This window comes from Cetorhinus maximus, chromosome 20 (genome assembly GCF_964194155.1).
Source record: "Cetorhinus maximus chromosome 20, sCetMax3.hap1.1, whole genome shotgun sequence".
NCBI classification, from domain to species: Eukaryota; Metazoa; Chordata; class Chondrichthyes; order Lamniformes; family Cetorhinidae; genus Cetorhinus; species Cetorhinus maximus.
The window spans coordinates 25667343-25811521 of NC_135898.1; positions in this window are offsets into that span (position 1 = coordinate 25667343).

Sequence of the window (144179 nt, forward strand, 5' to 3'; positions counted from 1 at the left end):
TCCTGAAAGAAAAATGCTTTTGGCAAAATTCCCTAATGCAATTGTTAACAGCTTCCAGGATGAAATTTTCAGGACTCCAGCCCAAAATTGAATCTGATTGAGATAGAAAGCAACACAGAAATGAAACTGCATCTTTCTCTGTTCTATGCACCCACTTTAACATTGGACAATTTAATTCATTTTACCCCTCCTCAGTCTAATCATTCAAAATGGATCACGACACATATCACAACATTGAAGTTATCTTGCTATGAGTCTGTCCATTTCACCAGACTGACTATATCCTCCTGAAGTCTGAAGTCTCTTTCCTGTTCACTACATTCTCACTTTGAGAGACATGTGCAAACTATGAAGTGATGCCCTGTGAACCCAGGTCTAGTTTATTCTTATATGACAGAAAAAGTAGTGCCCCTGATATGAACCACTGGGGAATAGGACCCTGTACCTTAAGCATCTCCCACTGCTGCTGGCGACCTCCAGGCCGGTCATTCTTGGTGGTGAGTTCTACTGCATCATCGATGCAGCTGGACGATTCGGCACAGCCGACTGCAGATTGGACGCTACGTCCAGATCCCTGATGGAAACAGTAAAGGATGTCAAGATGCACGACGTCGTCAGCAACCCTGCAGACTGAACGCAGCGTAGATACACCTGGTCGCGGCCAGACGGGTCCATCCATCCCAGGATAGACTTCCTTTTTGTGTCCCGTGCACTCACAGTCAGATCCACCGATGTCAAACCGGTATTCTTCTCTGACAACTGCCTGCTGCTGGCTGACTGTCACTTAGAGGAAGACCAGAGGTTAGGCAGGGGGGCATGGAAGCTGAACGTGCAACTGCTGACCCCAGAGAACACCGAGGAGCTCAAGAGGGATTACAGAGTTTGGAGAACCGTGAAACCCCTCTGAGTCCCTTACACACTGGTGGGAAGCAATCAAGGAAAACATCAAGAGGTTTTTCATCCCCAAAGGCATCCAGAAAGCTAGAAAGGAACAGAGGGAAATGTCCCGACTCCAGAAAAACATACAGCACCTGCTCCAATTGCAGTCGTTGGGGGTTGATGTCAAGGAGGAACTCCAAGAGGTGAAGAGCCAGCAAACCTTGCTCTTGGCTTCGGAGGCCTCCAAGATCATCTTCCGTTCTGGAGTCTGCTCCTTGGAGCAGGATGAGATGTGCTCACGTTTCTTCTTCCAAAAGGTACACAGAGAGAGCTCTGTGATCAGCAGCCTGAAGGAAGGAGATGGCTCAGTAAAGTCATCGCAGTCTGACATTTTGAGGATCAGCAAATCCTTTTATGCTGGATTGTATGACGTGAAACCCAAAGACTATCTCCGATCACGGAGGTCTTAGGCAACAGTACAGGGGAGACCCTGGACAAACCGCTAACTCCTGATGGACTGACTAAGGCCCTTGGGGCACTTACTGTAAGTAGAGTAAGACTCCTGGAAGAGATGGCATGCCGGTTGAGTTGTATTCTGCTCTGTGGGACTGGATCAGCCCAGGCCTGCTAGAAGTGTACGAGATTATGCTTCTGCCCAGCAGCATGTCAGAATCCACGAGGAATGGCATCATCACCCTCATCTACAAGCACAAGGGGGAAATGGAGGGAATTAGAAATTGGCGACCCATTTCACTGTTGAATGTGGATTATAAGGTTCTGTCCAAAGTTATCGCCAATCGGGTCAAGTCTGCTCTGGAATTGATGATCCACCCTGACCAGACCTGCGCTGTGCTGGGCAGGAAGATCTCTGACAGCCTCGCGCTACCCAGGGATACGATTGGCTATGTGCAGGACAGGGGTGTGGACACCTGCTTCAGCAGACTGGTTCAGGAGAAGGCCTTTGACAGGATATCTCACACCTGCATGATGGATGTGCTCTCCAAAATGGGGTTTTGGGAGGGAATTCGCAACTGGATCCAACTGCTCTACACTGACACCAGTAGCGCAGTCTCAATCAATGGGTGGAAATAAGAAAGCTTTCCTATTAAATCTGGCGTCAGGCAGGGCTGCCCTCTCTCCCCTGTCCTGTTTATGTGTTGGATAGAACCTTTTGCTGTGTCAATCAGGAAGGATCCAGGAATAAGAGGAGTGTCGACCCCACGCAGTGGAGGCACTCAGGTCAAAGCCTCCCTGTACATGGACGATGTCGTCGTCTTCTGCTCAGATCCACTATCGGTGCGCAGACTGATCCGCGTATGTGACAAGTTCAAACTGACCTCGGGAGCGAAGGTAAATCATGGGAAGAGCGAGGCCATGTTCTTTGGGAACTGGGCTGACCGATCCTTTGTCCCCTTCACCGTCAGGGCTGATGGCCTGAAGGTGCTGGGGATATGGTTTTGGAGGGAGCGGGGCATGCGTTAGAAATTGGAAGGAACGAGTGTCTATGGTGCAAAGAAAACTGGACATGTGGGAGTGACACTCCATCTCCATTGCGGTTAAGAACCTGGTCATCAGGTGTGAGGCACACTCGCTGTTACTGTACGTGGCGCAGGTCTGGCACATTCCTCATTCCTGCATGATGGCAATCACCCGAGCAATCTTTTGCTTTATCTGGAGGTCAAAAATGGATCTTGTCCGCAGGGATGGGATGTACAAGCCTTTAGATAAGGGGGGAAAAACCGTGGCCAACATCGCCCTCGTACTGATGGCCATCTTTGTGTATGGCTGTATCAAGCTGTGCATAGACCCTCAGTAGGCAAACATCAAGTATCACTACGTGCTGAGGTTCTACCTGTCCCCGATGTTGCGAAGGATGGGTCTGGCCACACTGCCGTGTAACAGTCCAAGTAGTTGGACCTGTCCCTTGAGGAAAAATGTATGCAGACAAATACCTTTGACCACAAGTCCTTCAGTCAGTGGTCGGCACGTAACGTCTTAGAGGCCCTGCGGGAATAGGAGAGGGTGGATCCTGCGGGATGATCCCCTAAGCAGACTGTCAATGTCATTTGGCAGAATGCCTCATTGCCAGGACTTTCCAACAAACACCAAGATGTGGCTTGGCTCGTGGTGAGAAAGGCCCTCCCCATCAGGTCCTTCCAACATGCCAGGAGTCTCACCCTCTCTACACGTTTCCCTCGAGTTGCTGTGGTGGGGATGAGGCCGTTGTTCACCTCCTTGTGGATTGTGCCTTTGCAAAGAAGGCCTGGAGAGAGGTGCAGTGGTTTCTGTCGAGATTCATCCTGAGCAGTTCTGTGACGCATGACTCTGTGCTCTACAGGTTGTTCCCAGGGACACACACCGAGACAAAAATCAACTGCAGCTGGAGGATCATCAACTCGGTGAAAGATGCTCTTTCGTCTGCCCGAAACGTGTTGGTCCTCCAATGCAAAGAGTTGTCCCCGACCAAGTGCTGCAGACTGGCACATTCCAAGGTCCAGGACTATGTGCTGAGGGACACAGTAAAGCTTGGGGCGGCTGCCGCCGCAAAGGCGCAATGGGGAAAGGTCGCAGTCTGAGACCTTTCTGCCATAGTGCACCGAGGGGCTGGGATTTGTATAGGCCCCTCGGGCTGTATGGCTCACAATGAATATATGCATTGAATACTAATTGTATTATAATTGTATTGAAGCACCTCAGAGTGCAACATGATGCATGTTGAAACTCCAATACCATTGTCTGGTTGTCTGTAATGACCATATTGAAATGATTGTAATATTCATTGATTGCATTGAAGCACCACGTGATCCATGTGTAAAAGTTGAACTTGATTGCACTTTTTGTGATGGCGATTTAGAAATGTTTTGTAATGTTCTTCCAGACATTTTATGAATAAGGTATTTTATTTTTTAAAAAAAGCAATGAATGTCGTTATTTCGGAACGTCTGCAATCCATATCCTGTGGATACGGTAGTGCATTATTTACCTTTAAACAACGATGGTGAATATTGGAGACTGCCAGGCCTAAGTTGATGCTGTAATGTCTGCCTTCTTTGGTGATCCTGGTTTGCCTCTGTCGGAGAACACGGCACAATGCATTGCTACATTTACAAAGTAATGTCTTCCTCTTTTGAATGCCAGAAAGTACATGGTTATACTTATACCATAATCCTTATCTCCAGTATTCGGACTTCCTCCATAAACCAAAACGATAGTTTCAACAGATGCAATATGTGTTTTCTCCACTAGGGTCCGTAATTTATCCAATATTTCTAAATTGCTGCAGTATCCAGACTCGGAATGCACGCAACGCGCGGAGAGTGAAGCATAAACCATCAAAACGCCCAACAATCACAAAATGACACTCAACCCCAAAGCTGACACATCACTCGCTAAATCCCTCCAAATTGATGTGATTTTGATTCACTCTCTTCACTTCGATTTGCCCAGGATGTGCATCTCTTTCAATTTCTCAAATTTGGATGTCTCAACATGTCCACATTTAAGGAGCTGCCGAACCTGTCAGTTACTTCATATCCCTTTATGTTTTTATGTTTCCGCAAGTGAGGTCATTCAGTAGAAAACGAGGCAAACAGCAAAACCAATCTATTATTTGTTTTCAGCTGCGGTCGAATAAACAGTGTTACAAATTAAAAATAAAGCCATTCTGATCATTTATCACGTAATTAAAATTAATGCTCATTAAATCGATTAGAACCAGGCGATAACGGGATAAATAAGTAACAGGGGATTGAGAAGTTAAATTTGTCGTAATTTTTCAACAAACTAACATCAAGGCCTCTGAGATATTGCGAGGTCCGGAATAACATACCGAGTAACCTGTTCATCGAATGAAGTGACCTTCCCACAGACGTTGTAGATTAGTGAGTAGGTGGTGAATCTTTTCCTTTAAGTAATAATTTTAATAGTTTCATTAACAGAGATATGGCAGTGCAGCTTGGAGTGAAGGAATGTGCACACAGTTCCATGTGGGAACTCGAAGCCTTGCTGTTTCCAGGTTCAGGAATGTCACACAGTAGCCGCTGAGAACGCTGAGCACCAAGGGTGAACTCTGAGGCCCAGCGGTCGTGGGCCACTCGGTATCAGTGCCATTGGTTGACGATTGAATGAGATCCTGAAACAAATTTTAGTGTGCTAGGGAGGAAGCTAGAAAGCAAGACATCAAAGGTACTAATCGCTATATTACTCCGATATTACGTGCAAGTGAGTGTAGAAAAAGCAAGATAGAGCGGATAAATGCCTGGTAGGTGAGGTGTTGCAGAGTCATGGGACCATGACATAGGGCCCTGTACTGATGGAAGTTCGATCTGTAAAATCTCGTTGGGTTGCACCTGAACAGGCCTGGGGCAGATATCCTTTTTGGGTGATTTGCTGGTTCAACTGGTGTGGATTTCTTCTAACTTAGTAGGGCTTGAGAAGCATGAGGTTATATTAGAGCGGAAAGCCAAGAGGCACAGAAAATTGGGAAAGAGACATGGCACTGGATTGGGGACCAGCAGAGTACTAGATGGGCGCACATTAAGAGGCAGTGCAATCATCTCTAAATGAGGGTTACTGTGCATATATGTGAATGTGCGGCTGTGTTAAATAAAGTTGTTGAGTTGCAGGTGCAGATGGTGCCGCGAAAATATGATGTCATGGAAACAATGGAGACCTGGCTCAAAAAAGACAGGGCTGGACCCCGAATTGCCCTTGAGAAGATGGTGGTGATCTGCCTTCTTCAGCTGCTGCAGCCCTTCTGGTGCAGGCACACCCAGTGCACGTTGGAAAAGCAGTTCCATATTTTGTTCCAGCGACAGCGAAGAAACTGCATTATGCTTCCGAGTCAGGATGCTCTGTGTCCTGGAGGAGAACTTGCAGATGGTTTGCCGGCTGCGGTTGTCCTTCTGGTAATAGAGGTCGCGTTTAGAAGGTGCTGTCAAATGAGTCTTGCTGTTTAGCTGCAGTGCATCTTGCATATAGTACACACTGTTACCACTGTGTATCAGTGCTGGAAGGAGTGAACGTTTCGGTTATTGGATTGGGTGCCAATCAAATGGACTGCTTTGACATAGATGGTTTCGATTTTCTTGAGTGTTGTTGCAGCCTGGTTCACCTTGGCAAGTGGGGCGTGTTTCATCTCATTCCTGACTTGTGCCTTGTAGATGGTGGACAGGCTTGGGGACTAAGGAGGTGAGTTGTTTTCTGCAGAATTCCGAGCTTTGTAGCAACAGTATTTCTGTCTGTTCCAGTTCAATTTCTGGGAAATGCGAACCACCACGTTGATAGTGCGGAATTCACGATGGTAATGCAATGATTGTCAAGGGTGATACTTAGATTCTCTCTTGTTGGAAATATTCATTCTCTGACACTTGAGTGGCATCAATGTTACTCGCCACTTATCAGCCCAACATGAATATAACCGAGGTCTTGCTGCATATGGACACAGACTGCTTCAGGGTGTGAGGAGTTGTGAAACGTTTTTGTTGTTGTGCAGTCATCAGTAATCACCCCAAATTATGATTTTCTAATGGCGGGAGGTCATTCCTGAATCAGCTGAAGATGCTTGGGTCATCAGCAATGCCCCCGGACTGAGATGATTAATCTTCAACAATCACAACCATCTTTGTGCTGGCTATAACTCCAACAAGTGGAGTGTTTCCCTATTATTCCATTGATTTCAATTTTTTCTGGGCTCCTTGATGCCAAACTCGATCAAATGCTGCTTTGATGTGTTGTGCAGCCACTCTCACCTCCTCCCTTGACTTCAGCTCTTTTGACCATATTTGGACTAACGCTGTAATGCTGAATGGCCCTGGAGGAAAACAAACTGAGCCTCAATGAGCAGGTAATCGCTGAGTAAGTTCCGATTGATAAAATGTTGATGACACTTTCCGTCACTTTGCTGGTCATCCGGAGGAAGCTGACAGGATGTTAAGTGGTCGGGTTAGATTGTACTGCTTTTTATGGTCAGGGCATACATGTGCAATTTCCCATGTGATCAGGTACATGCCAGAGTTTGAACTGTTCTGCTTGCCTAGTGTTCCTCCATCATTGATAACAGGGGTGCTTGTAATGCTTCCTTCCGCTGTTCCTTGTTTAATTGACCACCAACATTCCCAAGTGGACGCGACAGGACTGCAGATCTTTGATCTGATCGGTTGTTTGTGGGATCACTTTGCTCTGTCTATTGCAGGCTGCTTCCACAGTTCCAGATGCTAGAAATCCTGTGCTGCATCTTTACCATGCTGATGTCTCATTTTGAAGTTTTCCTGGTGACGCTCCTGACACGTCCTCCTGCACTTTTCATTGAACCAGGGTTGATTCCCCAGCTTGGTGGCAATGGTGAGGAATTTGCCTGGCCGTGAGGATACACGGTGTTGTGGTGGGACACAACTCTGCTGCTAATGATATCTCACAGCTCTTCATGGATCCCCAGTTTATAGCTGCTGGGTCAGTTCTGAATCTATTGCAGTTAGCACAGCGGTAGTGCCACATATTAAATTAGAGAGTTTGCACAGTGAGAAGACGAGAATTCAACTTCACAGTGAAGGTGGTCACTTCTACCTGCATTATCATGGCCCGAGGCATCTACAACAGGTAGATTGGTGAGCAGTAGTTCGAATAGGTTTTCCCACATGTTGGTTCTCCCACCATCTGTGGCTGGCCGAGCCTGTTATGACAAAGTCTGGAGGGATGAATAAATCCCTCTTTCCCACTCCTGAGGCTGCTTTAACAGAGCTTGACTTTTTAAATGTCTTTTAAAAAAAATTCCAGCCTGTATTTGGCTATGAGTAAATCTATCTGAAGTAATAAGCCAGCAGATCTCTTTGAGTTAAGAGGTAAGGAGATAACTTTACTGTAACAAACTCACTCAGTTTAAAATATAAGGATTATTAAATAGGTAGATACACGGCCCGAATCCTGCGACTAACACACAAGCACACACACAAGCACACACACGCACACACACACACACATATGAAAAACAGAGGAGAGGATGTGGACTTGGTAAGAGTTAAATTCCCTCTGAAAAGAAAAAAAAGCTTCCAACGTCCCTTGAGTGGTCACGGAATTGCGGCTGAAGCAAGTTCGTTACTTTGCCTGGAGACAGTTTCTTTTAAACTGTTATCTGTCTTTTTCCAAAGCGCATAAGAAGGCACTTGACTGACATTTTCTACCTCTGTGTGATGAATTCCGAATGTAACAAAGATAGGGCTCCGAACTTGAAAGCAGTCGGAAATAGCAGGGAGCGGAATGATGTTTCCGCTCCATTCTGCAGGCTTCTTCTGTGCTGCAGCTTTCTGCAGACTTCGGCTTTTCTACATCTCTGGTAGCAGGCAACGTGGCTGTTATGTGACTGGATTTCAAACTACACAGTTATTGGCCTCTCTGGCAGTGGGAGTCTCTCATCTGCTGCTAGAAACTCTATAGATCAATAGTGGCCTCCAACATACCAGACGATTAATTACTTGTACACCGTAGCCACTGTGATAGTCAGAGGTGTTTGAATATTAATGTTTCAGCTATTGGCTACTTGAATGGTCTATTTCCTCATGACAATGTGGAAATAGGGATTTTACTCCTCCACGGCTATGTCATTCTCTCGTTCTGAGGCTCCCGCAGACTTGATCACTCCATGACGGTAACGTTGCGTTCAGAAAATCAAATTAGTAGCCCTTTTAACATCAATGTCTTTGCTTGGAAAAAGTCCTTTGAAAGAATTCAATATATATCTGACCAGCCTATGAATGTGGGATGGGTATTCGACACCATACACAACACATCTTTGTGAGATATCCTTCTGGGACTCGCTCAACTCGGCCAGTAGCGGTGCTACTGAGCCACTCTTGCTGATGAACATTGAAAGTCCCCGCCTAGATTATATCCGGTGTCATTGGCTCCCTGGTGTTCAACATGGAGCATTACAGATTCATCAGTTGAGGGCTGGGTGGTAAGTGGTAATCAGTAGGAGGTCTCCTTCTCCATGGTGCCATGAGAATTCATGGGTTTCAGTGTCAATATCGAAGAAACCCAGGGCCACTGGATCCCGATTGTATATCACTGTGCCGTCTGCTCTGCTGGGTTCGTGCTTTCCCACCGAAAGGTGAGGTGCTGATGATGCCTGGGACAGTGGATGTACATTAGGATTCAGTGAGTATGACTATGTCAGGCTGTTGCTCGAATGGTTTGTGGGACAGCTCTCCTAATTTGAACACAATCCCCCAGATGTTCGTAAGGAGGCTTTGATAGATTTACAGGACTGGGTATGCTTGCGTCATTTCTGGTGCTTAAATCAACGCAAGGTGGTCTGTCCAGTTTTATTTTTGACATTTCTGCATCGTTTTGGTATAATTGGGGGGCTTGGTGCACAGCAACTTCAGAGGACATTGAAGAGCTACCAACATTCGTGTGACCTTCTACCAGATTTCAATCCCCAGGCTAAATCAGTGGGAATTTGACAACAGTCGATGGTCACTCCATGGTACCATTGCTGAAACTGGGCTTTCTTTCGTGATTTTTATTAACTGAACTAGAGTTACAGCAGCTGCCGTAGTGAGATTTGATACCTTGCCCCTTGGTCCTCGGTGTATCCATTTTTACTCCAATGACATTCCCACTACGTCACCGTGTGCATCAACAGCGTTCTTAAAAATGCTCCCTATGTTCCCACTACTCTGATCAGCTGCTCGGTTCCTGCCATACCTCCTTCGCCAATCCACCCTCAATCTCTCCATACTGACTGTAGTCTCCTAAAAGAATCACTTCATAACAGTTGCATTAGATTGTAAAATTGCAATGAGGAAGCGTGAAGCTGAATTATCACAAGGCATTTGCCTGTTGTGAAGGTGGAAAAATGTATAGTCGTTAGTCACCCTGACCGTTTTTGTTCGTGTCTAAGAGAGACGACATCAAAATTGTCTTTCATAATTTCTTATGCTGTGACAGTGTGGACTGCCATCTTTCCCTGCCCCCTTTGAATAATGGTGGAGAACCATTTTCCAAGAATGTAGCTTTCAGATAGCCGGAAGATCACGAGATGGGAATCCAGAGTCCTGAAAGTTCAGTTGCAAGTGCTGTCTGTGCTTTTGTGCCGGAATCTTTTTCTACATTGTGCGGATCCGAGAGATTTCCTGAGACCAGCAAAGTGCCCAACATCTTGATCGTCTTTAGGGCCAGTGCCACCGAGTTGCAACAGGAAGGAACTGTCTCCCTCTCTAAGTGTTTTGTAAAGGGCTCATGAGCTTCTTTGTGTTTAGTTTCCTGTTGATTTCGAAGGGTTCGCTCTATGAATGTAGAAGCCCTGTGAGCTACCTGGTGCTTTTAGTAGTTGGTGAAATCAAGGAATCGTTTTGCTGGTGCTGAAGTTCCAGCATCAAGCATAATGGCTGCCCTCTGCTGGAGAACACTGGTATTTCAGTGATAAAAACAAAAAACTGCGGATTCTGGAAATCCAAAACAGAAACAGAATTACCTGGAAAAACTCAGCAGGCCTGGCAGAATCGGCGGAGAAAAAAAGAGCTGACGTTTCGAGTCCTCATGACCCTTCAGAAGAACTGAGTAATATCAGGAGAGGGGTGAAATATAAGCTGGTTTAATGTGGGGGGTGTGGGGGGACTGAGGTTGGGTGGTGCGGTGGTTGTAAGGACAAGCAAGCAGTGATATGAGCAGATAATCAAAAGATGTCACAGACAATGGAACAAAGAGGTGTTGAAGGTGATGATATTATCTAAACGAATGCGCTAATTAAGAATGGATGGCAGGACACTCAAGGTACAGCTCTAGTGGGAGTGGGGTGGAAAGACTAACAGGGCATAAAAGGTACAGATTTAAAAATAATGAAAATAGGTGGGAAAAGAAAAATCTATATAAATTATCGGAAAAAACAAAATGGAGGAGGAAGAAATGGAGAGGGGGTGGGGATGGAGGAGGGAGTTCAAGATCTAAAGTTGTTGAATTCAATATTCAGCCCGGAAGGCTGTAAAGTGCCTAGTCGGAAGATGAGGTGCTGTTCCTCCAGTTTGCATTGGGCTTCACTGGAACAATGCAGCAAGCCAAGGACAGACATGTGGGCAAGAGAGCAGGGTGGAGTGTTAAAATAGCAAGCGACAGGGAGGTTTGGGTCTTTCTTGCGGACAGACCGCAGGTGTTCTGCAAAGCGGTCGCCCAGTTTACGTTTGGTCTCTCCAATGTAGAGGAGACCGCATTGGGAGCAACGAATGCAGTAGACTAAGTTAGGGGAAATGCAAGTGAAATGCTGCTTCACTTGAAAAGAGTGTTTGGGCCCTTGGAGGGTGAGGAGAGAGGAAGTGAAGGGGCAGGTGTTGCATCTTTTGCGTGGGCATGGGTAGGTGCCATAGGTGGGGGTTGAGGAGTAGGGAGTGATGGAGGAGTAGACCAGGGTGTCCCGGAGGGAACGATCGCTATGGATTGCCACCAGGGCGGGTGAAGGGAAGATGTGTTTGGTGGTGGCATCATGCTGGAGTTGGCAGAAATGGCGGAGGATGATCCTTTGAATGCGGAGGCTGGTGGGGTGATAAGTGAGGACAAGGGGAACCCTATCATGTTTCTGGGAGGGAGGAGAAGGCATGAGGGTGGATGCGCGGGAGATGGGCCTGACACGGTTCAGGGCCCTGTCAACGACTGTGGGTGGAAAACCTCGGTTAAGGAAGAAGGAGGACATGTCAGAGGAACTGTTTTTGAAGGCAGCATCATCAGAACAGATGCGACGGAGGCGAAGGAACTGAGAGAATGGGATGGAGTCCTTACAGGAAGCGGGGTGTGAGGAGCTGTAGTCGAGGTAGCTGTGGGAGTCGGTAGGCTTGTAATGGATATTGGTGGACAGTCTATCATCAGAAATTGAGACAGAGAGGTCATGGAAGGGAACTGAAGTGTCATAGATGGACCATGTGAAAATAATGGAGGGGTGGAGATTGGAAGGAAAATTAATAAATTTTTCCAGGTTCCGACGAGAGCATGAAGTAGCACCGAAGTAACCATCGATGTATCGGAGAAAGTGTTGTGGGAGGAGGCCGGAGTAGGACTGGAACAAGGAATGTTCCACATACACCATAAAGAGACAGGCATAGCTGAGGCCCATGCGGGTACCCATAGCCACACCTTTTATTTGGAGGAAGTGAGAGGAGTTAAAGGAAAAATTGATCAGTATGAGAACAGGTTCAGCCAGACGGAGGAGAGTAGTGGTGGATGGGAATTGTTCGGGCCTCTGTTCAACGAAGAAGCTATGGGCCCTCAGACCATCCTGGTGGGGGATGGAGGTGTAGAGGGATTGGACGTCCATGGTGAAGAGGAAGCAGTTAGGGACAGGGAACTGGAAATTCCTGATGTGACGTAAGGTGTCAGAGGAATCACGGATGAACTATTCTTCCGCCGTCTTCATCTCCGTGCTCAGTTCTTTGGGCAGGAGTTCTCTCCCCGTTCAACGAATCCTTTTACCCACCTCCAATATTCTCCCTCCACCTGCACCCCTCCTTCTGGATTCTTACCTTCTCTTGATCTTTTCATTGAGAACTGTCGGCGTGACATTAGTCATCTCAATTTCTCTGCTCCTCTCACCCATTCTAATCTGTCTTTCTCTGAACTTACTGCACTCCATTCTCTCAGGTCCAACACAAACATTGTCATCAAACCCGCTGACAAGTGTGGTGCTGTTGTTGTCTGGCGCACTGAACTCTACCTCGTGGAGGCTGAGCGTCAACTCGCAAACACTTCCTCCTACCTCTCCCTGGACCAAGACCCCACCTCTGAACATCAAGCCACTGTTTCCAGGACTGTCACTGACCTCATCTCCTCTGGAGATCTTCCTCCCACAGCTTCCAACCTGATAGCCGCCCAACCTCAGATGGCCCGCTTCTCCCTCCTACCCAAAATCCACAAAAAGAACTGTCCTGGCAGACGGATCGTGTCAGCCTGTTCCTGCCAGACGGAACTAATTTCTCGTTATCTTGACTCCCTTCACTCTCCCCTTGTCCAGTCCCTTCCCACCTACATCCATGATTCCTCTGACACCTTACGTCACATCAACCATTTCCAGTTCCCTGGCCCCAACTGCTTCCTCTTCACCATGGACATCCAATCCCTCTACACCTCGATCCCCCACCAGGATGGTCTGAGGGCCCTTAGCCTCTTCCTTGAATAGAGGCCCGAACAATCCCCATCCACCACTACTCTCCTCCATCTGGCTGAACTTGTTCTCACACTGAATAATTTCTCCTTTACCTCCTCTCATTTCCTCCAAATAAAAGGTGTGGCTATGGGTACCCGCATGGGCCCCAGCTATGCCTGTCTCTTTATGGGGCATGTAGAACATTCCTTGTTCCAGTCCTACTCCGGCCCCTTCCCACAACTCTTTCTCCGGTACATCGATGATTACTTTGGTACTGCTTCATGCTCTCGTCGGGACCTGGAAAAATGTATTAATTTTGCTTCCAATCCCCACCCCTCCATCATTTTCACATGGTCCGTCTCTGGTACTTCCCTTCCTTGACCTCTCTGTCTCAATTTCTGGTGATAGACTGTACACCACTATCCATTACAAGCCTACCGACTCCCACAGCTACCTCGACTACAGCTCCTCACACCCCGCTTCCTGTAAGGACTCCATCCCATTCTCTCAGTTCCTTCGCCTCTGTTGCATCTGTTCTGATGATGCTACCTTCAAAAACAGTTCCTCTGACATGTCCTCCTTCTTCCTTAACCGAGGTTATCCACCCACGGTCGTTGACAGGGCCCTCAACCATGTCCGGCCCATCTCCCGCGCATCCTTCTCGTTCCTCCCAGAAACATGATAGGGTCCCCCTTGTCCTCATTTATCACCCCCACCAGGCTCCGCATTCAAAGGATCATCATCCGCCATTTCTGCCAACTCCAGCATGATGCCACCACCAAACAGATCTTCCCTTCACTCCCCTGGCAGCATTCCGTAGGGATCGTTCCCTCCAGGACACCCTGGTCCACTCCTCCATCACCCCCTACTCTTCACCCCCACCTATGGCACTTCCCCATGCGCACGCAAAAGATGCAACACCTGCCCCTTCACTTCCTCTCTCCTCACTGTCCAAGGGCCCAAACACTCCTTTCAAGTGAAGCAGCATTTCACTTGCATTTCCCCTAACTTAGTCTACTGCATTCGTTGCTCCCAATGCGGTCTCCTCTACATTGGAGAGACCAAACGTAAACTGGGCGAATGCTTTGCAGAACACCTGAGGTCTGTCTGCAAGAAAGACCCAAACCTCCCTGTCGCTTGCCATTTTAACTCTCCACCCTGCTCTCTTGCCCACATGTCTTTCCTTGGCTTGCTGCATTGTTCCAGTGAAGCCCAATGCAAACTAGAGGAACAGCACCTCATCTTCCGACTAGGTACTTTACAGCCTTCCGGGCTGAATATTGAATTCAAAAACTTTCGACCTTTAACTCCATCATCCATCCCCACCCCCTTTCCGTTTCTTCCCCCTCCCTTTTGTTTTTTCAGGTAATTTATATAGATTTTTATCTTCCCACCTATTTCCATTATTTCTAAATCTATACCACTGATGCCCTGTTAGTCTTTCCACCCCACTCCCACTAGAGCTGTACCTTGAGTGTCCTGCCATCCATTCTTATTTAGCACATTCGTTTAGAAAATAACACCTCTTTGTTCCTTTGTCTGTGACATATTTTGATTATCTGCTCCTATCACTGCTTGCTTGTCCCTATAACCCTCCCCACCTCCCCCCCCCGCCCCGCCACCAACTTCTCTCCCCCCACACCCCCCCACCTTAAACCAGCTTATATTTCACCCCTCTCCTAATATTACTCAGTTCTGTTGAAGGGACATGAGGACACGAAACATCAACTCTTTTTTCCTCCGCCGATGCTGCCAGACCTGCTGAGTTTTTCCAGGTAATTCTGTTTTTGTACTGGTATTTCAGTGCTTGGGCTGAGAGAATCGGAAGAATGATACTGCACGGGGCAGTCGTTCTCTTGATTCAGGGATAACTGCTTGCGATGGTGGGAAACTGAAATAAGCAGGCTCAAGCATTCAAGTGCAAAAGGAATTAAATTGTCATCAGATGCTCCTGGCCTCTGGCCACAGTCCAGAATCCCCAGTATAGGTGTATTGCAGTCAGTATTGTGGTGGAACTCAGAGATGAGTATAACTGTATGTGATGAAGGCATCAACATGGGCAAAAATACAAATTTCAACTAACATATTTAATCAATGTATTTTTATTTATAAGCACCAGCTACATTGAATATCATAACTTACATTATAAGTCTGCAGCAGTCTCTATGCACTGAGCATATGGCGATGGAGGGAGCAATTACAATAAATAGCGATGGAACAGGCAAATGAACAATTTGACTCCTCACAGTTTCTAATCCTTCTTTGATGAGATATGCCAAAGTGAAGCGGTTACAGAACGAACTTCCTATAAACAGTTCATTGATAAAACTGATCTAAACATCTAAATCCGGAGCTTAAGTCATCCATGTAGGACATTGTATTGCAGTATTTATATTAAGAAAAAGATCTGAAATACATTCTATGTTTAAATTTAATTGAATAGAACACAGACAATTTCAATTAAAATATGGAGAAAAAACAAATTTAGTTATTCCAACGTAAAGTAATATGGTAATTTATTCTAATAAAATGAAGTTTATATGGAGAAAAGCATATTTAGCATGTTCACACAGTTGGAAATAGAGATAGACATTTTCCCAGAATATTTCTTGCAAGCCTGTAACACACCTCTGGGTATCAAATAGTGGATTAGGATCTGACTATTAACTGAAATAAAGAAAATGACCTTGAGGGCAAGGGTAGTGCCAGCTATGGCTGATGTTTTGCAATCTCACCTCTGATCTCCAAGTTTAACTCCACCTCCAGGGATTGAGTAAAATAATCAAACCTGACGCTCCAATGAAGTACTGAGGAAGCGCTACATTGGCGAAGGCGCAGTCTTTCAGATGACATATTGTATTGAACCCCTATGGCCTTCTGGGATGGATGCAAAAGATCCATTGGAACAAATTGGAAGGAGAGTAGAGGTTATTATGGAGTTTTTCTGGGCTGTGGCCAATATTTATCCTCTAGTCAAAATTCCCACAAAACAGACTTCTGGTCATCGCCAACTTTGCCGTGCACATATTGCCTGTCCCATGTTTTAAATTGCAACAGTGACCACATTACAAACAGTCAGCTATTGGCTGTAAAGCGTCCTGAGATGTCAGATGGTGGGAGTAAAACGCTATGTAAAGGCAGAGCTTTCTTTTCTTTATTTCTGTTAATGAATGTCCAACCGTTACACAGGCACATCAAATGGAGTATTTTTTCATTACTCAGAATGTTCCTACCTCAAACAGACTTTTATTTCATCAGGCAATAAATGGCATGTTTTCTCTGATATTTCTGAGTATAATTAAAGTTTTCATATACTTCACAAACTGTAGAAACCACCCAGACGGCAGTCTTTTACCACTTCATCACAAACATCAGAACAGTGAATGAAACATTGCTGTTACTTGTTTGATGTAGCTGTTGAAACACTCTGAGTCTCATGGTCACTGTGCATCGGTAGCAGAAACTCAGAGGCTGTGGAAGTATCAGGATTAAGGTGCTCATTGTTTCCAGGCACGGAAGAGAATGGGGAACCGGGATCAGTGCGGGACTGAGAGCTGTATTCTGTGGGGAAAAGCAGATTATGCATTAATCATGGGATTGAAACAATAACAACAGCTTATATTTCTATAGCGCCTGCAAGGTAATAAAATGCTCTACCTTGCGGAGGCTGAGCGTCAACTCGCAGACACTTCCTCCTACCTCTCCCTGGACCATGACCCCACCACAGAACATCAAGCCATTGTTTCCTGGACTGTCACTGACCTCATCTCCTCTGGAGATCTTCCTCCCACAGCTTCCAACTTGATAGTCACCCAACCTCGGACGGCCCGCTTCTACCTCCTACCCAAAATCCACAAGCAGAACTGTCCTGGCAGATCGATCGTGTCAGCCAGTTCCTGCCCCACGGAACTCATTTCTCGTTATCTTGACTCCCTTCTCTCTCTCCTTGTCCAGTCCCTTCCCACCTACATCCGTGATTCCTCTGACACCTTACGTCACATCAACAATTTCCAGTTCCCTGGCCCCAACCGCTTCCTCTTCACCATGGATGTCCAATCCCTCTACACCTCCATCCCCCACCAGGATGGTCTGAGGGCCCATAGCTTCTTCCTTGAACAGAGGCCCGAACAATCCCCATCAACCACTACTCTCCTCCGTCTGGCTGAACTTGTTTTCACACTGAACAATTTCTCCTTTAACTCCTCTCACTTCCTCCAAATAAAAGGTGTGGCTATGGATACCCGCATGGGCCCCAGCTATGCCTGTCTCTTTATGGGGTATGTGGAACATTCCTTGTTCCAGTCCTACTACGGCCCCCTCCCACAACTCTTTCTCCGGTACATCGATGATTACTTCGGTGCTGCTTCATGCTCTCATCGGAACCTGGAAAAATTTATTAATTTTGCTTCCAATCTCCACCCCTCCATCATTTTCACATGGTCCATCTCTGCCACTTCTCCTCCCTTCTTTCACCTCTCTGTCTCAATTTCTGATGATAGACTGTCCACCAATATCCATTACAAGCCTACCGACTCCCACAGCTACCTCGACTACAGCTCCTCACACCCCGCTTCCTGTAAGGACTCCATCCCATTCTCTCAGTTCCTTCGCCTCCGTCGCATCTGTTCTGATGATGCTGCCTTCAAAAACAGCTCCTCTGACATGTCCTCCTTCTTCCTTAACCGTTGTTTTCCACCCACGGTCGTTGACAGGGCGCTCAACCGTGTCCGGCCCATATCCCGCGCATCCTCCCTCACGCCTTTTCCTCCTTCCCAGAAACATGATAGGGTCCCCCTTGTCCTCACTTATCGCCCCACCAGCCTCCGCATTCAAAGGATCATCCTCCGCCATTTCTGCCAACTCCAGCATGATGCCACCACCAAACACATCTCCCCTTCACCCCCCCTGACGGCATTCAGTAGGGATCGTTCCCTCCCGGATACCCTGGTCCACTCCTCCATCAACCCCTACACCTCAACCCCTACCTATGGCACCTCCCTATGCCCACGCAGAAGATGCAACACCTGCCCCTTCACTTCCTCTCTCCTCACCGTCCAAGGGCCCAAACACTCCTTACAAGTGACGCAGCATTTCACTTGCATTTCCCCTAACTTAGTCTACTGCATTCGTTGCTCCCAATGCGGTCTCCTCTACATTGGAGAGACCAAACGCAAACTGGGCGACTGCTTTGCAGAACACCTGCGGTCAGTCCGCAAGAATGACCCAAACCTCCCTGTCGCTTGCCATTTTAACACTCCACCCTGTTCTCTTGCCCACATGTCTGTCCTTGGCTTGCTGCATTGTTCCAGTGAAGCCCAACGCAAACTGGAGGGACAGCACCTCATCTTCCGACTAGGCACTTTACAGCCTTCCGGGCTGAATATTGAATTCAACAACTTTAGATCTTAAACTCCCTCCCCCATCCCCACCCCTTTTCCGTTTCTTCCCCCTCCCTTTTGTTTTTTCCAATAATTTATATAGATTTTTCTTTTCCCACCTATTTCCATTATTTTTAAATCTATACCTGTAATGCTCTGTCAGTCTTTCCACCCCATCCCCACTAGAGCTGTACCTTGAGTGTCCTGTCTTCCATTCTTAATTTGCACCTTTCTTAGACAATATCACCACCCTCAACACCTCTTTGATCCTTTTGTCTGTAACATCTTTTGATTATCTGCTCCTATCACTGCTTGCTTATCTCCACAATCACCACACCCTCAACTTCTCTCTCTCCTCCCGCCCACCCACCTTAAACCAGCTTATATTTCATCTTTCTCCTAACTATGCTTCAGTTCTGCCGAAGGTTCATGATGACTCGAAACGTTGACTGATTTCTTCTCCACCGATGCTGCCAGACCTGTTGAGGTTTTCCAGGCAATTCTGTTTTTGAATAAAATGTTCCAAGCTTAAACTGTGTCAGTTTGAAGCCAAATTGGGAAACGGACTCACATAAGGTGGTATTAGGGCCGATAACCAAATTCTTGGTGAAAGAGGTAAGTTTGAATCCGTGTCCAAAAGGAGGAAAGAGAGGTGGTGAATCAGCAAAATTCAGCGAAGGGTTTCCAGAGTTGGGGTTTGGCAACTGAATTCACAGACGCCCTTAATGCAACGATTTGAATAGGTAATGTTCAATAGGCCAGAATTAGTGGGACACTGTAGAGGTCGTGAAGATCACAGAGAGTGGTGCGAGTTGATGGGCGGATTTGAAAGCAAACATGAAGATTTTGAAATCTGGCCAGTGCTTAGCTGGGATCCAATATATGTCAGAAAACAGGAATGCTGAGTTTCTGGAAGTAAGTGAGAGTAAGAATATTGGCAGAAGGTCATTGATGACCTCAAGTTTACGGAGGGTTATATGTGGCCAGCCAGGAGCGCTTGGGAATAATCAACTGTACAGGATTCAGAGGCAGGGATGAAGGTTTCAATATGATATGAGCTGAGGCAAGGGTGGAACCGGGCAATGTTACAGGGGAGGGAATAGGTGGTCTTAAAAATGTTGATGATGATGATGATGTTGCAGCATGGTCAGAAGCTTATCTCTGAATACAATGTTGGAGAAAATGTTGTGATCAGATATCTCAGCCTCACAAAATTCCGAGGAAGAGAGATAGAGTCACTAGCTAGAAATTAAAGTTTGTGTTGAGTGTTGGAGACACCTTCAGTCTTCACAAAATTGGATTGGAAGAGTTTTCCGCTCATCCAGTGCTGTCTGTGGAACAAGGAGTCTGATAATTTTGTGACAGTGAAGGAGTCAGGAGAGGTAATGGTGAGAGCAATCTTCGTGTTGACATGTAAAAACTGCCATTGTGTTTTTTGGTTGATGTCCCTGAGAGACAGCATGTCGACGAGAAATCGGAGGAGACCCCTCCATGAATCTACACAATACTGCAGACCGAAGTGGGGATGTGGTCAACCATGGTAAAGGCTGTAGACTAGTCTCATGGTGTTTAGTTAAGATATTACAGATTCTCTAAAGTAACTGTCCTCTCTTTGAAAATGGACACTGTGGGCTTTAAACTGACTGCCAAGAGTCACCTCACTTCACAACTGTAATGTTGTCAAGCTGCCAGAAGTCTGAGTGATTACAAGCAGGCATAGCGAGACATGAAAAAAGTTTTGAAATTAAATGAATGCTCAAATGAGTTTAGCTGAAGGCGTGAACAGTCACTTCCAACCATCAAATGTAGAAGAATTGAGCCATTCGAGTTAATGGCTGAGATATTACAAATTTTATTACTGCAACTGGTTAAAATATGCCCCAGTTTGGATGAAGAAGTATGCTAATTAATTTCTTATTCGAACTTGATTTGGCATTTTGATGGAATGGCCGACTTGGCATGCCTGCTGAAAATATAGTCAAGGCAGAGCAAGCTGCCAACTTGTAGATCCATTTTGAACGACCTTGAAGAATCTCCAACCCAGGTAGAGACAGGAAAAGGCATCCAGAAACAGGTACTGGTGTGCTGTAATGTAACTGAGATGCATAAAGTGCCACACCAACTGAACAGAAGTAAGGAACTTTCCCTACTCCCTGTGAACACTGATTCCAGCTACTATGCTCCTCTTTTAAAGCAACTGCTGACATATCGACATGGGAAGCCATTAGAGTTTCAGAGACAATCCTGCAGCCTTAAAAACTTAACTTCATACAATGCAACATTTCAACTTCGAAAACTACAAGGGCTGCACCGAACAACACAGACTGAATTTAATTCATGTGTACAATCATTATTTTATCTTCACCAGTAGCTAATCTTTGTTTACGTACATGTTAATAACTTTATCGTCCAAGTAACTTCCAGAGCAAGAGTGTGACATAAACAAACAATTTTCCTTTGAAAGTAGAAAGACTTTCTTGTTGAGTTACTTTAAATGGGTACATAATGCACACTCACAAACAAATACATTGTTCATGGGCGAAATTGGGGAATGTGTGAGACACAGGTCAATAATGATGAGAGAGGATCATTTTACTTTGTCACCGTCTCATCAGATTTCATTTGCAACTTTGATAGAAATGTTTTGGAAATAGGGCATGGATGGCATCCTGATTGGAGTGATTCCAATATAGAGTTCCAGGAAACATGTGGCATGGATTTGCGATATGACAGGACATTCCAGGACTGTGGAGAGGAAAAGGAGGTTGGAGATGGGGCAGTATAGTTTTAGAGCACGGAGCTCCCAACGGCAGACTAAAGGAGAGTCAGAAGCTGAAAAGAGAGAGACAGAGAGAGAGAGCGAGAGAACCGTTCACAATATCAGCTGACATTGGGAATAGGAAGGTAAGTTGAGTGGTCAGTGGTTCAATAGCAATCGGGTGTAGGGAGCAGGAGTTGGTTCTCATGGGCAAGATTAGCTCAGATTGGCTTTGAGGGGAGATAGCATTTTGCAAGTTGAGGGCAAGGGAAAAGGGGAAACAAGGAGGGCGTTTGGCACAGTGGGATAGAGGAAGAGTGGAAAGTAGCCGAGACAGCTGATCAGACGGTGTCGACCTCAGTGACAAAGACATCCATGAGCTCATGGCATGATGTGCAAGTCAGAGAGACTCATCATCCTTCCAGACTCGGTGTGAGTTCATTGATGCTGAGCAGCTACCTGAAAGCGAAACTCTTCAGATTGTGGGTGTTTTGATGTACATGTCCCCAGGGTCCCTTTGAACTGTTCATGTCTTGCAAACGATAAAAAAGAACTACAATGTTAGTTGGACACCATGTCCTTTATTTATTCTCCTGGAACGTGTGAGCCAGAGTAACAGCAGATGTCAGATCAGCTGTAAATTATTACTTTATTCGCATCATAAAATGTTGATCATCCTTCCAATACCTCATGGCTGCGTCTGCTACTTAAATACGTCACAGCTCATGGGGCGCAATGGACATGAGTTTGTTTCAAATCCAAAATCTTTCTACAATCCCTTGGAATGAAAATCGCTCCCCAGTACTACGGGCCCATGGCAGTGCCAATTTGCAGCAAGTTAATTGGTATCTTTGTTGGGTTTACATTTTCTGTATTCACAACATTCTCCGCAGATTGGAACAGAATTCAACCAGAGGGCTGGATAATGTGCGGAGTGTCAGTACTTCAACTCACCAAGAGTGGAGAGATTACCGCTGGCACCTGCCAGTGTGAAGAGATCATCAGGACAGCCGTCCAGCAGCGTGGGATCGCCCATAGTGTCAATGGATTCAGGCTCAACATCATCATTATCACCCGGAAAAGGACCTGCGAGCAAATAGAGATTTTCACTGAAACACAACTCTATCACCGACGGCTCTGCAATGATATCCGTATCAGGAAATCTCCCCGGCCTCAGTAGGGCGGAGAAATGTATCAGTTCCTTTTTTCTGGTGTGGGGAGGTCAGAGGAGGGGGAATTATTGGACCATGTCGTGTTGGGGTAGGTTCGTCTCAGTTTTAAAGTCACAAATGTTTCACTGAATCTTTCATCCAGACTCCACCCACCGTTCCCATGTCACCGCCTGTAAAGAAAGCTCCGGGTAAAATACACAATGAGCCGAACGTTTCACTTCTTTGGACTAGTGAGTCCAATCTGTATGAATCGGTTTCAAATCAAAGGTATTTCTTGCCTTTTTCGAAAATGTAACCAATCTGCAATACTGCGGATCCTTGCTAGAGTGATTGTACGGAGCCGTGCTGTGAATTTGTTGGTTTTAGACAGCAGAGAGCGTGAAGTTCAAAAAGCGAGATGCCAATAAGTGAAAATGTACCTACCCTGAACATTGGAGCAGTTCCATTCAGGATTTTCTGATCCAGGATCCGTGTCTCCCAAACTGTGACTGGTGAAATGTTCCATCTGATTGAGGGAGTCAACGGAAGCATAAACTGTTAAACACAAAAATGCAGAGTTATTGGAGAGATTGTTTGGAATGTCGGAGCAGAGAACATAAAACCTTTTTCGTGGCTGTGACAATTCCTGGAATTTGTTCCTGCCACTGTTGTGGGAGAACATTCACTGCACGAACCGCAGTGGTTCAGGGAGAGTCAGCTCCACCTTATCAGGGCAAAAAGGGGTCGGTAATAAATGTTGGTCCTGCCCTTAACAGAGACAATAATCCACAGGACAACTGATTTCTATTGGTGATGTCTCACACATTAGAGATCCATTGATGTTTATGCTAAATTCTTTACCATTTAATAAGATCCCTGTAGAAATAAGCCCTCGTGTTCTCTTAGTTTCTGATTACTTTATTAACTTGCTTCGACTGGTTGGATTGGATTGTGTATTAATATTCTCACGTCCACTTACTCAACTATCCCATTTAGTTTATTATTATCTTTAATGTATGACATCATCAGTTTTCTTTACAGAATGTCACTTCACAGCTGCTTATGTTGAAATGCATATCAGTCTGCAAGTTTATTCATGTCTTTTTGTTATTTGTTTGAGGCCCCCTCAGAATTGACTGAAACGACTCGCCCCATCGTAGCCCCATCGCACTTCACAATTCAGTTCCTCGTAGGATATGTATTTCAGAAACCCAAATCTAATCCAAGGATATTGTGCAAATTTTGATCAATTGCATCTGCACCATTACCCTCATCTACGCTGTTACCTCTACAAAGATATTTTTTAATGAGGTTCGTTAAGCAAGCCATTCCATTTTGAAGTGCATGGTAACTATTCATTTTTATATTTTTGGTTTCTACATGTTCATCTATTTTTCTTCTTGAGCAAGAATTCCATTAGTTTCCCTCGACTGAATGTTAAGCTGTATGCTCTGCATTCCTTTTTACACGTAGCTTTAATTGAGCTATCTTTCAGGATTCTGACACTATCCTTTCCTAACGAATTATTAAATATCTGTAATGGAGCCTCCGAACATAGGAACACAAGTGATAGAGCAGAAGTAGACCATTCGGCTCCTCAAACCTGCCCCACCACTCAATAAGATCATGGCTGAGCTGTCCCAGGCCTCAACTCCTTCTTTTATCTCTTTGGATTCTTTCAAAGTGCATGAACGTGATCCTTCAGACGAGGCTTTCTATCCTCTCAGTTTGATTAGTTTATTATTTCTACTCTTTTTCATACTTAAGCGATGATATCATTTCAAATCTAAACTTCCATTGTCATATGCAACTATTTTTTTCCTGGACTAAAAACTGAAGCAAAGTAATTATTTAATATTTCTGCAATTTCACTCATGTTTCTTGTTATTTATCCGGGAGCACAGTTTAAAAATAAGGACTTCCCCGTTTAAGGCGGAGATGAGCAGGAGTTTCTTCTCTGAAAAGATCACTAGCCCTTGAATTCTCTTCCACACAGAGTAGTTGAGGCTGCATCATTGAATATTTTCGAGGATGTTTGAGAAAGGTTTTTGATCTGGAAGCAATAAGAGATTATGTGGCAGGCAGGAAAGTGGAGTTAAAGCCGTTATCAGATCAAGCATTATCTTAAGGAATATTGGAGCCGGGCCGATGGTTCAAATTGCCAACTCCTGCTCCAATTTCTTCTGATCTTATGATTTTACCGTCTTCATCAATAATTGGCCCTATTCCCATTCTGTTTCTGATTTTTATGCATGTACCTAAAGAGCATTAAACTACTTTGTGTTAGCTCCTTTAAAATTCAATCTCATTGATTTATCAATTGTTTTGACATCTCTCCTAATTTGCCCATATTCTTCCTGATCCTGCAGGCCCAACATCCCCCACCTCTGTTCTTCCATATACTTGGGTCATGCTGCATTTCTTACATTTATTCCTCCCTTTTGTCTTTATTTTTATTCGTGTTCAGCTTGCTCTTTCTTATTATGTGGAATATATTTTTCCTGGATTTTGTCGAACATCATCTGAAAAGTTTCCCATTGTTGATCTACAACATTGTTTGCCAATGTTGTCTGCAGCACATTTTCCCAAGTTTGATTCTTTGTTCCTCAAATTCAGCACGTCTCCAATATGTTGTCGTGGTCTTTCTACTTCTCAGTTCTTATCCTTAAGAATTAAGATTGCCTATGTATTCCCCCCCCCCCCCCCCCCCCGCCTTTTCTCTCTATCTCATCTGGCTCATTCTCCATAAATAGACCCAGCAGCGAATCATTGCCAATTGCGCTTCTTGCATACTGTGTGAAGAAGGGGTGCTGTACACATGGTAACTATCCGCAGATGTGTGTATAATTCATTTGCTCAGATATTTTAATGGTGGGAAATAGGAACAGTGATACTGCTCGTTACTTACAATTAAATGACAAACCCATCCTGTGAGCAGTAAGGAGCTTTGGGAGTCTTCCCAGGCCAACTGATCATCTCACATCAGAGGGATTCTCACGGTGACACGCCTCTTTCACATTGGACAGTAAGTGGGCTGCCCACCTTGTCCATTCATTACATTTATCATTAGAAATGGCTCCTCAAGGTGATGCCGCACTGTTTCAGTGACGAATCATTCACAAAAATTGTAAATACAAACCTGAGCCACCTGTAAAAGTGAAATTCTTGCCAGATTCAATATTGTCAATTTCTTCATAAATTCCTTGGTACAAACCAGCAGGTGAACCCCAGTGGCGAGTGATGGCGCCTGTTGGAGGAAGGACGAGGTGATTAAAATGTTGCTGCATTCCGTGGATTGTTAGCAGTTAATGTCTGCGACCAGGGGCAAGGCACAGGTCTTGTGAGAGTCAAAATATAAAGACAGTTTACTTTAATACGGAAAAGCTTTGCTGTCTGTAGGCATCTGACCATCCGCCTGTGTGTCTTTGTGTGTATGTGTATACAAAAACACTTATTCACATTCAGCAGAACTGGACCCATTTGCAGAGACGACAGAGAAGACGGAAAATAAGGCTGGGTGGTGGGTGGTGTTGAGGGGCAGGGGATGAGTGTGGTTAGGGTGGTGTAATATGTTAGGGGGAATGAATTCCAGCTGATTATTGGGTTACGGGCCACGTGGGGAATCTGTTAAATTGAATCTTGGTGAAAGGTTGACTGGCCTCGCCGGACACAACAGTTTGGAGTCGCGACTGAGGAGGTCATGGTTCTTTGCCATGTTCCATCAGTGTAAGAAGTGACCTATTGGGTACATAGGTCCGGGGTGTGCTGCTTGTTGGGTTACAAGTAGAACAGTTGTGTTGGTAGATAGAATTACTGGAGAATGCAAAATGTCACATCTGAAAATATTGCACAGAGTCTGCTCAAATATTTCCAGGTTGGACAAGCGGACAGAGCTAATGAAAGATTGAAACGGATAAGCCAGGAGATAAAGGAAGATTAACAAACAAATAATTAACAAACAGTTAATTTTACTTTTCTGTTGCATTATTACATCAAGTGAATTCTCCTGGAGTCTTATATCCCCGCGAGATGAACTGGCTACATTTCACAAATTCAGCCTTGAAGGGAACAAATGAAGAAAAGGGGTTCAGATCGGTTTTCCGAACATGGCTAAGTTATATTCTCTGGAAAAGTGCAGCAAACTGCAGCTTTGCCTACGTGTGAAACACTATCCGAAACCCAGCATTAGTTCAGCGGTAAAATTGCCGACTCACCTTTCCGTCTCAACTTTCCCTGTCTTACAGCCATGAGTGTGATCAACTCACAGATTAACAGGACTCCGAGAGTTATGCAAACGGCAACAGGCATGGAAGCGGTTTGACCTTTCTCTCCTTAAGAATAGGATTAAAAAAAAGTTTAACACAGACAGCGTCCACATTTATTTTTCAAATGTTTCCATCAATCTAAAACTGTTCATTATTCAGAAATTTACAAAGGGAACAAAATGTCAAGAATCCTAGTATTATCAGTAAGAACGCTAACGTTGACATGAACAATCATGAAGGTATTCATAATAAGTACCTGTAGGTGTGGACGGAGAAGAATTCGGTGACAAATCGAGCCCTGTGGAATATATTGTACAAACAGACATGAAATGCAAATGTTGGTATGTTGCTTTATAAAAACAACTGCTGGTCCTAATTGACGAAATTAAGGAGTCACGTTCACAGAACAAGAATCAGCAATCTGTGCACCCTTACCGGAACAAATCACACTGACATCTTCCTTGTGATCACAGTCAGATTGATCTGGCGATGAGGAAGGACAGCCGGATAGAAAAGATTCGCTACCGGTGCACTTCACCTCATCCAGCCAGATAACACCGTTACCGGGGGAAAAAGCGGCCCCTACTTTGGCCAACAAAGCGGAGCCACAAGCCAGCTGTCTGCAGACAACATTGGAATCGGCCATATCCCAGGAATCATCACACACCGTGCCCCAGGTGTTATTGTACATATCTCCACTCTCCCGGAAAAGCCGGTGTTACCCCCAACCAGGCGCAAACCACGTCCCGAATCTGTCAAATAGAATCCATTCTGATTATTTACATAGCACAAGCCAGGAATACATCAGAGAGCCAGTATAACTGAGAGCAACAAGTACCTGGTTCTCGACAGCAGTGCTGTGAAGTGTGGGGCTGCTCCTTTATTCCGTTGGCTCCTGTTAAGAAGAGAAACATGCTGACTACATTCGACATCAATGTTTGAAATGACACCGGCACATTGAGAGGTTTGATGTGTTACCTGAACAAACAACAGCTGCATCATTCCAGTGGCCGCAGTCTTTGACACCCTGTAAGTCTGACTGACATTGCCAAAGGCTCGTTTCAAGGGAACTACACCCAATCTCACTGAGCCGGATAGGTCCGGATCCCTGTCCGAACTGCCCACTGTCATACTGAATAGATTCGAGGCCTCCGCACTGTAAGTGTTTACAGCTCACTTTCCCATCACTTGGATACAGTATTTCCGAGCAAATAGATTCCCAAGATCCATTAAGGAACATTTCCACTCTCCCCTCACAGCGATGATTTCCATTCACCAGCTTCAGTTCCTTATGCTCTGCCAATGAAACAGGAAATATCCACATTGAGAAGCAACCGCGGTATTTTGCGTTTATATTGAGAATCTGTATGTTCATCCCGCAGAGCTCACCACCTGGTGTACTGACGGTGTTCACTGCTTCCGATAATTATTTCTGAACTGTAAAAGAATACAGCTAAAACCCAAATATTTCACAAGGAGTATTTTATCGCGATTTCTAAGGGGAAGATCATACATATGAAACCTTATTGAAATCTTTGAAGGAGTTACAGAAATATAGGTAAGGCAGTATATGGAATACACGTGAATTTTCAAAAGGACTTCGAAAAGGTAACGCATAATGGAACCGTGACTGAGCTCAGAATATGTAGAGCGAGGGAAAGAGAATGGAGAGATAACTGACTGCAAAAGATAGCCACACAGAATGGCGCAACGAGTTCCATGTGCCACAAACGCCACTGCTGTTTAACATTTACACCAACTATTTGGACTAGGGGCTGGAAAGCAAAATCTCAATAAATTATTCATGTCAGAATATTGTTGGCTGAGGATGACTGCTACAATATCCAAGAAAATATTGATAAACTGGAAGAATAGGCTTTCAATAGGCAAATTAATTTTCAGTCAGCTAAGACTCAGGTGGTGAATTTTGGTAATAGAAAAAAGAGGTTACAAAATGCTCGGATAATATGAGCCTTAAGGATGTATTGAACAGCCAGTTTTCATGATACGGAGGCGCTAATCATTGCAAAAGTGGCGGTGTCCATAGCTGGGTTCAGAAATATGTGATGAATAAATCTAACAGGAAATTGAGTACAATCTGTTTTGTTTGCAAACCAGAGACTGGTCTCGCCTGGAACTTAGGCCAACTACAACAGTTGAAGTGAGTGGCATCGCTACATTCAAGGTGAAACTAGATAAGTAGACGAGGGAAATGAAACAGGAGGATATGCAGATAGAGTTAGATGGAGTATTACTGGCTGATTCTCATCAATACCACACAGGACAGTTGAGTTGAAAGGCCTGATTCTGTGCTTTGGTTTCTGTGTAATTCAGTGTGATATCTCCAGTGTGAAGCCTCAGACAATGAACACAATGAGAGCGCCCCTACCTGAACACATGATCCCCACATCTTCTTTATGAGTGCAGTCGTTGTTGCCCCATAATGCTGAGGGATATTTCCAGAGAAGTGATTCGTTACCGGAGCACATTAGCTCATCCAACCAGATTGGGCCTGAGCCTGGTTCACACAACGCAGCAAGTGGTACGTCCAATGCATTTCCACAACCCAGCTGCTTGCAAACCACGTCAGCGTCGGTCAGATCCCAGGAATCATCGCAAACGGAGCCCCAGGTCCCTTTGAAATAAATCTCCACATCGGCTTTCACCGTCCGACAGTCTGATCTGCATATTTTCTGTCGGACAATAATACAGGGGATTATACATCTAGTACACATTCAGCTCAGCTCTGAATCCTTCCCACAGTGTATTCTCCAGGAAAACTAAACTCTGCCTTTTCACCGTTCCTGGGACAGGGAAATGAATCTGTGCTGCAGAACATCTCTGTACAATTAACTATTACAAAGCATTTAGTGCGCATAAATATTTCACATATTGCTGCATCTGACAGCAAGGCGTCCAGTTCCCCTGTTTTTCTGCTGAATGCTGTGCACAGTGCGGGCTACCATTTGAATTTATTCGGCTGAAGTCTTCTACTGATTCTATTTTTAGACAGTCGCTTTAATCTCATGTTTCAACACTGTATCTGTTCATTGCCGGTTTGTGTCACGCATATGCGTAACTTCAGTTTGACATTTACACTCACCTCCTATTTTCTTTATCTTCAGGTTTACGTTCATATCAGGAGATGCCTTCAAATCTTACTGACAATCTTATGTAGAGGCCTATTGATAACTTCCTCTGCATCCTGCAGAATGCAACGTACACACACACAGCCCCAGAATATCAGCCTTCCAATATGCAGTCCGCAGGTGAAGAGAGATGTTCTACGGCTGTACTGATGCAATTTCCAATGCATGTCTTTGTGTAGCTGCTCCCAGATCGGTAAAACGATAGAGCATCTGTCCGTGCATACATCCTTTAGATTGTACCTTGCACCTGTACATGAGCAGAACATCTGCAGATAGATACCTGCTGCGCATTTTCAGTCTCAGAAAGTCTGTTTAAATTTACCTGCTGCACAGTGAAACTTGCAAACAGTTCAGGTCAAAGTTTCTGTTGAGATTTACACATAGCATCATGAAATTTACACCAATCGGATTCCAGCACATCTGTTTACTCCAATGTACTGCACCATGGAACTGATGTGTGAGTCATTGTGAGATTTGACCCTCACGCTGAGCTTCTAATCCCAGAAAGTATTTGTCAGTGGTACTGCCTTCATCTAGCTGTGTATCATTGTTCATCTTCACCGTTATATCCGGCCATGTGCTGATAAACGTCTCACGTGTGCCTTTCTTACTCCCAGAATGGAAGATTTCAATATCGGCCTGGCCGGCCTGCCATCCTGGACCATCCATGGCCTTCAGTTCACCCCAAATACCATTGCCTGAACCGCAGCAAGTCCCACTCAGCAAGCTCTGTGCGCGCTGATCCACATCGTTTCCCCATCTGCAAACGCCTCCAGTTTTAAAATATCTTCGTTCTCAAATACGTTCATCCTCCACCGCCCATCCCCGCACCGCCATCCTATCACCAGAGCCAGCATCAGCCCTAATCATTCGCTGACCTCTGCTTCTCTCGATTTCTGAACGCGCGGACATCACCCACGTCGTGTTTGTTGTCTTGGGCGAAGAACGTAAATTTCTGTTTAAGCCTCAGCCTCTGATCACATTTTGGTGCCACATTTCCTCTTTCCTTGTCGCAGTTTTCTCCCTGATTGCGCTCCCGCGAAGTTCCTTGCGACTTTGTCATTGTCAAAAGCGCTACAATAATTCAAAACCTCATTATTATTCATGTGTGCCTGTATCCTTTCACGCTGCGTTCACCTCCTGGGTTAAAAAGCTGCTGTCTGAGGAGCAAAGGAACGTAAATAGGCCATTCAGCCCTTCGAACCTGCTCTGCTAATCAACAAATTCGTGGCTAATTTGGTTGTTGTCTCCTGTCTGGCCACGCCACCCCTCCACCCCCCAACCCTAACCCAACCCCACCCTCCCCACCTTACCCAATACACACCACCCCACCACAACAGTTGAAGATCTTGACAATAAAAAATCTAAATCTGCATTAAAATAAAATCAGTGACCCAGCCTCTGCTGCATTCCAAGTAACAGAGTTCCGTATATTAACGAGCCTCAGAGGGGAATCTAACTCTTCACCTCCGCCTTTAAGGGGAGGCCTCTTACACCGCTGACTATTCAGGAATATTGAGGGCCAATTAACCTAAATTAACACTTTTCTCAGTAAATTAGAAATTCGCGTCATTGGCTCCGTAAAAGTGTACAACTTGTACACTTCTTTGGCAAGTCACATTCACACCACACAGGTACCAGTCAATGATCATCTCAAACATCTGCCCGCCACATTCAATGGCATTACGTGTTTCTCAAGAGTCGGTGCAAGTTCGATGTGCCGAAGGGCCTCTTCTGCACTGTGTGATACTGTGATTCTGTGACTCCTATCGCTGAATCCCTCACTATCAACATCCTGAGGGTTACGATTGTCCAGAAACTGAACTGGTCTAGACGCATGAATATTGTGGCTAGAAGAGCAGGTCAGAGGCTGCGAATCCTGTGGCGAGTCACCTCCTGACGCACCAAAGATTGTCCATGGTCTACAAAGCACAAGTGTGATGGGATACAGAAGAAGCTCGACGCCATTCATGAAAAAGCAGCCCATTTGATTGTCACGCTATCGACCACCATCAACGTTCACTCCCTCCAACACCTGAGCACAGTGGCAGCGAGTCTACCATCTACAAGATTCCCTGCAGCAACTCAACAAGGCTCCTTAGACAGCACCTTCAAAATCCACTACCTCAACTGCCAAGAAGTCAAGGTCAGCAGATACTAGGGAACATCAACACCTGCAATTTACCCTCCAATTCACTCGCCATCCGGACTTGGAAACATATCGCCGCTCCATCCCTGTCGTTGGGTCAAAATCCTGGAACTACGTCCCTGACACCAGTGGGTGTACCTACGCCACATGGGCTGCGGCGCTGAAGGAAGACATCTAACCCTCCCCTTCTCAAGTGCAATTTGGGATGGGCAATGGAAATGCTGGCCTCGCGAGCAACGTGCATGCCCTGTGATAGAATATATAAAGTTATTCACCTGAGCACAGAACCCCTACGCCAGTACTGTCAGTGAGAGACTTCTTCAACAGGATTGAGCTGCAGTTGCGGAGATGCCATTGGTTTCCAATACACTGGATATCCGTTAGCCATACAGATCTTGCACTGTCTCCGTACTTTGAAGAGCTAGAAACGGCTAGCCCGCCGCCGCAGCCCAGCTGTCTACAGACCACGTTAGCATCATTCTGGTCCCAGAGGTTGTCCTGCACTCTGCCCCAGCTGCCATTGTAGTAAATCTCCACTCGCCCATCACACCGGCTTCCGCCGTTAGTCAGTCTGAGCGACCAATTTTCATCTACAAAATGAAACACATTGGGAAAAATGGTTAAACTGTAGATCCAAAATCCTATTTACTGACTCTCCCTCCCTCAGGTAATATTCACATTAATGATTAAAATTTCGTCACGAAAATTTCCCACACCTTATGCCGGCAGATTCTCTCCACCATTACGTTTCCTCCGTGAGCAGAATTTAAATTGATTCCGAGCGGTTTCCGCTGTCTAATCTGGGGAAACAATTTAAAATAATCTGGGCTCGGAGGGCTGTTTATGTACCCTGATGGAGGAGAAGAGACGAGGGTCTATCGTCGCTTCTGACTGTTCACAGTTTACCTTATCTAACATGGGGAGAAGCAGACAGCGTTCATTTGATTGAGCGCTACTCACGTCCCGACACACTTTAGAGCCAATGAAGTGATTTTGCTATGGATTCACTGCTTTCACGACGCTCCACTTTGAGTAGATGATCGGTGTATTTCTGTCCCTAATACTCCGATTTGTCATTGTGTGAAATTCGGGAAATAATTTGAAAGAAATACACGACGAAGACGAGAGGTCGGATTTTTCTTTGCCATTCTTTCATTGGATTAATCCCTCGCTGTCAAGCTCAGCCCACCCTGAATACCCTTTGAGAAGATGGTAGTCAGCCACCGTCTTGAACAGGTGAAGTCCCTATATTGTCCCATCAGTCTACTGATAATCATCAGCTAAGTGAGGGAGGGTGACCTCGATAAAGTTGTTAAGTGACGCTCAATCACAAATAATCTCCTCAATCTTGTTTAGTTTAGGTTCTGCCAGGGACAGTCCACTTCGGGCCGCACTGTAACGTTGGCACAAACATGGGCACATCGGCTGAATTCCAAGCATGAGATGTGAGTGACTGTCCTTGACACCAAATGCGGCGCCATACATGCTCATACAGTGACGCGCAGCATCAAGGATGATGGTTGTGATTGGTCCAGGCCAATCACCTTAGATCAAGAATATTGCTCCAGGAATTCCTCAGAGCATTGTCCTCAAATCAACCATCTTCAGCTGTCTCATCAGTGGCCTACTCTCCGTTATGGGGAAGCTCGTTGATAATTTCACAGTATTCAGTTGCATTCTTTAGTCTTCAGATAATGAAGTAGTCGATGCCTCCATGTAGCAAGACCTGGATCAAAGCCAGGCTTAGGCTGATGAATGGCAAGTAACATTCTTGTCACTCATTAGGCATTGACCATCATCAGGAAGAGGGGGCCTAATCTCAAACACTGTCACTGTCACTGTTCAGAAACTTAACTAGACCAGATACAGAAAGACCTGACGACAGGAGCAATTCTCAGATTGAATTTTTTGCAGTGCGTCACTCACTCCTTGATTCCTCAAAGCCTTTCCACCACCGACAAGGTACGCCAAAATAACTGAAGTTTTAAGAGCAGCCGAAGGCCATTCAGCCCAGCCTGGTCTGTCATTCAATAAGATCATAGCTGATCTGAATGTGACCTTTCATCCACTCTCCTGCCACCCGCCCCCATAACACTTGACTGCCATGTCGATCAAAAATTTGTCTGATTCAGCTTTAAAAACTCTCTTTGGAGGATGATTCCAAAGATGAAGGGCCTTCTGAGGGAAGAACTTCCTCCTCAACTCCATCTTAAATTGGAGACATCTTATTAGAAATTGGGGTCGCTCTGATGAAAGTCAGAGGTGTGATGGACGAATCTATGAAATTCGATACCATTCCGGATCGAGCAGTCCATTGGAAGCTCTGCTTAAACATTCAATCACTCTCTCTATCACTGACACACTGGTGCTGTAGTGCACGCAATCATCAATTTGTGCTGAAGCACCTCGCTAGAAGTATTCGACAACAACTTACAGTAGGACGAAGGCAGCAGGGGAATTCAAACACCATCACCACTTTCAATTTCCAGAAATTTCAAATCATCCCGACTCGGAACCCTGTCATTGTTCTTTCATTGTCGGTGGGCCAAAATAGGAGAAGTAGCTTCCGAACAGCACTGTGGATGGATTAGCAGCACACGGGCTGCAGTCGTTCAAGATGACGCTGCCCATCACCTTTCCAAGGGAAGTCAGGGATGGGGATAGAAGCTGTTCCTGCCAGCGCCATTCTCATCCCGTGATTAAAGAGATAGCACGAAATCCAGGTGCAACATTTCCATTGTATACCATAATCCCCGTGTTGCAGTTTCATCGTTTCTCTCAACATCTCTTGGTGCTGAATTCTGAATAATCCTCTCGGCTCAGTGAGACAGAGATAATCAGCATAAAATGAGATATTCATTTGCGAAATATTCAAACCCTTTGTTTTATTATTATTAAATTGCACGGGCAAACACAGCCAAGACTAGATTCATTTCAACCGAAACATCAAGGTCCGGTGTATTTCAGGTCAAGAGACTTAGAGGACTCACCCGAGCAGTTAACACTGGCGTCATTTTCATGTGAACAGCTAAACTGGTGCCCGGATGAAACTGAACAATCCCAGAAGCTGGACTCGTTTCCCTGACATCTGTAGTTTTCTGTCCACACTCGGCCGGTTCCCTTTCCAAAGTGAGCTCCTGTTGGCATTTCTGTTACTGCCCCACAGTTAAGGTGCTCACAGACCACACTGGCGTCTTCTGAACCAAAGTGAATGTCACACAGCGTCCCCCACTGCGTTCCGCTTTGTACTTCCACCCGGCCGGAGCATCGGTTATCCCCAGATACCAGTCGGAGATCTTTGTGAGCTAAGTAGTAAAAAATTAATAATGATAACATTAGTAAATACCAATAACATCACAATTTTCATAGTTACATGCAAATTATAGTAGAAGGATTCGCATTTCATTTCCTTATATATCAAAAGCAGCATGAGCAATTCCTAATACAAGCATGAGTATTACTCCTTCGAACACGACTATGTTTTAGCACATTTGCCAATTTTAATGCTAGTTCTTTTATTACAATACTGCTGCACCTACTGCATTTAAATCAGTGACATTACATCGGTGAATGCCTTTGGAACAGAATTTTCCTGATGTTCACCTCACCACCTTTATGGAACGGTGCTTTCTGATTTCACCTCTTAATGGCCTCTCTCCAATTGGAGATTGGAACCCTTCTTCCGATTCCTCACGCCACAGCTCATCTTTTTCTGTGCCTTTTCATGGAACCATTTCATCTTATAAACATCTCAATTGCATAACCGCATAATTGAGTAACATATTGCATATATTTCTAAGCTCAGGGTTTACAAACCAAATTTATGAAACGTAATAATTGAACTCTTGTAGGCATTGTCCTAAAAACCCACTTTTGCCTCCACAATTCTGGTTTCCCATCATAAAGGAAATATTTTGATTGATCCTTTTTGTATCTATGATGGATTACTTCACACTTGCCTCAATTGAACTGACCCCACCACAGGCTTCCCGCAAAATTGCTTTCTCAGGGCCCTGTGATAACTTTCACAAATGACTACACCTCCTATATTAGTGTCATCTGCAAACGTGGCTTCACATCCCACTCTCTATTCTTCTTCCAAATCGTTACTTCATATGTAGAAAAGCTGAATTCGCATCGGTGAAGAACATGACTTGCCTCACCGTGTCAGTTAGAGTTATTCAACTTATCCATTCTCCATATGTCCCGTCACCCAACAAATTAGCAATTTATGTTATCAGGTTACCCTCAATCCCCTGCGGTTTATTTTATCCTAATGATCTCTTATTTGGTATTTTATCTATTGCTTTTTGGAAGTCCATATAGAGGCTATCCGAAGACACACTCCTGTCCTCGCTGGTAGGCAGTTCTGCAGAAATTCAACTACACATGATAACGTTTAAGAGAAGCAGAGAATGATAAAGTACAGGGGGACGATATTCAACCCATCATGCATGTGCGGGCTTCTTGAAAGAGCTTTCCAATTAGTGTCCCCCACGTTCTCTATCGTACCAGTCATGAAAATTTCCCCCTGCAAGTATTTATAGAAATTCCTTTTGAATTTATCAGCCATTATTTAACCTGCTTCAAGCACTTGCTCCAACCGTGCATTCCAGATTATAACAACTCGCTGGACATTTATTTTAACGATGCTTCGGTTCTTCGTCAATTACCATAAACCGGTACAAAAACAGAATTACCTGGAAAAACTCAGCAGGTCTGGCAGCATCGGTGGAGAATTAAAGAGTCGACGTTTCGGGTCCACACAACCCTTCAACAGAGTTCTTATCAGGACTCTCCGGTACTTCAGCAGAGACTCCGTTAGTTTGATCAAACAATTTACCTTTAACTGCTCCATGCAGGCTTTAAATTTTTAGAGCACTTTTTCTCAAATTACAGTTTCTTTTGAGCCGGATTTCCGTGTCTAAAACTTATAACTTCAGCGATTGTAGAGTGGTTGACTGGTGAAGTCCGAATTTACCCTTCAGAGTTCTGTTGAAGGGTCGTGTGGACCCGAAACGTCGAATCTTTTCTTCTCCACCGATGCTGCCAGACCTGCTGAGTTTTTCCAAGTAATTCTGTTTTTGTTTTGGATTTCCAGCATCCGCAGCAGTTTTTTGTTTTTAACCATAAACCGGTGTCCTCTCATTACCGATCCTTTGGTCACTGGAACAGCACAATTGTATTAACCTGTCAAAACCCTTCCAAACATTGACTCACTGTATGAAATCTTCCTTTAACATTTTCTACCCCAAGCAGAATAATCTCAATTTGTCCTGTCTCTCTGAAGTTACACACCACTGGCATCCCCACCAAGATATTCAGGAAATCTACTCCGCAATCATCTTGGACTTGACATATTTCCTAAAGTGTCCTCCTTAAGATTGGCCTCAAGCCCCCAGCTGGGACTTAAGCAGTGTTTTAGCAGAACTTCCTTCACTGGTTCCATGGCTCTATTTAATCAGTCAGGGTGACCCTATGCCTTTCAAACAATATTCTAAACGTGTACTGCCAGACTCAGAGACAAATACATCCACACTCTTAGGTCTCGAATTTTCTCAAACCCATATAAGTATATATATCATTTCATTTATATTGTTTCTCCTTATTCTTCGAACCAAAATGAATTACGTCACACTCCTCTGCTTCAAATGTGCTAATTTCACCTCTCTGTCTATGTTGTCCTGAAGCTTGTTCCTCGTCAATATTTACTAAAGTTCCGACTTTGGTGTCATCTGTAAAATTTGAAATGATGTGTCCAGATTATTATCAAAAATTAAGTGGTCCTAATTTCGACCACAGGGTAACATGCCGCCATATTTGCCTTGACTTTGCAAAGCACATGATTCTTTTTCTTCCCTGAACCAACTTGGAACCGAACACTGGCATGTTAACCCCGTGGGCCTTCATATTACCAATAAGATGAAGAACTAAATGGTACTTTATAAAATGCTTTTCGAAAGTCCAGAGATACAGAATGAGCCACAAAACTCTTATCAGGACTCTCCGGTACTTCAGCAGAGACTCCGTTAGTTTGATCAAACAATTTACCTTTAACTGCTCCATGCAGTCTTTAAATTTTTAGATCATTTTTTCTCAAATTACAGCTTCTTTTGAGCCGGATTTCCGTGTCTAAAACGTATAACTTCAGCGATTGTAGAGTGGTTGACTGGTGCAGTCCGAATTTACCCTTCAGCCCTTCCTTGCTTTGGATGCCCTTTTAATATTTACCATTTTATAAAGGAGAATTGGCTTCCCTTTTATGTTGTATCTTGACTCTATCATCTCGCTCGGGTGCTGGACACATCTTTAACCGGACTGAGTTTCCCATTGGCATTGTGGGTCCACAAACAGAACAAAACGGCAAAAAGAAGCTAGACAAGCAAATAAACCTTCTTTTGAACCCTGAATTAAAGTGAGGGCCCTCAGTAGTCTATCCATTTTTGTTTTCATCACCTGCTGAGAAATGCTGAGACGTTCTCTCCGCTGCAGAAGCTTTTGAGAGCCTTTCTCGGAACTCTGGCACAAAATGTAAAAAGGTATTTTACATTTCCTGTGCCAAAAATGTCACTTTCATTTTATGTGTCCCTACGTTAAGTTGGCCCTTCGTACTAACTGTAGGAATACTCAAGACAATAGCCTTTAAACATATTCTTTAGAAGTTAGTGATATCTCTCCCAGGTCTTTTGAGGCTGTGGACAATCGGCAGGCGACTTGAACTATTCTAGGAACTATGGCACAAAAGCTATGAAGGTAGTTTCTACCTCTTGCTGTGATTGTTAAGAATGGGACTATCTCTGCAAATGATGGACAAATTCATGATGGTCGAAGCAGCTATTCCCCAGTGTAGAATTATGCAGTGACCCAACACAATCCGCAAAAGCCCGTGAAAAACTTTCATAAAATGCAAATATTCTTATTAGTGGGGCCGGCTTTATCAAAGTCTATGCCTTCCCAACCATTCCACACCTGTGACATGCCATTTAAAAGTTAAGTGCATCCAGATTCAGCCTCGGTCAATGGTAATGCGGCATTTTTCTCGCCCAATTCTTCCGAGTACTCAAATGACCTGCAACCGAATCTCATGCTCCAATCTTAAACATTCACTGCGGTAACAAGGAGGTACATCAATTTGATGGACTACAGCTCAGTCCTCATCAGCTGACCTCCAGTGATCTCTTCACTTCCTCATCCAAATATCATTCTTCAGATGTTAACATTCAGGACCTTTTCAGGTTCTGTCTCAGAAGATTTCATCTGAGGCAAGCTTTTGCATCAAGGTCTATCTCCAGTAACTCCATCAATCTGCTACATATTCCCATGCACCGATATTCCCATTCAAATCCCTGAAACACGTACAGCCAGCACACATCCGAAATGACCTCCACAACAACTGAATGCCTCTCATCTTGTCTAACCTGTGAGTCAAGGATCTGGCGAGAACTCAATACACGAGTAGACTGGGAAATTCTTCCTGCAAAATCTCAGGTTAGGGAGCCTTATCCGGCTTTCTCGGAATCACTGCAGATGCCAAAATCTATCTCTAGCAAATCCATTCTCCAGGAAAATGTCCGCACATCCATTAGGCAAGAGAGGAAAGATATGAACGCGAAGAGAACAGATGACTAAATCAACCCAATACAAGAAAACGGACAAATAATTTCCATCAATATCCTGGATTCATTCCATCGCATTCAACATGGAGGGAAATGCATGCCACCTGTCAAAATCAGTGACTGTGTTACCCCAGTATCTCAAGGAATAATGATGCCTTGCCTGCCTCACCTGACAGAAGTAGGAATATTTTCTCCTTAAACTTAAAATTCCTAAAGTTTTCTGCAATTTGGCTCACATTATCAGTACACGTGAAAGATACTACTTCTCGTGAACTTTGGCCACGAGGGCAGATATTTTCCTGGAGGGACAACACGTGACTGCACAAATGCTTCCATCTTGTTGTTCCATTTACAACACTCAGCCTTCACTTTTCCCTCTTTGTGACACAAATAACAGGTCGGTCCCCTTGAAACACATTTCTCATTCAGACTTCCTCCTTTTCTCACATGAAGACATTCTGGGTCTTTTCCTTTGCCATCTTTGTCAATGAAGCCAGATTTTTATTCATCATCTACCTTCTCAGCTCTCCACTTTCTCTGGGTGTTTGCAATATGCGGTTTGTTACCAAGTTGACTGTGAATTCATTTCTAACCCTCTGCCACACTACTGCAGCATCCTGTATTTTAAGAAATGTTTGTCCTTCCTGGTGGACCATTGTTCCCAAAGGGATAGTAATTTTGAGTTCACCCAGGAGAATCACTTCGCTAAGGTTCTCAAAGCCTTGTTAAACATTCATTGATCTATCACACAGATCAAACATGATTTCCATCTCGTTAGCAAATTCCACAAAGATTTGATCTTGTTTTCATTTCAAGTTTCTAATTTTTGCCTGTCGCCGTCTGCAGCCAACTCATAGGCATTGACAACAACTCTGTCACAGTCACTGAAGTGATCTTATAAAAAAGATGAATACACCTGCAAAACTTTCCCAATGAAAACACTCCGTAGGAACACAGTTCAATCTTGTTTAGGCCACCTGAGTTTTGTAGCAACTTTCTCAAAAGACACAAAGTACATTCCTACTGCCTCCTCAATACATGTATGTACGAAGCAAATACTCCTTCCCGAATCAAAAGTAGAACGACTTCTTACTGGGTCATCCTCGCATTTCACCTCCAATGCGCGGACATCTCATTTGAGTCTTTCTCTTTCCAATTCACTCTTCCTTTCCTAAGACCTTTCCTCGAATTTAACTTTTTTTTTTCATTTTGCTTTCGGTTTTGAATCCAATTCCTTCTATTTTACAGTGTCTTATTTCCCTTGGTCTTTTCTCACTCAACTTGGGCTAGGTGCGCTTCATCACGAACAGGGAATTCCTTTTAGGTTCAGATAAGCATTTAACCCCTCAATGACCCCTGCCTTCTTTGCTCCTGATTTGATGCTGACGCCAATCTCTTCCAAATAAAGTATATTGAACTGTTTCAAGGCACTAAGAGACAAATGCTTTCTCTCTCTAACTGTCGGAGAATTAAAGGCACTCATGTTGATTTCACAGCAAATACAGCCAAAGCCAATGTGAAATCGTATTTGTTTAAAGTCTGGGAACTTCCATTGAACCCGTTGCAGATGCTCACTGCTGCAGAGCTCGGGCGAGCCCCCATTTTTATTTTACAATCGCTACAAACACCAAAAATTCAAAGAAACAAACTTCCCAAATGACCGGAATCGAAGAAACTGATGGAGAATATGAAGCCTTTTAAAACTTTATCTCTAGCAATCAAACCAAAATCAACATAAATCAGACATGAACTAACGGTCACGTTTTATTCAGTGGAAACTATATATTGCACTTGAAATGGCTGACAGAATCTCACAAGTTTCTCAGGCAGCACTCGTTGAACATATTTAGAACTGGATCGTCGTCCAGTAGATTTCAGCCAGTCTTCCATACACAGGAGCTGACCCTCAAGTAGCCTACATCAACCGAGATCTACAGGTACAATAATGACAAACAATGTAGACTCTTGCAGATCCTTTTTCACTGAGGTGATGATAGTTGTGACCCTGTAGCTTTCCGAGAGGCACCATCGTCTGAACACTCAATTAAACTCTGGTACATGGAAGGTTCAACTAACTTGGCAAAGACAGCTCTTGGGCGTGCCTGGAATCCCACAGAGATTGTTTGGGTTTTCTGTCTTTTCAGCTGGCTCCCACACACCGTTTCACAAAGTGCCTCTGTGTCGTTGTGACCACAGGCTGACAATTAATCTCAAAATTATCTCCCGTTCCCGGAGCAAACCAACAGGCGTTCATTTCTCAGAAGTCGGATCCCACAGTCAGATAATGAAATTAAAAAAACCCTCGCGGAATCCTAGCCTTTGGCTTTTCTTTTTTCACTTAGATACAGTCTCAAACATGAGATAAAGGCTTTGAAACCATTTCACCACAGACAGTGAATATTCGCTGTCACCCAGTGTACACGAATGCACAACAATTTTATTATTACTCCCGCTGCCTCCCCACTCTATCCTAGCAACCAGAATCGGATACATGTGCAGAGTTTCCATTGCAAGATAATTAACAACTGTCGACTCTGTATCTTTCCACCTCTGATGGGTGCTCGTATGATCAATCCAGAGAGTGTGTTGAATCAGTTGTTTGAAAGCAGTGTGATAGTAACGGCAATACAACTGGCTGCTATCCTTTGGATAGATGAGGCAGGGAGAGGTGTCCGTGTCTACAAACTATCAATGACGTTTGTCCACAAGTTAATGTATTTGGACATCGGGCCGTTCAGTGCATTTGTCAATTCCCCCTGAATAACGCTTCCCCTTTATCAAGATCTTTCTAATCTCCCGCCATCTGCCTGGATGCGGTGGCACAAAATTTGTCGATTCAACTCGTTTGTTCCTATAACTATTTGAGTTTGTACCTGAGCAGATTACTCCAACGTTCCGCTGGTGTCCACAATCAGGTGGTCCGAAAACAGGTCCTGATCCTTCTCCAAAGTGAGAGTTAAGCGGTGCCGCTACTGCAGAGCCACAGTCCAGCTCCTCACAAACAGCTTCCGCATTCGGTAACGACCAGGAGGACTCATCACCGCAAACTGTGCCCCAGGTTCCACTCGGGTAAATCTCCAGTCTTCCCGCACAGGAACTGCTTCCATTCATCAGTCTGGGCTTGGCACTTACTGAGAATTATATTTCACTATACAATGAGCATTTTAAGTGGCTTTACCTTAAAGTGTTGTGAGAGTTTCCATAATCTCATCATCAATCTCATGCCTCAGTCAGGTGACACCTCTGAAACACTGGAAGTACATTGTGTCTACATGTGCGGGCTAATGTTATCAATTTCTATCTGGCACGTTATCTAATGAACGTTTTGGTTAAGTTAGCTGCATATATTTCCTGGTTTTCATTTGAAAATTTAATCCCGGTGCCACAACAAAATTGGTACTAAGAAGAATAAATGTCCATGAGCTTCAATCAAAAAGCCACAAACGATGTGACTTGTCCATTTATAGTGAGGAGCTTAGGTGTTTGGCTTAAACACAGAGTCAGAGCTCGAAAGAGCAACAAGAGGGAGCACTTATACTTTACCGTGTGTCACGAGGACATCAGTTGCTGCAAATCCAGTGGGAATATGGTTCAAGAGTCGTGGAAATTTGGTTGGAGGCTATGAAATCCAAGAAGAATAGACTCTAAGCATCAATCCAGCCCTTAAAAACTGTTCTCTTACTTGGAGGAAGGTTTCTTCTAAAACAGTGCGTCAGGGGAAATTAGCGTCCGTTCAGAAGATTCAATACTCATATTTTTCACAGATATCTATCTTACTTACAGCAATATCTGACAAAGAAAAAATTGTATCATCTTAATTAATTCGTTAATGAATTGAAATTCATTCATCTGCTGTGATGTTGACCAGAAGTGAACTATGGGTCCCGACTCTTGGAGCTCCATCAGATTGTGTGTATTTTATAAAGCTCTTTACTGTTATAGTCTCATATTCTGTCATTGCTGTTTTAATACATATCAAAATATCAAAATGAATGGAATATTCAGGATCTTAATGTGCAGCTTCCGCCCTTACTCAGCAGAGTAACTCTGCAACCATGACTCAATCTCTCCTGGGCCTGAGAAAACTCCCTCCCGAGTCTCAGCTTCACAACCCGTGGATAAGATCACATCTCAACGCAAATGGAGAGCGCAGAGCCGGCAGGGTGGCGCATGCCCTGTAGCGGCTGCTGACTTTGTGAAAGGAGTATTGGATTGAGATTGTGGCATTTCCAACGGTCCCGCTCATTCACTGAGGCTTTAGGGTAAATCGCAATGGACACTTGTTCTGTCTGTATTGTACAGGTAAACAATATTATGAACTTTCTGCTCCCGGCGGAGCTGCTTATTAAATATAGTGTCAGTGATATGCAATAAGAAACAGTTATCCCAATATTAATATAATATTAATAATCACTGGAGAATTCTACAATTATTTTCACCTCACTTTGCGGATTCAGACAGTCCCGGGTTACTTTACATCCGCTTTTTCTCGGAAACCACTAGATCCAGCGGGAGATACGAGAGATCAGGATGAGTTTTACCTGAGCAGATGACTCCGGCATCCCAGGAATGTGAATATTCGGAATCGTGTTCCCATCGACTTGAAGGACATAACGACAGGACGGTCTCGGTCCCGGCGCACTGAACACCCCCTGTCACAACGGGTCCGGATCCTTCCCCAAACTGAGCGCTGCCCCATGCAGAGAGCGCGGTCCCGCAGTCCAGCTCCCGGCACACAACAGCGGCGTCCGGCATGTCCCAGAGCTCATCATCCACAGTCCCCAACTGTCCACTCTGCCAGCTCATGGGCTGTTCCCATTCACCAGTCTCAGCAACATCGTCTCTGTAAAATATCAATAATAACAAGAGTTACAGTGGATGAAACCCTCCCTCTCCCAGAGCACGGCCCCTTCCCATTCACCAGTCAAGGGAGCAATCAGTTGGAACATTGGACTGTGTCCAGACTGCCAGTAAAACCCGGAGTCAATGTTAAACATGTTAAAAGGCAGAGGGACATATTAATAAATGGTGTTGCGAGCAGGGAAACGGCAGTCAGAGGGACGTTTCCACCAGCACCGCCGCTCCAATGGGATCGAGGTGGTAACAGTTTCAGAATATATTTTAAATTCCAGAGGGCGGGAGATGGACGGGGGAGAAATGATCAGTTGTCTATCGTGCTCAGTACTGATTGGACCAACATAGAGACACTCCGCCCCAGGTAAGATCAAGAGAAATTGCACCGCAATCCGTCACAGCCAAAAGAAACGCGATTGGTTCGTCATTTGACCTCGATGTCAGTGCTGATTGGTGAGTGGTTAATGAGAGCTCCTTTGGGACCGGCAGCAATGTGAGTGCAGCGGATCCTTCACATTCTGCTCTTCAGTCGCCCTAATTTATAATTTTATTGCGGTGACCTGATTGAATGATGAAGCAGGCTTGAGGGGCCGAGTGGCCTACTTCTGCTTCGAAATCGTATGTTCCTATTTATTCTCTCTCTATATGAAGACAGCAGCAGTCTGTTTGCTGTAATTAAAGATCTTCAGGAACCGTCCGAGGGACACACTCTGCCTGATAACCTGACAGTAGATTAACCCATGATCAAAAAGGCATTGAGTTTGTGATCCAGCCTTCAGATTTAACGGGATGGACTAGAGCAAATAGATAGTAGATAATATGAAAATAAAGGACGGTTATCTGATGGGATAGTCTGATTTTCCCCAGGTTTGTCTGAAAAGAGAAATACAGAATTACAGTTCACTGAGCCAGGGAATGAATGAAACTGTCAGAAAGCAAAGGCCCAAATACAACAAGCCAAGGGGTAGGAATTCCGCTCATTGGGTGGAACATATGATATCGGGATCTGTGATTTCATCAGTTCCACATTCCTTATCAAACTGGACAGAAAATCCCTAAACTACCCAAATATTGGTAACGTGCAAAAATATAACCGAATAATTATGACATAAAGTCTCCTGTCCCTTGGTTACCCTCTCCTTGCAGTGACAGTCATCGGAACCCATGCATCACCAGTGTGAGGGTGCACTGAGCAGGCGATTCCTGCATTCCACTTCCTTGTAGAATTTCCCAATGAAACAATAACGAAGGATGCCATTCAGCCCACGGTGCCTTTGCTGCCTCTTTGGAAAGAACTGCCAAATTGATGCCATTCCCTTTCCCCATAGCACTAAATTTTATACTGATGGTACTCTCAGTATTTATTCCCTATGTGTATCTGCATTGAGAAGAGGATGGTGATGACCCCACTTTTAACCCGCTACTGTTTTTGTGGTGATGCCTCTCGCATTGATGTTGATTGGTGAACTCCTGCATTTCGCTCCTAATTGCACAGAGGAACGGAAACCTGGTTTTGAATTAGGTTATCGATTCTCCATATTGTGTGAGATATAACTACCCCTCTTAGTTTACCACAATGACCTCCACCTGGGACCTCCAAATGTCAATATTGCTGTAATTGGGATGTACTTAAAGTCATGTTTTCGTACTTCCTCAAACTAAACAAGACGAGTCGCCTGTCAGATCAGCTTATTTCAGTGCTGGCAGGAGTTCATGCAGCTCAAGTTCCTGTTGTCAGGATTCTCTGTAACTTCTTCTTGGCAAATTCTCCCATCAATTTCTCCGGTGATAATGTTCAATCAATGACCCTCTCATTTAATGGTTAAACTTTGCTGCTATTTCTAATCCATGTCGACCTGTTCCCATGCCCCTGATGACACCGTGTAACACAGGTCTCCAGGTCCCCTTCTATTCTTAACATTGATATGGACAGTGTGGTGACCTGCTCCCACTCTCCCTCGTGATCATGTGTCTGACAGATATTTTCTCAGTCTTTACTCCAGGGATATACTGTGGACAATGGGACACCGATTCCTGTGCTCAGCTGTGCTTGTCGGGAATTCTGAATGATACCCGCTTCCCCAATCTCTGGTCTCTTTCTGCCTTGGGTTCTGGAATGTAAAGAACCTGTGATGGCTTGCTCGCAGTCTGGAGCCTCAGCTGCCCTTAATGACTCTCTCTAATAATGGTCGGCAGCCTCACTTTCCCCAATTTTTTGCATCCGAGTGAAAGACCAGAGCAAATAATCTTCCAATATTTTCTCAAAATCGTTCACAACTTCAATGTTTTCATTCGATTCGGTGAAGCTTCTCCAATCCTTTCAGTCTCTTCCCATCCTCTTACAGCTTATGTCCTCACAGCCCGTCACCTGGGCTGCGAGGAGCTGAACCGCTGTTAATTTTTCATATCTGGTCGGTCTTTTTTGAAATAACTCAATGCTTCAAGAAGAACCTTCTTATCTAGATAACTGGTATTGGTTGTTTCAAAATCAATAGTTCTACTGTGACGACCATTTCGGTAGTCTGAATCAATATGTTATTTAGCATAGTGAAATGAAATGGTGAGAAGGCACTTTGCACTAATGCAGCCGACATTTTAAAAGAACGAAAGTGGCGACTGCAATATGGAAACCAGGCAGATTAGCTAATTAGAGAGCCTTTCTTGTGAGTCAATTAAAGACTAAGTAATTTAGAAATAGGTGTATTAGTGAGGCTTGCACTATAACCTGTAACACAAAGTCTTCAATGTTTTATAACTGCACATAATAAACACTTGAATTCAAATATACTAATAGACAGTATTGTAAAAGTTTGCCTTACAGCTGGCCTAGAGGGATCAGATGTGCAAAACTCGACGCGCTCATGAACTTGGCGAGTTACATTAAAGCGGCGAATGACAGGGACATTATCCAACATTTCTCATTCTTGAGTAGGCCATTGTATTAAGACATCAAGAGATGTTAACAGTTGTGAGTAGCCAATTATAAATCGGCAGACTGTCCAGTCAATCAATTATTGTTCGACTCTTAGATTAATTCGAGATCAGAAAATGTCAGCTGACGCGATAAAAATGAATGTTTCGGACAGCCATTTAAAAAAAAAACATGTTAACCGCCTTTTGACTTATCACTTCATGTCTTCGGCCTGATCAACCGAGGAAAGTTGTAATTAGTCTGTTTAGATGTTACAAGTTAAGCTTTCTCCTCTTACTGTTAATTGAAACCTTGCATTTTATCTTCTTAACTTATTACGTTTCTAACGTTTAATAGTTGATAATCTTTAAAATTGACCATTTAGAGTGTTCATTCTTGCCTGAGGTCTAAGTCTTGCAGAAACCGAGGATTCCGCTCAAAACTGGGGATTTATTGCAAACGACCTTTACGCCGTAAATCAGTTTAACACTACGTTTTGAAAATTCCTTCCGATCTCGCCAACGGCACTCACCATGCCAAAATAAATAAAACAACGTACATCAGCGAAACCCATGCTCGCCCACTACTGATTTCTGTTTATTACCTCAGGTAACTTCTCGGCTGTAACTGTTTCCCCATTTATCTACATTATTCCTCATATCTCCATTTTCTCCAATATTCTTCCTCATAGTTTCTAACCCGGTCCCCTTGCTATCAGATCAAATTTTGAATGTGTTCCTTTCTGTGCCCTTGTCCAAATCACCGATATATATCTAGAGGTTACATTCACTATTCCAGCTCCATCCTGGCCTGCTGCTTACTTCGATAAAGTACAGCTGGTTCTAAATGCTGCTGCTGTATCTTTTTTCCCATTCACCCATTTCCTCTCCTATCACTGACCTATAGTGGCTCCCGTTGCCCAGCTCCAGGATTTCAGTGGCTGCACCATTGTCCTTCTGTTTAAGGTGTTGTGTTTGCTGCCAAACTGTTAGGCTATTTGAAAACTTTATACTTCAGTTAACTTGCACTTATAATTTTTTTTACGCTAAAGTAGAAATATCTGTAAGTAAAAAAAGCTGCCAGTCGGCGAACTGAACTGGGAGAATCTCGTGATATTCTTAGCTCGGAGTTTAACTTCCTGAATGAGATTAAAATAATACGGAAGATTCAGCTCATTGAGGATTACCACAGGGTGAATTAGGAATAATAATTTGTATCCAATATAAAGAACTAATAATGACGGGCACCTCGTGCAGATTGTTGGTTGGGTCAGAATAAAAATCATTGTTTTATATTAAATTGTGTTCATGTCCGATTTGAACAGCTTTCACAGCTGAATACACTCCATGTCGGAGGCAAACTATATTTAACAACGGACAGAAAGAACTGGTACGAAAAAATCCAGGCTCTGTGCATCAATAGCGTGATGAATAGCTTCCAACAATATACCACCAGACCCCTGATCTCGTGTCTCAGTCAAAGTCATCCCGCTTAGAAAATAAATGAAGACGTATCGATTATTTCCAAGACCCGGTCAAATTGCTATCACTATCTATCGAAGTGAGATATGCAGAAGAGTGCGGTATTTGTTACAGAAAGTGAATAGAATATGGAACATGTGAATGGGGATTGCTGAACATATCAAACTGGAGTTCTAATAGGCCACAGGGCCCATCGGGACTGCCCCGCTCTTCAATATGTTCATGACGGATCAACTTCCCCAAATCGACCTTCCCCGCCTTTCCAAGCAGCTTAAGGAAAAAAATATTCCACTGCATAATACAGCAGAAAAAGCCTTGGGGAAAGATATTCAGAAACATTTCGGGACATTAAATACTGAATCAAATGCAGGGAGACTAAAAATATATATCTCAATCTGCACATGCCTGTGTGAAATATAAAGTGGAATTTCATGTAAGTGTCAGAGTTGTGGAGATCATCACCACCTAAACAAATATACTCAGACACCAGGTCCACGAGAAATCAGTAGCATTATTTTGGAGGGTGTAATTGATCAGAACACTTTTAATAATTAGTACAAATGAAGTAATGTCAGCTCCTCCTTTAGTTTACGTTAGGAGCATTCTAAGCGCCACATAATCTATTTAAGCTAATTTACTTCAATTCCCTGCATCATACTGAGAAATTGCGGGGACAGAATTCTCGATGTGGATGAGTGGGCGTGATGTGCACCTATTCTGCTCTACCGTTCTGATTCCGATATATTCTACTGTAACATTGATCACTCTCCTTCCAAAATCGGTGCAAATCAGCAGCTGAGAATTTCATCTCGAGTATGCATGGTCTACAGGAGAGCCACAGGAAACAAATTGCTATCGTATTTGTTTAAATTGCGTAATGGATCGAAATTTGATGCAAATTTCCTCTGAAATTCAACGGAATGTTAATCGAGATGTAAAATGTAATATACATTTTTACTGCACACGGCAGAATTGGAGAGCAGTTTCCTCCTGATTTTGAAGAACTTAAAATCAAATAACACTAAGTATATATTAAATCATACATTTACAAATTAAAGAATCTTTTTCAACATTCACTTTATCAGGTTCCATATTTGAACAAAGTATCCATTTCTCTGTAAGTAGTTTCTGATCAGCAAGAGATTGATGAAGCCCATTCAGTGAATGACAAGCATTTCAGTGAGAGAGAGCCGTCAGATGGTGTTACTCCGGAAATCCATATCACCCATTACTTGCCATCAAAATGCATAATTTTTGAAAAAATCGGGAATAATTATTCAAATTTATTATGCACTCCCACTTGAGCAGAGTTTTGGAATTTATTGCATTCTCATCTAATACACATTTTCAGCTGTTTGAGTTTAAATTCCATCAACAGGAAACAGTTATCCATTTCATTAGCCGGCAGTAAGCATTTCTTAGAGAATACCTCATATCTGGTTAATACCCATTCTAATTTCCTGGGCAGGACTCATGCGAAATTTAAGGTTAAACAAACATTGAACACAAATACCGCGGCAGTTTGTTTTACTTGGTGCCGCTCTTGCACAGACACAGCAGGCGGGGACTGAAATTCTAATCTCATTCCCGATCAGCTTTTGTTTCTATATTGGATTGGTAACGATTAGTACAGATAATCAAAAATTGGGTGGAAATGTTAAGAAAATGAATGGAGTCATTGAGCCGAATAATTCAACAAACAATTTGAGGCGATGGAAGAATGAGGAGGAACAGGGTTTCATATTTCATCAAACAGTGTATGACGCTAGGGTAAATGTATGGAAAATATAAAATGAGATTAAGAAAACGTAATTAGCACAAAACACGCTATATGTAAATACATTAACTGGAATGATGAACTTAATATTAACGGTTCAAATCTTGACGTTCACCGCTAACTAATCAAAATCCAGAGCAATACCCCCAGAAGATTCAGGAAATGTCAGCAATATCAGTTTTTCAAAGGGTCATTTGATAGTAATTACAACAATAATTAACACTCATCGAAAAATATAGGTTCCACCCCTAATTAATATGTTGTTACTGAAAGTTTTAATGTTGAAAAAATGCCATTGAAATTAGCTTAGTTCTGTGAATGGCATGACATCGCTGTAAGACAGCACTTCTGCTGTGGAATATCTGTGACTGAAATGTGTGTGTGAGTTCAGCCGGCAGCAGATACAGTTTGTCCTAGTGTTCTAGACACAGCGAGTTACATTTTGGCCCCATTCCGATACATTCCAATCCAACAAAGGCCGCGTTGAACGTCTTGAAGCCTGGGGTTAAGCAAAAAGATTCAGAGCTTAATTTTCGGCTGCCGTGCCTGGACAAGAGCCCCAGGGTACAAAATAAACTTCTGCCCTGCCATTCGTGTTCGCTGTCGGCTTTGAACATAAGTTTGACACAGCACTCACAGGGAAGACAGAATATATTTTCATTGGAAATAAAATGTTTTGAACACTAATACTGACACAGAAATTATGTCACGGTCAGTTCTGGATCAGTTAGCAGCAAATGAGCCTCTGAGCTCTGATGGGCCTGAGAAACTACCCTCCTGAGTCTCTGCTTTACAATCTGTAAAATATCACATCAAAAAACAAGTGATGTGCGCAGGCTCAGAGCCGCCAGGATGGCACATGCCCGGTGGCGGCTGTTGAATTTGTGAGTGGAGATTTGGATTGAGATTTTGACATTTCCAACGGTTCCCGCTCATTCGCTGCGGCTTTAGGGGAAATCTCAATGGAAAATTGTTCTTTCTATGCTCTGAAGGTAAAAAAAAATATCAGGAACTTCCTGCTCCCGGTGGAGATGTTACTAGCTATAATACCGATGATAAGAAATAAAACAAATCATGATCCGGATATTAATATAACATTAATAATCACTGCATAATTATTATCTTCTCAATTTGCGGATTTAGGCTGTCCCGGATTATTTTACTTCCGGTTTTTCTGGGAAACCATCAGACTCGGTGAAACATGAGACAGAGCAGGATGATTTTTACCTGAGCAGATGACTCCGGCATCTCTGCTGTGTGCGAACTGGGAATAGTGATCCCATCGAGCTGAAGGACAAAGCGACAGGGCGGCCTCGATCCCGGTGCACTGAACGCTCCCTGTCACAAGGGGTCCGGATCCTTCCCCATACTGAGCCTTGCCTCTTGCAGAGAGCGCGGTCCCGCAGTCCAGCTCACGGCACACAACAACGGTGTCCCGAAGGTCCCAGAGGGAATCTTGCACAGTCCCCCACTGTCCTCTACAGAGAATCTCCACTCTCCCAGCGCATGGACTGCTCCCACTCACCAATCTGAGCATCGCCGTCTCTGTAAAATATCAGAAATAATAAGAGTTATGGTGGATTAAAGCCGCCCTCTCCCAGAGCACGGCCGGCCCCCATTCACGATGCAAGGTGGGGTTCAATGCATTGGACTGTGTCAAGAGAGCCAATAAACGCGAATTAAATATTAAACTTGGTATAAGGGATTGAGACATGTGAAGAATCGGAGTAAGATAGCAAGGAAACGGGAGTAAGAGGGAAACTTCCTCCAACACAACAGAGGAATAATCCGGGATCAAAAATGCATTGAGGTTGTAGCCGAGCCCTTTATACTTAATGTGGTGGAAAATAGCAGAGAGATAGTGGGTATATGAACATAAAGGGCACTTACCTGATGTGGGAGCCTGACTGTCCCCAGGTCTGCCTGAAATGAGAAGCTGAGAATTAGAGTTCGCCAGCGCAGTAAAACAATGAAAGCGTCAGTAAGAAAAGTCCCAAATACAACAAACTGTGGTGCAGAAATTGGCGTCACTTTGGGCAAGAAATGATATCGGGATCTGTGATTTTATCAGTTTCACATTCCTTATCACATCGAAACCAATTTCTGCAGATAAGCAATATTGGTGTTGTGCCAATACGTAACCAAAATGATTTTACTTCTATACACTGACACCCGGGCACACTCTCTCCTTGTTGTAATGGCCTTCGGGTCCCAAGTATTGCCAGTTTGAAGGTGTTCTGAGAAGGTGTTCTGATTGTTCTGTTTCTTTCTGAAACATTCTGGTGAAAAAGAGCAGTGATAACATGCCGGGGAGAACAATGCCTTTTAAAACGAAATATGAAATTCCCGGTGACTCACAAAGGAAAGGCACGAGGAAATTACAAGTTCCAAGACGTTCATTGATCTTGGACGTGGCAGATGATGTGTGCCAGGCGGATCAAATCCACGAGGGAAACTTGATTACGCGGTCATAACTGTTTTGCAATTTGCATTTTATTTCGAGTTGCGTGCCTTGAATTCAGAAATACGACTTCAGAGGTTTTTGGGAAACTGAATTAAACATGTATTAAGACGAGGAATGATTTTAAGCACATACATAGTTCTACAAATTACCATTATAACAACCCCTAAAATGCTTAATTAATCTGACTCCCAGCTGCACCTCACTTACGGCAACAGTAAAAACAAATAGGTTTAAACAGGTCCCAGCAAGCAACACAGAACCCCGGACAGTAGAGTTCAAAGTGAGTTTTCTCAGCTCCGTTTAATGTGGAAAGCAATTGATGCACAAACGCTGGAGGCTTTTCACACTTGAGTGACATCTTAGAATGCATTGTCCTCTTTCACATAGCCTCATCTCATCTACATATGTTGCTCCTTTTTAGTGGAAATTCCATTTTTCCAATACATCTTTGGAACTTTACAATTCCCGGAACATAAATCATTCATTGTGCTTATATTTTGGGTAACCTTTGGGAAAAATAAACACACTGTTTGGCTGGACTTCTTCTGGCTAGGTGTAACATCTTACAGTATCTTTGAAATTCAAAATAACCTAATTTATCTAAAAATGCAAATGTTCCTCAAACCTCACACACTAAAACTCCAGCCCTGTTTACGTACTCGACATTTCAAATCTAGCTTACTATTGAACACTCAAAGCCTCCAAACCAGCTGTCTCCAATTCAAGCTATTACACCCCGCCCCCCTCCACTACCAACACACACTCACACACTCATATACACAAAGAGGATCTATCGAAACCCCACTATCAGCCTACTTTTCAATAATGTACGAAAATATTATGAGAATTATGATATTTTCATTACACTGTAACGTAGAAACTAAAATGAACATGGACTAACAGTACCTAATCGGCGACAAATGCACTAAACTGCAGAAAAGTTACTTCTTATTAATTATTACATCTAACACCTTACACAATGGCCCAAATATTTGTGGAGGGACATCAGAGTCACTTTACCATTCCACTTCCAGCTCTGGAAGTGAAGCTGCTCTTTCCTGACCCGACCTTGGGACTCAGGCCGGGCGAGAACTGTGCAGTGCAGCGGTCCCCGAGGCCTCCGTGAGTAAACGTTCCCCTCATCCACATTTAAGTGCGAGACCCATTAATTTTAAACAGTGCCCCCCAGTTTTTGTCTCTCCCACAAGGCGGAAACATCATGTCATCATCCAGCCTGTAAAGGCTAGCAGGACCTTACAGGTTTGTATAAGGTCACTATTCGTTCTTTTATACTTGAATGAACATAGGATCAGTCTGCCTAACCTTTCCATATCTCAGGCATCAATCAAGTGAACTTTCTCTGAACTGCCTCTAATGCACTTATATCCTTTCTTAAATAAGGAGACAAGAACGCTACACAGTACCACAGCTGTGGTCTCACCAATACCATGTAAAACTTCAGAAAAACATCTTCAGCGATATAACTTGTTGAGGTTCAGGTCCCAGCACTGACCCTTGTGGCACTCTATTCGTCACATGTTTCCAATCCTAAAATGACACATTAATGCCTATTCTATGTTTCCTGTTAGCTGGCCAATCTCCCATCCATGCTAATATGTTACACCCAAATGCAAAGGCTCTTATTTTGCGTAGTAACCTTTGATATGGCATCTTGTCAATAGCTTTATCGAAATCAAAGTGAAGCACATCCACAGTTATCCACGATGTTTGTTAATTTTTCAAACAACTCCAATAAATTAGTCAAACATGTTTTCCATTTCATATACCGCGTTGGCACTCCCCGTGGATGCCACTATCTCCTACTTAATAATAGATTCTACACTTTTCCCGATGATGGTTGATTAGCTGACTGGCCTGTATGTTCCTTCTTTCTGTCTCCCTCCATTCTTCAATAGAGAAATCACTTTTGATATTTTCAAACCTGATGGGACGTTTCCAGAATCTAGGAAATTATGGAAAATTAAGATCAATGCATCCACTATTTCGGCAGCCACTCATTTTAAGACCCCGGATGAAGTGCATCAGGTTTTAGTTTTGTTTTTTTTCGACCCTTTCCCTGGTGATTGCAATGTTTTAAGTTACTTTTTCCCTTTCATTTCTTGATTAAAAAATATTTCTGATTAACAGTTAATTGCAGAATCCCTACCTCCATTTGATAATTGAATTTCCTCCCTATCGAGATGACATTGGCAAATTTCCCAACCTTATAATCGGTCCATTCGTCCAAATGATTGACATTGATAGTAAATATCTGAGGGCCCAGCACTGACCGAATGATACTCTGCTGATTCCAGCTAGCCAATGCAAACAATACACATTTTTGCCAATATCTGCTTTTTGTTAGCTAATCCTTTATCCATGCTTACATGTTACGTGCGACAACATGTAATCTTATCTGGGTAAGAACATTTGTTGTCACAATTTATCATATGGCTTCTGGGAATCCAGAACCAGAACATCTGCAGGTTCCCCTTTAGCAAACTTGCCTGTTACTTCTTCAAAATCTCTAATAAATTAGCGACGTAATTTTATGGTCGCTCCTGCTGGCGGTATTATCTGGTCCTGCAAAAATCAATGGACTTTCGAATGGTTCACCACATTTTCTGGCCCCGCCCCCGCCACGACGGGGCCGTGAAATGCTCACCTGTTCAACTCCTCTGCCATTTCCTTGTTCCTATTATCAGTTCCCCAGAGTCCAGGGGATGAACACGAGCTTTATTATTTTACTATTTAAACACTTGTCAACAACTTGCTATTTGCTTTATATTCCCGGCTAGCTTTCTCCCATATGCTTTTTTCTCCCCGTTTACAATCGCCTTTCTTTTAGTCGTTCTTTGCTGATTTTTAAAATTTGGCACATCCTCTGACCTAGCACTAATATTTGCAGATTTGTACAGTGGTTCTTTCAATTTGAATCTATTCTAACCTTCCTTATTCAGCGATGGATGATGCATCCTTCTCAAACAGCCTTTCTTTCACTTGGATAAACTTTTGATGAGAGTTATTAAATAACTCCTTAAAAGGCCACGACCACTGCATCTCTATTGTATCAGCTTTTAATATAGTTCCCCAATTCATCATTCTTGATATGGCTTCATATCCCTATAATTACCTTAATTCTGGTTCGAAACATTAGCCTTAGGATCGCACTTCTCCGATTCAAAATGAACATGGAATTCTATTATGTTATGGTCGCTGTCAGCAGTAAGATCCTTTACAATGAGGTTATTGATTAATCCTGTCTCATTGGTGATTATCAGGTCTGGAGAAGCCTGCTACCTGGTTGGCTACAGAACATGCTGCTCCAGCAATTAGTCCCGAATACCATCTATGAACTCATGTTCCAGACGACCCCTGCCAATCTAATTCAACCAATCCATGCGCAGTTAAACGTCACACATGAATATTGCAGTCCCTATTTAACACGCTCCATCTAATTCTTCCTGTATACCATGTCTAACAGTGCAGATCCTGTTAGAAGCCGTATAAACTGCTCTCACAAATGACCATTTACATTTCCTATTTCTGATCTTTACAAAACTGATTCCACATCTTGCCCTTTAGAGCTAAGGCATCGCTCAGGTGTGCCCTAATGACATCACTTATTAAGAGAGTGATCCTACCACCTTTCCTTAGCTTTCTGTCATTCTGAGATGTCATGCTCACTTCAGTATTCAGCTCCCAGCCCCGATCAATGTTTATGAAATTGCTGGCAGGTCAGACATATTTATGTCTATCTGCGTTTTTTTACGAATGATGTGCACATTCACAAACTGAGCCTTCAATTCTGTGTTATTTTTACCATTTTGCAATTGCTGGCCTTATCTGCTGCTACACCCTTAACTTTGCATTCTCTGCCCCTTAGGGCCAGACTATGGTTACTATTAACAAGACTGCTACTCTGTCTATTACCTCACTGTTTCCCTTTGATATACCACATCACCTCCCGCATTATTTCGTCCTCCCAAAGACGGCCACACTATTTAGTTCAACGATTTCTCCACTGCCTTAGGTACAGGACTCGCTAAAACACAGGCCCAGGCACACTTCAGATGAGGGACATCCCAAAGGTGAAACTCCCATTTTGCTCTGTGGCGGTGCCAGTGTCCCATAATTCCACAGCCATTTCACCCACACAAACTTGAAGTAAAACACATTCATCTCTCTTAACCTATTTATGCTTCGCCATTTTGCTCCAGGATCAGTGAGTAATCCAGAGATTATTGCGTTTGTGGTTCTGATTTTTAAATTAGCCGCTTGCTGCTCATAAACTCTAGGCAAAATTTCTTTCCTGGTCCTATTGATGTCATTGGTACCTACTGGGAACATGACACTGGACCCTTCCCCTTTCTCTGCAAGTTCCTCTCCAACGCTGAGCAGATTTTACGAACTCGGAAACTGGTCAGGCAACACAGCCGCCTGGAATCACAGTCTCGGCTGCAGAGAACTGTGTACATCCCCCTGGCTATACTCTCCCCTACTCCCACCACGTTGCTTTGAAATGTTAAATGCCTTCCTGCTCCAGGGTGCGATGGTCAGTTGCTCAAGCATCCTGCAGCACCTGCTTTCATCTGTACAGGCTGCAAGAATCTCGAAATTGTGGAACAAATACGTGGTCCACGTGTACATTCTGGATCACCTTCCCCACCTCACTCGCAATCACACCCTCATGTCCTTGAGCACTGACCTAATCAACAGACCATGTACTAAGAGGTGTGACTGCCTCCTGGAATAAATTGTCCAGGTATCTTTCCCTCTTGCCGATGCATCACAGCATCGGCAGCTCAGCCTCCAGATCTGCTCCCAATGTTGACCTGCTCCCAATCCCCACGATGATACAGTTTTTTGAGATCTTCAGGTCTATTTCTATTCCCAGCATTATCTGGTATGGACAGCGTGGTGACCTCTTCCCACTCTCCCTGGGGATAATGTGTCTCATCGATATTTTCTCAGCCTATACAACAGTGAAAGAAGGTGGACAATGGGACATTGTCTCCTGCCCGTAGCTGTGCTTGTCGGGAATGCTGAATGATTCCTACTTCCCCAAAGCTCTGGTCTCTTTATGCCCTGGGTTCTGTAATGTAAATAAACTGTGACTTGCTCGCAGTCTGGAGCCTCAACAGCCTTTTTCAGATCTCTCTGATAATGGTCAGCAGCCCATATGTTACCCCTTTCCTTGCAACTGAATGAAAGACCTGAATGAATAATCTTGCCATATTTTCTCCAATAGGTTCACAACTGCTATGTTTCAGGGAGAATCTGTGAAGTTTCATCAATCCTTTAGGTCTTTGCCATTCGCTTCTAGTTTTTATCCTGCCAGACCGTCACCGTGCAGCTGAAGTTCTGTTACATTTTCCATTTGAGTTCGGTCTTTCTATCAAATAATTCAATGCTTCGAGAAGAACGTTGACCCCCAGCTTATCTAGATGAGTAGTGTTGGCCAATTCATTCTGGTCTGGGAAACGCTGCTGCCGTCACGAAATTAGTCTGCAGAAATCTGCAACCGCGACTCCCATGAACGCCTATTCCTCTGGATTTCTCCTCCTTAACTCAGATAAATGAACACTCATTTGTCTTTCTCAGAATTTGCTGTTTCTCCATTGAACTACACTGATCAATTTCCCCCATATCATTCCTCACGGTTTCTAACCCGCTCTGGTTACTCTTTTCATCAAATTGTGAATGTATTTATTTGTGTACATTTGTCCATATCAACAAACTCTGTGCCGAGATTAAATTCACTGTTCCTACCCTCTCCTGGTCAGCTGATGAACTGGTTAAACTACAGCTGACTGTAAAGCCTTCTGCTGGTTTCCTTTCCCGCAGGCTCCATTCACCCATTCCCTCTGCTCTCACTCACCTACAGTGGCTGCCCTCTCAACGCCTCAGATTTCACTGGTCGTTCTAATATTTGGAATTCTGGGCTTGACGCCAAACTGTGAAGTTATTTTAACACGTTGTTTTACAGTGTACCTTCCATTGAACCCTCTTAAAACACACAGTAAAATGGAAATATTTATATCCATAACAATAAACTCAAATGAAATGAAAGAAAACCGAAGCAATTTCTTAGTCCGCAATTTCACGGCTGGATGAGATTTTAAAACACGGACAAGTTAGCTCATGGGAGTTAACTACATTGGAGGTTTAGTGATTAAAACGTACAATCAATACACAATGTTCCATAATGACATGCTTATCATGCAGATTATTAGCTGCGACAAGAACCAGAATCTTAATATTACATTAAACTGTTTCATGTTCGATTTGAACAAATTTTGGAGCAGAGTGAGATGTTACTCTCACTCTGATTTTACGAACACGGAAACTGGTCAGGCAACACAGCCGCCTGGAATCACAGTCTTGGCTGCAGAGAACTGTGTACATCCCCCTGGCTATACTCTCCCCTACTCCCACCACGTTGCAAATTACTTTTTCACAACACGATAATGGTATTTCAGGACAACATTACAACACCGGAGGGGAAGAACTCACTGGAAAATGTCCGTCAGTATTGTTATCAGTAACTTAGAACAATCTATCCCCATACGCTGAACTAGTACCTGAATAAAGGTTATGGCGGTTAGAAAACAACCAAACACTGATCGTATATCTTCAAGATCCGTACAAATTTTCTGGACCACTGTCTGTCTAATTTAAATAGGCAGTCATATTCAGGAACTGTTATATAATGTGGCCAGATACGGAATATGTGAAAGGAGATTTAAGAACATAAACTAGAGCAGGAATAGGGCAAGCGGCCCATCGGGCTGGCCCCATAAGTATCGGAAAAGTGGAAGGAGAGTTTTCGAAACATGTCCGGATATTAAATACTCCATCAACTTTCTGGGCCCCGTGGAAAGAGACCAAATACATGATTTATCTCACACACCGTGCATATAAATGGATAGCATAAAAAGTTTAATTTCATGTAAAAGGTCAGATACATGTGGTCAATGTCAGGTTCGTGTGACATGTGCAAATTCATGTGACATAAATGACATCATTTTAAAATCGTGTAATTGATAACAACTGTATTAATAATTAAAAACAATGAAGCAATATTGTTTGCCCCTCCAGTTAACATTATACGATATTCAGAGCCATCTTCCAAATCGGCCAACGTTTGTAATTTGTTTCTTTGCATTACAAAGCTCTTCTGCTGAGAAATTCCGAAAAGAGAATTCCCCGTGTGAGATAAGTCGGCAGTCCTTGCAGCTATTTTGTTCGACAACCCTGACTCCAATGCGCTCTTTTCTAACACTAACTGCAATCTACTTCTAGCAGGCGCGGCGTAAATCGCCAATTGAAATTTGAGGATTGAAATCCTCAAAACGCATATGATACCCAGAATATATTTCCACCTGATCCTCGCAGAGGTCTCACAGAATACACTAGTCAAACTGGACCAATATATTAAAAACGGAGCCAAAGAAATTCTACACCTTCCGCCACATACGACGGATGGTCTACTATACAGCAATAACAGGAATGGAGGACTGGGCATGCCTAGGCTTGAAGTCCAGATTCCGTCCGCCATCATCCGAAAACTAGAGGCGTTGGAGAGCTCACCGGATGCCGTGATAGAGGCCTCGTTTGAGTTCAGCGGAATTGATAATAAACAAACAATCGAATCCCTGAGGAACCTCAAAGTACTCAGAGAGATCAAAGAAGCCCTCAAGGATAGTGGAGGTCCAAAAGGGGCGAATGAGGGTGATGGCCTGGATGAATTCGCTATCGATATGGGATGGACAGATACTACCCAAAGGTCCAACCGGGGATCAGGCGTTGGACTTCCCACCCTGGAGACATACAATACCCATCTCGTAGAGCCTCTCCGTCCTTCATCTTGGGTCTTGTGACATCTCATCGGGTGGTCTCTTTCAGACGCTCCTCTGACTACTGGTCTCCAAAGATTTGTAAAAGTTCCAATGTCAGGGAGATCGTCAGTCTTGAAGTAAGCTGGGCGAAGGATTTGTACTTATCGATCTTCAGGAAACGCATGAGGCTGTCATTCTTGGTGAACCACTTCCCTCTCGCACCCATGACGAACCCGAAGTATTTTACTGACTCGCCGCCGGTCAGTTCCAGTATCTCCTTCTCAAGATGTTGGTATTTGTGCTCTCGTCCTTTTTGAGCCAAAGGTTTGCAAGGAATTGATGCTAAAATATTTCACGAAAACTAAAGTTTGAAATGTTATCTGAGGGTAAAATGACGCCTTTCTGAAGAAATGATCCCGGGATTTGTGAATCATGTGTTCTCCATTCCTAATAAAAGAAACAGTACAGCCTGAGCAGCAAGTTCATTTTGTTAACCTGTCAACATTTATCCAGGAGCTCCCGAGTATATATCATCCCAGAGATCAACTTCGCACTATCTAAAGTCCCTCTATAAATAATATCGTTGACCTCATCGCCCGTCCGCGCTCGATGACATTGTGACCTGCATGTTCCTTGCTTACTCCCTATCTTTTCGATTCGCACCATTGACTGTGCGTTAATCTTTTCAAAAAGGCGTTAGTGTTTTTTCACATGAAGGATCATCTGGTCTCTCAATATTCGCTGTTTAATGTTTTGTAGAACATGTAGCACTGATTCCCTTCTTCAGTTGGATTTCTGCAACTCCTTGCATGATTCCCATTTCTCTCTCCACCCCCCACCCTCCCACCCCCCCCACCCCCGCGCCCCCACTCCCCCAACGCCGCACAAATGATCTCACTAGCCTCTATCTGTACCACAATATGAAAGATAATCGTCACGGTTCTGTCAATGCCTAACAGAAAAACGGGGATTTGCGGGACAATCTCGATTATCGCTGGAGAGTCGCTAAGGGCGATTGAGGCTTTCCTGGAGCTGAAGTAAATCACACACTTTTCTACATTACAGAATGCAGTGTAGCTTGAGGCTTTTGTGTTTGGTGTTGCTCAATTGTCCTGCTTAAAACGCTGGACCGCCATAATCCAGCCCCGAAGAAGGGCCATACAGACGCCTCTTCACCGATGCTCTCGGGTGTGCTGAGTTTTTCCAAAATTTTCTGCTTTTATTTCTACTTAATTCAACGCCATCTTTATATTTTCAGATTTACTTTTAAACCACAAACACGTAACAATCAAATTCATCCCATAAATTTTCTTTAATTCCCCGTTGACTTAATCTTGCAGCACAGCACAACACATGATGACGTTAATGTGTATGGTTAGTCCAATGCTTCAGTGGGAAGTTGACACAAGAACCTTGTTTCACCTTTCCACGGAAATTGGACTAGGCAAAAATATGCCTGTACAAATTCTGCGCCTATCTAGAATGCATAACTCAGAAATGTGATGGATAGTCAGTAATTGCCTGGCTAATGGAAGGCGCAACAATACTCAAGGAGCTCAACACCACTTAGTCACAGCAACCCCCTTTATTGGCTGTCCAAGCACCTCCTTTTTCATTCACTATATAACGTACAAGATGCAGTGCAACAAAATGCCAAGTATCTTTCGACAACTCCTTCCAATCTGGCGTGCGCTATTTCCTAACTGTACATGGGCCGCGGTCGAATGGGAACACCACAAAAGTGATGTTGCCCCCAACACCGCACCTGCTGAATCCCCAAGCCAGCCACAATGTTGAATTGGAATATATCGCTTTTCCTTCACTGTCGCTGTAGTTCCCTCCCTAACATTGTTATGTGATTAAGTGCACCACATTCATTGCAGCGGTTCAGAAAGAAAGATTAGTACCATCTTATCAGCAGCTGGGGTCAGGGAACAAATACTGGGAGTTCCGACGACTGCAAATCCCAGGAACCAGAAAAAAAATGCAAGAAATTCACGTGAGGTGACCTAAATTGTTAATACTCAAAACAACACGGCATACGAGGCTTGATTTCATAAGCTGTCGCAAACAGCACGTTCGAGTTGAAAGAAATATGAATTAAGGAAAAAAAATCACTAACCGTGTTAAATTCTCCATTATGCAAAGGAATGATCAGGCACGCACTCGACGATCCAAACATTTCGTTCAATAGCGCAATAGTAACTTCAACGTTTTTTTTTAAAGCAGTTTCCATGCCGAATGAACCAGTGCCTGGTTAATAGTTAATACATGGAGAATATAACCTACCATTTATGCAATATTTACAACACGGAGTAAAATTCATTTGTGATATAACGCCATGCGTTAAAGATACTAATGAGTCCAAACGCCTCAAACAAAGCAACATATAGCGAAACGAGATTGAGACGTGAGATCTGTTATCTCACTAAATACAACAAGATCCTATGTCAAAAACATGGAGTATGTGGACAAGGCTGACAAATACCCATGTTCACATAGAAAATGTACATATAAATGTGTGCCTTAGGAAACTTATTATTTTGTTTATTCTTATTTATTTATTCTGCCTTCGTCAGACAAAGCTGCAAAAATAAATTCCTGGCCCCGATGCAAAGAGATTGAAATACAATCATTCCCGAGATCCCTTTCACTCTACACGAGTCTATTTAAAAGTTATCGGGAATGTGGAAGGAGGAGAAGATAACATGATAATTTCATGACTCTATACATATGAAATGAATGAACTAGAAACACTAATTTCTTACTTTAAATAGTCATATTTTTAAACAAAATATGAGCTAAACAAACTCAGAGCAAATACGTTAAAATAAGAACATTTTACGTCCGTAACTGTTTGGAGAATGAAGTTAATAATTATATTCATGCTAAAAGCTAATTCAAGCCACATTGATGCTGACAATGCTTAATATTTTGAAATAATGTATTGAAAAATCGCGTCCATCCCTCTAATGCTGAATAAAATATTTACATGTTTCTTTTTTCACTGTATCACAAATGGGCTTGATTGCATTTCCACTGAGAAAAGTCAGTGATTGAAACATCTGCATTTACTCAGTCACCAGGGAGCGCTGCCCGGGCTCGTGTTCTGTACTGAGTGAGTTCATTTTCATTCCAGACTTGGTTGCGTTCTGTTCTAACAGCGACGGTCGCGGCTCCTTATTCGCTGAATAAAAATAACCAGATTAGAATTTCATATCCAGTCTCCTCTTCCTGTACAAGATGCGCAGAGGTGAAGGTAAAAGCACACTTTTGGGAGTGTGAGCACTTTCGACCTTATGTCACCCAAGTCTCAGTTTCAATGGGAATAAATGAATCCACATTAAAACATGTTAGCACAGTTTACGGCCACGAAAAGCAATGAACAAAATTTAGCCGTTGGAACATGGTGGATTTAAATTAAACAGGTGTGTAAAGCACCTACTAACTCAGAATTCAACACCACTAAATTAATTATTTCAAAACTAAATTCACACAATCCCAAAAAATAACGAATTTAAGGAAAAATATTTCAGTTCTCCACAAAGCATTTTCATCAGTCCAGGATTTGCGAGAATAATTTCTGGAGCAATATGCAATTCGTGCCTCCAGCAGTTCTTTCATTTAGAAAACATGTTCCATAAAACAACTACAATATCTGGCGTGCAGTGTCGACATTTTTTCGCAAAATAAAGGAAGATCTTTCAGGGAAACATATGCCCTTTACAGTGCAAATGGTAAAAGTGCAGCGAGGTTTCCCTCTCAGTAAACCAGCATTTCCTATGGAAGCAGCAAATAAGATGAACCAAGGTGTCGACATAAAACTCAGCAAAAATATCAGGCAGTTGGAAGGAAATGAAGGCACAAGTGCCGAGATCTCATTAACGCCGCATAGGATCGGGAAAAAAAAATCAGAATATGGAACAAATTTGTGCCAACGTACTTATGACATGAGTCTTCAAAGCAAACACTTAAATGTGAATGTTTAACTTGATACAATGTGGTCATATCTTTTAAATTTAGATAACCAAATTAAGCTAGAAAATTGATTTAAAAAAACAATTTATCATCTATTAACGAAATTGCAGTAAAAATATATTTGGAGAGTGCACTTCATCACCATTAATACTAATTGTTCTTTTCATTCTTATTTTAATATATATTTATCGAGCTTGCAAAACAGTCTAAGACTGAAGCACTATCATAGGTATTTTAGTGCCTGCCTCTAGCTCGCACATGATTCAGAATGTACGTCCACTGAGAAATATCCCTGAGAGTAATATGTTTGGAGGCTCCCACGATAGGAGGTGCAGTTTCGAACTCAGTTAATTGACTTAAACGCAAACTCCTCTCCATGAAATTCTAACAGTTACGGCTCTCTACGTCTTACCAGCTGAAATTACGTGATCGGAGTTTACATATTAATGAGCTGTGCGTGAGGAAGGGGAGCAGGGGACTCAATGAATTCATCTTCCGTGTACTTATGTTCAATTTCGGATTTTAATCTGTACGGTGTAATTTTCAAACGGACATTTAAAAGAACCGCCTGTGAGATGTAAAATGTTTTAAATATGATTCAAAATGATTGCTTTTGAAAAACAATTGAACTGCCTAAAATTGTCATTGATTGAAATTTCGGCAAATAAATTTGGTACTTCAATCTTCAATTCATATGGTATGAATAAAGAACAGAAATAAATGTATACGTTTCTTTTTCCATGAATTAAGCCCAAACTTGAACACGACCGGGCGGGAAGGGCCTTTGCTTCAAATTTGTTCACTTTTCCCAGTTGGGATGATGTTTGACTACGGTCCAGTCAGCCGTTTACAGGAACCTCAGGTGAACGCCGATAGAGGATAGGGGCTTGTGTACACGCGTGAAGCTATAGCAATTTACCGGACACCATGAGGACCTTTGACAAACGTGCCTGCGCGGGTCGAAAAATAGGATCCTGCCACGTCCTACTTTGAAGTTTTGGCTCCTTGTTTTGTGCGTTAATGCACTTTAAATGCGCATGAGAACATGTCTTAAATGCACGGAGGGTTACTACATTTGCTGGCCTTTCAGGCAGTTAGCTCCCATCCTCTCACTGCATATTATTAGGTATCAAAATTCCATTAAACAACAGCAGAACTGCTAACATTGAAAACAAACCCAAAATTGCCTTCCATAACATCTCAATATTTTCAGCAGTAAATATCAATATCTGTATTGGTAAGATTCATTGTTCAGAACTAGTGGAAACCTGAATATAGAGCAGGGTATTGTCGATTGGAAATAACTCAGTTCAGAAGCTGCAGTGCAGTTAGAGTCAGAAAGGACCGCAGCATCGTCTCGGCAGTGGGTTCCTGTGATGGGACTTGAGCATTAATCGATTTCTGTGTACAGATGCCAGGCACTCCTTCGAACACCTTCCGAAAACCCGGCTGAGGCAGCAATTACTTCTTTCAAAACAATTTGTATATAGGTGACTACATCCATCAAAATAACCGATATATGTTCTCATGTGAGAGCTCTAAACTGCCGCCTTTTAACACACACCAATGAGAATGAGCCTGTCCATTAATGGATAATTTGAACCGAGGTCCCATCTACTTATTTTTCCTGTGATGAAGGAGAGGAAATGAGTCACAGAACCGTATTGGATTATTGAACCATTGAAACATGCGGCAGGGTCTTACAAAAGCATTGGGCCCTTAGACCTGCGGCGTCACAAATGCTGTTTTTTCCTACATACATTTGCAATTTACTCCTGATAAAGCACATGTCCAATTGCCTTCTCAAGAATCCTGTGGGTTACGATTACACCATCATATCTAATAGTGCATTCCAGATCTTAGCAAGTTGCTGTGTGAAGAAATTTCTGTTCAGTAACAACGTTGCCAATTTGTTTAAGTTCCTAACATCTAATTAATGGCACACAAGCCAGTTGGATTTTTTTTCCTATTCGCCCTGTGATATATCTCTTTCTGTGTGTGTGAGTATGTGTGTGTGTGAGTGTGTGTGTGTGTGTTTTCTCTCTATCTGCCTTGATCCTGGCTTACACTCTCTTGCTCAGACTCTGTCTTTCTTGCTGTCTGTCTCTCCAACTGTCTCTCCATCTATTTACTCCTATTACAGGACGTTCTCGTCCTGTACAAAAAAAAATATAAAATAATGACGCTGGAGATATGCAATACAAACAAAACAAAAAGCTGGGATATAGAGCGGGTGCTGCATCATCTTTGGAAAGAAGCGGTTAACGTTTCATCACGAGATGACCTTAATTTCAAGCAGTGCTAACAACAGGGAAGGTCATCTCGACCTGAATCATTAACTCTGTTCATTACTGTGAGCTTTGGGATGAGATAGAAAATTCACTTGAAATTCCATAGGCATTGTAAGAGAAAGATGATTTGTCTTTCCAGTTAGAAGTAGTGTGGAAAGGAAAAAAATACATTCTTTCAGGCTACAATGCAGAATAAAAGGAACAGCAAATTTTAATAGACTCATTGATCCTCAGCATTCTAAGTATCATAATCAACGTTGAAAATACAGCAATCTCATGAGAGCTGCTCGGTCATGTTTGAACGCTGTCAGGTTTTACATTTTTAACTAAGTGTGAAGGGGATCAAATGTTATGGGGAGAAGGCGGAAGAATGGGGATGAGAAACTTATTAGGCATGATTGAATCCGGAGCAGATTCGATGGGCGGATTGACCTAATTTATGCTCCTATGTCTTATGGTCTTATGGTCTTATAGCATTCTCTGCATTATGATTATATTCTGCGTTTGAGTTGGAGAGTGTGTGGCATACATCTTTCAATGTCAAACAGGCGTCAGCGCCTTGTACCGTATGTTCATTAATTTATTAAACATTATAAACATTAAAAACATACTTGAAAAACATATATTTTTTCTCTAGAGACCTCATCGCCAAAGGAAAGTGATATACACAATCAACACAAATAACTATTTGCAACTTCTCTCTCTAAGGTCCAAGGCCGAAGGCCCAGTTTAAAATGTTCGCAGGTAACTAACTCAGCGTACAGTGATGGCGCTGTGGTTGCACTGAGTTTTTTGTGGCTAAATATTATAAATTTCAGTGAATTGTCTGCAGTCCCAAAACACGTTTGATTTTTCAAAGATGTGGAGGGAGATTTGTCGGTGATTCCGTATAAGAAGATAGTCAAATCATTGTAGATTCAATGAGTTAAACTGAGGGATTTAGCTAAATATTGAGATTGAAATAACCATAACTCTAAATCCTGGCTGAATCTTCATTGACTTATAATTTACTGGGTCTCATTGTTGTCTCAATTTGTCAAAAGCTTTACAGGACAGTTACATTATTAACATTATCACCAGTACCAGATGTGTTGAGACCACCATTATTACTGGTGCGATTTTCTCAATTTAACCTGACCATGTCTGTCAGGACAATACCTCTCAGAAAACATTCTCTATCTGCTGCAGAAATCTACTTTCACCTCCTCCGGGAAATATTGCCAGTCTTTTGAATAAGTGTGCTGCCATAATTCAGAACCAGTGTTGGAGACAAGTAGAGGCCACAGGGATATATGTTGCTTCAAGAAATGTGCATTTTATTTAAGATGAGCAATTAGTACTGAATCTGCTTGTGTGTATTCCCAAAGCCGCTCTTGGTCTGCAGAATCACAGAGCACTCATTGTCTGTTTTGCTGTTGTGCAGAGCCGACAGGAAGCACCTGGCGTTGTGGTCATGCCTGCACCAGCATCGTAGTGGCTGAACCTTTATAATATTGACATAATGCTTTTGGACGTTAAACATGTCCAGGACAATGAATCGGGGTGGGTGGCTGGGTGGGTGGGGGGGGGGGGGGGGGGGGGGCGTTCTGGGAGGCGGGGGTGGTGGTGGCGGCTGCTGGGTGGAGAGTATAACTGGATAGCATCCCCAATTCACAGGAAAAATGTAACAGAACGTCGCATGCAAATAATCCAAACCACTGTTTTAAATAAAAGCAAAAAACTGCGGATGCTGGAAATCCAAAACAAAAACAGAATTACCTGGAAAAACGCAGCAGGTCTGGCAGCATCGGCGGAGAAGAAAAGAGTCGACGTTTCGAGTCCTCATGACCCTTCAGCTGTTTTAAGTAGTTGGTCAGGGAACAAGATGTCGGTAATCTGTCAAGACAGTCTGCAACAAACATAACCACTAATTTGGCTGGTTTAGCGGACTATTGCAATTGCTCAGGCTGTAAAAATCTGCAGCCAGCATATCGGTACCAAACACCGCTCCCACTCTGCGCCCGCCAGCACTCCCACCCCTCCACAATCCTCACAACACCCTCCACATAAACACCGGCTTCAAGTTACTGGCCATCTAGTATTCTGCTGAAGACCTGAAATGACATACATCCAACCTCCGAAGGGCAATCAAGGGACAGCACTTAACAAAGAGTATTTCGATGAGGGCTAAAAATTTTCTCGGATAATAAGCATGCCTCTTTTGTTTGGGTGCCGGATTTTTTTTAATGGTTCTGGGTCATTGTATATCTATTGTGTCAGAGTTAATTCTATAAAATGGCTAGACAAAGTACAAATGATAAACACTGGGGAATTTCTGGAATGCTAGGTCAGTTTCAGATCAATATCAGATCCATTCATGGTGGAGGATGATACTTTCAATGCAGATCTTGGTGGGGGTGAAAATGGAGGTCATGGAGGAGTGTATCTTGTTTCTGAAATGCAGTGAAATGTGTGAGGGCAGAGGCACGGGAGGTGAGTCCGACACTTTTGAGGAGATTGTCAATCACAGTGGGTGGGGAATCTCAGTTAAGGTATAAGGAGTGCATGCCAGAAACGCCGTCTTGGAAAATGGCATAATGGGATCAGATATTTTGGAGGTGAAACAACGGAAAGAATGCCATGGAGTCCATAAAGGAAGTAGGGTGTGAGGAGCTGACCTCGAGGTTCCGTGAGAGTCGGTGAGCTTGTCGTGAATATTATTGGAGGGTCTACCACCAGAAATGGAGTCCGAGAGGTCAACGATGGGAAGGGAAGTGTCGGACATGATCCATGTGAAAGTGGTATCGGGACAGAAATTGGAAGCAAAATTGATATTTATTTTTCCAGGCCCTGCCAAGTCCATGAATCTGCAGAGAAATAGCCGTTGATGTACGTAAAATATAAGAGGTGGAAGGGGCCTGAGTAGGACTGTAATAATAAACATTCCATATACCCCATAGGGAGACAGGCGTAACTAGGACCAATGCATGTGCACATAGCCTGACATTTTACTTGGGGGAAGGGATACGAGTTAAAGGAGAAATTCCTCAGTGACAGAGCAAGTTCAGCCAGGCACGGAAGAGTAGTGATGGAATGCGATTTTTCGGACCTCTGTTCCATGAAGAAGCGGAGAGCCCTGAGACCATACTTGCGGGGGACAGATGTCTAGAGAGATCAGGTAACTTAGTGAAGAGCAGGTGGTTAGAGCCAATGAACCAGAAATTGTTGATATTACTAGGGCATCAGACGATTCGGAGATGTAGGAAGGGAAGACACTGGACCAGGGGACGGAAAATGTGGAACACATGAGTTACGTGTGCCAGGAAACGTCTGACATCATTTTTTTGCCCGGACAGTCCTGTTTGTGGCTTTTGGGAAAGAGGTCCTGTGTTTTGAGACTATGATGTTGGAAGCTGTGCAGGTAAGAACTCCAGAGGAGATTAGGTAAATGACAGACCTGGAAAGAATGGCTTCATGTTCGGTCATGGTATAGTGGGAGGTAGGAGATGGTGTGTGAGAGTTGGCACTCAGCCTCTGCGAAGTGGAGGTCAGTAAGCCAGACAACAAGGGCACAACCATTGTCAGAAGGTTTGCTAAAAATAAGTCAGGGTTGAACCTAAGAGAAAGGAGTGCTGCAAGTTCAGAAGGAGACACATTAGTTTGGGTGGGAGGATCAGAGATATTGAGGCAGCTAATGTCACACTGATAGTTCTCAATGAAAAGATCAAGATCATGATTAGGCTAGAGGCACGTGTCCAGGTGGAGGCAGATTTCTGGAGGCGGGCGAAAGGAACTTTGGAACGGTGGGAGGGCTCCAGCCCAATGAAATAAGCAACGAGTCGAAAGCAGCAGCAGAAGAGTTCAGCATCATGCCGAGCCCAAAATCCTTTGAGGTGTGGACACAAAGGCATGTAACTGAGTATTTTGCTGAATGCTAAATGTTCAGCATCCGAGCTGGGAAGATCAGATAATATTATGAATACATGGCAAGGGCTGCGATTAGAAGACGGGATCTGGTCAGAGGGATGGGAATGGGTGTCGTTTCTGGATGAACGTTGGTATCAATAAATGTTTGGAGCTTGCGTTCCTTGGCATCTCAAAATAAGAGAATATTTTTGCTGTTAAGGTGTCGGATCGGACGAAAGTTAAAATGAGTCTGGGGAGAAGGACAGGTTAGAGAAAGGATGAGTCGATGCTGATGGCGAGAGAGGTCCCGTGTACATTTGGCAGCGCATGGCACTGAGCGTGGACTTCAGGATGCGGGGAGACCAGCAGTCCGGGGAACGTTGTATGTCCTGGAGATACCTTTAGTCCTGAGTGGACTCGGAACATGAGGTTTGGAACCTCAGCTGGAGTCCACATGGGGTAAGTCGAAGCTGGATATAGTCGCTGAGGAAGGAAATGTGGTGGTGAAAGCGAGTTTTGGCAAACACTTCGTCAAACACCAGGACGGAAATTGAAAGCAATGGAGGCCAACATGTGAAAATAGACGAAGCAAAAGCCTATCGAAGGGAAGATCAGAACTTTTTCAGGGCACGCCTTCCTGGAAGAAAAGTGACAGTGAATTAAACACTAAGGCAATAGCAAAATGCTGCGATATCTGAAACCTGAAACAAAAACAGAAAATTTTTGAGAAAAAAAACGCAGTTAGTCTAACAGTATCTATGGCGAGCGAAGCAGAGCCGAATTCCCGAGTTTGCGTCACTCTTCTTCAGAGTTTAAGGAAGTAGAAATGTGATCAAATGTGTACTATTCAAGGGCGGGGGATGGAATATGGGAAGCTGGATAGAAGTCTATTGATCGGTGCGCGCAAAGTACAGACTGAAAATCATGTTCTGAACAAAAGTTTAAAGGTGGTGATAATGGTAGTGTTAAGAACTAAAAAAGGTGTTGATAGTGGCAAAGGTAAGGAGGCAGTTGGAACTGTTCAGCCTCTTCCCCGCAAGCAACACTAACTATGACAGATAAAACTTCCGGTAATATCAAACCCAGTCATTCATTCTTTCTCCAGGGGGTTTGTAATACTGTGAACCAGAAAATTGTTAGGCTTCCTTTAATTACTGTAAATTCACTTATTCTGTTTGATGCTGACAAAGTTATTTTTAATAATTCTAATTCTAAAACCTCGTGGATTTGCCTAAACTGCAAAACGGAGCACCACTCATTGTGCAATGGACATTAGCTTCATTCAAAGCCAAAGTCTTCTTGCCATCTCTTGACATGAAACTTGAGCCTACACTGCCATACTTCACACTGTTATTTATTTTATTGAGGAGAAAATTCCGATATATTTGAATGCTCCTTTTACATTTTTAAAAATACATTTGGCGGACGATTGGAATTGAATTCATAACAGCGCCAGCGCACAGAGGGTTGGTGACGGCGGGAGTGCCTGCACATCAACTCAGTGAGAGTGGGGAGTTCACCACCGGCACTTCGCACTGTGAAGAGATCATAATTGTTTGCTTCCAGCAGCAAGTAACCACCTGAAATTTAATGGTTCCATTCTGAACAGCACCATAAGTTCTCGGAAGCTGACCTGGGACCAAATAGCGATTTTCACGGAAACCAAACCTTCACACCGAATCATCAGAAATTAGGTTACTATTTTTCAATGTTCAAGTTTCTGAAAGTCGCAAAATGGTTCAGTTTTGATCTTCAGGAGTAGTGAGATCAGAGGGCTGGGAAACACTAGACTGTGCCTTGTCTTGATGGATATTTTTCAGTTTCATAGTCACAAGGGAATGTTTCGCCTTATCGTCTCAGCTTGATTCTTTTTTTTTAATGCTTTTATCCGCCTTACTACTTATGTGATTGCATGTAATTTTGAATAGAGCGTTCCAGCAGCATGGCCCCTTTACTTCTCTTCCAGGTTAATATTTAAACAATTTAATTTGGTAAAGGTTCTGCCATCTGTTGCCTTTTGTTTCATCATGTTCATTGGTCAGAGCGCATCTTAATCTGCTGCTTTTCCTTTCGTATTCATATGCCGTTAGACTATTTAGCATTTGTCTTTTATGTTTTGTGATAACATAATTTCAGACATTTCTGAATTGCTTCTTAACGCTTCTCTTGGTGCTCATATACTTCCTGATCCTTCTCCTCTACCTCCCTAACATTAGCTTTCCATGTAATTAGTGTGTGCTACTTTCCTTAGTTTAATTTGTTCCTTTTGTCTCTATTCAGCAAAGGTGTCTCATTTGTGTTTCAATGGATCATACATTTTGTCAATCTATAAATTTCCTGCACTATTTAAGAATAATATTAATCTTTCTCATTGTTGGCATACATAAGCGTTTTCCTGTATTGCCATTTTTTTCCAGTATTATTCCATTTCTTCAAATATGGTTGTGCTCCCCAATCTACTGCAATGAGCGTTGTCATTTCTTGATATTAACTTAATGCCTGATACACTATGATCACTATCATCCTGTTTTTTCCCAACTTTTACTCTCCATCAACTCCAGATAGACTTGCGTTTTGTTTCCATAATGGATTCGAAGTACTACTGTACGCATTGCTGATATCCGTTCTATTACCATCGTTGCCAATCTCATTGGCGTTTTAATTTTGTAGATGTTGACATTTACCCATGATTATTCATCTATGATTTACTTTACTAATTGCTCGTATCGATTTTAATATTTATCATTCAAACTCGCTCCCATTTTTAGTTCAGCTGTAGCTTGCCACACTTAGCATAATTGCATTGTTTTATAGACAATCAACCGATGTGTTTTTCTGACCCCATTCGGATACCTGAGGGTGTTAGCCTGCTGCTGAGTGGGAAACAGAAACCGTGAAATCCGATGGCACTTAACGGCAAATATGCTCAAAAATAAACATTATTTGAACAATAAATAGTAATGAGAATCTTCCCAAACTTATGTCTCCTTTCACTGCACGCAGGGACAAAGGCACAGTCACTGGAATCTGATTCCTATAAATGAATACAGAGAGTGGAATGCTGATCGAGTTCATTCAGTTCATTGGTCACTTAAAAAGAAGACAATGTAAAGTGATGCGACATTTATCCAGTCAATATTCATTGCGAAACCAACATTTGTAATTGAGTTATGTGCCTGAATGGACACCTCGTCAGCTGGAATGTTGTCAATCTCTTTATAAATTGGTTGGTACAAACGAACAGATGAATCCCTGTCACCCGTGATGGCATATATTGGATGAAAGGCGGAGAGCGGAACATTATTCCCACTTTCCAGACGCTTGTAAGCAATAATGATGTTTTTCCTTGTATCGCAACAAACTTGCGGGGCAGTTTCTGTGCATGTGCTGATGATGTGTCAGTGCCAGCCCATGGCTCGATAAAGTGAGAGCTGATTTTAAGTGCAGCTCTGCTTTCTGCCTTTGAATTACGCATCTTATGCCAGTTGGCGCCTTATAACTTTCTCAATTTACAAGAAATGTGGTCCTTATTTTAGAGTTGTATTTAAAATCAAACATTTTGTTTCACGAAAGGCCTGAGAATCATTCAGTCAAACAATATTTGTTTTCAATTAGTTAATTACAGCACTGAATGTAAGAGGTTTGTGAGTTGCAGGTGGGTATTTTTCGCCCTTAAAACTGTTAAGCATTTACAGAAATAATCCAAAAAATAAAATATTTAAGATAGATAAAGCAGCAAACACGGGACTCGGATAGCTCCATTATCTACCAACTGATCTTTCGGCCCTTGCATCATTTCCCTTCACAAAGTCTTTCCAACTTCAATAACAACTCCAAAAGCGACCTCTCTAAAGTGGAACGAATCACTGATAGGGCCTTAGCTATTTATGGTCATTATTAGTGACTTGTATGAAGAGACTTGTATTATAACCCATTTTGTGAACGGTGCTAAGAAATGGAGTGAAGCAAGTTCTGAGGAGGATGCAAAACATATGAAAAGGGATAAAGGTAGTGTAGGGGGTGGCCACAATTTGACAAATGGAGTACAATATGCAAAAACATGAGGTTTTCCAGAGGCAGATAGAATATGAAATCAGAATGTTGCCTAAATGGAGAGAAACTGCTGTGATACAATGGGACATCAGTATACAAGTATATGCACGACAAAACATTAGCGTGTGTGTAGAGCAAACTCAGAAGGTAAAGGCAATAATGCTCTTCACTGAAAGGCAACAGAACATAATATCGGTGAGACCACACCTAAAGTACAGCGCGCAGTTTTAGTCAAATTATTTAAAGAACAACTTAATTGCATTGGAGGCAGCTCAGAGAGGAATCAGCAGGCCGATTCCTGGGATGAAGTGGCGATCTTATGAGGGAATGCTGAGCATGCGATGTGGAAAGCATTGAAGTTTAGAAGACTGAAAGTTAAGGTTTTGTGGAATATGTGATTCTGAAACGGGATTTACATGGCCGTTGCTCAGGTGACGCTGTTTAAAAAATTAATGAGCTTCCCAATTAAGAGGGAGAGGAGGAGGAATGTATTCCCTTTACTCAAAGCATTGCTGGTATTTGAATTTTCCTCCTGCAACTGGCACTGGAGGATGGATCACTAAGTATAGTCAATGTGGAGGTAGACACATTTTCGTTGGAGAATCAATTTAAGCCTTATGGGGAAATGGCACAGATGTGGATTTAAGATAGCGTTACATCAACGACATTATCATTGAATGGCGGGGCAGTCTGGTGAACTCATTTGGTCTACTCCTGTTAATATTTCTGATCTTCTGATATCCTATTAACTATTGCGTTGATCCAATTCAGTATGTTTTTTTCCCCAAAAAATGCTATTTCTAAAATACTGTGTGAGCTTGGTTAACCAGTGCATTACGCTGATGACTGTGGATAATGCAGGGCATGCAGCTTCTGCACGAATAAGTTGCAAAAAGTATGAAAAACGTTCAGATTGCAACGTGAAACTTGGTCTCTGTCAAACTGATCTCGTAAACCCCAAAGTGTTACCACACTAATCACTCATCTACCTTCCAATTTTACATGAGTGTTTTACATTCTTAGCGATTAAAATATAACAACATACAATTAAAACAAGAAATTTCCCAAGGTGCCAAAAGAATGCTGTTCAGCTCCCTTGGCCTGTATGCATCCATAATTATCATTGTCTCTGTGCTTTCTTTCCCCTCGAACCGATTTAAATTTCTGATCCTTCCGAAGTAAACTCATTTGGAAGAAAACTCTGTCAGTAAGGACAGGTATCCTTAATTTGAATATTATGCTGCATCTTGTTTTTATCTAGAGCAAATTATTATTTTTCAAAATTCAGTTTGCGATTTCTTACAGGCATTTTCAAGGCTCTTTTTTGGGGCATTACTTGTTCGGCGACTTTCCAATTTTTCTTTGCCATTTAACTCTTGTTTGTTTACGGGAAGTATTCTTCATACGTTCAATTATGTCATACATCAATTACTTATTAAGTCTATAGCCTTTGACATCTCGACATCTGTACTCGTACTCCTGAATGCAATTTGCCATCTTTAAGGTTCAGAAGTCACAGCTTTCCTAGCATGGCGTTTGAAAAAAATCATGATTGATTTCAAGGTAGCGTGTTAGGTGTATTAAGCAGCGACAGGTTATATATGATGCCTGGGGAAATTAGACCTAAATGGGAAAAATCACATGATATGTGAGAGCTTTACAACGATCCAGTGAATAAATAGATAAATGGCACAGAGGATGCTGACATCTGTAGATTGTGAGGAACACATTCTCGACAGTAGTCGAGGTTTTCGAAAACTCTTCCAATAGTCTTCTTCCATCTTCTCTGGACCTTCTTCACATGAGTATCAGGAAGTGCCCTGAAGAGAGCAGTCACCTGCGTCCGTGCTGATAATGTGCTTCAATTCTAAGATTTGGTTGTTTAGCATATGGAAAATTATAAAAGGAGAGGCACCCAACGATTCGACACAGGGGTCTATAACTTCAGCACTATCTTATCATTGTGTTTTCCTCTTGTTGAGAGGTATTCACTTGTTTAGAGGTATTCACAATTTACTCGTTGCACGCTGAGTCTGAATTTTATCACGTCAAGTTACGGATGGGCAGTTATCACAAATTGTTCAATATTAGTTTATGATCTTGTGGTTCAGTTGGCACTACCCCTTTCATTGAACAGAACTCCAGGTTCAACTCTAACCCCAGGCTGCATTGACAATAAAAATGTTGTTACGTGGTGTGGATCAGGAGGTTATTATTCAATGTAAAACTTATTCCATAACTCTATACCATCCTCTAATGGAGAATGATAAGTGGAAATTTCCCCAAAAGAATAATGTCATGGTATGTTTCTGCACTCTAACTGGAATGGACTTCTTCTTTGAGCCATAAAACGTGGTTCTCAGGGAAGCCCGGTGTCTGGGAGAGGTCAACATTTAAAAAGTCTTTTAAAGCAAAGAGAAGTAGATGTTGGATATTTGATAGCTTGCAAGTACTGACGGCTCTAATGCTCATTTTTAAACCAGGCTTACGTCAGATTAAACGGAATGGAGAACAACAACTGAGAAGAAGGAAAATTTAAATATGTCAGCCAACATGATGAGAAGGAAGGAATCTGATCCCACCAACCAGCCGACGCCTCCAATGTTTGCCTCGGAGTGGGAGAGAGAGAAATGGAGAGACACAGCTTGACAAGAGGAATGAAAGGTCGAGGCACTCAAAAAATTGTATGCAAAAGAATGCAAACAAAATGAAATATTAATCAATTCACGCAAGATTATATCCAGCAACGACAGTATTTTATTATTTAATTAGACTTTTCCCATAAGCCAAAACGAGAATATGATATTTAAGCTGTGGGAGGTGAGAGTGAGGCTTCTGTTACCCTCCGGTCGTGAATATTGCGCATTGCCAGTTCGCATGCCCACTTTTGTCCTCTATTTCAAAGGGCACGTTCTGCCCTTGCCTCAACATGCTGTTTGCCACGTCACGAATGTCATTCTCACCTAGATCATTATTTCTCCGACTTCTATCCTTCCTGTACTCTGGCGGCCACTTATAGCTCCTGATCTACGTGACATTTTGTCACGTCTTGTCTCCTCTGTCAATCAGCAATAGTACAACCTTAATAATGCCTCCCCTTCCCAACCTTCACATCACCGCCGACGGGTGATATTTTCACACACGGAGAGATTCAGTTGTTGAGGTGCTCGGCATAAATTTTCAAATCAAGTGCTAGGAAAACGGGAACACAACTATAGCCTGCTGTTACTTCTTTAGTACATTTATTCATTGCATAATTGCCGGCACATGATATGTCAGCGCATTCTAGAGTTGTTCTCTGAACATGGCACGAGTTACCATATAAATTAATATGTTTGTGCAACAACTTCAATTCCAGGCCATAAATATTACCAATCTAAAATTACGTAGCAATCCCTGGTAGTCAGCGTGGTCTGAATTTGAAATTCTATAACATATTTAAAAAAATGTATTATAACATTCACTAATCGCAGAAGGCTACCAGATACGGGAAAGAGTAAAATTATATAGTTCCTTTCATATCCTTTGCAAATTTAATTTTATTATTGATCCATTGTCTGTAAAATATCGATCAATGGGTGTGCATATGACATTGTCAGTGGCTGACAAGAAACAGAGCCCACCTCACACAAAATGTACATTCAGATGTTCCATAGTCACTTATGAGAAACATCAATAATTTCGAGAATCATGCAATAAATTTTCTGTAAATGCTCAATTGTAAGATGCATTCTTCAGTTTGAAGTTTTACTCCTCTTACTGCTGCAGACAATCTCTCTGCATTAAACAGTCCATTAATTAATTCTGGGAATTAATCATTCCCAGAGCACTTAAATTATACCTTGTGGTATCTCCACCAGTTACTAAGGTTGCAACATTGTCTCACTTTTAAAAAAATAGTCAAATGCATTACGACAGCGATCTAAACGTCTCTTATAATATACTTAGTACTGAGAGAAAATTGTACAACTCAAAGCGCAATAATTTAATAACAGAAAAAATGAAATGGAAACTGCCTTCTGCCAGGAAAGAGAGAAAATACATCATCACGCCCATCTCTGGATCTCACGTTGTTTCAGTAATATCACTGGCTCGAGTTTGGACGTTAATAATTTTATTCCAATTGGTCCGGTATTTCACTCATGCCTGCTCTCCAGCACGTTGGGATTTGGATAACCTCTTTAACTGAGGAAATTCAGTGAAATGACTCTAACTAACTAAAGCGAGTTACTTGTGAATATGCATTCCAAACATAAACTGATGCAGAATCAGAAATATATTCTAGGCCAAAGTTTGATGCAAAATCTGAATGCAATCTCAGGAGACGAAATTAAAATAAGGCCATGGCCAAGTAATAATATTAGTGGACCTGCTATCCAGATTCCTAAATTAATGATTTGGTCATACAAGTTCAAATTGTGCCGGGTGGTGTTGAAAATTCAATTCATAAAATGTGGGATTGAAAACGAGTCTCAGATAGTATGATGATGAAAATAAAATCGAATGTTGTAAAATCACATCTGATTCACTAATGTCCTTTAGGGAAGAAAATCTGCCATACGTACCTAATTTGGCAGATATAGGATGGAGGACTGTCTCTGTTGATTACCGATGATGATAACAAAATACATAGGGAAACCAAAATGTACAAGGCGTTTGGGAAGCGGTGAAAAAATGATAAGGGGAAGAAAACACTTTTGGAAGTGGTGTACAAACATCTCAGCAGTAAACACACGTTAGGGCAAAGCACGAGAGGGCAAATAATGAGCACTGATCAGAAAGGCCGAGTGAAATGCATGGACGATGCCAATCTCCATTAACTGTAAGCATCTGATGAACAAATGGGGCGTAGGTGAAGAGTTCATAGAATGCATTCCGGATACTATCATAGAGCATTCGGGGGCCAACCATAGTGCAGCTGATGCTCAACCTGGTACTGTGAAATAAGAGAGGATCAATTAAATATGTAATTATGAAGGTGCCCTGCGTAGACATGATCATAACATGATTGAATTATGCATTCAGTTTTCTTGGAATAAAGGGTGGTGCAAGACTAGCATTTGAAACATAAGTAAGGACAATTATGATAGCATGAGAGCAGAGGTAGCTAAAGCGAACTGGCAAGTGAGGTTAATGAATAGGTCAAGAGAAATGCAGCAACATAGATTCAAAGGGATATTTCAAAATGCACAGAATACATTTTTTACGACGAGAAGAAAAAGAAAAAATACAAGCCGTGGGCCCAACAACAGTGGCGAACTAAGACATAAATAAATAAAGACAATATCAACCTTACCTGGATGAAAAACAAAAACAGATAACAGAGCAAAGGCTGGTGGCAACTCAGAAGATTGGAGAGATTGCAAAGAAATCAAGGAATGGCAAAACAGATGAATAAGGAGAGAAACATTAAAGTATAGGTGAAACCAAGCAGGAGATATAAAGATGTTGTTAAGAAATTCTATAGATTTCCAAATAAGAAAATAATTAACTAAGTAAGCGTTCTTCCTATGGAAAGTGAGTCTAGGAAATTAAGAATGGAAAATAACGGACACGGCAAATGAACCGAACAAGTGTTTTGTATCACTCTTCACTAGGGATGACACAAGGCACATGTAAAAATTAGCTGTAAATCAGGGAATAGAATGGATGGAGGAGCTCAGCTAATCTACAATCGGCAGAGATGTGGTTCTGAGCAATTTGTGGGTGCTGAAAGCCTAAGGTTCTGATGAACTTCAACTCCTGCGGCCTTAAAATAAGTCGTGAGTGAGACAATGGATGTTTTTGTTTTATTTTCTTCAAAATGCCGATGATAAGGGATGTTTCCTTTAGATTTGAAAATACCGAGTGGAACTCGTTAATTATGTGGTGTGTGGGGGGCACAATTTATGGAGGGGGGAAAGCAGGGCAGGAAGAAGGGAAATATTAGCCAGTTAACTGAAAAAGGGAAAAAAAAAATAGAGACTATTATTGAAGATATTATGGCAGGGCACGCAGCAAATAAGCAAGACAATTAGGTAGAGTCGGGATAGTTATGTCGATCGGAAATCTTATTTAAGGAAATCATTGGATTCTTTTGAAGAAGTAATATGAGCTGTGGATAAAAGTGCCTGTGGGAACTACCTTATTTTGGTATAGCAAGTAATTATGAAAGCTAAAATAACGTTATCGGCTGTTGCTAGGGGAATTGAATTCTAATGCAAAGAGATTATGCTTCAGTTGTACAGGGCACGGGTGAGGCCACAACTAGAGTATTGTGTCCACTATTGGCCTCCTTATTTAAGAAATTATGATCATGTGTTGCAAGAAGTTAAGATACGGTTTAATAGACTAATGCCAAGAATATGCAGGTTGTCTTCTGAGGAAAGGGTGGTCAGTCTTGTCTCGGATCCACTGGAGCTTAACAGACTAACAGGTGGCTTTATTGAAACCATTCATATCCTGAACAGTGTTGACATCATGGATGTAGAGAAGTTTTTTCCTCTTGTTGGAGCATCTAGAACTAGTGGTAACAGCTTAACTATAAGCGACCATTCGGTACAGATTGAGATGAGGAAAATCTTCTGTCAGGGCAAGTGAGACTTTGACTCCCCTTCCTCAAAAGACAGTGGAGCAGCCTATATTCAACATTTGTTAATGCTGAGTTAGATAAATACACGATGACGTTGGGGGTGAAATGTTAATGGCAGTAAACCAGTGGTTAATTCAGATCAGAAATTTTCTTATTGAACTTCGGAGAAGGATCGAGGGACTGAGTGGCCTCCTCCTGCTAAATTTCGGTTGCTTTTTATTCTAATTGATCGTATGTATGCTCGTATGTTAATTAACAAAGGAGTGCAATGCCGGAACATTTTCAGACCCTGTCAGTAAATAGCCTGAACGACCTTCCGCTGGAGCAGTTCAAGAAGGAAAAATGTTGATCGATACATTTATCTTCATACAATTATCACCAAACATTTTTAATAAACGTTAAACTTTCTCATCTGGCTGCATATTAAAATTTCTTAAATACAGAAAATCTCTATGGAGTGGAGATATCAGTAAACTAAAATAACGACTTCAGAATAACTCCTGCTTCTTTCTTCCAGTTAGCACAAATCTGCACCGACAGAAACTTCTACTGATTCATGATCACTCGGGGCAGGGATACAAAACTCATTAGTGCTAGCACTTATCTCAACTCTGCACTGATGTATACTCCCAGTAAAGTATGCTCACTGGGGTAACGTGCACAAATATGTTTCGTGACAAAGACTCAGTAAAATTGACAGTGAGAAATAATTACTGCAGACATATCCACAACGGTTTCCTTCACTGATCACAAGATTGCACGGCAGTGCACGAAATTTGATCACATCATAATATAGTCTTGCCTGAAGTTATAAAGGATTTGTGTTTTTATCAGTCAAGGAGTGGCCCTTCATTTTATTGATGGTGCCGATTTATGTCTGGTCCCAGTCTGTTTGCAAGAAGTCAATTGTTGAAAACTCTTTCATTTTGTCGTTTTTGGCCACTTGATGAGTCATTCTATGGGCCTTGCAGAATTTTCTGGCTTGATCTTGAAACAGCTGGAAATACTGGGTCGATCAGTGACCTTGCAGATAAACATACATATTGTACCAGTTGCGGCCGTTCACTTAGTTTATGGAGAGACATCTATATCTGCAGGTCGGCACTATAATATAAACAAGACTAAAGAACATTTTCGTGATCAAATGAGAAGGAGGAAATTAGAATTAGCAGTACACCGGGCAGTATTCTACAATACTCGACAGTGGAGGGAACCATTCCTGTATTTGCTGAGACTCGAATTATTCAATGTTCTTCATTGCTGTATAAAGGTCCACATTGCGCTATCGTATTCCCAAAAGCATGCAGACATTACCATCTACATGTTACAATTGAACCTCACAACATCGATTGGCAATGATGTGCATGTATTTTATAAATGTCTTTATCGGTTGTGCAGTTTTCGCCAGTGGAATAGCTAGCAAAATTAAAATCTGGGTCTGGAAATGATTACACTTCTGTCGACGATGTATCCAGAATATTAAGAGTTAAGAATTATAAAATGTTCGGGCAAACATGCATCGTTGAAAGTGTTTGATTAATAATGTAACAATTGCCATTCTCCATGATTCGTGATTATGTCTCTGGATGGTTAATCGCCGTTATTAATAAGAATTTCGCGGCACTTTAACTCGCCCATACTGTCCGTGAGAACATCAGCTCTCTACCTGATAGGTGACAGAGTCCCTGCAAGAGTTCAGGCGATTTCAGAAGCATTTCAGAACAACATTATGGAATAATATAAACGTGTACATTCAAATTGCATGCACTATTTTTTTGGAATTGAGATATCTATGGCAGTTCTGGGTGTCTAGAAGTTGGCTTCTTCCTGAATTTTTTCGTGCTGGTGTTCTTGGTGAGACTCGATAACCCATTCTGTAAACTAACTTCAACGTTGTAATTAAATATCGCCTCGTTATTGCTACTTGACCTGTGAAGAGACACTCGGCGACACGCAGGAAGTGGAACGTCTCCATCCTTTCTCATGATATCATGACACACTGGTTTTGTTGTCATGTGTACATGTCGTTCCTCGGGTGCAGTGTTCGAATGACAGGGAGTGAGAATGTGCGACAGTATTTTAAAAGGATACTGGGTAACTTCCAGCATATACATGTTGACACCTATATCAGTACTCATTTTATTTAAAACTGTGGCATTTGTTATGTAATATATTCTAGGCAGGGTTGGCAGGTTTATTTTTTATACTTAAAAGATTAAGGCGGGCAGACAGGACAGTGAAGTTGAGACCACAGCCAGGTAAGTCTTAATCATGTGCAATGGCGGAGCAAAGCAGAAGAGCGGAATGGGCTACTGCTGGTCATAAGCCCGATGCTTCTATGTTCCCAGCTTATTTATAATAATAACACTGTTCCGAAGAATTTACAGTGCTGGCAAGGGAACCCTCAGAACTCACTTTCATGAAGGGTGCCAGGAAAATATCAGAGATTATGGGACCATTCTACATTGGAAACATAATAAGCCCTTGTTCCTTGCTGCAATTAGTAGTTTTAAAATGTTCCTTCGTAACCATTGTGCATTATTACCATTTCCTGAATGTTCATTTCTAATTGTCAATATTTATAAGATTCACTGACACATCGCAGTTACACGGCAGCAACATTCAATGCTTGCAAGCTCCATAATTCTGTGTGACTTTTTAATTTGCTCTGACAACCATTTTGCTGTTAATATCCACGTTCGATGCTCAATGAATTATGTTTGTTGTCCACAAAGGGGTCGGAGTCCATCAGCTTGGAGAGAAACATGTACACCAGCAGAAACTAATGGCTGCGTGACAAAGTCTTGAAGGGAATTATTCTGTTTCAATAAATTTTTATCACTGTTGACAATACAGCTTATGGATTTTTTTTTAGTTAATGTGCATGTATGGTGAGAGTGTTTAATTCTAAGTAGCATCCGGTAAATGTAATATCTGATGATTGGCTCATGAATAAAAAGGTTACGTTATATCTGCGCCTCAGCTGTGCTCATGTATTTATCTGCATTAAATCCTCAGGCTCCTTTAATTTTCCAGATACTCTTTCGCTCCCGCAGGTTTCAGCTTGAAATTAAAATATGCCTACTTATGTTGAGTCGCAGCAAGGAAAATAATGACCTACATACAGCATGCTTTCCCGTGACTGGAAAAAGCGAGTCAAGGCTTTATATTGAGATATGCTCACTCCTACTTTTTTTTTTGATAAGCAACGAGAATAATGTTATATTGAACTATATTTTGGGACAGAAAAAGGGCCGAATATTCCATGGCTTCTTCTATTTCACTTCAGAAACAGAGGGAGGATTGCTGTTCCAGCTCTAAATAACTTTATTGATTGATTTGAAATCAGAGTCCTTCATCCTGACCTGTAGATATATCGTGTTATACATTTGGGAAAGTGTACACAAATAATGGTAATTTTATGCAGTGAACCTGTTTTGTGATAAGGGCGAAGTTTATTAGGTGGCACTAAATTGCACTGTTCTTCCACTGAATTAATGAAATCGACCAGATATAATTCCCCTTGATGCCTTTTGCAGCCTGTATTTTATACAGATGAAATTGAAATTCCGAGATGAAACGTCCAGCCACATTATGTCACAATTACAGAGGAACTGCCAACACAAGTCGAGCAGAGAAGCCGCCACAGCGCCAGGTACTTCCTGTTAGTCCACAGAACAGCAAAACAGGCAGTGAAAGTTGTGAGGGTCTGCAGGCTGCCAGCTGCGTTTTATATATTGGAGGGTATGGATGTCCATCTCATTTCCAACAGCTGGCCTTCTATAAAACACATCCCAACCTCTTTAGTGGGAAGACGTTGCCTCTCCTCTGCTAGAGCTCAATGAATATTTAATTTCATTTTGTTCCCTGTTTCCAGTAAATGTGTCAATTTGATTTTCTTCTCGCCAGGAGCCTAATCGAGTGGTCATGTTTCCTGAAATATTTGGCAACTTGCCCTATAAAGCTGCCCAACCTATATATGGTGTGCCATGCTGCAGGACTTCAGTTTGCTACATCTCAGAAGGTCTGCCGATCATCAATGGGCAAAGGCAGCAAATTTCTGCTTTTAAAAAAGTGATCACTTCATTGTTGGTTGCATTGATTATGGTGATCGACGTGAAGTGCCTTGATTTCAAGCTAGCCTTTGACTGAGACTTTAAACAAGAAGGTCAATTTCATAATTCCATGCTAATATCATTTGTCAGTGTCTCCTCAGTTGTTAAAGCCTTTCTCAACAGCATGTCCTTTAATTTTGAGTTCACGAGCAATTCTTTGTAAATTCATTGTGTCTCTATTTTTTAAATGAAAATATAACATATATACTGCAAAACTGAAATATGAGCACAAAATGTTGAACTATACACAGGAAAAAGCAACAGTTGTTTTAAAAAAGACCAGCAGACTTAATGGTTCAGCCAATTGCCCTTTTCTTGAAACTGGAACACGTTATGCTCTAACAGCTCAAGTATGCACCGGGAATTTGAAAGAAGGAAGGGAGAACGGTGTTCAAAGAATAGAAGAGAAGCATTGCGATACAGTGAGCGGCAGGGGTGACTAAATGAGGAACAGGATGATTACCTGCTGTCTCTGTAAACAGTACAATAGAAATATAGGTTATAACGTGATTTATTTTTAACTCAGCTCTGAGTTTGGAATTTCTTAAATTGTCTAACAGGAATGTGAGGTTCCTTTGAAGCAAATTCACGCGCAATTCACTGAAATAGGCCAAGAGGCTGAACAGAGAGTAGTCTTGCTTATGTGGGAGAAATATTTATGTTGAAGGTAAGCGTCACGCTTGGGGGCTTGACAGAGATTTTAAGCAAAATAACGACAAAGTGTGTGCTTAGTGTCCCGAATGTAGACAGAAAAATAATGGGGGTAATAAATAATACACGTTTTCACTGTGGAGGGAGTTAATATGGCTCTTAACGGTGATAGAGAGGACATGAAAGGAAAGCAGCTGCACATCCAACACTTTTATGGGAAGGTGCCATTGAAGGGTGCGTGGGTCTTGTTGCAGACGTAACAGCGGACCAGTTGCTGTATAGGGAATGTTTCCTTGATTTTTATTTAATTCAAGAGGAGGTGTGGATAGTTTTTGAGAAAGCCTTGGATAGAATGTGGCTGAAATGGCAAATCATGAGAGCTGAATCAGAAGGTTTCTGGAGTGAATATTGAGGCGTATTCAGCTTGCCATGGTGAAAAAACATGAGGTAGTCGAGTGTGATCAGACTGGGTGCAATGGGACAGACATTTTCGAATGACAACAACCATGGTGTAAGTGAGTCCACAATTGAGGAAGAGTGAAATCACATCATAAGCACAGTTTCCAACTTGGTGTTGCCAAGATGAAAGTGAGAGAAACTGAAAAGTTGGGAGTTTGGAATAGCGCCCTCAGGAGAACAGGATTGGCTTAATTTCAATCAAGGTAACTGTGTGGTTCAGCTTTCTTCAGAATATTACGCTCGACAGAAATGGAAACGCACTTTTCTTCCTTCCTCGACTTTACTTCCCCATGTTACTAGTTTCTCAGACCCTTCTACAAATGTTCCAGTGTTTTAAACTAGATAAATCTTTCCCGCCGATCCCTTTCATTACTTAAAATTAACGGTTCCATCCGTACCCCTACTCCCAATCCTCCAGAACTCGAAATTTCTGCTGTCCTCTCGATGGGACAATCCCACGTCGTCACACGTGAAAAAAATAAAATGTTCCATTGGGTCCGGTATGTATCATTGACCTGCCCCTCACAATTTATCAGAAATAATCAATTTGACCTAATTATTTGAACCGATTAATTTTGCCGAAATCTTCAACATGTTTTACTTCAAAAACCCAGTGGAACAACAAATTGGTTTTCTGAACAGCAAAGGTAAACAGTTTTAGCTTCAGCTAACATTCAGGTTGTTTACTAAGGGGCCTGTTAGGCTACTTATAACCGCTGAAATGCTGAAAAAAAATCAGTTGAATGTCTCTGGAAAATTTCACTGTGATATTCTACATGTTCCCGTTTTGCTTCATTGATGGAATGGATTTGGGATTTCGGGGAATACAGCTAATTAGTTAATAACTAGACTCATTAAAGTTCGATCAAATGCACGCCGATAATAATACCTTGTGAAAGATTAACCTGAACTCATTTTAACCTGGTCATTTTTAGCCAGAGATTGTAAATTTCAATTTGGAATTGCTCAGGTAAGATCATTCTGTGAATTGAAGTGTAATTCTGTTTTTGTTTTGGATTTCCAGCATCCGCAGTAGTTTTTTGTTTTTATGTCTGTATTATGTTCTGTTAAAGAGCTTGCGGCTTATCGCTGACAGTAAATAGTATAATTCACATGCTAACTCAGCTAACATGAACACACGACGACCTAGATTTTAAAGGAAGCCATACTTTATCTATTTTATATTACTCTATTCGGACAGTAGCGAAATAATCTGAAATCGCCAACATGCCTGTGCTTCAACGAAATATTTCCACGAAAAAGGTGTCAGTGTTCAGGTAATGCATGATTTATTTCCACTTGCTTTCGTTCATAACATTTTTAATACGCGGCATGGTGAGTGCTGTAGTTGTGTAAACGCTGTTTTTTATGTCTCCCTGGTGAAAAACCTTTTCTTCCGTTGAGGACATTATATAGGGCCGGAAACAGATAGCAGATGTGGCGACAGGAATCACAATGAAACTTCGCTAAGGATTACTTGCTTCCTCTTTTTTTACATTGCCAAATCAAATAGATCAAAAAGTGAAGGACGATTGTCTGCGGTTGTGCTCTGGGCCCGTGTGCATTTCAGTACTTGATACACACCGGGAAACTGTTTGATTTAGCATTTCAAATGTTGAAGCTCTGCTCAGTGAGCACAGAATAGTAGCAGTTAATTTCGTAACCACACGGGGGCATCCGCCTTTATGATGCCGCTATGACTGTCAACCTGAATATTCGTGCGTTTCAGGGATGATATAATTCTGTTTGGTGAATATCAATCCCGGTGTTAGGACGGAATAGAGAATTGTTTAAGGTGTAAACGCTGCTCCCCTGTTCACCTCCCTTGCGACAGGAATTACGTAGAATTCAATACTTCTGACAGTCTGTGTTTCATCACTGTCAGCCTAAAAATTTAATTCCATCTCCGTATATTGCTAAGTTGCTGCAGTGTGCAAAATAATTCAGGTTTTTAAATCCTCACCACTTTAACTAAAAAAATAAAAATAATAATGATCAATAAAGATGCTGACAGTGCGATATTACATCACTGCTTCCGTGATTGTCTAAAATTGCACATTTTAAAAGTGATCGTCAGCATTGACTATCAGTCAGGGCGATGACACTTCAAGGAAGAAACAATTCCTAGACCCTGTGCGGTGATGGGTTGCACATGGAAGGTCGACAATATGCATAAATCTGGAAGTTATAGGGGATTTGATATTGAGCGGAGCAGAATTGTATTTCTGCAGCCAGAGCCGTAGTTCGCACATCATGCATTGTCTCCCCGATAACATATTAAGGAATGTCGCTGAATGGAGGCAGACATTTCTGGAAAGGCGAGAGAAGCAGACGGCATGGCGCACTTTTGAACAGATGAAACAAGTACGGAAATGATAAACGTCATCATGAGAGAGTTTCTTGAACGAGGAACTGCGTGAGAACTGGACATCAATGTTCATCATCTCAAGATTAATCCCAGAGCTGTGTGCTAGTAAATACAGAACCAATAATATAGTGCATATGATTGCGTGGTGAGGCACGTGATGGAGCAGAAATGGCTTCATATGTCGAGAATATTCCCGGCAAGATGCAAAGGTCAAAAGGACTTTGGATGTTACGTAAACCTTGCGCTGGATCAGGTCAAGGGCGTTGCATTTAAATAGTGCTGTGGTAGAGAGTTTAAAATATGTGATGGTGAGTGGAGACGAGGACCCAGCAGCAGAGAGAACGAAAGGTAACACTACAAGGAATGGTGTCGTAAGAGCAGCAAGTAAATGAAAAAAAAACAGCGGTGTCTAGGATGTTATGTAATATGTAAGTGTCAATTCAATGAATCTTCCATAAACGATTGATGAGTTTTCTGCAGAGGTTGCCAGATGGCTAGATAACAAGAATCTAACAGAATGCGTGAGCAGGACGTCTCTGTCTCTCGTAAACTCTGGAAGGGGAGATGAGAGAAAACTAAAGTTGGAGGCGATATAGTTCATGGGTAAGATGGCAATTCTACAGGAAAGCAATTTAGCAGAGCATTGGTCGGCTAAGTCAATACCCTCATATAAGCAGAAATAAAAATGCAAAGTAGCCCGACGTGTTTTATACATTCCCAGATAACGTGCAGCAAATCATAGAGTTAATTTATTCGCAAACTTCAGTGACATGAATAATTAACCGGAAACATTACCAGGCGCTCTCATTTACCAAGTACAGTCTGGGGAACATTATGAGGATAGGCAAGGAGGGTGAAAGATTCTTAAATTCTCTGGAATGTTATCTGCTTGGTCAATATGTTAGAGGCAGGATGGGGAATGATCAAATGTTCGATGCAGTTCTACTGAATGAAGTCGCACAACTTTGCTGCGCTTCAGGCAAATAAATTCGGTGGAATATAAAGAAAAAATATATAAATATATATAATTAGTTTGAAGGGACATATGGAAAAGTGAAATCAACGTCAAACATCAAATACTGAAAAAGTGGATTAGTTTCAGCTATTGAAGAAGGGAAGTTAACGAATGGTAGGCACTCAAGGAAAAAATAGATTTTTTACGAGCCAATAATATTTCCATGACGAGGAAACAATATTAAAGTTAAAAAGCTTTGAGGACAATGTTTCAATCCTTTTTAGATATTGCACTGCTGGTAGAGAACCTAATTTGTGCAAATGTAACGGTGTTGTACATGAAGTGGGAGATGGGAACTCTTGGAATAGCGGACTCATCTTTCTTATGACATTGATAGCGTGGAGACCTCCTGAACGTTTTAATTTATACTCACTAGGTTTTGAATAATGTAATAAGGTCAACCAGACTATTTGTTAAAAGCCGATAATATCTGATTTATGTGAGTTATTTGATGAAGCAGGTTATGCTGTATGTCTTTAACACGTGGGCTTCAACATTTGTCAAACAAACTCTTGACAGATTTTCACTGGCATTGGAAGTGTATTGCATTGACACGACGTTGTTAACTCGCATAGTAGATTGACCAAGAAGCACGCAGCTGAAAATGGTCGTAGATCGCCCGGGTAGGGTGAGTGTGTTGCACTTTGGAAAACACGTCCATCAACTGGCATCATACTATGAATTTTACTATTTTGAGGAACAGACAAACAAAATAAAGGGGACAAGTACGTCCATAATTCCCTGAAAGTGGCATGGAGGTTAGGACAAGTGAAGCGTCTTATATACTTGTTTGGTAAACATGGGCATTAAACAGAAATCTAATGAAATCATGCTGCACATTTGCAAATAAATGGCTATGGTTCAGCTGGCATATTGTGTATAATTCTGGCCACTGTAATCGCGGAAGGATGTCGAGGTCCTGCAGAAGGCACAGAGTAGGTCAGAAGAAAGATACCACTGTATATAAATAACATCATGAAGTTAACATTTTAGCATTCTGGGGTTGCCTTTACAAGTTACATGTTGGGATGGTGTCCTTTTTCGTCGGTTAGCCTACAAGTAGGCAGAGCCATTCAAAAATTTTGGATCTCCCACACAAGAAGGACAAGAACAGGAATTTCTGATATCAGAAGGATGTTAGTCGTTGAAAATGTCATGCACGGAGATCAATGGATGATGGGGCATTGAGGTTTTGTTTGATTGAGTTGGACAGTGATTATGATCGACAAAGCAGTTCAGTCTTATTGTGGAGGGTAATGATAGTGACATGGATTTCAAGCCCAAATCAGGACAACCATGATCATGTGTAATAGCGGAGAAGGCTTGCTGAGTTAAAAGGCCGATTCCTTTTCTGGACAATCTTATGGGCGGTGGAATGTTATTATGTGGACAGATGGAGGAGTTGCATTGTTCCCGTTGTGGCCGAGGAGGCAATGGAACAAAAAGCCAACAGAGGTATTGAAAATCAAGAGAGGCTATAACAGAAGAAGACACAGAAAAAATATTTCCTCTCGCAAGGGGCTGTGTGACCACACTTGGAAGATTTTAACATAATCGCTAAAATCAGATGAGGTCTAGGGAGGAGGAATTTCTTCAAACAACATGTGGTTAAGGCGTTGAAAACACGCCCTGGAAGGAGAATCAAATCAAATTTCAGGGCACATTTTTCAGATAATTGAAGATTTAGGTCAGTTGTTCGAATTTGCAGTTATTGGTTAAAGCAAACGTTTATGACTCTGAATTAGGAAACTCTTCCAAAGAAACCACTGGCACAGAATATTCGAATAGCATCTTCCCGATCTTCCGTCTTTCTGTGATCTGGATGTCAGTTCAATGATCCATTTCCATTTTATAATAACGAACGTGATTGGCTTCTGTGATGGGCTCGTGGTTCTAACCTAGGTTCCATGTTTGTAGAATGGCCCTATGACTCCTCATTGGTGCATTTCAAGAGGCACAACCCCACTGTTCACACATGTCAAAAAGGAATGACTGGTTTAAGATCAAACTTTTGTGAACAAATTAATTCAGATTTCAGCCGTGGCTTTACGGGATGCTGGAAGAGGCCCTCTGTATTTGCTAAAGGATGTTATTGAAATTTTAGGTTCCATCGCTGCAACCAGCACTCGGAATTAGAAAATCACAGAGACGCACAGTGCAAAAGAGGCACTTCGGCCCATCGATTCTGCACTGACACGTGAGAAACAGTTGACCTACCAACGTAATCCCATGTGCCTGCACCTGGCCGATATACTTGAAAGTTATGACGTGTCAAGTTCTCGTCCAGGTACTTTTTAAAGGATGTGCGCCAACCCGATTCCACCACCCTCCCAGGCAGTGCATTCCAGACCGTCAACACCCTCTGGGTAAAATATGTTCTTCCTCCAGGCCCCCCTAATCCTCCTGCCCCTTACCTTGATCTTTTGTCCCTTTGTGACTGACCCTTCAACTAATAGGAACAGCTGCTCCATATCCACCGGCCCATGCGCCTCAGAATCATGTACATCTCGATCAGGTTGCCCCTCAGTCTTCTCTGCTCCAAACAAAAATCATAATCCATCCAAACTCTCTTCATAACTTTAATATTTCATTCCAGGCAACATCCTGGCGAATCTCCTCTGCACCCCCTCCAGTGCAATGTCATCTTCCCTATTATGTGGCGATGAGAACTGCACTCCAGCTGTGGCCTCACCAAGGTTCTATACAACTCCAACAAGACCTCCCTACTTTTGTAATATATGCCTCGGTTGATAAAGGCAATTGTTCCATATGACTATTTCACCACCACACTTACAAGCCCCTCCGCCTTCAGAGATCTATGGACACACAAGTCGAGGTCGCTTTGTTCCTCAGAACTTCCTAGTGTCATGCCGTTCATTGAATACTTCCGTGTCAAATTACTACTTCCAAAGTCTATCACCTCACACATTTCATGGGTTAAATTCCATCTGCCACTTACCTGCCCACTTGGACATCCCGTCTGTACCTCCCTGTTGCCTAAGGCTAGCAACCTCACCTTTGACTCCAGGCCAATCTTTGCATCATCCGCAAATTTACTAATCCTACCCCCCACACAGTCATATATGTCGTCTATATAAATGACAAATAATGGGGGGCTCAGCACAGATCCCTATGGTATGCCACTTGACCTGGCTTTCAGTCACTAAAGCATCCTTCTGTCATCACCCTCTGTCCCCAACCAAGAAGCCAATTTTGAATCCACGTTATCAAATTACCCTGTATACCATGTGCATGTGCCTTCTTTATAATTATCCCATGTGGGAACTTGTCAAAGGCTTTGCTGAAATCCATATACAAAACAACAACTGCACTACCCGCATCTACACACCTATCTAACACCTAAAATAATTTATTCCAGTTTGTTAGTCATAACCACCCTCTGACAAAGCCATGCTGATGTTGTAATCCTTCCTGACTCTTTATTTTCCAGAGTTTCGTAACTGTGAGTGACATCATTGAATGTTTTTGGGTATCTATTGAAAAGCTGATTATTATCATTACAGGTGAATAACTGATGGAATTATTGGTCTTTAATGTTGAAAATATGGTATTTAGGGCGAAAGCACATAGATATTTTATTCAAATGTTAAATGGCCTTGCAGAGTTCAGTAAGACATTGTGCCTTTTTTCTTAATCGGTGGCTACCTGCAGCTCTTGAACAAACAGGATATATTGAGATTACAATTCCAATGGCATTATTTAGATTGAGTCAACTGGAAGCAAAACAAGCTCACATGAAGAATACTATGGATCAGAGACTGTGCCTATGCGTACCACTTTGCGTAGAATATCAGTCATGTCTGGATCTGCTGACGACATAATGAAACATGAAAATTACTGACCGACACACTTCCCAGATTCCTGGTTCCAGCGGCAAAACGAAAATTGAAATACAGATTTTTAAATAGTTTAAACAATATTTGAGTGTTGAACTATAATATTTTTATAATAAAATAACAAGTAAAGATGAAAATGTATTGCTAAATAGCATAAGTTATTCGAATAATAGATAAGCACAATCTGCTAAAAATATTGCAACAATTTCCGAATCTACAAGGACTTGCTCTACCCGCATTATATTAAATTTGTGCCGATATTTTAAAAGCCGACTTTGTTTATATTGAATCCACTCTCTATTCTCTTCATTTATATGTTCAGTCTCATGAATTTATCAACGTCACTGAATCTCCTTCCACATTCTCCTAAAATATTTTATATACATATATTAGTATGCACCGTTCATCAGAATTAGGGATACATTTTCCATCATCATTTCACCAGCTCGAATCTTTTGTTAAGGTTACCATTCAATTACTCCGTCCAGTTTCCTACTGAGTTGTCTCCACCAGTTATAAACTCTGGTCTATGGACTTGGAAATGTTATCCCGCAGTTAATGGGTCTATTTCAAGAGGTACATTCCCTTCAATCAGTTCATGGCATTTAAAAGCAAATCGGAGGAAACATCTGATTTTTCCAGTATAATTTCAAAATTCCTCATGCCATTGTACGTTTACTCCCCATGTCATTTGGGCTTTCACATTCCCCTATCTCTTCCCCACCCTCTGAAATTTATCCACTTTCTCTCATCCCTAATTCGCCTTCATTGAAAGCCTAATCCCCCAAGCACTGAAAATCCTCCCCTCCCCTGAACCCTTCCCAACCCACTGAAACTCTCTACCTCCTGCTGACCACCTTTCCAACCGACGTAAACCCCTATCACCTCTCATGGACACCTCCCAACCCATTGAAGAAGTTCCAATCCCAATTGCCCCGTTACTAACCCAATGTCAGTCCATCCATCCAGCTAATTTCGTTTGCCACCCAGTGATAATCCCCTCACCCCCGAAACCCTTCGCCAGAAAGAGAATAGAAGAACGATTCGTTATGTCGACTGAAGAAGTTTTGAATTGTTGTTCTACCAGGATCCGTGTCGGGATTATTGTTCAAAATTTAGATGATCGAGTCAGGCTTTGAAGCAAAATTACATTTTATATGTACAAATATGATTGCAAAGTGTGGTGGACTGAGATATTTGAAACGAATTACAAGAGTTAATTAATAAACTTGCCGGATTGAACATTCCATTGACAAACTGTTGCCCACATAAGTTATTTTGAGGATCTACAATTTGATAAGAAGATAAGCATGTCATTTATTACCTAGAGTGGAAGGCAAATCTGAATGAAATAGTTACGACAACGGACTCAGGATTACAATAATAAGAAAACAAAGTAAATCGACATGGATTAAAGGTCATTAAAAGCCAAGCCATGCACAGGAGTTTTTTTTTACCTGATTCATTGACCTAATAAGCAAAATGTTAACACAAAACCTCAACTGACCATTGGTTCGATCACATTTGGAGCACTCTTTACTGTTTTTGTCAGCACACCATTAAAAATCTCTAGAGTGCTGAAAACAATTTAGAAGGATGCTAACAATATTTATGATTGACTCTGGTACCGGAATGCTGAGCAGGAAATAAAAATAAAACCTATTTTAGCCTAATGGGGCTCTGTTCTCGGACACCACCCTCGGGTCATACAACCTGCAATTACTAGTGACGGATTTAAAATTTTTGAAAAAAAAAAGTAGAGGTGCACTGGTGGGACAGGGAAGGGATTCCTGCTCAGGAATCCTGCCCACTAACTCTGTAATAACGAGTTGTGTCTTACGTTGTTCATTCTGCTCTGTTATCTGAGATAGAGACTGTTCTAATGATCTGCGCTGTGTGCAATTTTGCCTGTTAGAGGTCAGGAATCTGGTAAATGTCCTTCTTCAGTTGCCCTGATAGCTTGATGCTGGTATTTCCCTCGCAACCACTGCATTCAATGCGCTGAATATTCTTCAATAATGGCGTTTGGGAACAGATTCCAGGGCATGGTAACATAGATGATTAATGTATTATGATATCCAATCCTATGGGCTGAATCCTTTGGTACCGTAATTACACTCTAATGGGTCTGTCACAAACCATTGCTCCAATAAACAATCATTTTGTGTTTAGCAGTTTCTTCTTCTATTGACTTCATCGATCAGATCGAAAATTACACCAGTCATAGTTTGGGACGCACCAAACCTGAATCCGGAATCTTTGCAGGGAATTGCACCAGTGGCCAGGGCAGGTTGATTATTACTTCCTACCATCTCGTTTTAGTACATCAGAATCTGTGCTAACTATATTAACAAGGGAAATACACAAACACCATGAAATGACTTTGCCACTGATTGCAAGTACAGCAGAATGGTTTTTGGTAAAAAAAAATAATAATATAGCGTCGGCCTGAAGCAATATCACAACGATTGTACCCAGTGATATAAAGATGTAAACATTCATTCGGTTTCCACATAAACAATTATAGGCTATGAAATATGCAAAATGCACGCAGCTTAGAGGGAACGTTGATTCAGTTGGTTCTTTATGACTTTAAAACAAAGATTTAAAATACTGTGATGCGAATTGGTATAATAATTCCATCCTCTAGACTCACTTCGCTGAACACCAGAATAGTTACAGTTTCCAGCCCTGTTATTCCTACGTAGACTGGTGTATAAATATTTGATTCTAATAATTCATTTTGTGCAAGTCACTTAAGTGAAATATCACGATACTTGATTTTCCTCCCAGCTCCGGTTCCAGCCGATTATGACGATAATGAAACTGGAGCCATAGATGATCAGGGCATTCACTTGCTTTTGGACAGTGGTGCTGTTGAACTCTTCACATAGGAAATTTCCGGCGGTGCACTCTGCACTCAGGGTAAGAATAATATTTTGATTCTTTCTTTTTTGAGACTGTCGCTCGAGAACATGGATGGCGTGGTTCATCTCTGTCTAAATGGGTTCTGAGATGGCTGATAAGCACACTGTACACTCTGCAGATTATTAAGCATGCGGCACAGCAGATGCTTGAAGGTTTGGGCAGACAGGGTGTTCAGAGGTTTTTGCGCTTCATTCGATCTCGCAACTTTGCCTCTGCGCGTTTCCGATGAAGTCTCTGCATGTGTTTGCCACGCCGGATGAGCCCTCACCATTTTGGGCGCCGAAAAACCAGAACCTGCATTGTTGTATATTTAGCCTTGCCTGACGGTTTTAGGGACATCCCTGAGGTTTACTCCCTATCCCCTGGGATCCTCATATCGCAACTGTCTTCTGAGTGGGCTACGACCTCTTGTTCTTCCTGAAATCTGCTGAAGATTGTATTTGTTTTGATTTGAATTTGTTTTCAATTGGCCGAGGCACAGAACAGCGTTTTGATTTTGCTGTTACAAGAAATTATGTTCAACAATTCGTCAGTTGTTCCAGAAAGGGTGCCTTAATGCTATTTATTGAGAAATATCTCACTTGTTAAAGCCCTAGTCGGGAATAGTCCCATAGCTCAATCTGAAGCTCATGATGCTACTGAGATTTGCTAGCTGTGATGCAGCAATACAACGCAGATCTGCCTAGTCCTCAGTTCATAACACTTTCTGAGACCGCTGTTGTCCTCACAGCTTACAGCACTCATGTCCACATTGATCTCGAGTTATCCGTTCCTCCCAATCCTGATAAGTATGACAGTTATCCTTGGGGCATAAGACCGGAGATTACGCCACCAATTGCTGGTCAAGGTTTATCTTAAAATTTTACAACATCTACAATCACCTGCTAAAAACAAAGTATTATTATAGGCTAGAATGTTTCTGCTGCAGTGCTGGGTAGTATCCAGTCCTGGCTGGTTTCTGCTCTGTGAGAATCTGCAGCATTTTACGTGCTTGATGATAATCAAAGTATCAGAGAGAATATGTGTATTTTCTATTGAATAAAAGACCAGTTGAAATGAAAATTTTGTGAATAGCTAAAACAAATCTAGAAATGATGATAGAAATGTTGGTACCCTCTCTCTTTCAAACCTTTCTCATGTCCAATTTCAGGAGAAAGTCTTCAGCAAATCCACAATGTTACATCCACAGACGTGTGACCCACTGTGCTAAAGCTCCGGATTCGCCCCTTAAATGTCCCCAAATATAGTCCTGTCGAATGTGCTTTACTTCCCGACATAAACATACTTGTTTTAGGTCAATTGCACGATAATTTGTGTTGAGAGATCTGTAGTTGCATTGGTCTCCATAAATTATCTGAAAGGATCTGAATACTGTCCATTAAAAAAAAGCAAAAATCTGAACTTATTTTTACCATTGAAATGCTTATAATAAAACTGAACAACACTGCGCTTCATTAAAGAACCAGCCATGTAATAGATTATATCAGAATATGCATATTCAGGACACATTTATTAGAATTTCATTTTGCAACCGTTTCATCATTTCTTTTTCAAACAGGATCAAAGTATGATTATGAAAGATAAATAAATGTTTAGTCTGCCTTGTCGCAATTTAATGTATCTGATTTATTCAGGCCGCCAATACACGACGAGCAGAGACAGCTGCTTTGCCACAAGAGCTAAATACATCATGATTTGTGTTGCAGCACTACATCCAACTTTCGGGTTGTTGTGGGCTGAAAAATACAAAGGCGCTGATTAGAATTCTGCGTGTCCCGGTCAATTCCACATGCTATAAGTTCAGTTACTCACTATTCGAATGCAATCAACTGAATGAGCTGTATTTGCCAGCATTATTATGCTTCAAGTTCACGAATGAGGCAGACACATCAAACAGGAGAGAGCCACCATTATTTTCAATAGAAACAGAAAATGATGGAAGATCTCAGGCAGACACAAAGCAACTACAGAGGAAGAAGCAGGAGTCATGTTTGCTTTGTGTGACAGGATGAAGCTCAGCTATGATTTCGTACAGGTGTTTAAAATGTTTTTAAAAAACCGTTTGGAAAGCGAGTGTTGCTACCCAAGAGTGGTTAACAGCAAATGACAAGGAAACTGTGGATGCAGTGAGCAATTGTTTTGCTTCAGCCATGACTATATCGGTTAAAAACATTCCAGAAATATATGTAAATCAGAAGGTGGAGGGATAGATGAACTTCGTGAAATTACATTCACGATGAAAGCAGTGCTAAGCATATTGAGAGCTGAGGACTGAACGCCTCTGGGCCCTGAGGAACTTCATTCAAGAGGTGGAAAAGAAGTGCATAATTTGGTAGAGGATTAGCTGGTGATAATTTCCCCAAGTTAGCCAAATTCTACAAGCGTTTTATCAACCAATGAAGTAGCGCAGATAACATTTCTATTCAATAAGGGAGGGAGGCGCAAAACCGTAAACTAATGGCCCGTTAGCTTGAGGTTTGTCTTGGGGGAAATGTTGCAATCCATCATTATAGAGGCTGAAGCTGGGTACTTAGAAAATCTCAAACTAACCTGGAAGAGTGAGGATGGTTTGCTAGAAGCAAATTCATGTTTGACCAAATTTTTGGGGATCTTTGAAGAATTAAATTGTGTTGTATGTAAAGGGAAGCCTGCAGACGAGCTGTATTAGGACTTCATAAGGCAAATGACAAGGTGTCACATCAAAGGTTCTTGTGAACAATAAAATATCATGGCTTGTAATAATATATTACAATGGATAGAAGCTTGGCTGGTGGGAAGACAACAGAAAGCGCAGTAAATCGGTATTGCCTGAGTGATTGGCAACACTTTGGCAGATGGAGCATAATGTGTGGAAATGCGAAGTTGTTCACTTTGCAAGTAAGAATAATAATTTTTAAAATGAGCATTGCTTCATCAGGTGGTGTTGCAGACTATCGTGATGCAGAGAAACTTAGTCGCTCTGGTGCATGATTCAAAGACATATAATGCAGGTACAGCAAGTGATGTAGAAGGCTAATGGAATACAATCCTTGATTACGAGAGGAGCTGAACATTACAGTAAGAATGCTATGCTTCAGTTACAAAGGGCTTTGGTGAGACTACATCTCGTACACTCTTTGCAGTTTTGGTCTTCGGACTTTAGGAAGGATGCAAATTTATTGGACGTGGTTCAGTGCAGGATTATTAGTTTAGTAATTGGAATGAGCGGCTGCCCTATGAGGAATGTTTGGAGAGATTGGCCTTGTTTCCACCGGACTTAGAAGAGTGAGGGGTGACATTATTGAAGTACATAAGGCCCTGAGAAGGGTTGAAAAGCTGGAAGTGGAGAGGATTTTCCCAATTGTGGGAGATTCCAGAGCTAGGGAGCACTGTTTTGGAATTAGTGGTCACCATTTTAGGATAGAGATGAGGAGAATTGTTGTTTTGAATTGGGGAAGGGTTTGCGACTTTGGAACCCTCTGCCTCAGAGGCCGGTGGAGGTGGGTTCTTTGACTATTTCTAGGGCAGAGATAGGTAGTTTTTTTTTTAGGCAACGGAATCAAAGGTACTCGGTGTTAAGTTAAATGTGTCACTCAAACAGAAACGGGTCGGTCATGATCTGATTAAATGTTGGAGCAGGCTGGAGGGCCCGAATGGTCCAGTTCTGCTGCTATTTCTTTTCTACACATGTAAGTAACCTTATTCTCATTCACACTTTTACTTTTCACCGTGAAATTGTTGTATTTAATTCTCTCCTTTCCTCACTGTAATTTGAAGCCAAGTGTTTTATTTATTTATAATTGATTGTTTCCTAGTACACATTGTTGCCAATAAAGCTGCTGACAAGGGAGCCGCATTTGTTGTTTCGAGACATGTGTGCAGTGGTGGAAACCAAACAGAAACCTTGATATCTCATTATGTCTCTCCCTGCATCATGACAACAACAGCAAACATCAAACCAACCCTCCACAGGCTCTGACTTAATGTTTCCTGAAGTACTACATCCCAGTTCCTCATTATCCATCAACGTTGCAGAGCCTCATCCACCTTCTCCAAATTTCCACAATAACCAGGAAGCTCTGCAACATCCAGGATGAAACAGCCCACCTGACATTCCCTTGACGACTTTATAAACATTCCCTCGCTCCGCCATGGAGGCAGAGTGGCAGGAGTGTGTACCATGTAATTAGATGGAATGCATCAATTCATATCGACAGAACCTTCCAAAACACACGTTTTCTCCCAGTTCCAAAGACGAGGAGAGCAGAGGCAATGGAAAGACAGTCACCTACAAATTCCTCTCTAAGCCACACACCCTCCAGACGTGGTAATACTTTGCACTCCATCCACTGTTGCGGTGTGAAAATCCTGAATCTCCCTTCCTAAAATCATTACAATTTTACCGGCAACGCATGTACCACAAGTTTCATAATGACAGCTATCCACCACATTCTTAAGGGAAACTGGCATTGGACAAGTAAATACTGGCCCAGCCAGTGACAGCATATCATAGTAAAGTATATATTAAAAAGGCATAAATGACCAATACATATTTATAATATAAAATGCCGTCAGACCATATCCCTCCATCCATTTGCAATTTGCTTCTGACACTGTACACGATTAATATCTATTGCCTTGTATCCTGACCTTCATCATTCCTGTTTCACAACGGAGGCGCTGCTCCTCTAGTGCTCTGTTGCAACCAGAGCCTTGTTACTCCACCGATATCAGTGTCTATTCAAAGTGGATCATTCAAGATCCTGCGAAAACCTCCCTTGATGAACTGTGGTTGCCTTCCGAACTGATGGACTGCAGAGGGTCAAGGCAACTCAAAGCGGCTTTCGAATGTCAGCTAATGATGCCAAACGAATGCTGGACTTGCCATTCTCTGCACTCTCGGAAATCAAGAAAGGGCAATAATAATAATAATAATAATAATAATAATAACAATAATAATAATAATAATAATAACAATAATAATAATAATAAATATATTAATAATCATAATAATCAAAACCATAATTATAATGAAAATAATACTACTAAAATTAAAAATATTAACGAAAATATTACAACTAATATTACTGCTACAACTAGTAATAATAAGAAAAGTAATATTATTAATAATAATAATATTAATAATAATAACACATAACGCTGTCACCATATTATCCAGTCACCCGACAATACAATCCCACTCCTGCACAGCATTGTCCCCTGCAACTCTGATCGTCAACTGCACTTCCAGTCCCTCTGCACCTCTATCTTTCACCAGGACACCCAGGCACTCTATGCCTCCGTCCCTCAACGAGACTTCCAGTCCCTCTACACCTCCAACGATAAACAGGACAACCAGACCCACAAAACCTCCAACCCAAAGACGGACAGCCAGCAGCCTCTAGACCTCCACCTATCACCGGGACATATTGTCAATGCAGTTCCACCCAGGGAATTTCGACACGATCCCAGGAACCCGATCCCGCCCTCCACTCCCCCAACTACACAACCAGCACCTCCCCCCACTTTCCCCGCCATGCTTATGTTAGAAATGCATTCATACCCAGTGTAGTCCCTTCCATTTTTAAGACATTTTGGCAGCCAACACATCCGCATCTCAAGAGAACTATCAGCAGCCTCTTAGCCCCACATCTCTCTATCTCGTGGGTTTCAATCTCGCCTCCTGAGGTTCAGTTTCCCTCGTAATCCGAATCTGCACTCAAGCACGAACTAACCAGATCAAATGCAGCCTTTCGATCGCGCACAGCGGAGAACTAAGGCTGCATCAGCTGAACATCCCTCAGAACGGAGTCTCCAAACCTCTGCTGCCTTCTGGGTCTTCAGTGATCCTCATGAGGCGACTCAGATTGTCATTACTTCTCTTCCACGCTCTTCACTGAAAAGCTGCTAAGCATATTTCTTTCATATATTCGAGGTCGTTGTATTCTCCTCTCTTTGTAGCTTAACTGGGATTCATCCTGTTCCAGTCCCATGCCTGGCATTCTTCTTACATACCTTTCCCCTTTGCATCTCCCCATCCACCGGCTGTGTCACTTGCCCGTAATGGTGTTCCGCTTCCAGTCACATGGCCATGGCTTTTGTGCTGTTTTTATTTTCTTTCATGCACAGGCGCGCTGAGCCCAAAAAGCTTACACTGCTGAATTTGCATTTGCAACCCACTCCTTCTCTGCATGTGCACGGATAATCTGTCAGTATTTGGACGTCCGGACTTCCCACTCTCGGAGGAGGTAATCCAGGCTTCCATTACCCAATTCCTTTGGAAGGAAAGAAGCCTCATTGAAGGTTTACCATGTCTTCACATTATGTAAGTAACATCATAAACGCCTCTTGAATAGATGAATGCTCTTCATGCAAATATGTGTTTTATATTCTTCCGCAATTACACATCTTATATATTAAAATTTCAATGATTCATTTAAAAAAAGAAAAAACATGTAACAAGTAAGAATATCAGAATTGAAACATCATAGTTTTTTTTTTCATTAACATTCTGCGTATTCTCCTGTAGCCTTTTGTAAAACTCTGGATATACTACAAACCTTTTTTAAAGAGCATTAATCTTAAACCTGTTTTATTCGCATTTAGTTCCCATTTCGGAAGTTAAAGTTTACCCTTTCCAGAACATAAAATTACCTCTGAAATATGTATTTATACAATTACCGAGCTATATTTAATGTCTCCCCATTGTCGATTTAAATGCATAAGTTCATTGACAAGCTGCTGAATTCCATGCCCCCCTTCATATGAAAAATATCACTAATTATGTTACATTCGGATCTACTTTCTTCTTAACGTTATTGCAATCTAAAAGTCTGTCTGAAACATACGGTTCCCTCTTGTTACACACAGGTAAATGATAAAACTCAATTTTATAAGTCGCCTCCGTTGGTCATTGCTCTTCATGTCTGTAGAATTTCAATTTTTAAACTCCACGAATAACGTTTCAATTTATTCCATCTTTGACACAGTTTCTTCTAATCTCTCTCGACTCGTTTCTTCCCTTCTCCCTTCATTTTCCAGCTGAAACATTTCACATTCCCTTTTATTATATTTTTTTTCATATGACAATTTCAAAGTAGTTTCCTTGTGTGACAACGGCTCATTTTTTTCTGATCAAAAGCCAGTTTAACTGTTTCAAGGATGTTATTGAATTGTTTTCTATTTTCAATCAGTTTTCCTGTATCACTCTTATCTTTTGTCTTTGAAAACTCTGAGGACTGTTAGTTTCCTGCATTCCGCAAGTACCTTTTTAAATTATTTCCGAGCTTAGTCAGCAGTTTCCTCGTCCTGGTCTTGCATTTCTTCCCAATTCCAATCAATTCATCAACCAAATCACTGCAATATTCAACTCTCGCCTGGATTACTGCCGCTGCTTTCTCATTCTTAACACTGGCAAGAAATGGTTATTCAGTTTCAGGAGTCATCTACATTTCGGGATGACTTAGTGGCCTCAGTTATTTCTCTGCAACATTGGTCAATTTTGATGATACTTCCCTGGCCTCTGCCATGTGCACGACACAGGTTGACGTATCGTTATGATTACTGAATCAGCTATTTGTGTTTCTGGGTTACACGTAGACTACTGCCTTGTATCCACAGAAACCGCGTTACAAATATGACGCCTTGTGAAAAAAAAACTAAACTGCCCGCTATAGCATTGCACAACATAAGGTTCACGTTGTTATTTGATCATTTTGAAACCGCTCCAACGACGCAAGACCGGTCATTATTGTTCAATGTAAAGATAATTTATGCAATTGATAAGACACACAAATCCCCTCAATATTATTTATTAATGCATTCTGCTCCAGCGAGATTTCTGAAGAGCCGTCCAAATCCTTTGCTAACAATAAGGACTGAGCTGACCCAATATCTCTCAAGATAGCATTTTCCCGGGCTCCTTCCAGAAAAAAAATAAATTGACATTCCCTTTCAATCCGAACCACTTATTATCCGTATCTATTGTTTTAAGTTCTATCTATTCCTGCTGTAGAGACACTTAGAAAACTCGTTATCTGATTGGCATCACTTCCTGATCATGCGTCCTGTGTGGAAATTCCTGTCCCGCCTCCAGTGCCACCATTTTCGCCATCAATCTTTTTATTTGCGCCCTTTTCTAAGACTGCTTATGCATTTCTATTACTGCCAACGATTTACCGTTCAGCTTCCAGAAGTTGGTTTGTTGCTCTCCTATTTCATGGAAGTAAAAGCCTGCCGTGTTTTACCTTACTTCCAGAAGCTGAAACAGCTTCGGCCTTCGCCACGATGCGAGCGTATTTCCAATTCCTCCACCTTCCGTGATTGTTCACAAGTCGCGGTCTACTGCCCCCTAGCGGCGTATGTGATATAACATATCGGCCTGCCCTTATCGATGCTTCCGGCACTGTACAAATCGTTCTCGTCTTCCAGGGGTGACCTCATTACTAGTGGCATGCTGCTTAAGATCTCTCATATCCTCAAAAATGTTTTACCTTTGGGGTGTTCGAAACCACTTATCAAGGGACATTTCCTTATACATGGAAATTTCAGCAGCGCTTCATTTTCTCTGACATGTCAACTGGTAGGCTTCAGGAAGAAGCTCCTCTGCGTTAAGAGCTTGATTTATAACTAAATATGAACGCAGAAAATGAGCAGGAACAGGTAATTCAGCCCTTGGAGCCGCCTCCGACATTCAACCAAATCATGCCTGTTCGTCTGTCTCAACTCTCCCCATATCTTTTGGCACACTTAGCATCCAGAAATCTGACCATTTCATTTTTGAATATATTCATTGTCTTAGCTTCTACCATCTCATATGGCAGCAAAACAACAGATTAACCAACCTCTGAGAGGAGAGGTTTTTCCTCATCTCACTCCTAAATGGCCTACACCTAACCGGAGAACGTGACCCCATGTTCTTGAAAGACAAAACATCATGCAGTCTGTCCAGAACTGTCAGAATTTTCCACGTTCAATGAGACCCCCAATTACATTATTAAATCCCGTGAATTCAGGCCTAGTTGGGAAAAACTCTCCACATACGGTAATCCCATGAATCGGTCTGCCTCTATGACGAGTCTTTTCCTTCTAAGGAAAGGAGACGAAAAACTGCACACAGTACTTCAGTTGTGGTCTCAGCAAGGGCTTGTACAGCTGCAGAAAATATTACTGTTCTTGTACCAATTTCCTCTCGGAATATAGGGCAGCCTATGATTTACCTTCATAGAAAATAGAGCAGGCGTAGTTCTTTCGCCCCATCGAGACAGTTCCGCCATTGATCATGAACATGGCTGATCATTCAACTCAGTAAACTGCTCCCGCTCTGTCCCCGTATCCTTTGATCACTTTCACTCCTAGATCTTTAACTAACTCCTCTATGAAAGCATTAAATATTTTGGCCTCAACTACTTTCTGTGGTCGCGAATTCTACAGGCTCACCATCTCTAGCTGAAGACATTTATCCTCATCTCAGCCCTAAATTTACTCCCCAGTATTCTCACACTGTGATCCCTGTCTCTGGACTCCCACACCATCGGGGACATTCTTCCTGCATCTACCATGTCTCGACCTTTTAGAATTTTCTAGGTTTCAATAAGATCGCCCCTCATTCTTCTGAACTTCAGCGAATATATTGCTAACCGGCTCCATCTCTCCTCATATGTCAGACGCGCCATCCCAGGAATCAGTCTGGTAAACCTCCGCTGCCCTCCTTGTATAGCAAGAACTTCCTTCTTCAGATAAGGAGACCAAAGCTGTAGGTAATGTTTCATGTGTGGTCTCATCAAAGACCTGTATATTTACATATTACCTTGCTGCACCTGCATACTTCCGTTCAGTTTTTGGTGTAGCAGGATACCCAGCTCACTTTGACCATTAACATTTCCCAGTCTATCACCATTTAAATAACACTCTGCCATTCCGACTTTCCTACCCTAAAGGATAAATGCACACATATCCAAGTCAATGCTACTTCTGCTGGGTTATTGCCCAGCCACTCAATTGGTCTAAACCGAATTGATGCCTTGTTAAAACTATCCTCAACCTTACATTCCCATGAAGTTTCGTGCGATCAGCAAACTTGGAAATATTACTTTCAGTTCCGTCCTTCAGAACATTGCTGTATGCTGTGAAAAGTTGAAGCTCAAGCATTGATCCGTGCGGTGCTACACGAATCCCCATCAGCGTTTATGAAAAATAAACATTTATTCCGACATTCTGTTTCCGTCTGCTACACAATTGTCAATTCATGCCATATATTTCCCCCAATCACATGGGTATAATTACATTTTACAGACTAAGCTCTTATTTTGGGGCTTTATCAAAAGCTTTCTCAAATTCCAATTACTATGCAGCCACTGGCTCTCCCTCTACCAGCAACGTTCACAAGAACCTCCAGGAGGTTTGTCAAGCATCATTTTATCATTCAGAAATCAATGTTGACTTTGGCCAATAATTTCATGTCTTTACATGGCCTTTACATTCTTTATAATAGTCTCCAGCATTTTGCCTATCACTGATGTTAGGCTAAGCGTCCTGTAAATCCCTGATTGTTTCCCCGCCGCCAACAACCCCCCCACCCCCTCCCCCCACCCCCGCTCCCCCCCACGCCGCACCCCCCACCACCCACCCAGTATATCATAGTTTTTGTATAGTGGGGCTATGTTTACAATTATCCAATCTGCGGGAGCTGCCCAAAATCAGCAGGATTTTGGAAGGTGACAATCAACGCGTGCAATATACCCATGGCCACTTCCTGCAATAGCCTGGCATGTAGATTATCGAGCCCTGGGGACTTATCGCCGTCCAATTCCATTTCGTTATCCTGTGCTTTTTTTTCAATAATGCCAATTCCCTTCAATGCCTCCTTCCCACTAGACCCTTGTTTCCCACGTATTTCTCAGAAGATATTTGTGACTTCCTTCGTGAACACAGAGCCAAAGTAACTGTTTAATTATCTCTCCCTTCCCTTGTGCTTTCTTATAAAAATCCCCTGTTTTGGATTCTAAGGGACTTATCATTTTTCTTCACTCATCTTTTTCTTTCTCTGTACATAGTGATAGAAGCTTTTACAATCCGATCTTATATTCGTTGCAAGATAACTCTCACACTCCACTTTTCCCCCTTAATCAATACTTTGGCCCGCCTTGGCTGAATTCTAAACTGGCCTCAATCCTCAGGCTTTTCTGTCAATTCTATGACTCAACTTTGGATAAAATGCTGCCCATAATTCACTTTGTTAGCCATGGTTAGGACGTTTTCCTGTTGTGAATTTGTGCAACAAAGGAATGCAGAAGAATGTAATGCATACATTGATTTCTTAAATATTAACCATTGCCTTATATTGACGTTGCCCAAACTACTTTAAACAACACACGCATAATATCTTAGTAGCATCGTTTGTTTAGTTTTAGAACCAGAGAACCATAGAAAAGTTACAGCACAGAGTTAGGCCATTCAGCACACATTGTCAACTCCAGCCCGAAGAAATCCATTTGCCCTTCCTGATCCCACATTTCTGTTCTGGGCCCATAGCCCTTGCAGCTTACAGCACTTAAGGTGCAGATTCTGGTACATTTGAAAAGAGTTTAGAGTTTCTCCCTCTACCACCAACTTGGGCAGCGAATTCCAGACACCCACTACGCTTTGCGTAAAATACTTATCCCTCATATCCTACACCATCTGCCACTTATCTTGAATCTATGTCCCCTGGTTCTAGAATTACCCACCAATGGAAATAATTTGGTTCTGTCCACTCTATCTGTCCCCCTCATAATTCTGTACACCTCAATCAAGTTAGCTCTCAGCCTTCTTTGTTCTAATGAAAATAACAGCAAACAATCCAATCTCTCCTTAGAGCTACACGTTTCTAATCCTGACAACATTCTTGTAAACCTCCTCTGCACTTGCTCCAGACCTATTACGTCCTTCCTGTAATGTGGTGACCAGAACTGCTCACAATACTTCAGTTGTGGCCTCACCATTGTTTCATACAATTCCAACATTATATCCTTACTTGTATATTCTATACATCTGCCAATGAAGGACAGTATTACATATGCCTTATTTACAACCTTGTCTACTTGAAATGCTGCGTTCGGGGACCTGCATACGTGTCCATCATGATCTCTCAGTTCACCTAACAGTATATTCCCATTTGTTGTGTAATCACTGTAACTGTTTGACATCCTTAAATGTATGCCCCTAGTTTCAGATTTGAATACTTGGCTTTACATCCTCATGAAAAAATATGTCATGTTATGGTCACTGTTCCATAAGGGCCCTGCATTGCACAACAAAAAAAGCTAGAATAACCCCTTCGCTATTCTGTTCCTTGACATAATGGTTGATAAAAAAATCCCGTGCAAACTCGAGTAATTCACCCGCCTCATTTGTATTGCTAATGTGGTTTGTGCTGTCCGTACAAAGATCATAGTCACCCATGATTACTGAGGCAGGCTTGTTATATTCATCTTTAATTTCTTGTTTAATGTCGTCCCCTACCTTATCATCACCGTTTGGACACCTATAAGCAACTGCAACTAAAGCTTCCTGACCCTTGTTGTTTCCTCGACCCACCCAGAGTGATTCGACATCGATATTTTCTGACCTATTATCCTTTCTCCCTCTTGCACGTCATTCGTTCTTAACTAACAGCACCACCCAACATGCTTCACATTTTCCCCTGTACGTCCTTAATATCGAGTACCCTTGGGTATTCAGTTCCCAGATTTGCACACTGCAGCTTTGCCTCCGTAATTGTAATCATATGGTAACCCATTACATCTATTTGCACTTGCAATTTGCCTACCTGAATGCTACTGCTCCGTGCATTCAGCTGGAGTGCCTTTAGACTTGCCTTCTTAATATTCTTTACACATCTTTCTTTATACCGTGCCCCTATTTGCTGCCAACGCCCGTTTTCCATGCCTTCTAATTCTGTTTTCGACTTTCATTGATGCAGGATATAGACAGGTTAAACGGTTAAAAAAACTCTGTTCCCATTCAACAGAGCATGAAGATCTTGATAGAAACGATTCAAAACTACTGGCAAAAGGAGTAAAATTGCTGTGAGAATTTATGTTTTCACCAAGAGGTTGATCATTTGTCTGCGTAGAACTTTCTGGAGACAGGTATGGCCGAATTCTTTAAAATAGAATTGGATTTTTATCTGAAGAGAAAAAAAAATGCAATGTTAGGCAGATAAGGCAAGGACGTTGGAGTCGGTAAAATGGACGTTCAGAGAGCCACTGCAGACTCGGGGAAGCGAAATTCCTCCTTCTACACTGTAAATACTCTGTGGCCCTCTAAATGGCAGCGGTGAAATTTTATTAAACTTAATCTCAGCAAGTAAAGGCACTCTTCTTTGTTGTTTTAAAATATCGAATTTGACGAGATCCCTGCCGTTTTGGTGAGGGACCAATAACGTTACCTTAAACTTGATAACTTTATGATTCAAAGCACTTTATTTTCGGTAAAAGCCACACGATTCCATTGGCTTTGGTGAAACGAAAATGAAGCCTCCTATACAAAGTCAGAAAGCGAAAATAAACTATTGTATATATTCCAACATGCACGGCAAATATGAGGTGCATGTAAATTAAAAGCAAAAATTGATCAAGCAAACCGCACAGCATAGCAAATGCCAAATGCGACCAAGGCAGATCCCACAGATTTCACATAAACCCACCCAGGCGTCAATAAGGACGGTGAGTGCGCCAATGCTGTTGAAACTGTGTCGTTGTAACACGGAACTCCAATAGTCACCTTCGAAGATATCACCTTGTAATTCTGCCCAAAGTTCATTACAACTCGGAAGGCCTCCACAATGGTCCACCTCGCAGAGTTTGAATGCCGCCTCCAGAGATTTCATTACCCTGGATTCTCGTGTATTCGCTCAGGCAGCAACTGGGATGCAGATCTTTAGTTCTTCATCTGTGCCGAGCAGACCACTTCTGCTCCAAAGTGATAGCTTCGCCGCCACAGTCAGTAGCATAGAGGCATCAAACGACCGGTTCAACTTGCAATCTTTAGGATTCATCCGAGTTCGGTTTGATTGTCCGGCCTTGCCCTGACCCCTGCTCAGTTAAATTAGGCTACTTGCAGCCCTTTTCTTGCTTTAACCTCGTTGCTTTACTCCTTTTTCTGATCATCTTACATGGGATGAACTTTCTGTGCTTTGTGAGAGATTTTTTTTTGGGTGCTCTCTCTACTCTTTCTACCTTTTGGGAAAACTTTCTGCCCGCATTGCCGACCAAGAACAACCCTGCGGTCACATGACATGGCCTTTCAAACTAGTTTCCAACTTGCGCAAGCGTCCAAAATGGTCCCCGGCACAATGAACTCAAAATACCGAAACGCGCATATGCAATTTGCTCCTGGAGCATGTGAAATCCTTCCTTCTGTCCGGACTTAGAGCCCCCGATCCCCTCTCTTAAACTGAATGTAGTTCTAGCCGTCATAACACTGCCCAGATAACAGATGAGCTCGATGTACTGCTATTCCCTCGCTTTCGGGATCAACTCGAGATGTGTGTTTTCTGCAATAATCAATGACCAATTTGTGTGTTATGTATCCCATGGGTTATGTCCTGGTTGTGCGTGATTTACCCCATCACCGATTCTCTTGATGTGTGCAAATTCCAGCAAATATTCAGTTTGATTCACTTCATAGAGATGAAGTTGGCGCGTGATTCCCCGCACGCCGATTTGACTCATACACCCCCGCCTCCAACAATATCCACATAGTCAATCCGTTCAGTTTATTTTTCTGAATGAGCGGGCTGACTTAAGAAATGTGATTTCAAAGTTTTACTTCATGATCGAAGGGTTGAGTTGCATAAATGCAATTACTTGCGTGCTTTTTGTATATTGAAGGTTGTTCCAGCCGGTCGTATGTTGAGAAGTGTAATGGATGTGCATGCGTGAAATATTATCAAATGTACCAGTATTTAATGAAGCGCTATCGGCGGGAATTAGTAGCAACGCACATAAATCTCGTGGCAATCTGCTAAATATTGTTTAAAAGGGGTGTGCGCCAGTGTCTTATCGCAGTTCTGAATAAGGAGGTTCTTGACCATGTTGAACAATTTGACACTAAGCAGTGGACGTTGAAAGCTTGGCGTTCGGCTGCAAGGAGGTGCAATACAGGGAAGGAAGGGTTACAGACGGTATTCTTCGTGTACTGACAGGTTCAGATTCGGAAAGGCCTCGCTTCCTTGGCTTTCCTGGAAGTGGGTGGCAGGCCCACACAGGATTGGCAATGAATTTCATTTTCCCGAAAGGCGGGATACTTTTTTAAATGTAAGCGATGCTTTAAACAAAATTGGTGGGGCGAGGTGGCGTTGCCAACAGTTCCAGCCGGGGGTGAGTTTGAGTAGTGGGGCGGTGGGTGCAGATGACATGTTGGGGGGTGGCTTGTGGCTGTTGAAGAATGCATTTGATGTGGGGCTGGTAAAGAGTTAGTTTAGTGTTATCGAATGTTTCATTGGATAGGTCAGGTTAGAAGACACAAACATTGAGAATATAATGGGTGTGTTCAGTGGAAATGAGGGGAGGGGAAATATTTCCCAATGTGCGTCAAGTGTTATGCGGGCAAAAGTGATATGATAAAACGTATAGGCTCTCTTGTCAATAGCACATTATAGCACCAGGAGACTGCGTGTTCCCTTCCTTAGGCTACGGGCTATCTCTTTGTTTTAATCTCCTGCAGTCGAATTGAAACGGAATTCAACATTTCATTTGCCCCAATGTTGATAAGAAACCGGGCAGCCCAGACACTTGTCCCATTCACAGAAACTCCTTGACTCCAGTCTCTGTAACTGAGCGCCATTCGCTACATACGTTGTAAAATATTTTTCCCCAGACAAAAGATTGACATTGACGGCATTCACACCCCCTGGAATAGGACGGAAGTAGAGTAATTACTCTGACTAATTATCAATCTGAACGGGGCCATATCCCAGACACAGAGAGAGAGAGAGAGAGAGAGAGAGATAGATGAGAGAGAGAGGGAGAGAGAGGGAGCGAGAGAGAGAGAGAGAGAGAGAGATAAGCCTTAAGATTGTGGAAAGAAGTGAAGCAATACAGCACGATGTCATGGAAGCACCGATGTTTTGCGCCATTATGCTCATCTAGAGCGCATGTAAAAACAATATATTAATAAAGCGCCAAGTACAATGTCGAGGACGCCTTTCTCGTGAGTTGGCATTCATCTAAGCAAAGATTAGGCAACATTATCCCTGTCACTCTCGCTCCTTCTCTCTGTCTCTCGCTGGTTCTGCATCTCCCTCGTCCTGCCTCTCCCACTCTGCCTCTCCCTCTCTCTCCCCACCCCTCCCCCTCCCTCCATGTCTCTATCTACCTGGCTCCACCACAGTTCCCTCTTTTCAGTTCATCAGTCTGTTATTTTTTTCTGTCTGCCTACCTCTTTGGCTTCCTTTCACTCTAAACTCGAATTTATGACGTGCTACCTCTTTGTCCCATTGTCTGCCTCTGGGTGCGCATCATTCTGTTCCTCCTTGTCGATCCTTCATTTCCTGGTCCCAATGAGCCATTCTCGGTGCTCCTCACATTCATTCAGGCATTCACTTTGCTCGCCAAACAAGCATATTTGGAAGGCAAGTGGAATATTGGCCTTTTTGGAAAGTGGATGGAAAACATGAATTTGGACGCTTCCCTACAGCTGTGCATAGTCTTGTTGAGACCACACCAGCGGTACAGTGTACCATTCAGATACCCACGTCTTAGAAAGTATATGCTTGCATCAGAGGTGCAGCTGCGCGCCTTACTAGATTGGATCCTGATACTAGAGCATTTCCTATGTTGACATTCAGTGTAAATTGCGCTGATATCCTCTGGTGTTTTGATGAATGAGACTTGATTTCGTTGAATCGTACAATATTCTCAAGTGGCTAGATAATTTTAAGAGTGTGAGTTTGCTTTAATAACAAAGCTACACCACCTCCATTTCATTCCTGCCTATCCTTCCGAAACAATGATTACCCTTGGATATTCAACTCAGAAAAGTGCTCTCTGAAATCACATCTCAGTATTCGCCACCAAACCATCCACATTTATCTCTATTTGCGCTGTTACCTCATTAGCTTTATTCCGAATTCTATTTGCATTCAGATACAAAGCCTTTAAGTTTGCCCTTTGTCAATTTTCCCTAGTCTTATATGATTCACTGGTGCAATATGGCTTTCACATAATCTGTCCCTTCCTTTCACTTTTTGATAACAATCAACCTTGTCACTAACCTGCACTCTTAAACTTTCCATAAAGTATGATTTTTTAAAAACAATATTTCCATGCGCCAGAACCTCCCCCCACTCAACTATTTCTGCAAATGACATTGATATCAGTGTTTCTATACACAATTTTTTTCCATTTGAAATCAGACACTCAAAGGTTGCTTTCAGCTGTGGTTACTTATTCCCCGCGTGTCAATACACGAGTCATCGTTCTCACCCTTGCAAGACCACCACACCTTGCTGATTGTGTCAGAACCTGGGCTTCCTTGATTCCAAACACACTAACTGGATCTTGTAATCTGTTTTATTAGTTGGCCTATCTCATTTCATACCTGAGAAAGGCATGTTGCTTCCCGGTTCTGTATTTTTATTTCTGATTACAGTTTCGCTTTAACAGGAACAAATTACTAACAAAGTAAAATGGTAGCCATTTCACATCAAATGTGCTTTTGCGCGCTCTCTATTTTTCTGTCGTTCAAGGTCCACCCTTCCTCTATTTGCACATGTTCTACTTAATTTTATGTCTCGTCTGTAACTCCCCCCATTTGGAATTACGAACAAAACCGGCCTTTGCTAAGGGAAATTGAATTTGCATACAACGTGGCTCCAAAATTGCCCTTTGAATGTTTGAACGAATAGTTAGGCAGGAGATTTACTGTGATTGTAACCTACCTCTCTACTTGGCTTCTGTAGCAAATGCTGGTTGCTCCAGGAACTCCGACTCAGAATAGTTGAGCTGGACACTGATCATCGGACCCTGCGCCAAAGCAGGGAAAAGGAGAGTTAACTCAACTCTTTGTTTCAGCGGACTCCCACAACCCTTAGATTAACGACCTTAAATTCGACCAGTGGTCAGGGACAGGAGTGTGCGACAATGAGTGAGGCAGGTAGAGGGATCCCGAATGAAGCACTGCAGGAGCCTCAATCCTTGTCCTTATCCAACAGATTCGAGAATTTTGCTTCCTGTGTTGACGAGAGCGGGACTGTAGGGAGGATAATCAAACTGACTATAGCACCGTCGTACAGGGAGCCATTCAAATTGGAGGAGCAAATGGAAATTTAGTTGTAATCGGGGATAGTATAGTTCGGGGTATCGATACAGTTCTCTGTAGCGAGGACCGAGAGTCCCTAAGACTGTGTTACAAACGTAGTGCAGGTTTAAGGATATCTCATCTGGGCTGCACAGGAACTTGGAGTTGGAGGGGAAAGATCCAGTTGTCATGTTCCACGTAGGTACCAACGATTAGGTAGAAGATGGAAAGAGATTCTGCAGAGGGACTGCGAGCAGCAGCTAGGGGTTAAATCTAAAAAAAAATAACAGAATCAATAAGGTAATCACCTGCAGATTACTACCTGAGTCATAGGAAAGATTGGAACTGGTTGAAAACATGCTTGGCTCAGTTGAAACAGTGGGAAAGACCTTGCTTGAGGATGGTTTGTTCAACTCTGTGAACGGCTGCTGACAGTCTGAGGAACAAATTGGGACATTCTTTTCCTCTTTCACACTCGTGTAATATGTCAGTTGTGACTCCTTGAGATCCGTCTGGGAACAGTAGCAAGATCAGAAAACTGATAGGATGGATTGAAAAGCGAGTGCCTGGGAAAGTACACAAAGTCTTCGGAGCCAGCAAGAGATTCTAGGACATTGGAGTGCGATTAGCGTCGGGGAGATGCGGATGGTGGACTGGGTGGGAGAGTGTTTTACAAGAATGCATTGTAAAGTGTTATGTGCTTTCTTTAGAAGCGCCGATAATCACGAGAGATTGGAAGGGGATAGGGCCATATCATGTAGAGAGAGGAAATTTAATGGGATGCAGCAGGGGGAACCATGAACCCCACGGGGCCAAGCGGCTGGACCTGTCCAGAGGACCAGGCAAACAACACCGCCCCACCGTCCGAATTGAGAGTGAAGTGGCAATGGCTGGCGGGGAATAGAGAGGCGATGGCTCAAAAAATTTTGTCCAATGACAAGGCGATTAAAAGTTAACTGGCAGAAGACCATTTCATTCTCCTGCATCTGCCCCCTTTGTTTCCTTTTGTATGAAGTTCGTTTCTTTCTGACCAGGTGTGTGTAGCTGAGAATGGGAACAGTGGAGGTGAAGAGACCGCGGTGACTCTTTCACCTGCTGTCCTGCAGCAAATGCTCTGCTGCTCCTTTTGGCGCTTTATGGTCCGATGTTCCAGCCGTCACCTACTGCGCGATGGTGCATTTTTCTTTGTTGTTTCTCGAATCGGAGCACGGGGGATAATAGATCTATGAAAGGGAAATACTTGGGCCAGCCTCTGGGCTGCTTGCTCTCTGCTGTTTTGTTTAATAAATAACTGAATACTTAACAGAACTGTGTATTTTACTGTCTTTTTGACCTGCCTGCTGAATTTGGACTGAGTTAATGACAGAATCACAGAATCACAGAATCGCATTGCAGAGGAGGCCCTTCACGGATCCCGTCTGCACTGACACGTGAGAGACACCTGACCTACCGACCTACACCCATTTACCAGCACTTGGCCCACAGCCTTGAATGTTATGACGTGTCAAGCGCTCATCCAGGTAATTTTAAAGGATCTGAGTCAACCCGCCTCCACCAGCCTCCCAGGCACTGCATTCCAGACTGTCACCACCCTTTGGGTTAATAGGTTTTTCCTCACATCTCCGCTGAACCTCCAGCCCGTCACCGTGAACAGATGCCCTCTTGTGGTTGATACTTCAACTAAGGGGAAGAGCTGCTCCCTATCCACCCTGTCCATGCCCACCATATTATTGTACACTTCGCTCAGGTCACCCCTCAGTCTTCTCCGCTCCAAGGAAAACAACACAAGTCTTACCGACCTCTCTTCATAACTTAAATGTTTCATCCGAGGCAAAATCCTGCTGAATCTCCTCTGCACCCCCTCCAGTGCAATCACATCATTCCTTCAATGTGGCGAACAGAATTGCACACAGTACCCCAGCTTTGGCCTCACCAAGGATCTATAAAACGCCAACATGACATCCCTACTTTTGTAAGCTATGCCTCGAATGATAAAGGCAAGTCTCCCATATGCGTTTTTCACCACGCCACTAACATGCACCTCTGCATTCAGAGATCTTTGGACACGCACGCCAAGGTCCCTTTGCTCCTCAGAACTTCTTAGAGTCATGCAGTTCATTGAATACTTCCTTGCCAAATTACTCATTCCAAAGTTTATCACCTCACAGTTTTCATGGGTTAAATTCCATCTGCCACTCATCTGCCCATTTGTCCATCCCGTCTATTTCTTCCTCTGGCGCAAGGCTTTCAACCTCACTATTAACCGCTCGGCAAACTTTGTGTCATCCACAAACTTATCAATCCTATCCCCCACATAGTCCACAAGAGAATGCTGGCTCTGCAGCTTAAATTGCGAAGGATACTGTCGACTTCTGCAAAGGTTTTAAATGAATCACTGCAACCTGTACCTCCAAAACTTTAACATAACAAGGTAAACACATATACTGAGCAAAGAGGTACAAAGCTGCCGGATATGCTGAAGAGTAAAATCCCAGACATCCTTCTGCTCTGCACCTCTGTGTATCTGGAATTTCTTCCCTTCCACTGATCCCTCAGTCATTTGTAGACTCGGCTGTTCATCAAATTGTGCTTGATTGTCAGAGCGCTGAGTGACAGAATTATAGCGAATGCAAGAATGAAAGTTAAATAATATTAGAGCTGTCAAATGCCAAAAACCGCGCTCAGTATGACAGATTGACTTTATTTCATAGCCCCACAGTGCGTTATCGATTATCCATCTGGCTTCATCTGAAAAGTTGACAGGAAGGTTATTTTTTAAACAAAGAAGGATGCAGGTTGTTGTTCGAACCAGAACTGAAGGTTTCCCGAAACAATACTTTGTTTTCAGCTTCTGGCAACAGATGGCCTCAAATTGATCAAAGGAGAAAATGACGGTGAACCAGCCGGAACAGTCCGGCGCTTCACGAGGGAGGACATTGCTAACATTACAAACATAGGTGATATTCACAAATGACCCCAGCCAATAATAATGCTTGAGACGGCGCATTATGATCTCACTGATAATGAGCTGCATAGCCACGATAATCATTGCCAACAGGGAGCGGGTGGTGCAGGTGGGGATGCTGCACTTTTCCCCTGGAATCGATCGCAATGGCCAGTTATGTAACGGTAATAGGTTGAAGAAATAAACGACTGGAAATAACGGGTCAAAAGTTCACTGTGTGTGATGCAGGCAGTAAGTGCAGCCTGTTTGCATATCGGTTGGGAAAACCAATCGCCATTCAAACGTGAGCGAGGTGTTAGTATTTAAAAGTTTCAACCATGACGCAAATGCATCTCAAACCTGTCTACTTGTGGCTTTAACGAAGTTGGGAAAGGTGACGGGTTAGCAGCTGCTGTCGGGTTGGTGGGATAGGGAGGAGGGGAGACGTTGCGGCTGGTTCGTAAATTAAATCTTTCAAAAAAGCTGTCAGTTGCAATTTAATCTTTTTAAAAATATTTCAATCTCGCTAACACGTTTACCCATTAGACCCCACTGACCAAAAAACGCCATTCCCCACCTTCCCAAACAGGGCGACCCTAATAAGATACCATCAGGGGACCGGATGAATAAGGGAGCGAAGGGGTTTCACTGCTCAGCAGAAGGTTTCAATCAGATCAGTCATCATCTTAATGAACTGAAAAATAGTTTCAAAGCGCCACATGGCCTACTGCTGCTTCTGGTTCATATGCTTGCATGCTCGTTTGGACACCCGTCGATTTTGTACATGCCAATTACCAGAATCTGCTCCTGTCATTTCCAAGGCCCTAACCCACCATTGGACAGCAAGGTAGTTAGGACGCAACCCATTGCACTTCCTCGCCCCAGCACATGTTAACCTCTCCCTGGGTTTGTGAATCGGTCTCATCCCTGTCCCACAATGATATTGTCAGCTACAGAGGAGCTGGTGGCCTTGTGGTAGTGTCGATGCACAAGTAATCTGGAGCCACAGATAATTATTTCGGGCATTGTGCTCAAATTCCACCATGGTAGCGTGTGGAATTCACCACTTGAACATAAAGTATCAGTAATTGTGAGTATGAAACCGCCATTGAATGATATAAACTCCCATCTGGTTTAGTGAAGATCCACCTTTTAGTTTTAGTGAAGATAATCTGCCGTCCTTACCTGGTCTGCCTGGATGTGATCCCAGGCAGACTGCAACGTGGTGGACTCTGAACAGTTCTCTGAAAACACCTAGCAAATTTAGTTCAAGGCAATTTTTGTGAAATACATCAAGTGTTGGTCTAGTCCGGGACACTGACACCCCATGAAAAATAAATATAATAACAAAGGAGCCCAATAGAAGCCAGACCCACTCCCATGAGTGAATATAAGACAATCTCCTCCACGAAAACCTCCCCTTTCCTGCATTGTCCCACACTTCTGGATTAAATGTTCCTTCTCACGTTTGAGTGTGAGAGGATTCAGGAATAACCGAGACTCAGATGACATTTTGGAAGACGAGTCCCCTCTGCCCGGTTGTGCACGAGATCCCAGTGTTTATACAGGTCACTGTGTTGTCCTAATATAGGCTTGAGATTTTCATTCGCAACCCCGTCCCAACCTCCACCACACATAGGATGTGATCACGAACCACTACTCTCCACACAGTAACACGCACGCACCATGCTCAACCTCCGCAAGTTGTGTTCATTGATCATGTTTTTTTTTTACTGCATTTCATCTGGTGTCAGTTCCAGAATTATCCCTTTCGATTCGAAACTCTGGGTGACAATCAGGCTGACTGAAGGCTGGGGATTGTGCAAAGGCAAAAAGAGGTAGGGCATCGAAAGAAAATTCTGAAATTCTGCTCCCCATCTCTGTCATTCGAAGTGGTTAATATCAAGGGGTAAACAATTCGATTTTGAATGCATTTATTCCTCTTACATAAATTCGTCTTCCCCTTACTTATTCTGTTCTTGTGCTGAGTCCCCATGAGTCATGGAATAAAATCCTCGGAAACATCTCTCTGCTTTCAGCAGTACTAATGGCCGGAACCCAGGGATACTGATGTACTCCACCCAGGACCCTTTAAGCCATATTGGAGGGGAATCTGGAGTGCGGAATAATGATCGCATTTCTAAGTTATTGTGCATCACAAGACGCCGCCTGCTGAACAAATGGTAGCAAGTGGAGATTTTGCCCGTATTGGACAACGTCTTTCCAGGAAGCGTATGGGAGGGAAAACAATCAAGGTGGCTGTGGGGACCCATGGAATTATAATTGACATTAATGGACAAACTGAAACCTGAAATGGAAGTAGGTGAGTAGAGGAAGGTGAGTGAAATTTACGAGATGGTTCAAGTGACGACGAGGAAAGGGTGGAAATTAGAAGTAAAGCTGATATAATTGACAAAACAAATTAATGAAAAGGCTCCAGCACAGTGATCAAAATTCAAGACCTTAAAACAATGTTATGTGAAGGATGGGAGCAGGGCAAAGCTGACTATGCATTATCCATGTATCTGACACAACGGTGACAATGCTAGGGCCTATGCAGATTCCCGTAGCGACACGTTTTTAGGGGTGGGGGGAATATCGCAATCATTGTATGCCCAAGGTCCACATATCTATGATTGGATTCCTCTGCAGGCGTGAAAGTCATGACATGGTAACTTCCTTTTCTCATTCCCCAATGGGAATTATTGAGCGAAACAGATGTCGCAGCAGATACAGAACCTGCTACAGATGCAGCCTTCCAATTGTAGCATTCTCTGCAGCTGATACAAGTTCTCAAGCCTATTCGAAATTTCTAAACGATGCAGACCATACATCTGGAGCAGAACCTCAAACTTCCATCACGTCCTTGAAATGGTCCAGATTTTCAAAACAGTAGAGAATCTCAAACGCTCCAGGCCCGATGTATGTTGTAGAAACTCTAATTGGTACAAATACCTTAATTAATAAATACGTACAAACGTGGAAAGAGCCTCCAGCTGATACTGGCCCTCCAGTTGATATGGATGCTTCAGCAAATATATGCGCACCAAGTGTTACAGACATTCAAATTAATATAGGCCCCATATCTGATACAGGCCCTCCATCCAATAGAGGTAATCAAAAATACCAAAGAGTGCAGAACATCAATCCCGAAACAGACTCCCAAAACTGTACAGACCATGCAACGGATATATATCGTCAGTAAATCAATTGGTAGAATTGCAAACTGAACACTAAGCAACAAAAAAACACCCTCAAACATATAAGCTTCCTGCCACCGAAACAGACGCAGAAAACAAGACAGGCCGACCACCTGATAAGCTGACTCCAACTGATACAGAGAATGTCGGCAAACCAGAGCCTCAAACTGTGAGAGACAGTGCAACAAATGCAATTCTTTCAACCAATCTGGGCCATCCAACAGATTCAGATCACCCAAACGATGCAAGACCGCTAACTGATAGAGACGCAGTGACCGATACAGTCCCGACACCCTGTACTTATTCCCAACCAAAACTGGCCCCCCAAAGGATTGATTCCTGTAACATTATATGGAAAGATGTAGACATCCGAAATCCCAGTTAATTAACCAAATAATGTGACTATAAATTTCAGGGATTGCAATAGATGATTGTATATACTTAACAAGAGTGAAACAAAGCTAACACGAAATATTATCTCCAATACCCTCCTGCACGATAGTACACATAATTATCCTAAGTAAAAACATGAGTTTACAGGCAAATTGCAGTCGATCATCAATTATATTTCACAAGGTAAAAAGCAGATTTTAATGCACAGGTCTTACGAATTAACTCTGCACTCCAGACAGATGACATATCGTCAGTTTGAGTTACAAAACTCTTCCCAAATCTGTTTTCCCCATGGTGAATTTAACCTCCTTCACTTCCAGGAGATTGCATGTTCTCCAGCCGTGTGCAGTACATAACAAAACAGAGATCTACAGCACGGTATTCACATTTAACGCACATCTGCAAATTAACTCTGGATGGTGTAGATTCACGAATATTACCTTCAAATAACAGAAACAGATGCAGCAACATATATTCAGCTTTTGGATCTGCACTCCTCCTCAGTGTCTCAGTGTTGCAGAACTGAACTTATCTAATGTTGATCCGAGGTTGGATGTTTGTGCATCGTTATTTTACTCTTATAAAGTTTAATGCTGGCCGGAATTTATTGTTTTCAACTTCAGTTTCAAGTTTCCCCTCCTTAGAAGTTGGGCGAGCCATTTTGCATTGGCTGCTGCCATTTGCACCTCAGTCCCCAGTTCCTGTTATCATCACGGGCCTGCCACAAAAATGACAAGCTTGGCATCTTTGTATCACATGATACATTCTAACTCATATAGCTACTAGAACCCACACAGAATCACCAAGCCCAGCAGTAGTTCGAACAAAAACTGCACCTTCAAAGGATACACAACCACCAACTGATGCCGATTCTCCAATTGGTAGGAGAGTACCAGGCCACCTGCCGTCAGGCCACCCTAACTGAACCAGCACTTCAACATTTATCGAGCCTGCAAACAATGCAGGCTCCCAAAACAAAACTTTACCCACAGTTGATCCACATCCGAAAATACATAAAGAGCCACCAACCACTTCAGACCCTGCGATCAGTCAGATCCTTTAAAAAACTCCGAACTTTCAACCAATAAAGCTCTTTCAACAATTGGACAAAATGCTGCTGATAGAAATCTTCCAATGCACACAGAACCTCCAGCGTCTACGGAACATCGAAACATCGAAGCAACACATCCCATTGAATGGAAGAAGGCCCTACCACCGGCACAGAGTCTCCAATTTGCACAGCTCATCAATCCATTAAAAACATTCCAACTAATAAAGACACTATACACAAAGCTTACCGGCAACCATTGTAGGCATTCTGAAAGAAGCAAACACTAAAGCTGAGTTTAGAGACACTCTAAAAATGAGAGTTGCTCAACGTGATTCATAGCCTACATCATTTAAATTCAAAAGATGGCCTCGAAAGAAGTGATTAGTGAGATAGTTGATGCACTGATTTTAATTATCCAAAATTCCCTATTCCTGGAAAGTTCCATTCGTTATAAATTGTCACATTCTCCATTTCCTTTTATTTTTCACTCTCCCTCGTATCCTCTTTCTTCCCCTCTTTCCTGATATTGTACCTCACTCTGTACCTCTGCTTTCCGCTGTATTGTCGTCAAACATTCCCTTACACTATATTTCTTTTTACGACAGACCCTTGTTACTTTTTGTTCTACCACGCTCATCCAGCCTCAATATCTTTTACATTTGATATTGATCTGTCACATCTCCCTCACTCACTCTCTTCCTCCAACTTTCCCCTCCCTCTCTTTTACACCTATACCCGCTTTCTCTACCCCGGCCCTTATCTAGTGAAGATGGCCAGTAGGACTAAGAGGAAGAGCAGGCAGGGATAAGTTACTAAACGCAGTGGGGCTGGGGTTCCGAAATGCATTTATTTCAATGCGAGAATTATAACAGGCAAGGCAGATGAGCTTGGAGCTTGGATTGGATCTTTGAACGATGATGCTATTGTTATTATAGAGACTTGTTTGAAGGGTGGAAAAGATTGGCAGATAAACGTTCCAGGATTTAGATGTTTCTGGCAGGAAAGAGAGGGCTGTATTAGAGGTTGGGGAGTTGCTCATCAGGTCAAGGAGAATATCACAGATGTACAACAGGTGGTCACCTCGGTGGACTCATGCAGTGAGGCAATACGGATAGCGCTCCGGAATAGGAGGGTGCAGTCAAAATGTTGGGGGTTCACTATTGGAATCCCAATTGCCGGCGGGATATTGAGGAACAGCTGTATAGGCAGTTTTTGGAAAGATGTAAAAGCAATAGGGTTGTTGTGGTGGTTGATTTTAACTTTGCCTATATAGGCTGCAAATCATTTAGTGCTTGGGGTATGATTGGCGCAGAATTTGTAAGGTCCATCCAGGATGGCTCCCCGAGACAATATGTAGAAAGTCCAAATAGGGAAGAGGCAATACTGGACCTGGTATTAGGGAATGAACTCGGGAAGTTGGACGAAGTTTCAATAGGGGAGGATTTCAGGAAAAGCGACCATAATTCAGTCAATTTCAAGGTACTGGTGGATAAGGATAACATGAGTCCTCGGGTTAAGGTGCTTAATTGGGGGAAGGCTAATTATAACGATATAAGTAAGGAACTGAGGAATCTAGACTGGAGGCCTACGTTTGAGGGCAAATCAACAACTGACATGTGGGGGGCTTTCAAACATCAGTTGATAAGAATTCAGGACCGGCATGTTCCGACTAGGATGAAGGATAAGTATGGAAAAATTTCAGGAACCTTGGATAACGAAGGATATTTTGTGGTTAGTTAGAAAGAAAATGGAAGCATTCGTAAGGGCTAGAAGGCTGAGAACCGAATATAAAGAAAGTAAGAAGATGCTTAAGCTGGAGTCAGGAGGGCTAAAAGGGGTCATGAAAAGTCATTGGCAACCAGGATGAATGAAAATCCCAAGGCCTTTTATACATACGTAAAAAAAGCCAGGGGGTAGCCCGGGCAAGGGTAGGCGCACTCAGGGGCAGAGGTGGGAATCTACATGTGGTTCCAGAAGAATTGGGAGAGATACCACATGAGTACTTCTCATCAGTATTCACCAAAGAAAATGACTTAGCGGTCGTTTTGTCTAGGGAAGAGTGTAGATAGCCTGGATCATTTTGAGATCAAACAAAGAGGAGGTGTTAGGCTTCTTGATGAATATTAAGGTGAATTAGTCCCCATGCCCAGAGAACTGAGGGAGGAAAGGGAGTAGATTGATGGGGCATTGACATAAACCTTTGTATCCTCAGTGCCTACTGGTGAGGTCCCAGAGGAGTGGAGAATGGACAATGTTGTTCCATTGATTAAGAAAGGTAGCAGGTATAATCCAGTAAATTACACGCCAGTGAGCCTTTCGTCAGTTGTAGGGAAATAATTGGAGAAGATTCTTCGTGACAGGACTTACTACCATTTGGAAGTAATTGGGCGTATTAGTCAGAGGCAACATGGCTTTGTGAATGAGAGGTCGATTTTCACTAACTGGATCGTGTTTTTCGAGGAAATGACAAAGGTTATCGACGATGGAAAGCAGTGGCTGTGATCTACATGGATTTGAGTAAGGCCTTTGACAAGGTCCCTCATGGTATACTGGTACAGAAAGTAAAGTCACAAGGGATCAGAGGTGAGCTGGCAAGATGGATACAGAATTGGCTGGGTCATAGAAGACAGAGTTTAGCAGTGGAAGGGTGCTGTTACGAATGGAGAGCTGTGAGTAGTGGTGCTCCGCAGCAAGCACTGCAGGGACCTTTGTTCTTAGTAGTATACGTAAATGATTTGGAGGGAAAATAAACTGGGCTAAATAGTAAGTTTGCAGACGACACTAAGGTTGGAGGAGTTGCAGATAGTGAAGAGGATTGTCAAAGGATACAATGGGATATTGATCGGTTGGAGGTTTGGGCGGAGGAATATCAGATGGAGTTTAATCCGGACAAATGTGATGTAATGAATTTTCGAAGGTGTAATACAGGTAGGAATTATACAGCAAATGGCAGAACCCTTAAATGCATCGACGGGCAGAGGAATCTGGGTGTAGTTGTCCACTGGTCACTGAAAGTGGCAACGCAGGTGGATAAGGTAGTCAGGAAGTGATATAGACTGCTTGACTTCATCGGCAGGGGTACTAAGTATAAATGCTGGGAATTCATGCTGCAGCAGTATGAACCTTGTTTAGGTCTCACTTGGAATATTTTGTGCAGTTCTGGCCGCCACATTAGCAGAAGGATGTGGAGTCGTTGGAGAGGGTGTAGAGGAGGTTTACCTGGATGCTGCCTGGTCTGAAGGTTATTAGCTATGAGGAGAGGTTGGAGAAACTCGGATTGTTCTCACTAGAGCGACGGAGATTGAAGGGCTACTTGATAGAAGTTTACAAAATTATGACTGGCATGGAAAGCGAAGATAGTCAGAAGCTTTTTCCCCAGGTAATAAGCATCAATTACTAGGGGCATAGATTTAAGGTGAGAGGAGAAAACTTTAGAGGAGATGTGCGGAGCAAGTTTTTTTTTACGCAGAGGGTAGTGATTGTCTGGAATTCGCTGCCAGAGGAAGTGGTGGAAGCAGGCACGATATTGGTGTTTAAGAGGCAGCTTGACAACAAATAGGATGGGAATAGAGGGATACAGACCACGGAAGTTCAAACTGTTTTAGGTGACCGGAAATATGATCGGTGCAGGTTTGGAAGGCCTAAGGCCCTGTTCCTTTGCTGTACTTTTCTTTGCTCTATCTCATCCCTCAGTCACGCTATCTCCTTGGATCTGTATCGTTATCACTTACATAGAGTTGGAGTTGGGCATTCTGAGCATGTTCTGCCACTCAATAAAAGCATGGCTGGTATGTAATTAGCTTCTAAGTCCTTTCATTTCCATGCGGTCCATTCACGCTCGTTTTCCCCTCTCTATGTTTCTGCTCTCCTCTCTTCTCGCTGCAGGCTCTTTGGTCTGAAGGGCTTCTTCTGCACTGTGTGATTCTGTGATTCTGTGATTCTCTCCTCTTCTCTCCTCTCCTCCCATCTCATATAAATTCGTCCCGTGTATTCTGCTCTATCTCTTCTCTCAATTGCTCCTCTCCTTCGTTCTCCCTCTCTCTCTCTATCTCTCTCTCTATCTCCTCTTTGCTCTCCGCTGCACCTCAATTACAGAGTGATAGGTATTATTGCTCAAGAACTCTCTCTCTCTAGTTCCCATTCTCTCCCTCTCTCGCTCACTCTTCCCACTCTCGCTCTCTATCCCCACACCGATTGTCCCACACTGCCCCCTCAACCCGTCCAATCTTACACACATACAGTTGTCATTCATCGCTCAGGTATCGCTGGAGTTCTGCAATGGGACACGGGGTCGAGGAAATATTCCTGCTTCTTCAGAAAGTATACGAGCGAATCCCAGGCATATGTCAAACCCGTGAAGCCGAGCCACTCTGATATTGCAGTGGCAAATGTCAATTAGCACTTGCACCTCTCAGCAAAACATTCCATAACCTCCAACTCCTGAAACATTCCCCTTGATAACTTAGAGGTGCCCTATTGCTTTTACTGATATAATAAGAAAAAGCCTCCCATTTGCCTCGCACCCTTCATGCTCACAAGACAATGCAAATAGTTTTACTGGTTAATGAGGAATTTATCAATAGTGTTTTTATGATTGCACTGTACAAAAACCAGCACCCAATTTGGACAGAACAATATCTCACAAACAGAAATATGATATTGTGATGTCATCTGCTTTCCGTGAAACTATTTGGTGGATAAATGTATGACTCCAGATCATTGGGCGGAGTTCTACTTCTCTTCTTCTAATTAGAGACGTGGGCTCTGTCAATCAAGCTCACATCGCAGACTCGGCATCGGATTCATAATTATTCAAGAGGTAACACTCCAAGGGTGCTGCCCTCCATCCTCCCTGAACACCTGATATCATAGCCTTCATTCAGTACTAATCATATAAAAGTGCAAATATTTTCAATCCTGGTGCTCAGCCTATCCAGCACTCCCTGAATACTGAGCATCTAACAGTCCGGGCCTCCCCCAATACTCACTTTCTAATGGCGCAGAACCCCCTCATAATCGAGATGTGGGAAATGCAGCATTCATAGCACTGAAGGACCGAATATGCAACCTCGGTCGGTACTGAGGCTAAAATAAAATAATACGGATGCTTCAAAACTGAAATTTTATAAAAATATTTATTGCTGGATATTTTCAGCATGGCCGGCAACATACGTAGAGAGAGAAACCGAGTTAACTTTTCAAATCCGCATGACTCTTCTAATAACTTACTAACTAACTAAATAACTGAATGATTGAAAAAATGAATGGATGAATCAATGAATCAATGAATTAATGAAATAATGAATAAATAAATGATTGGAATAATCAATGAATTAGTGAACGAAAGAATAAAATAAAAGACCAAGTAATGCAACAAATATCCTGTACAAAATTGTGGTCATTGGAAGTTGAAAGGGAAGCCATCAATAAAATGGCAAAATGCGGCGGATGCTGGAAGTCTGAGGTAAATATAAAAATTGCAGGACAAACTCAGCAGGTCAGACAGCATCTGTGAAGATAAAGACAGAGTTAATGCGTCGCGTCCATATAACTGTTTTTCAAGGCATCAATAGTTGGACTGGGACCTAACACAATAAAAGATGTTTGTTCCTACTGGAGGGTGGGCATCGCAGCCCAGGATATCACCTCATGTTTTTCTCAACTGAATCAGGCCAAACCATCTTCAACTGCTTCATCAAATATCTTCACGCCAAACTAAGGTTACCATGAGGATATTTACCGATAATTATCTTGTTCAGTATGATCACTCATCAAAAGGTTTGTGCTGAAAAATCCCTCTTGAATGACGCTCAGCCTTAATCACTCAACCCCACACCACAGCCGCCCATCGGCATCATTGTTTTCTAGCTAAGGATGCACGGCATGAAACCGCCTCAGCTACTTCGAAAGCTCCTTCCAAAGACAGAACACTGAAGTTAGGGATTTCGACAATGGAAATACCGTTAAACAGCAAGGAGAGATGGCTAAACTTTTTTCTTGGAAATGTTCATTGCCAACAATTATGTGGCATGAATGTCACTTGCCACTTATGAACTTAAGGCTGAATGCTGTCATGGTCTTGTTTCATTAGTATACTGGAAGCTTTAGCATCTGAAGGGCAACGAATGGATCTTGTCTCCATGAAATGATCAGCATGCATAACAATTATGTGACTACCCACCTATTCCTTTCAGTCGCCATTCCTTGTTCTTCTGCAATCTCTCACTTTCCACTTCTCTCTCATTGTGCTCTTCCCTCTCCAGTAGGTTGTCTCAGAAAATGTGCAGAATGACGTCCTTCTGTCTCATAATGCCTCCACGTATCGCATTTTGCATCTCCCCTTCCCTCCCTCAAATTCCCTCTCTCCTATTTATTTCCCCATCAAGGCTTATTTACATGTCCCAGAAGGCTTCCAAACAAGCCAGTAGACCTGTTTGGGTTCGTGCAGAGAATCCACTGACAAATAACGAATCACTACTATATCATTCTATTAACATGATTTTTGTAGATTAAAAATTCATCTTACAGTCAGAAGATTTTCCGTCTTGCTTTTTCTTTTGACCATCTTACATCTGAATATCTAGTTCAATGGAAATTGTAATGACGTTTGAGATTAATGTGTAGATTTTCCTAACGTGTTACCAAGTATTTATGAAACAGTAACAGTCAGTTCGTCAAAGCAGGCCCAGGCTAATATTTATTCTCCACACGAGCTTGTTTCTACCTATTTGCACCTCACCTGATCAACATATCATTATATTTATTTCATACTCATTGATGGGTCAAATAGTTATAAAATCACCATGTTGTGAATCATTCTGCAAAATTTCATAATGAGATGTGGTCATGACAGGCTGGACCAGCATTTATTACCCATCCCTAACTTCCCCTGCACAGAGGGCATTTTTATAAGTCAACAGCATTGTTATGCATCCACAGTCGCATGTAGGCCAAAGCAGGTGAGGACAGCAGATGTTCTTACCTAAAGGGCATTGGTGAAGCAGATGGGTTTTTACAACAATCGACAATACATTCATTGTCATCAGTTCAGTCGCATGCCAGTACGCCGCCGCCTCTCCCATCTGCCTCCACCACCTGCCCCCACCAGGCACTTGGGCAGATCTAAATCACCCGCTTCGTTAAAAAATAACTTTCACTCAACCTCGTTCATTGCCAAAACTTTGGTGGTATACTTAGCAGGAAAAATAAATGACATGATGAGGATATTTTCTCTCGAGAAGAGCAGTTAGAGGGACACGTGCAGACTATGCTTCCAATTCCAGGGCTCTAAATCAATATGAAATAGTTAAGGGTGAATTCATCAGAAAATTCAGAAGAATCTTCTTCCAGCGGTGACAATTGAGTATGTACAAATCGTTGACACAGTGGGTGGTTGAGGGAACAGGCATTTAAAGTGACGCCAGATAAACAAGTGAGATGGAAAGAATTGGAAAGATAGTTTGATTGTTTGGAATGGAGAAGAATCGAAGGAAGTGCATGTGCTGCAAATGCAATGGTATGAGCCTATACTTCGAATGATCTGTTTCTGTCATGTGAATACATGTTCGCACTCTAACACCTGTAATAACAGACCTGTCAGAAAGGGTCACCCCAGTGTCTTTAGCGTGGCAAATAGTAGATTAACTGTGGCTCGTTAAGTTACACAGCTGACCTAACGTTTTCTTCACCAATATGTCTGCGAATTTTTGAGAAATAAATATTGACCAGGAACTTGATGCAGCGAATTAATCTTGTGGTTATAAAGACAACAAGTAGCTTGGAGGCTGTTTAGAGAATAACTCCCCTCTAGCTCCTAAAGACCTTCCCCGAAATCTGCAAAACACAAGCCAGCAGTGTGATGGAAGATTCCATACTTGCCATTTAAGTTCAGCTCCAACGGTACACAAGAAAGTCCGAAAAAAAGCAGCGGAAAATAGCCGGCTTCAGCATCACGGTAACCACTGCGATAAAACATTTACGCTCCCCCAACCATGGCATATTCATTGCATGATGTACTGTTTGCACGATCACCTTCATTAGGGCGCGAAGCCTGCTTGGGCAGAACCTTACAAGCACAGTGTATTGACGACTGAAAAGGACAAGAGCAGCAGGGGCATGGGGGCTGCAAGTTAACCTGGAAGTCACGCACCATCCTCGCTTGGAAATGAATCAGTCGATCCTTCTTGAAGCTGGGCTAACGTTCCAGGATGCTCACTCTCTCCCCAGTAGCACCAGGGGTGCACGTACATCACTTGCGCTATTAGTGCTGAGCAATAAATTCTGGCTCTGTCAGAGATATTCCACTAAAGAGTAGTAAAAGGATGGAACATTGATCGACACATAGCCAGACTGAAGCAGGAAGCTCTGTTACTAGAGCAGTATCATTCTCTGCTAGTATTGCTTTTGAGGCATGTATGGTCAAGGTCTTCGGGGATGAGTAAGGATCAGGGAGTTCAGCTGAACCCAAAACATTCCTCAAACACGCAGCTCTAACTGTAGAATATCCATGTTCCCTTTGTGCCTGTGGCTCTAAAATTGATGGGTTGCAGCAATGATCATGCCACACAGTACATGTGAATTTCAATTCAACAGGGTATTTTCACATTGTCACAGCCACCATCAATTTGCGATGCGTTCGCCTTCATTTTGAACAACATAAAACCGAATCATGAATACTAGGCTCTGTTTATCCATTCTGATCACACCAGCATAAGACCGTCCACACCGCCCAGTCCCCAGCTCTGCTTCCTCACCGAACCTCTCCATCTCGTCGCAGTTTTCTTTCATACCTGCTCTCTCTCTCTCTCTCTCTCTTTCTGATTCTCTTTCTCTATCAAACTTCCTCCCACAACCTTAAGTTCTCTATGAGGGAAGAAGTCGTTCTCTCACCCACATGTTAACCTATTCGACTTTCACTCAGTGCAGAGCATGTTGCGAACACAACGCGGTTCATGAAAACACAAGCCTAGTATCCAACACGAAATGGAGAATAACATAATTGCTATGGTGATCTGAAATGTGCACGTTTAATAGGCGGGGAATGCAGATTCAGCAGAATTTCAGAGTAAAGAACCATGTCAGTCCAGCTCGTTGCCTGTTTTTATTCTGAATAAGAACATTCACCATGACGGGTCATAAGCCTATTGTTCATTCCTGGAGATTACATAAAATATGAGAACAAGAAATTTAGCTAGAATTATTCCAAAAACCTATCGATTCCACTACTGGTGTATTGTTCACATTTCTGGTTACTGCGTTACTGGGACAATGTGATCAAATGTGAAAGTGGACAGGGGAGGTATACAGGCAATATTGTGACAAACAGGAAATTATATCCATGAAGAAATATTGGATATGCTGCGGCTGTTTGCAACAAATAAACTATGATAGGATTTAATTGAACTCTACTGAACTGTGATAAAGTTTTATGATGGCAGATATAGTGAAAAGGAACGACACATTTCTCTTTGAAACGTTGTCATTAACGAGGGTCGCAGGCTTAATTCCAAACATAATGAACAGATTAGGGGTAAATTGAGGAGAAATGTTTTTAGGCAGAGCGTTGCGAGCAGCTGCAATGCTGTACCTGTAAGATTGTTCGATGTTTAATGACTCATTGCATAACAAGAAAAACAACAATTTGATTTGAAGTTTCAAAGCCTCAGATATAAGGAAGGAGTGTTGGAATATAAATTATGCTCGATAGCTACATTTATTTTGGCCTATAAAGATCATGGTTGTAATGGCTTCCGCCTGTGATGTATATTTTTTAAAATGTTATTACTGTTAATATGTGTATTAGTAGTAGTAGGGGATGTAGAAGTAGACGTGTTAGCCATAATATTGTTATTACCCTTGTTATGTCGATGAAGATGATGATGGAAAAATGACTGTTGTTGTTATGATGATGATGATGATTATTATTATTATTATGATTGATATTACTATTTGCATTAGTAGCAGTAGTGGTATTTGTAGCAGTGGTAGATTTACTAGTAATAGCATGTGTTTATCCTCAGGACCTGAGCTTCGCTGTCCACCATTTGTCATCCATTCCTGCTTAAAATTTAGAAGGTTAGTTACGCTGAAGTACACCATGAGGTGTAGCTATTGCACATTCTCAATGCTGTAAGTGGCTGCTCTCTAAGATGTTGGTGAATTGACAAGGAAGGCACGGTAATATATATCCACGTCATAACTGTGTGTGTCTTCGAGTGGAACATCCAGGTGGTTGTGTTCTCATGCTCCTGCTGCCCTTAAGGTAATTGTCGTGGGTTCCGGGCACCTTGCTGTCACAGTGCGCAGATGGTGGAGAGAGAAAATGTTTAGAGTGGTAGGTGAGCTGGCCATTACTATGTCTTTGATCTTATCGAGCTTGGACGATCTAGGAAAGCGGGAATTATTATATCAAAGTAATCACTTGTGGCTTACCGATAGGTGAACAAGCACTGGGGAGCAACATAATGATGTACTAGCCAAAATATTTCCAACCAGTGACCTAGGCTTGCCACCACAAATCTTATATTGCTTGCACGTTTACAAGCCTACACAATTACATTCCCCAGGATATTGCAGGTAGAAGGTTGTTAGTGTTGATGGAACTGGGGCGTAGGTGGAGATGTTTCAATTCTCTTCTGTTGGAAATTACCTGGAATGGGCATGGTGCAATAGCTGGTTGCCAGCTATCAGTCTCAGCGGTAATGTTGTCCAAACTTTGTTATATGAGGGAATGGAAGGCTTCAGAAACTGAGGAGATGTGAATGACACTGAATATTGTGTAGCCGTCGGCGAACATCCCCTTTGATGACTTTATGTTGGAGGGGAGTCATTGAGAAATGGACGAACGATGGTTGTGCCTCAGACACAAAGGTGAGCAATTACAAAAACGCTGTCCTGGGCTTCAGAGGATTGAACACCGCCAACAAACAAGAGAATCGATGATGTGTTAGGTGCGACTACATCCCTTGCAGATTCCCCAACACCATCCCTCAACCACCACTCCTCCATCCCCAAAGTCGACTGCATGTTTGGGCAGATATTGTAATGCCGTCCGAAGCTAATTGTTCGTAGAAATCTTGTGGCACGATCGATTGTTCAAGCGGATTTATCTTGCTTCCAGTGGAGAGCAGGTTTCTGCGAAATTTCGACATTATAATCAATAACCTATGACTTTGCGTCACCGAAAATGCTTCCCTCGGAGTTTTCAGAACTGCACGCCTGCCATTGCACCTGGTTTTGCAGTGGAGTAGCTAATGCATCAAGCCATTTTGTGATAACATGTGGAATTAATAGACTTGTTTGAAGACCAACATCTGTTATGCGAGGGAGCTTCTGGATTAAGAAAGCTGCAAAAGCTCCTTTCCTGTTCTTTCCTCAGCCTCGAAGAGGAGGGGGCAGAGTTTTCCTGCCTCAAAATGTTCGTTGCTTAAATGAGCACGATAATCCTGCAACAATGTGGCAGGAATGCAGAGTTCTGAGCTCATCTCCTGCTTATGGGGTCGCTTAGATCTACCTAATTCATGATGATTCCGCAAATTATCACTCAATGAGCCATGTGTTGTCTTTGCAGCTCCTTTTTATTTTTGTCTGGCTGCTCATGGCTGCTGTTCTGCACTCCTCATTGAATCAGGGTTAAACATTTGCCACTGAATGATTGGTAGAGTGAAGGAGATTTCGAGGCTCGATGGTAGATATTGGGGTTGATGACAATTTTTCTGTTCTGATGATTTATATCACCTAATAGGTGCGAAGGAATGCGATACATTCTCATTTATTCTTTTCTCAGTGGACAATCCCTCCATTTAACCAATTGTTTTGGTGAAACTTCGTTGCAATTACTCTTCAGTAAATATTACCATAAAATTGCAGTAAAATATTTAATATTATGCACACATCTTTTCCTACAAAATACACTATGCTATTAAGCTTCTTCATCGCTGGCTCTCCGTCCATGTTAGCTTTCAGTGGCTCATGAACAAGATCACCCAATGCCACACTTCCTGCCCTCTCACCATTTAAGAAACACTGTATTTCTGTTTTTCCTGCTAAAGTGGAGGGACTCACATTTCTCCACTTAGGTATCCATCTGCCATGCCTACACCCAATCGCATAGCATGTCCAAATCGTCTTTCATGCTTCTCAAAATTCCGACTCCCACCTTGTTTTATGTCATCTGCAAACTTGGAATCATTATCTTTAATCCCCAGAGCCGAATCATTGATGTAGATTGTAAAAAAAAACCTGTACCACAAGGAATGAACCTTGCAGTTCCAAACTCGTCACAGACTGCCTACATGAAAATGTTTAAATATTCCTTGTCTCTGATTGCAAACCAGTTCTCAACCCCGGTAGTCTCGCACACCCTGTCCTATCCCCATCACCCCACCCCCTGGATTCCATGCACTCTAATTTTGCTTACCAATCTCTCCTTAAATTCTAAGTACAACACTTGCACAGCTTTACCGTTACCTATGCTGCTGGGCCACATTCTCAAAAATTTCCAACAAGTTTGTTATACACAATTTCCATGTTATAAGCCATGCTGACACGCCTCAAACCTGCGATTATTTCCTCAGTGCATAATGATCACATCCTTCAATAGAGATGCTAGTATTTTCCTAACTACTGATGTCAGGCTAAAATGTGTACTTCCCCATATGCTATCTCCCGCTTTTCGTAAATAATGGGACTAAGTTCGCCACATTCCAATCTGCAGCAGCCATTCCAAGATGCATCAATTTTGATTGATCATCCCCAGTCCATCTACTATCTCCAAGGCTACAAGTTTCAATTTATTTGGATGTAGCTCATCACCTCAGAGGGAATTACTTGCTATAAATGTCAGCAATTTCCAACGTGCTATTTTCATTACTAATATTAATATCATGCACTTCATCGGTTATGGTACCCCCCTGCTTCTTCAGTATTTCTGAGAGGCTTTCGTATTTTCCTCTGTACAGACAGGCCCAATGTATTTGCATAGATTTTCGGCCATTTCCATATTCCACTATAAAAAATCTCATGACTCTGATCCTAGTGGGCACGCATTAGTTTTATGTTTTCCAGGAATATTTTCATTTTTGCTTGACTATAGGAGATTAAATAATCCCCTTTTTTAATGTTTGACGCTTCTTTAGCCTTATATTCTCTTCCCCTTTTTTAAGGCACTCTAATTTTGTTCCCCCTGTGTTTAATTTTAAAATTCTTCCAATTCTCAAGCCTGACATTTTGAAAATATGTACGGCTCTTCCTTTGATAGTATGTAATTCTATATATATTACATTTGACACGGCTGAAACACATTCCTAAATAGGCCTTATTTTTGATTACATATTTGATATTAACTATGTGCACGTTCCTTAAATTTTAGCTATTGCGTGCCTACCATAATATCCTTTAGCGTACTTTCAGAAAGAACCATAACCAGTTTGAACATCATGCCCTCAAATTTTCCTTGGTTTGCCTTCAAGGCCAATAGGCCATTGAAGTGAACCACGTTGTGAATTAATGTTTGTTGTTTGTGTTTGTTGGTCTCTCTTTCCTTAAGGCTCTTTTGCAACAAATGTATTCATTTTGCCCATTCATTGTGTAATGCTACATCTAAAATAGCCCGCCCTCGATTTGATTTTTCTACGTTTAATTCCCGGAAATCAATTTGCATACAGCCCAAAATATCTTCCAACACAACATTAGTTCTGTTTAGGATTTCCCATCTTATGTTTAGATTGAAGTTCCGCATGGTTATTGTATTGTGCTTGTTACACGTACTTATAATTTCCTGGTACATGTTGCAATTTACATAACAGCTGATGTTTCACGCAACCATTTTTTGCAGCTTGTTGTTTGTTAATTCCACCGAATTCATTCCATGTCTCCATCTACAGAGCCATGGTCATTTCTCACTAGAGTATTATTAGCCTTTCATTGACAGTGCGAACCATCACATTTTCCATCTTCCTGTTCTCACTGAATATCGAATTCCTTTCGGTTATCAGGTCCCAGCGTTTGTTTCCTTGTAGCCGCGTCACTGCTGAGCTTATATAAGGGCTGAAAAAGTTCAAACACAAAAAGGTAGGAGCGGGGACGGGAATGAACAAAATAGAATCCCTATAATAATTCGGGAAACAGGGAATGTAAACTGTTCAATAATTTAGTTTCCAAAAAAATATTTACTTTGTCAACATAGTTTTTTAAAAAAAGACGTAAAGTATATGAACCTGAACTTTGGCATACATTGCAGCATAGTTCAAATTATTTTAATGCATGAATGTGTTTCTGACACTCTGGCAAACCAGTTAAATTCAAAATTCCCGCTTAATTTCGAGCATTACTTGTGCTTTGCAGTTCAGCGATCAATTCCAGGACATAGCAGAACCGATAACAAGATGTTTCCTTCATCTAAAAAGCAGAAGATGTTCGAATATTCTCCGCAGGACTGGCAGCATCTGTGGAGAGAAACACACAGTGAACTCATTTTTTTGGAATTCTGAATTCCAAAGAAGAATCATATTGTAGGTGGAAATTTAATTCTCATTCTCTCTCCACAGAATTGTCAAGACCTACTGAGATTTTCATGTGTTCTCTGCAGTTATTAGAGGTCTCCAGCGCCTGCACTATTTTGCTTCAATTCCCTGCATAATTTGTCATATGGCTTGCTGACAGATCTGCACAACTTCCATCTTCGACCACAATCACTGATTAGTGTATTGTAGCATTATTCGATGTTTTCAATGAAGCCAGTGTAGCAAAGCATAAGTACTATATGAACATGACTACTTCATCAGGTTGGAATTGATGTGCCACTGAGCAACGAAAGGAGAACAGGGAAAGAAAGTTTTTCATGCCAGGCATGTGGTGAAATATCGTTTCCATCGAAGTGGAATGGCGGGGGCGGGGGGGGGGGGGGGGGGGGGTTGGGGGTGGGTGGGTTTGTGGGTGGGGGGTGCAGTTGGGTGACTGGCGGTTTAGGGAGGAGGCTCCGCAGTTTCATACAGAAATAAAGCTGAGCCCCGGAGGGAAAACTGGCCACTTATGATGGAAAAAGAGCCCAGGCGATGAAGAAAGTATATTTGTTGATGTATTAGTTGAAAGTTGCAAAACCAATGAAATAAGTGAAGTTTAGTATGCTTTGGGAAGTGGTTAAAAATGAGAAAGTTGCATGTTGCTGATGAAGAGGTAGAGGAAAATTGCTGAAGTACAGTACATGGGACAATCATCCTCGAGATCCCGGTGATCCACAATGAAGCGGTGTTATTGGCTGAGCAGAAAGGAAGGAATATCTGATGTCCTGTGGTAGAACGTAACCCGTTCAATACAAATGTGATGAAGATGGAAGTATGGGAAATTTCAACTGAGAAATTATAGCACGCGGGAATTATGATAAAGGTTGTGGTGTATGATGGTAGCCCTGCAGCAGCCTATCCCTAGAATTGGGAATAAAAAGCCGAGGGAGGAAACGGGAGGCCTGAAATGATGAAAACTGTAAATAAACATCAAGGATTGAATTACAAAGAAATGAAAGGTTTTCTAGTCAAGACTAAGTCAGTAAAGGCAAAGTATCATACTGGTCAAAATATCCGAAATAATGTCCACTGCATCCTACTTATGGCCATAGATATCAGGTCCACTTTTAAGCTTAGTGAAAAATAATAAATAGAGATGTGGGGGTGATTGGTGCTCCTGGTTCCGATAAGAGAGAGAGAGAGAGAGGGGTGTATGCTGCCAAAATGGCTTTCCATGAATTGTAATGCAATGGATAGGAACGACCTTCTGAGAGTTGATGGGGCTTATGGGTGATGGGTACCGTGCCAGGCTGTGCTAGATAGTAGTAAGGTGTTAGAGGGAATGTACTTGCGGCTTAGGGATGAAGCCACAGAGTGACTTAGTATATTGTCGAGGGATAAATTTACAGAGGGACTGATTGCACTGTTGAGGGCTGGAGATGAAGTAGGACTGGATGTCCGTGTGAGGGTGTGGTGACGGGGCATTGGATGCCTGGTGGAAGAAGATCTTTTGAGGGCCTGGATGCCGTGCTGATGAATGGAAAATTAGAGATAATAGATGCCCGGGTGAGGAATGGAAATCTAGAGGTAGTGGGTGTCCTGGCGAGGGTAGGAGATGTGGAGTGACTGCCGGGTCCCGTTCAGGAATATGGCTGTTGAGGGATTGAGTGTCCTGGAGTAGGTGATGGAGTACAGGCGCAGAATGTCCTCATGATTGATGGATTTGTAGAGGGATTGAATATCCTGGTGAGGGATGTAGGTGTGGGAGGATTGGGTTCCCTGGTGAGGGATGGAGAATTGGAGGCACTGTTGGCCCTACTGGGGCTGGGGCGGTAGAGGGAAATAATATCCTGGTGAGGGTTGCATAGGCGGAGTGACTGCATGTCCTGCTGAGGGATGGGGATGTAGAGAGACTAGGTGTCATGATGAGAGATGCAGGTTTAGTTGGACTGGATGTCCCATTGAACGATGGATGCTTAGAGGGTCTGCATGTCGTGGTGAGGGATGGATGTGTAGAGGGACTAGAAATCGTGTAGAGCAATGAAGGTTCCGAGGGTCTTGATGTAGTGCTGAGGGATGTTCTTGTAGAGCGATTGAATGCCCCCGAGAAGGATGGAGCTGCAGCGGGACTGGATACCCTCGTGATGGATGAGGTGTAGAGGGATTGTGTGTCCTGGTGAAAGATGGAGATGTAGGGGGATTAGATGTCTTGATGAGGGACAGTTGTATTACTACTTATATTTTTCGTTGCCCGTGGGAATTATTAGTGAGTCTAGGATTTGTGCCGATTCCAAATTGCCCTTGAGATTGGACGCAGTATTTCTCCTTCATCCCTTCCAGCCCATCAGCAGTAAGTAAACCTACAGTGCTGTAATGAAGGGAGTTTCAGGTAATGTATTCTCATTGTTTCTTCAAACATCAAACTTATCGTCATCGGTTTCAATCGTCAAACTTATGGAAAAATAACCGTAGCTGCTGAGGGATACTGCACGGTGACGTGTTTCTCCTGGGTAATTCACCATTTAGCTCCGATGATGGATAACTGAATATTTAGCTTGTAGAACTAAAGTACAAGAGACACACTGAGTCTTGAATGTTTTCCTGTCTCCCTCCGCGCTCAATAACCTGAGTGTTATATGTAGTGCAGTAAAGCAACAATATATCGTATTTGGTTGCTGTGAAAATGCATCTCCCTGTTCCTCCCGTATGTGGCGGTCTAGAGGGAACAAGTACACTAAATTGATGTAAGATAGATATTCCATTTATTTCCCTCTTCCAATAGTTATTTGCTTCTTTCAAGGCATTTGATAAAAATGAAACGGTTACAAAATCAACCTCAGATTAACTTGTAATGTATAATCATCGTTCCTGCAATTCTATTGATGTGCAGCTTCTTCCAAAAAACGGAGCATAGTACAATTTTATTTTACACGTGGAAATGCGCGAAATTAATTATTTTTATTCTTAATTTCTGATTAGATATTATTCAGCATCATTCAGACAAAATATAGATTTTAAAAAACGAATCTAAATATCGCAACACAAAGTAACGTGTGATTGTTGAAAATAATGTTTATATCACAAAGTAAAGCAAATTCGACATGGAAATATTCTTGGAAAAATTAAGTGCGTTCTGTCAAATTTTACACAGTGAATCAAACGCCTGGGGCCTCACATCCTGGATTTGTCGATGTCTTTCACCTGAAAGTTTGTTAAAAAAAAATGCTTGAGAGGGAGGTTAGCAAAGTATTTCCACCATCATCTACACAAAGACGATGCATTTATTTTACTGTTCGGAATATTTTCCATTCATCTAGTTTTTGTTGTTGTTTCTATAGCAAACATAAAGCACGTTCTCTTTGATAGTATCTGCAACATTAAACATCGAAACAACTCCATGTAGTCATATAGTGGACACCAGATAGGGCTGCATGCTCCCCAACTCTATGGTGCACGCTTTGCCACACATTATAAGGCATTGCTTTTACCAGTTTAATGCATACGTTGTAAAGCTTCTGCTAGGCTGTCACTGCTTACTGGCGATAGAATATGCGTGCTTGTGAATGTCTCACAGGGAATATTGCCATTCTTATTACGGATGGAAGGAACTAAAAGCGTGAAATCAAAAATGATCCTGGGTGTTGTAGACTGGGGTTGAACATACTTTATGTTAAATTAGGGCTGAGCGCGGGCGCAACTCCTGTGTATGTGTTTGTTTGACTGTGTGTGTGTGTGCGCGTGCTTGTGTATGTGTGTGTGTGTTAGACTTTTTTTCAATTTTTCGGTGAAAGATGAATGGTGCTTATTTTTATCCGGACTGTGTTGTACCGCTGTGATGCAACGGAAGACGATCTGAACAATCCGGTGTTTCAGATTGAGCACTGGATATCTTCACGTTTGGGATTTGAAGAAGTGAGACAATTCACAATGAACAGCATTAGATTGTTTAATGAGTGAAGCCAACTATCGTCCAATCAGCCCAATCAACCTAGTCGTCATCATCAGTAAAGTGATGGATGTTTTCACAAAAAGTGCTATCAAGCGACACTTGCTCAGCAAATAACTTGCTCAGAAAAGTTCAGTTAGGGTTCTTCCAGGATCACTTAGCCTCTTAACTCATTACGGCCTTGGATCAAACTTCCACAACAAACCTGAACTCACAAGCTGAGGTGACAGTGAGAACTGCCATTGACGTCATGATGTAAAGTGAGTGAGTGTGGCATGAAGGAGTCCTAACAGAACTGGAGCCATTGGTGACCAATGGGAAGAAAAGACTCGCCGCTGGTTGTAGTCATACCAAGCAAACATGAAGATTGCTGTTGTTGTTGGTGGTAATTTATCTCTCTTACAGGACATCACTGCAGGAGTTCCTGGGGGTCGTGTCCTCCGCCAAACCATCGATAACTGCTGCACCAATAACCTTTTTTTAAATCACAAGGTTAGAATTGGGCATGTTTGCTCATGAATGCACAATGTTCGACACCATTCACAACTCCTCAAATCATGAAGCAGTCCATGTCCAAATGTATCAATATCTCGACACTATCCACAATTGGGCTGACATGTGGCAAGTAGCATTAGCGCCATCCCAGTCCAAGGCAATTACCATCTTCCACAAGAGAGAAACTAACCAATACACCTTCACTTTCAATGGCTTGATCTTCTCTGCATCCCGGACCATCAACATCTTTGGGTTGTCATTGCCTAGAAACAACTGTAATAGCCATATAAACACTATGGCTACCAGATGAAGTCAGATGCTATGAAATCTGAGGAGTGCAACTCACCTCTTGACTTTTCAAAACCTGTCCATCATCTCCAAGGCACAAAACAGGAGTGTGATGGAATACCCTCTAATTGCCTGGACGAGTGCACCACCAACAACGCCCAAGAAGCTCGAAATATTGCAGGACCAGGGAGTCTGCTTGATTGACATACCTTCCACAAATATCCACTTCATCCACCATCACCGAACAGTAGCAGCTGTGTGTAGCATCCAAAAGATGCAATGCAGAATCTCAGCAAGGCTCCTTAGGCAGCATCTTGTGAAGGCTGGACTATTACCATCTAGAAGGACAAGGTTATCGGATGCATGGGATCATCATCACCTGGAATTTCTCTCCATGCCGCTCGCCTTTCTCACTTGGAAATGTATCGCTGCTCCTTTGGTGTCGCTGGCTCAAAATACTCGACATCTCTGCCCAAAAGCACTGTGTGGGCACGTACACCAAAGGGGCTGCAGCGCTTCAAGAAATGAGATCCCCACCATCTTCTCAAGCAAAATTAAGGACAGGCTCTAAATGATGGCCGAGCAAGCGACGCCCACACCCCCGAATTGAATAAATTAAAATCGTCCAACCACAACATGATCATAAATCAAACATTGATTTACGCATGTGCCAATATGAGTGCACAATAAAACAAATCCATAACATACCTCACATTTGGGCGGGTGAGTGCAGGAATAATTAAAAGTAGCAATCTACTCCAAACTCAATGGCGGGAGGAGATGCAGATGGGCTTCTCCCAGGAGGAGGGCGAGAAACAATTTAGGGGTGTCTCTAATGCATCCCTGAAGAGACACAACGAAAGCCTGGACTTATTTGAGGCCCATCTTTTTGCCGCCGCCCACCAAAAGCACAAGCACAGAAATCAAGTCGAGACTTTGGATAGAGTGCAATACCCTCCAAACAACCTTCCTCGCCAACCCATCAAGCAGCGCGTGTCCCATTTGTTACAGAGTCTGCAGATCGTCCATTAGACTATCAGCCATTTCAAAGCCGATATCAGAAGAGAGGAAGAAAGTCACCAACAATCGAGAGCCACAGGCTGAGAAGATAAAAAAAAAGGTCTTTCTCACCCAGAGTGCACAGATCACCGCCGGCACTTTCCAGTGTGAAGAAATCATCATGGCCACAGCCCAGCAGCAGGTCACCGCCCTGAGAATCAATGCCTACAGACTCAGCATCGTCGTAATCGCCCAGAGCTGGGAGGAACAAAAGATTTTCATTGAAGTCAATTGCTAACACTGCATAGCTAGAATGCTATTGATATGTATCAATGTAACAAACATTAGAAGGCTGGAAACTGGTTCTATTGCGGGTAAAGGAAAAGGGAGCTTAGAGGGTGGATAATTATTGGAATAAGTTCCGTCACAGTATTTTTGTTTAATTCACATTTCCCACTGAATCAAAAACCCCAACAGCCTGCATGCACAATTCCTATTTCACAACCTAAAGGGGCTTGTGCTGAAACTGATGAACTGATGCCTATTTCACCCCTTGATATGACTGGGTCCAATCGCTTGACATTGTTTCGGCCTGAACGTAGTTGAGGAACTTATGTAAATAAGATCGTTCTGTAATGTCTGATATCCTAGGCTGTGCAATCTAATCATATATACGTCTTTTTACATACTTCATCTTTTATTCTGAATAGCACAGAGTGTGAAGGAATAAAACCAGATGATAGGAACTAAAATTTTACTCACACATAATACTGGAGCGTCCCCCTTCAGGATTTTCCGATCCTGGGTCTTTGTCATTCAATCTGTCACTTGTGTAATATTCGATATCATTGAGGCAGTCAATAGAAGCGGGGACTGTTAAAGAGAGGGAAAAAAAAACGTCGGGACATGGAAAAATCGTTTGAGTCAGTGTAGTGTCATCACAGTGCAGAATGATTCAGCGCATCGGAGTAGAGATAATGATAATTAATGATGCATGGAACAATGCCCGTGTATTTGTTACATTACTCTACATTGACAGGTCATTTGCCACATGGACTGGAATGTTTCAAAGGGAACGTACAGTATCAGCTACACAGGGCAACCAGGGGTGGAAAATAAATATTCCTGACGTT